Raw genomic sequence first — 130,936 nt, forward strand, 5'->3', positions numbered from 1 at the left:
CTAGTCAGCTGGGAGAACTGTAAGGAAATCGATTTCACACTTCTGGGACTAAATTCCTCATCTGTAAAACGAGAAAGTGCTATCAGATGGCCTCTAAATCTTCCAGCCGAAAAGGAAGGTGATTTTAAATCTTATACCACTGAGTATGTGTCACTGTGTAAATTCCATTGCCATGCTGCCCCCAAAAGGCAAAGGAGCTTCTTGAGTTGTTGAGTTGCTGGCTCAGACTTCTCTGCAGCCATCCCTGCCCCAACCCCCAAGAGTCAAGGCTTCAAATCCACAGACTTTCTTGAATCAAGCAGAAAACACAATTCATTCACAACTTTAGTAACTTGATTGGAAAAGGATAATTCTTCAGTGTTGGGCAATTTGCAAACTTCTTTTAAAAACTGCAGAACTCTACTAGGCTAAATTGAACTAAATGTCTACCATAAATTTTAGAATATCAAAAAATTATAGCAAGGGTTCACTTCAAAGTCTTCATGATTGACATAATTTCTACAGATTCTGCTGCTTTAAGTGCCTCCTTCCATGCCACAGAAGCGCCAACCACAAAAAGCTTTGTTTTCTGAAAGAAAATAATAAAGAAATTTCATTTGAATTAACTATTCATATCAGCACCCTGCTCCTACATTGAGATTTTTTTCAACAAGAACAATGTGCTTGGCCAAGGAAAACAAACAGTGAGAAATGGGTATTCCAAGTGATGAAAAATGGAATAAAAACATTGCTTTATGATAAATAACACATACATTTATATTTTTATATACATATTTTTAATTCAAAATTCATAATCTATCTTTACCTAAACATGTTAGAATTAAAAACAAGAATAGCAGCTAAAATCAACAATTACAGAACAAGTCACAAATTCCTAAAGATTCCTATTTAAATGTCAATTCCGAAGGTTCAAACTATTTTAAGTGTTGTGGTGTCGCTTAACTAAGTTACTAATAAAGGTAGACTCCCTCTTTAAAATTCTCTTAAATTCAGTCAATTATACATGTTTGATTCCTACTCCTTGAGCTGGCACAGACCTAATGAGGCCCAATGAAATGACCAAACTTCAGTAAATGTGTTGGCATTGGCATCTTACATTCAAACAGCAGATTCTTGGGCTCTGAGGAACTACAGTTGCTGGGTCAAATGCTATTATTAAGCAACTAGAATATATGCTTTACCCAAATGGGTGAGGGAAAGAAAGGAAGGAAAAGAGAAACGAAAAGAAGAGAAGAGAAGGAAGAAAGTGGGGAGGGAAGAAGGGAAAAGAGAGGAGGGCGGAAGGGAAAAGAGAGGAGGGACAGGTGGGGAGGAATGAGAGAGAGAGAGAGAGAGAGAGAGAAAGGAAGGGAGGAAGAAAGGAAGGGGAAAAAAGGAAGGGAGGGAGGGAGGGAGGGAAGAAGAGAGAGAGGAAAAAAGGAAGGTAAAAAATAAAAAAGAAACTCTTGGAGCTGCTGATGCCCCACCACATAGCCATCACTGCATGGTGTTCTAGAGAGCAGGTTCTACCTTTGAACACCAAGTCACTTGATTTCCCGTGTTCTTGCTCTACCTCCAAAATGGGCCGGGCCTCTTTCCATGAGAAAGAGAGAGGCTTATGAAATGAAGCAGGAGTGATGACTGGTTGTAAAGACTACAATTTGTTTGTTGGTCAGAAAGGTATATATAGTTAGGGGATGAGGTTTTTTACGTCTTCAATATTCACTATCTTTTGCAGCAAAGTTCCTTACATATTATAAACACACTTCTTAAGCAATTTAAAGACTTACATGTAAATATAAATCATACTTTCTGATTATTTCTGTCTAATCAAGAAAACCATGGCTTCTGTCCTAACAGCTAATTGGCCGTAAGTCACAAAGTGGGTGGTTTTAGAGGAGTGCAGGCAAGTAATGTTTGATGTGCTCACTTCCAAGCATTGGCATTGTTTGCCTGCAGTGATGTTATAAAGAAGCTTCAAAGACTTCAAAAATACAATCACCAGTCTAAACGCAACTTGATTCTGTGAAGATGAAAGGTTCTTACCATTGATGTTACTGATAGATCAAACTGTAGTTATCAAGCAAAGAATAACCTGGGTCATCTGCAAAGGGCAGAACACAGAGCAACATTAAGTTAACATTTTTTCATGATGATGTATTAGCCCTTTTCAAATCAAGGCATCCCACTCAGAGTCTGGTGACTGCCATTTTGTAAGAAGAAAATATATCTGGCAACAAAACCCACAAATAATAGTCATAACTACAAGTCAGAAAACATATTGGAAATCCCTATTATGATTTCTTTGCCATTTTTCAACCATGCCCAGATAGCAGTCCCCACAGTAAAATTATCTTCAAAAATGGACAAAAGTCCCACAGTATCATGTGGTAATTATAAGGTAACAAGAAATCAATTAACTTAAATCCTTATCTAGTTCAAAGATGTAATTTCAGCCACTAAATTTTTCAGTCACTAAATTTTTGCTAAGATGCTAAATGCAGCCCAAGATGTCTCTTCCCTCTTCCTTTGAACATAGATAGGCATATCTTTCTTTTATTGAAATAATAGGTATTTGCTGAGCACCTACTATGTGCCCAATACTGTGTTATGTTTTGCGACTGATTCAGGAGAAAACAAAGTGCCTGCCCTCAAGGATATTGTAATTATCCAGGGAATACAAATTAACAAAAAGCACTAAGTGTGTGGTTCTCCCAGAGGTATCATAGGAGTTCGGAGAGAAAAAGAGACCAGGGTGCTCAGTGAAAGATCCAATTATAGTCAGTGTACAAAATACATAATATTAGGTTACATGTTTCCAGACATCTTCTATAAATTACATTTCTGTGTAATCCAAAGGAAACTATATCTCAGTTTTGCTGTTCTCATGGTCCAAGTTGAAATAATCTCTTCGTAAGAATGCCTTATAAGTTTCTTTTGGTACTTGGGTAGCTGAATTCTCTTGGATAAACTATAAAATAGACCACGAATTACCAAATTCCACTCTGTGACAAACAGTATTATAGTTTCTAATAACAGGTTCATTCTCTTGGAAATTTGATTCTATTTATTCCCTTCTTTCCTTTTATTTCAAAATTCTAGCTACTCAACCTTAAATAAAACCTGACCTAAGATTTCAAACAGTCTTTACCTGGTGAACTTTTAGGAACTGGGAGAGGTCTTCTCCTGTAAGAAATGAAAACCAAAATCTTTCAGATAAGTTCTTGTTATTTTTCTAATTTTCTACTTCACTCTACAAAAACTGCATGCTAATCAGATCTGGTTTCTGCTCTGGAGGGTTAAGAAAAGTTCAGATGAAGCAAAAGCTCTGCAGTGCTGACCTCCTGGATCCAGACTGCAGACACAACATTATTCTGGGGAGCAGGATGCACAGAGCCCTGCCCCGCAGCCCAGAAATCTCAGTCATGTGGGCAAGAGTTCCTGATCGCCTTGATAAAAAATGGGAAGTTAAACAGTTCCTACCTTGCTGTCAGGGTTAAAGGAACTAATTCAAAGTTACTGCTTTGAGCAGCGCTTGGCATTCTTAAACACTGGTGATGAACTTGCACTTCTCCCTCAAACACTCCCTTATCTTTTTAAAAACTGGACTGAAAATTCAACAGCTTAGACTCCGAGGTGACTGTATGTGAAACAGAAGTTTCTCTTGCCTCAGAATCCTTTATATCAAGGCAGCAAACTTTTTCTGTAAAGGGCCAGATAGCAAATGATTTAGGCTTTGCTAGCCACACAGCATTTCTATCTCATCACTGCTCAGCTCCAATGAGAAAGCAGCCATAGACAGAATGGAAACAGGTGAGTGCAGTCATCTTCTAACAAAGCTCTACATATGAACACTGATGTTTGCATTTCATGTAATTTTCACATGTCACAAAATAGTATCCTTTCAATTTTTTTCAACCATTTAAAAACACGAAAACTATTCTTAACTTGCAGGCCCTACCAAAACAGGTAGGTCAGATTTGACTCACAGGGGGCCAGAGTTGGAACTCTTGCTTTCTACAAGAAAGGTATAGGATTCATGCATGAGTAATAATAATTACACTCAAGCATGATACAATCCCCCTTGAACTATGACTAGTACAACCCATTTAACATTTGTCCTAAACATGCTATTTCCAAAAACCTAGCAGCCTCACTAAGCAAATGCAATGATAGATATGTTCTGATTCTAATACGTCCATATTAGAATTGGAACACTAAAAATAAAAATGTTCTTTAAAAGTACTTTTCTTTTCTTCTTTTTTTGGCCACACTGCGGCATGTGGGATCTTAGTTCCCTGACCAGGGATCGAACCCGTGCCCCCTGCAGTGGAAGCACAAAGTCTTAACCACTGGTCCACCAGGGAAGTCCCCAAAAGTACTTTTCTTCATGTGAAAGAAAGCTGGATGTTACCTTGCCAAGTCAGACCCCGTAGCCTTTCCTGGTGGGGTAGCATTCTTCTGGGGGCAGTAGAAATTCTCGTACATGATGGGTGCTAGGGAATCATCAAGACATAAAACATTAAGAGGCTGATGACTTCCATTCTCAATGACCTGTGAAAATAAAGACTAATAGAATTGCTTAATTAACCCCCCACCCTACAGCTCCATTCACCTGGTGGAGTCTGTCCAGTTTTGCGTTGATTCACAAAGTACTCAATGTCCTTCTCAATGCTGCACATTTCTAAACTCTTACGGACTTCTTCATACATCTAACAAAAAGAAGATAAATCAAGGTAGAGGTATATGTCCATAAAAATGGTGACACAGCTTATTAAAATAGGAGGTTTGATGAATGGCTGTTTTCCAAATTTTGCTTTGAAAAGAAACAAGAAGACATTCCCAAGTCCTGGACTCGTATAAAGAGATATCTCTGATACATATCTGCATTTAAATTTTTTTAAAGATGACAAAAAATATAGATTTTTTTTTTGTAGCAGCACAGAAACCTTGGTGGAAAGATTTTTTTTTAACTACTGATGGGACAAAGAAAATAGATACCAAGTCCCATGACCAATTCTACACACAAATGCAAAGACAACTGGAGAAAAGTTCTTCCAGTCAATCCTACTTGTTTTCTGGGTGTTTAATTATTCTTCTAAAGTGAATGTCCCATCTAAGCGAGGGTGGCTACTTCTTAGGAAAGAAGGTGTTGATAATTTGATTCATGTCCCTCTGAGACCTGGGAACCCATGACAATTGCTGTGTACAAGTTAAATCTGGATCCCTAATGGCCCTGGAACACTGCTGAAGTAAATCCTGAGCCCTGGAGTGACCATTAGCCTGGGCATGGCTCAGTGTGCTAGTCCTTGGTACTGTCCTGGAGTGACCCCATTTCACACTGGAGCAGTCTCCGGGACTCACATTCATTTTGTGACATCTCTGTTTTCCATAAATTAAACTGCATTTGGGTCTCCTTTCTCTGCTCTCCTGCTCTGACCCTGAATTTCTTAGAGAGAAAGTCATGGTGGTAAAGTGAAACAAGAGTCAGGCAGGTTAGGTGTTTATCTGGGTCCATACTCACCGTGTGGCCTTGGGCCAGTCACTGTGCCTACCTGGGCCTCAAATGAGGGGGGTGAACTAATAAATGTTTACGGTTCCTTCCACTCTAATGAATCTAATATGCAAAGCATCCTCCATGGACGCCTCTGACTTACGTTATCGCTTGTGACACATTGTTGTGACAGCTGATTCATGTGTAACCACAGTGCATTCCGAAAGAAGTTTATTCGTTCACATTCTTGAGTCTCAAACACCTATAGAAACAAAACTACATGTACATATGCAGAGAAAGGGGCCATTTGTCTAGACTGGCTATGACTTAAGAAACAATTTCAACCTTGAATTATCTGTAAGCTTATTGTCTCATTTAGTGTACTCCCACCCACCACCGAGGAAGCTCATAAACTCTTACTCAGGCAAAGAATGCAAATGGATTCTAATAACATATTAACACAAATAGGACTGGATATAGTTCTGAAGGTAAGAGGTGATGATGAACCTAAACCCCAATGTTCTAACCTGAATTCCAGCTCACATTTCCAACTGCCTAATGGGCATCTGTACCTGGGCAGCCTGTCAGAGCCTCCAATTCAAAGAGTTGCCCTCCTTCTCATCCCCTCCCAGAATGAGTGAATTCAACTGGCAAGACGGTCACAATTGTTGAAGCTAGTTGATGAGTACATGGGGGCCCTTGCACTTGTCTTTTATCCTTGTGTATGCTTGAAATTTCCTTAATAAAAAAGTTGTTTAAAAAGTCACTGCCTGAACAATAGTTTTTGGATATAAGCAAATACAACATATGGAAAATCAAACTATTCTATAAAGTGGCTGCTATACTATTCAACAGCAGATGTTATATATTAATGTATTTTTTAAAGGTTGACTACAAAACTATTACATTTTAAAGCTTCTTATAATGTAAAACTTTATACATATACAAGAGTAGAGAGAATAGCATAATGAATCCCCCCCATGTACCCATCACCAGCTGAAACATTTATCCACTCACAACTGACTGTTTTACCTATTTCCCTACCAACTCACCTACTCCCTGGAGTATTTTGAAGCAAATACACTATTTCATCTATAAATATTTTATTATTCATATACGGTATATAAGTATATATATGAATATTACATTATTTTTCTTATAGAATATTTCATGTAGACAGAATCATAGAGAGTGATATTAGGAAGACCCACATACCAACCACCCAGCTTTGTCAACACTTTTGGCCATATTTGCTTCAGATTCTGTTAAAGCCTCTGTGTACTTTCTTCAATCTCTACCATGTTCCTCCTCCCCCAGAGATAACCATTATCCTAAATTTTATCATTCTTATGCAGATTTTGACAATATGTATGTATCCATAAGATGTATATGATGTTGCTTTGCATGTTTTAAAACCATATAAAAATGCTCTTATTTCAGGCTTTTCCATTAGATTGTGGAATTAAGGAAGTAAAGCAGAAAAGAGCGTTTTAGGAGGGACCCACAGTTTCAGGTGCTGAAGACCGGTCAAATAAAATTAGAAATTGCAAAGGCACGCTGGACCTCACACCAAGGGGACCACTGGCTCCTCTGGGAGAGCAGCTGCAGGGGAGCAGACCCCACACACAGCCACTGGGACAGGCAGGGCGATGAGGATGCGGAGGCAACTCCTCCAGGAAGCCTGGCTGTGAAGAGGAGAAGGGAGAAGCAGCAGTGGCAGGCTTGAAAGCTGGAAGGAGTTGAGGTTGTGTGAATGATAATAAAAGTCCACTGTGAAAGGGAGCTGTGTGCAAGGGGGTGGGGAAAGCCAGCTGGATGGGATCCTGAGCCCAGTGGTAGCAGAGCAGTCCTTTACCACTATCATAGGAGAAGGGAGGGTGCTGAAGATCAGTAGTTCTCGTGCTTGAATTCACAGCAGAGTCACCTGCAGGACTTATTAACTTGGAGACTGCTGCGCCCATGCCCAGAGTTTCTGATTCCAGAGGCCTGGAGTTGGTCTGAGAACCTGCATCTCTGCATCTCTAACAAGATCTGCATCTAACAAGGCAATGATGCTCGCACAGGTCCTAGGACCTCCCTTTGAGAACCACTGGTAAGGAAAATGTGTAGACAGGGTGACAGAAACTTGAGGAAGTTTCCAGGTTGTGTCTGTGAGGACATTGTGAGGCATGTGCTGAAAATGAGGGGGGCAATGGTGAGACAAAAGGTGTGATAATAAAAAACTCTAAGCCAGCTCTCCTGCCATCTGCATTCCCCTGTCACAGAGCAAGTACAGGTGAGGCTCTCGACAGGAAATCAATGAATCAACTGTTAATTGATTCAGCTACTTCATACCTGTGCGAATCAACCATCAGAGCTAAGGCCATGAACAGAGTGGGACAGCATGGTCAGGATGGGGAAGAAGCAGAAAGACAAGGTTTGGGGGAACGCATTCCAGTTCCTTCCACTCTCCACTTAAATTCCAGATTTCTAATTTGCCCTCAAGCAATTCTACAGAAGTAGAGGAAGGAAGACCCGCCCTTCAGGTTCCAGGTACCTCGCAGGCCTTGATGTGTTCGCTCTGCCACTCTTCACGGATCTTATCCAGAGTGTTGATGTGCATCATGTACGCCTTGTCTGCAATGGAGGGGAGGGGCCTGGGTCTGGAAACTGGATGGGAGGGGGCTCGCAGACCCAGCCCTCAGGCCCCTCTGGGAGCTCACAAGGCTCCCGGGAGGTCTGAACGCTGGAAGGCCATAATTACATCTCACCCTCAATCATATCTTTGTGAAAAATAAGGAGAGGTGGGCATCACATTCTTTATAAAGAAAAACCAAGCAATTAGCCAGAAATGCTCCAAGGAAGGAAAAGTGAAAGCTGACAAGGAACCTCAGCCAGGGTTTCCTTCCACCTCTTACCATTTTCAGGAAAATTAAACAAACAATGAGGGGTGCAGAAAAGTGAACTACCAAGTTACTTCAGTTTTGGATTTAGAAACTTAAGCAACCACGGTTGTGAGAGGCTTGTCTCTGGCAAGAAACTCTGGCTGGGAATTAGAAGCCTTTGCAAACACTTGGTTTGGATTTTAGACTTCAGTGATGACAAGGCCTCACAACTTGGCTGTTTCTTTCACAGCAGAGAAGAGTTATCGGGGCTGAAAAGGGGTTTTAAGATAGATATTCCCAATAAATCAGAGTGAGCACCTGGTCACAAAGCAGCTGCCACTTGACCCCCCTCTCCCCCCACCCCCACCATTCAGTCACCTGTCGGGCAGCAAGACCTAAGGCAGCAAAGGCCAGAAACTGCTGCTTCATTTGCTTTCTCCCACTCTCCTGGGTTCCCATATACTCTCCCTCCCCCCCTCTCTTCCTTCCCTCTGTTTCCGCCTCCCTCCCTTCTCATACCTTGTTAATCCTACTGTATATGTATATATTCACCATTGTATGGTACATAAAACTACCTTTCTCAGACAGATTTAGGATAACATAAGCCCCACCACAACCCTCCCCTATCCTTGGGAGCAGACCCCTCACCTGAGTCTTCTACTGCAGTCTTTGAAGTTGCCAGTTTCACAAAAAGCTGTGAGGACAAAACAAAAACAAAAACAAACAAAAAAGAGGTCAGGAATGCTGGGCTAGGCTTCCAAAGGCAAAACAGATTTTAAAGCAATGACTGAGACGAGACAAGTTCTAGTTCAAGTCTAACCTATATTTCTCTCTTGAGTTAATCATTCAGTTTGCCCTCTAATCTTAACGCCACTGGAAAATGGCCATCAAGCATCTTGCCCTACATCTTCCTAAAAACATATCCCTCCCTACCTTCTGATTGCTGACAACCTTATATCCGGATTTTATAAAATTAAATGTATAAAACACCCAAGCAGGAGGCAGCCTAGCTGTCAAGAATACATGAGCTGAGTTTTGAAAAAAGATGAAAACATCAGAACCCCCTCCCCTGTGGCTATGCTTCTCCAGCTCTTCCCCAACCCCCAAAATAGGACAAGGGTTTTTCTGGCTCAGAGGACTCTAATCGCCTGAAGGAGGGTATTGCCAGGAGCTTAGGGTGCAAGTCCATTTTTTATTAAGACTATTAATTGGCTTTAACTTGACATATGTAAATCTCGGATTTTTCAGGCTGTCTGCTCTCCCAGGTACCTTTTCTTGTTGCTTCGGGTTCACCACATTGGCACTCCGGTGGACAGCCTGCTCCGCTTCATCTTTGTCTCGGCATTTCTGCTCGTAGTTCTTCTTTGCCTTTGTAGTTATGAGCCAAAAGAGGATCAAAACAGAGACGGTGACCCTGAGGAGCAGCCACCCTAGCCCCCCCACGCCCAGGAGAGAAGAGGGCTCACTGATTAGGGCTCTGATCACCACTAGACTGGGGGCACTCAGAGGACATGCTCTTTCTTATCTATCTTTGGAAGGTCTCTCCAGCCCTTTTCCAAATCATGTATGTAGTGGCAACCTGATCAAGGAAGTAATGACTCCTATTTGGCAAAAACAAAGTACATGAGCTTTAAACATTTACTGAAACAAAAGATGGAATTTGAAATAGGCAAAATCAAACACTTATGTAACTATAGGACGTGAATATGTAATATTCATAACCCTCAGAACTTAGATGCAATCACTTGGTCCTGGTAACTATAACTATGTTTCAGTATTCTAACGTGCCTCCTCATAGCATGTGGACAGTGGGGAGGGCATCAATCCTATCATTTCCGTAGCTCAGGGCTAGGCATGTTCCTTCTTGATTTACAGAATCCTGTTTTAGCGGGTTTAAAAGTAAGCCGTGGTCTCTCCTGTGCCACTATTACTATCAGCAGTATGAAAATAGTTCACAAACTACAGTCAGTGAATCAAATATTTTTCTGTTTCAACTCTTGAAGCAAAGACTTAACTTGTTCAAACAAAGCAAAACTGTGCATCAGTTGGCTAACAAATAAAAATGATACTCCCCCCAAAAAACGCTTGACTAAGAATCAAGACACCTTTGCAGAGATGGTTTGTGCTCAACAAATATCTCACATGCTTTCCTACATTTCTCAGCATCCCCTGCAGTTCAGTTGGGGTTAACCTTTCAGTAAACAACCTTATAATTCTTTCTGCTACACACACAGAGAAACAAAAGTTCATAACTTTTCTTAATTACAAGCACATAAGATATTCATGCAACAATTCTTTTCTTATGCAACAATATCTTATAGACACTTCTCTGTATCAAGCATGAAGCCTGCAGCTGAACACTTTTAAAAAAAATTTTTATTGGAGTATTGTTGATTTACAATGTTGTGTTAGTTTCTGCTGTACAGCAAAGTGAATCAGTTATAAATATACATATATATCCACTCTTTTTTAGATTCTTTTCCCATATAGGTCATTACAGAGTATTGAGTAGAGTTCCCCATGCCATACAGTAGGTCCTTATTAGTTATCTATTTTATATATAGTAGTGTGTATATGTCAATCCCAATCTTCCAAATTATCCCTCCCTTCCTCTCCCTGCTGGTAATCATAAGTTTGTTTCCAATATCTGTTAAGTCTGTTTCTGTTTTGTAAATAAGTTCATTTGTGCTCTTTTTTTAGGTTCCACATATAAGCAATATCATATATTTGTCTTCCTGTGTCTGACTTACTTCACTCAGTATGACAATCTCTAGATCCGTTGCTGCAAATGGCATTATTTAGTTCTTTTTTATGGCTGAGTAATATTCCATTGTATATATGTACCACATCTTTTTTATCCATTCTTCTATTGATGGACATTTGGTTGTTTCCATGTCCTGGCTATTGTAAATAGTGCTACAATGAGCATTGGGGTGCCTGTTATCTTTTCAAATTATGGTTTTCTCCAGATATATGCCCAGGAGTGGGATTGCTGGATGATATGGTAGTTCTATTTTTAGTTCTTTAATGAACCTCTATACTGTTCTCCATATTACAATTTACATTCCCACCAACAGTGTAGGAGTATTCCTTTTTTTCTCCACATCTTCTCCAGCATTTATTGTTTGTAGATTTTTTTTTTTTTTTTTTTGCAGTACGTGGGCCTCTCACTGCTGTGGCCTCTCCCGTTGAGGAGCACAGGCTCCGGATGCACAGGCTCAGCAGCCGTGGCTCACGGGCCCAGCCACTCCACGGCACATGGCATCCTCCCGGACCGGGGCATGAACTCGCGTCCCCTGAATTGGCAGGAGGAATCTCAACCACTGCGCCACCAGGGAAGCCCTGTAGATTTTTTGATGATGGCCATTCTGACTGGTGTGAAGTGATACCTCATTGTACTTTTGGTTTGCATTTCTCTAATAATTAGTGATGTTGAGCATCTTTTCATGAGCTTTTGGGCCCCCTGTATGTCTTCTTAGGAGAAATGTCTATTTAGATCTTCTGCCCATTTTGTGACTGGGTTGTTTGTTTTTTTGTTATTGAGCTGTATGAGCTGTTGGAATATTTTGGAGATTTATCCCTTGTCGGTCACTTCATTTGCAAGTATTTTCTCCCATTCTATGGGTTATCTTTTCTTTTTGTTCCTGGTTTCCTTTGCTATGCTGTAGCTGAACACTTTTAATGGTTGTAAATACACACACATACATATATAAATGCCATAATTTTCTTAACCAACTCTCTACTGGTGGACATTTACCTTATCTCCCATTTTGTATAACATAAAAATACTCTGATTTTTATTTTGGGTAGTGTGAATTTATAGGTCAGATTCCTAGAAGTGTAATTGTTTTCACTAATTCATACTCCTATAAACACGTACGTGAGGGTATATGGCCTCATGCTCTTACCAACACCAAAATAAGACAATGTTTTTAAACTTTTCTAATACTAGAGTTGAGAATGTTGGTATATGCCTTGTTTTATTTGTATTTATTTCATTACTAAGGTGATATGTCATTTCTACTTCATGTCTTTTACCTACATTTTTTGGGGCACATTCTTCATTTTAATTGATTTTTAAGAGTTCAGTCTATACTAGGAACACTAACTGGTTTTAAATTATATAAGTTACTAATATTTTTCCCCATTTGTTCTCACGTATAAGATGATATTTTTTTCTTTTGCTCTAAAGAAGTCTTAAATTTTTTTTATACTTTTTTTTTTTTGACTGCACTGAGTCTTAGTTGCTGCACACAGGATTTTTTAGTTGCAGCTTGCGAACTCTTAATTGTGGCCTGAGAACTCTTATTGGTGGCATGTGGGATCTAGTTCCCTGACCAGGGATCAAACCCGGGCCCCCCTGCACTGGGAGTGCTCAGTCTTAGCCACAGGACCACCAGGGAAGTCCCAAAAAGTCTTAAATTTTAATATCAGTTATCAATCTTTCTCTTTCTTGCATTATTTTTTTAATATGACATATTAAGCATTTTTTCTCTGTTGTTACATAGTCCTCATAATAATATTTTTAAAGCTTACACAATTTAGGGGCTTCCCTGGTGGCGCAGTGATTGAGAGTCTGCCTGCCGATGCAGGGGACACGGGTTCGTGCCCTTGTCTGGGAGGATCCCACATGCCGCCGAGCGGCTGGGCCCGTGAGCCATGGCCGCTGAGCCTGCGCGTCCAGAGCCTGTGCTCCGCAACAGGAGAGGCCACAACAGTGAGAGGCCCACATACCACAAAAAAAAAAAAAAAAAAAAAAAAGCTTACACAATTTAATCTTTCTCCATTTTTGTCACTAAATCATTTACATTATAGTTTTCATTATAGGTAGTGAACACGGTAGTGCATTTTGTTTTTCTTATTTTGGATGATTTCCTAAAGATAGAGTCTTAGATTCTTAGCGTAAGATTGATGGGGTATGATCACATTTATGGCTCTAAAAGCATATCATAAAATATCATTTTAAAAGGTTATATGGGCTCCAGAGAAGATGGAGCAGATGTACTCTTCCTTATTCCTCCACACAAGTATAACTAAAACCCCTGGACATTCTACATAAAACAAACATAAGATCCTGAAAGGTGGAGAGAAGAAGGGAGATTAGCTAATGTCCTTGATCTCAGAGAGAAACCTACAAGTGAGTGCCCTGGGTTTTCTTTGGGCCTCTTACTTCACAGAATGAACGCCAAAGCAGCAGACAACCAAGAAATGCCAATGGGCATAAACAAACAAAAAAAAGGCCCAATGAAAACCTCCCTTCTCTAGCCAAAAGACCAGAAAAGGGGCAGCACAGCAGGACAGAAGCCTCCACATTGTACAGCAGCCAAACACCACATAAAGAAACCATGCCCCGCCCCGCCCACCACACATCCAGCAAAGGCCAAGTGGGGAGTCTAGACTTCCACCCTCACCAGGCTATAATGCAGTTCCCAACTCCCCTGCTGAAGTGGTATCAGAGAAGGACCAATAGGGGACTGGGACCTTCATTCCCACCAGGAGGTAACAAAGCCCCAAAAGCCCCACACACAGAGCCAGTGGAGACTCTGTGGGGAGCCTGGACTTCCAATACCCCCACCTGGCAGTAATAAGGTGCACCCCCTCCCTGCTGCAGTGGTGTCAGAGGAAGTCTAATGGGGATTCAGAACTTTAATCAACCCCCAGTAGTAACAAGGCCACACTGACCCTATGGTGTCAGTGGAGGCCAAGGTGGGGAACCTGGCCTGGAACCCCTCATAGCAGTAATATGGTGGCACTTCACCTCAGTTGGTCGAGTGGTGTCAGAGGAAGCCAGCTAAAATAGAAGGTTTAAATAAGATCCAGAGTCTTGCAACAGAATACCTAAAATGTCCAAAATCAATTGAATATCACTTATCATACCAAGAACCAGGAGGATCTCAAACTACATGAAAAAAGACCATCAATAGATGTCAACACCAAGAAGACAGAGATGTTACAATTATCTGACAAAGATTATAAGGCAGCCATCATAAAAATACTCAATAAACATTTGCAAACACACTTGAAACATGAAAAAATAGATAGTCTTAGCAAAGAAAAAGAAAATCTCAGCAAAGAAACAGAAGATATAAACAAGAACCAAATGGAAATTTTAGAACTGAAAAATATACTAAATGAAAGGATGGATGTATGAATGGAAGAGATAGAAGAAAGAATTGGTGAACTGGAAGATAGTACAATAGAATTTACCTGATCTGAAAAACAGAGGGCAAATAGGGTAAAAAAAAAAAATGAACAGGACCTCATGAACCTTTGGCACCATAACAAAAGATCTAACATTCATGTCCTTGGAATCCTAGAAGAGAAAGGTGGGCTGAAAAAGTACTTGAAGAAATAATGACTGAGGAAAAGAATGAAATAATGCCATTTGCAGCAACATGGATGGACCTAGAGATTGTCATACTGAGTGAAGTAAGTCAGACAGAGAAAGAGAAATATCATATGATATCCCTTACATGTGGAATCTAAAAAGAAATGATTCAAATGAACTTATTTACAAAACAGACTCACAGACTTAGAGAATGAACTTATGGTTACCAGGGGGGAAGGATAGTTAGGGAGTTTGAGATCGACATGAACACACTGTTATATTTAAAATGGATAACTGGGACTTCCCTGGTGGTCCAGGGGGTAAGACTCCTCGCTCCCAATGCAGGGGGCCTGGGTTCAATCCCTGGTTGGGGAACTAGATCCCACATGCATGCTGCAACTAAGAGTCCACATGCCACAACTAAAGATCCTGCATGCTGCAATGAAGATTCCACGTGCTGCAACTAAGACCTGGCACAGCCTAAATAAATAAATAAATCTTTTTTTAAGAAAATAAAATGGATAACCAACAAGGACCTACTGTATAGCACAGGGAACTCTGCTCAATGTTATGTGGCAGCCTGGATGGGAAGGGAGCTTGGGGAAGAATGGATACATGTATATTTATGGCTGAGTCCCTTTGCTGTGCACCTGAAACTATCCCAACATTGTTAATCGGCTATACTCCAACATAGAATAAAAAGTTAAAAAAAAAAAAAAGAAAGAAAGAATAGCTGAAAACTTTCCAAATTTGGCAAAAGATATAAACCTACAGATTCCAGAAGCTGATCAAACCCCAAACAAGATAAAGCCAAAGAAATCCATGACAAGACACAGAGGTGAACTTCTGAGAACTAAAAAAAGAAAATATCATATCTTAAAGCAGAAATGACACCTTATCCATAAGAGAAAATCAGTTTGAATTACAGCAGCTTTCTTATCAGAAACTGTGGAGGCCACGAGGAAGTGGCACAACATTTTTCAAGTACTGAAAGAAAAGAACTGTCAACACACAATCCTATAGCCAGTGAAGAGATCCTTTAAGAATGAAGAGGAAATCACTAAAGGAAAACTAAGAGTAGTTATCACTAGCAGACCCACCCTGAAGAATGGCTAAAGAAGTTCTCCAAGCAAAAGAAAATTATAAAAGAAGAAACCTTGGAACAGCAGAAGAAAAAACACACACCAAGCAAAAAATCAGTAAATACAATAGTCTTCCTTTCTCTTCTGAGTTTTCTAAATTACTTTTGACGGTTGAAGCAAAAATTTTAACACTGTTATGGCTCTAAATGTAGGTAGAGGAAATAGGAAAATTATATTTCAATAAGGCTTTCTCTTTAATTGTGAGAGAGCTTTCCCCAGATTGCTCAAAACATAGAAGTTCTGGGAGTAATCATATATCAACCAACACCATTTCTGCATTACACTGACATCATCCCCTATTTATCAATCGCTTTTCAGGTGCTCTGTATCGAAGAATAAAAAATGCAGAACAGACTGCATACGCCATCAACATTGGTGACATTTTCTTTTTTGACCAAGTTACCAGATATGATGTCATAGTCATAGAATATCATGATGATACTTCTATACAAAGATGGAGTCACAGATGTTCCAGTAACAAAGTTTCATTGTTTCGAGATTCATGAAAAGCTAGTGTGAGGTCCCCAGCAACTTCTCTTAGTTCTATCTTGTTAAGCATTTTTAAAACAAATTACTTAAAGTAAAGGAGGCTTTTACTATTTGCAGATATCTTAAAACTCAATAAAAATAGGTAAGAAATCAAGATTCAAAACAGTCTTAACAGGGAAGAAGCTCAAACCCAGCAAGATAAAAGACATCATAAAGTATACATGCCCTGGTCTGAAATATTTAAGTTGACTTGTTATACCTTCCCAGGTTGCCAGAAAGATAACATCATTGTATTTCTTCTGTCTGATTTCATCCTCAACCTTACCAAGGCCTTAAATAGAAAGTCAAACCACCAAAGGCTGTTTTCTCTAAAACACTGCACTAATGTTATTTTCAGGAATATGTTGATACATAGCACAGGATATCAGAAAATATCACCATTACAAAAAAAAAAAGGCAACATAGTGAGACTCACATCCATGGTTTTCTTGAATTGTAAGCTCTTTTGTTTATGGGCAGCATCCATTATAAGCTCCGTCTGTGCAGAGAGAACAGGCACTATTAATAATCAAAACCAACTGTTAACAGCAGCTTAACTTGAGGGCTGAGGGTTCAACGTGGCTTATCTCAATTAGTCCTCACACAACCCAGAGGGGAGATGTGCTATTTATTATTACTCCCATTTCACGAGTAAGGAGACTGCAGCACAGAAAAGCTGAACAATTTGCCCACCTTTGAACCTGGGTGGCCACTAGCCAGTATTGAGAATCACTGATCATCTTAGAGTATCCTCATCAGTAAATCTGGAATCAAGGAACTTAGGTTTCAAAAAGGGATTTTAAAACTTTGTTAAAGCACCATTTATATTTTAAAAAGGAGTCTTTATTCTGTAAGCCTATGTCAGCACAGTTAAAGACTCAGAAACATTCACTTCTGTGGCATCTGTCAATGGCACGTCCTTCACCAGCAGAGAGCCCAAGCAGTATGAAGGGAAGAAATGCTTGTGGGACAGCTGAAAGAAGCTGTTCCCCTACTCTTTACCCCATCTAATCCAGGAAAGGTAAGCTACTCTTCAAGTTCACTTGGGAGCAACTTCTTTGCTGTGGCTGTGATGTTAATACTTTTTTAGTCAAAATAATGGAGCTAATAATAAAAATGTAGCTCTCAGACATAATAGTAGCTCCCATTTATTAAGCACTATTATGTGCTAAGCAACTTTCATGCATCACAACAACTGTGAGTACTCATCCCCATTTTCTTGACAGTAAACTGAGATGGATTAACTCACCCAAGGTAATACTCTCAACAAGTAGCAGAGCTGGGATTTGGGCACAGCCAGACTCCTGTGCCCTTGTTCCTAATCATTATCCAAAACTATCATTATCCTTATGATAGCTCTTTAAAACCAAATGGGTATATAAAAGGCCAAGAAATGCAATAATTCAAAATGAGCTATGGCATTGCTCTTGTACAAAATTATATAATCCAAAATAATGTTGAAAATGAAATTAAAAGATTTCTCTTTCTTCTGGAAAACTAAGTTTTTGTCTGTTACAATAGCACACAAACATGGATGGATTTTCAAGATATCTGGATGGAAGGTTTGGGATGGTCTCACTTCAAATATGAACTTTGTGGAATACACGAAACTCCCTTGGGGGAGCCCCAAGGGACCCTCAGGGAACAGAACAGTCATCTTCCAGCCCAGCTGAAATTGAGGGACCAGGAGATAACTAATGGTCCCAAGGAGGCTCCAAGTACATGGAGAACAGACAGGGCTCCAATGTGACCCAACAGGGAAAGACTCATGGGCAGCTCCCTGCCATCCAAGACAGGGAGCTGTGTGGCTCACGTGAGCATCTATGTGCCTCTGCCAGGGGGCGCAGGGTTTATTCATAATAATAAACCCTGATTTTCCCAGGCTCCACAGAGCAGATCAATTAGCAATGTTGGTCCATCCGTCGTCCTTTCTACTCTGAATATACACACTGCCATTCTTGCAGTTCAGGAGCTGCTATTAATTTATAGTTTATGGCCCAAGCCAGGCCTCCTTATCTCCAAGTTCTACCTAACACCTGCTTCAAGCACCTCTCGCATGTCTACAAAGTTCTACTTCATACCATTCTTCTCTCTGCCTTCAAAGATTCCTGGCACTTGTATGTCGGCAGGATCTTAGAAAGCAGCAGTCCAGCTCTCATCTGACAGGTATGATCCCCAGGGCCCATGAGGTGATACTGCTCAAGGCCACTCAGTGACACCCAGTCCAGCTCTGTCTGCTGTACTACCTTGATTTAAGTCTCCTCATGTCCATACTCACTTGTAGGGTGGCCTATTCATGGTGACCCCAGAAAGTCACGAGTTCTCTTTCAGGAGTCCTTTTTTTTTTTTTTTTTTTTTTTGACCGCACCATGCACATGGGATCTTAGTTTCCCAAGCAGGCATCGAACCCGTGTCCCCTGCAGTAGAAGTGCAGTCTTAACCACTGGACTGCCAGGGAAGTCCCCTCTTTAAGGACTCCTTGGGGAAGTTTTTCTTCTAGGACTCATTCTTTCTGCTTAGACCAACTCCAGTAGAAATTTGATTATGTTTTGTTATCAATAACACAAAATAGTGCAAAAACACAATCCTCTATGCTATCAAGTGGGGAGATGCAAGAGGGAGGGGAAAAGGAAGAAGAGATTTTATAAATGACCCAAGTGACCCTACAGTAAATTACTGACAGAGCTGCTGAGTGGTCTGTTTGTCTGCCTACATACATTCAGACTGTACTCTGAAAACTGGAAGTGACAACCTGCATGACCAAAGAGGTTCCCTTTGGAGACTGCTCTCAACACAGGCAGAACATTCTGCTGTGATCGTCCCTATCTTAATATGGGCACCAAAGGAGAGAATGGCTGACCACATGCTGCCTTTGTCAGGTTTAGGACGTTCTGGGCTGGGAAGGAACTCCAGCACCTAAAATGTCAAGCCTCCTGAGAGTGGCTCTGAAGATGCCTCCCTGCCTGCCAACCTCCAGGGATGAGAGACTCCTCCCACTCTGCCTTCACCCACACTGCCTTTCACTCTGCTGGCTTTAGCTTCAAGGTCGCTGCCTCCAGAAGGCCTCCCCAGACCTATAAATTAGGTTAAGTGTCCCCGCTGCATGTTCAGCTGGCACCTTCACTTCCCTACCTGTTAAGGCTCATCACACTTTGTCATGATTTACTGTCACGTCGGTCTCTCTAGCCATGCTCTATGCTGTGGGGGAGAGATGGCCATGGCCGCATTGGTTACCACCCTCAGAAAACAGTAGTTCTGTAAGTGAGTTCACCAAAACTTCTACCAGCCATTCCATCTGCACCTCCCCCGTCCCAGTTTGCTAAAAGAAACTAACTGATGGATTTCCTGGAAATGGCTTAATTTCCAAGAAGTGAGAGACCAGCACATGCAGGGTTTGACCAGTGAAAACTAGAAGTTAACACTAACACATTTTCTCCAAAAGTTTGCTTTTTAAAAAAAAAAAGGTATTGATACAGAAGTGGAACAACCCAGAGTTCACTGCGACACAAGTAATTACAAATTTATTAATGAACTTCGGACTCTGCAAAGAAAGCTCAGAAAGTGTTTTCCTGCTCTTGAGAGCACACAATATAGGGAACTTGGATGACAGTGGTGGAATGAGCCCAGGCGCCTCTGTTGCTTAAGAGAATTCAGAACAGTTCTTCTAGCTGCGAGAACTTGGTCTTTGTAACCTGCTAGGAAGGGAAGTTTCAGAAGCCTTGCAAAATTAACAAAACTCTCCCTGAAATAACTAAGGCAACCGAGGGCACTTAAGAATGTGAGGAAATGACCCTCTTCTCCTCTTAGGGGAAATCATGTGTGTGCACAGACTCTGGTTGTCTAAGGCATTTTGCTTCTGAAAAATTGTAAATCCTTTGGAGAGGCAGGTAGGGCTGGCAATGTCAGCCAAAAAGAGTTTGACCGTCCAGTAGATGGGTGTAATACACATATTATTTTTTCTCTGAAAAGTACTTTAGGTCAGATGCACCCCCTCAAGCCTCACACATGAAGCTTGAGTTTGTGTGAAAACACCTGACATGGTGTTCCTTAATGGTTGGTTTCTACCCTTCCTTCCTATAAGAGGTATAGCAGTAAGAGCGGCTCATAAAAGGTCAATATATGTAAGGCAGTCAGGCTCTTAAGATACTGCCACCCACTCTGAATGCCAAGTGGCCACCAAGGAAGCTGGAATTAGACTCTGATTTAGAACCACAGGCAAAGTTGCTGAGATTGAGGTAGGGGTAGAGCCAGCTGTTTACTGAATACACACTGCAGACTTCCAGACAGTAAAGGGCCAAGATGAAGAAAGATGTCCAAAAAGTCCACGCAGAGCTGTCTGGAGAGACCCGGGTGGGAATGTTCGGATGCCAAATAGGGAAGAGCTTATCCCCCACGTGAAGTTCATTCCAACCCTGGAGACCAGATGTTAAAAAAAGTTCTGGGGACTTCCCTGGCAGTCCAGAGGTTAAGACTCCGTGCTTCTGGTGTGGCCAACAAATTTAATTAATTAATTACTTAAATGTAAAAGTTCTGGAAGGGCCCTATCTGGCTGCCAGGCCAACCTGAATGTACAAGTCTTTTAGGAACAAAACAGAAGGAAGTCAGAACAGTGGTCTAGTCTAAGGAACACTTTAATATAAATCTGGACTTCTTTTTTTTTTTTTTTTTTTTTTTGCGGTACACGGGCCTCTCACTGTTGTGGCCTCTCCCGTTGCAGAGCACAGGCTCCGGACGCACAGGCTCAGCGGCCATGGCTCACGGGCCCAGCCGCTCCGCGGCATGTGGGATCTTCCCGGACCGGGGCACGAACCTGTGTCCCCTGCATCGGCAGGCGGACTCTCAACCACTGCGCCACCAGGGAAGCCCTGGACTTCTTTTCTTGATGCCTATAACTTCCCAAATGTTTACCAGTTTTATTAACTCTTGTTCACTCCCATCTCCTTCCATATAATTGGCCAGAATAAATCCTATCAATGAAAAAGAGCCTGTAAACATCTGCTTTGAGGCCAAAAAGACTTGAATTTCCCAGGGCCTCAGTTTCCCTATTTGTAAAATAGGATGGTTGGACGACATTATGGTCTCCAGGGGAAACATGGGTCCCCTCCACTTCTTATCCTCCCCTTACTGCCTTGCCCAGGAGGAGGAGTGTAGTCTGAGAACCTACCACCTTGGTAGCACATGCTAGACCCTTATGAAGACAGAAGGGTTCCCCTTTCCAGTCATAGTTTAAACAGTGGCAGCAGATATAAAAAGAAGAGGAAAGCAGGCTGGATCCCTGACTCTTACAACAATTAAAAAAGAACTGCCCTAACATGCAAATGGGCACAGAGGCATCACCATCTAGACTGAGTGCCCGTATGGTTCCCAGTAAATAATCTCATAGGTTAAAAGGAGAGTGTGGGTGCTTGAGGGTAGGAAATGGGTCAAGGAGTTTAATGAACAAACAAGCCTGGAATTTTCTGCTGGAAGAATGGCAACATCTTAACACATACGTAAACCCAACCTTTTTTCGCTGCAACTTTTGCTTTTCCCTGAATTCTTCCATCTTCTTGGCCTCTTCTCTTAGAGTCTGTGCAAGCTGAATGTGACTTTGTGCCACACTGTCTACTTCTGCAAAAAGCATTTAAAAAAATAAACAAGATCTACACATGTCTGAATTCAAACCAAAGAAACTATACAGAAAGTTAAAATACATACAAAATGCTAGGGCAAGTGGTAAAGTTAACCTGCTTCACTTGGTCACCAACATTTATTGAGCCCCTCCATGTGTCCAGCATTTCCCTGGCCACCAAGACCAAGCTGGCAAACCTTTAGCTTAGCTTCCTACCACTAACTGCTACTAACCTAGTGTATGCCCAGGGCCAGGGAGAAGCTCATGGAGCTTGCATGCTAGCACACATTACTAAACCCACTACAATTTCAAATTCGATCCTATTTCTCATTACGTGACTCTAAGGTTCTTTCCATCTCTAACACCTCATGAGCCCGTAAGAAATTTATCTCTGGATAGAAAGATTATTGGTGTTTTTCCCTTTATTTTCTTTGTAATAAGCATGGCTTACTTTTTTAATAGAAAAACCGAAATGCTTATCTTTCTTGTTCTAAGAAAACAAATTGAAGATGGCATTAAAGCTAGAAAGACTGACAGATCTGACCTAAGAAAAAATTTTAAACTTGTGTATGTGTCAAATAACCTTGAACAAGGTTGGAAGGTACATGACAAACTGGAAAAAATATTTGCAATTTATGTAACAAAGGGCTTTCACAAATCAAAATAAATATATATATTCCAGTATTTTTTAAATGGTTAAAAAACATGAAATTTTTTAAAAGATTGGCCAATTAGCCAGTAAACATCTGAAAATGTATTCAGCCTTAAAACTACTGAAAAAACACAAAGCTTTAAAACCCTGAAAACTATCACTTTTTACCTTTCAGTTTGGCAAAATTTTTAAAGTGTAAAGATTCTTGGTATTGGCAAGCATGGGGAAAAAATCAGTATCACCTTTCTGGAGGAAATGTGGCATTTTGGTGAATAAAAATATTTTAAATGTAGGAGTGAGACAGATCTGCATGAACTGAAATGGAAAGATGTCTAGAACCACTCAACTAGCTACAGAAACATGTTAAGCACATACTGTGCCACATTAAAGTCCTTAGCTTGGAAGCATGAAGAACAGAAGGACTTAAAGTCTTAAATTCTGAGTGACAGGCCCAGGGAATACTAGAACTGGACAGGACCCCCGGAAGATCAGTGCCAGGGCCTCACCCTGAGTTTCCAGTGCGAGAACCCCTGCCCTAAGTAAGTCAAATGTACATCATAACGTGCAAGTGTGGACGGTTCTCCAGCTCATTTCAACTCTGATTTCAACATTCCTCACCTTAGGAGTTGCTCTGATTTTTTTTTTTCACCCAGTATGAGATTGCTGTTCAAATTAAAACCCACCTTTGATGACAGACACGGAGCTTGCCAAAGACAGCAAATACATTTTTAAAGAATCACTTACGCAGCTTGAAGGTGTCAAGGGCCCGCTTCAGGGTGCTTAAAAGAAAAGCACATATATAATTTCAGTTCTGGAAATTGGCTGTATAACCTTATTATAATGCCATTCTATGTTTCTCCCAGTCCTCATCTTAACTGATAGCCTATGGTCTGATCTTTGCCTGGGAGCTTGAGAAGACACCAAAAGATCAAGACTTCTTCAGCCCAGCTTCCTCTCTCTTACCCTTTCAGTCCCAGGCACAAGCATCGTAAATGCTTCAGTGTCCACCTGGGTGGAGCCAGATGCCAAAATTCTTTATGCTTCATTTCTCCCAACAATAATATGGGAGTTATGGTCCCTTTCTCATAAGAATACCAGTCATTCTTTAAAGTATGGTAATTAGAAATATGAATACATAAAGGAAGGATTCAAACTGTGGCTCCTGATCACCTCCTTTTTCATCCATTCTTCAATCAACACATACTTACTGCACATAAACTATGGGCCAAGGCATTGAATCAGATGTTGGTGATTCAACAGTACAAGACAGATATTGTCCCAGACTTAAGAGTCTTAACAGAGGAGACAGACATTAAACACATTGATTTAGTGTTCTACCACTGATGTACAAACTACCACAAATTTAGCAGCTTAAAACAAGACACATTTCTTACCTCACAGTTTCTGTGGAGAAGACCATAACTCATTTCTCGTACCTTCTCTCAGTCTCCCCCCTCCTCTCCCTCATAACCCATGGCTCCTCCTCCCTTATAGCTCACCCTTGCCCATGGTTTTAGTTCACCCCCATCCTACACTTCCTTAATAAGCCTCCTTTTAGGGCTTCCCTGGTGGCGCAGTGGTTGAGAGTCCACCTGCCGATGCAGGGGACACGGGTTCGTGCCCCGGTCCGGGAGGATCCCACATGCCGCGGAGCGGCTGGGCCCGTGAGCCATGGCTGCTGAGCCTGCGCGTCCGGAGCCTGTGCTCCGCAACAGCAGAGGCCACAACAGTGAGAGGCTCGCGTACCGCAAAAAAAAAAAAAAAAAAAAAAAAAGCCTCCTTTTAAGGTGAAGTGGCCCTGGGGATTTTGTTGCTCACTGCTGTCTTCATGGAAGCATATCTCACTGGGCTCACTCCAGCCACTCAAGAAGGAATGGGACTTAGTGAAATCATGGTCCCCCAGCCCCTAGCCACAACAGCATGGGATCATGGATCATATTCTATTTGTATATATGTAGGTGGCAAGTTCTGCTATTTTGCAAACTAATAACCCTTGTATCTTCCAGCTGGCCCCTTCTTTTAGCTACACCTCATTTTTCTCACTCTGTTTATTTGTCCCAAAACAAAGCGTTCTTATTTCTCCCTGCCTTTTCTCACGTAAACATTCCCAGTTATTACAAACACACTGAGCAAAAAAACATAACTGCACAGTCTCCATACACTTTATCCATCTTATGATACAATTTTTCAAGGAATGCAATGCACTAGAAAAGTGTCCATATCCAAACAAATGCACAAGTGGCCCAGAAGGATGACTGAGCCCCACTGGAGAGCAGAATTTTGACTGGAATTAGTGAGAGAGAAAGATGGCTATGGCTGCAGATACAACTGGAAGTCTTCCCCATAGTGAGTTGTGGAGTTGGAAAGTGACTTAGAGATAAAGTCTGTTCAGGGTCTAAAATTTTTCTCCCACCCTAAGTGACTGCCTAAAATGCCACTAACATAGCAGCCCCAAACTCCCTTTGGTTTGTCATCGGCTTTGTTGTCCCACACCATCACTTTATTGCTGTTTCCCATGTCCAAAACGTGACGACAATCTGAGGATAGAATCTGAACCTTGGGGATGGTGTTCTCGCAACGTCCATGCCCTCTTCTCCCTGGTGTTCTCCTTAACTGTGGGAAAAGAAAATATTCTGCCACCTTTTAATAAGCACTTTGGCCTTAAAACCCTAACAGGGCCCATCAGAAAGCGGAAGTCTCTCCAAGTGGTCGATGAGGTAAAAAAATCCTATTGAGTCCCTGGACAAACAGAGTCGTGCACTCTCATCTAGGGCACCTTCCTAAAGATCATCCTGGAGGTGACAAAAACAGTAGTACCTGAATGGCCTTTCACTTCCACCTTGGAAACACAGTCCCCAGGTCTCACATCCTGTTGCACCTTCCTCTCTGAGGAATTCTTAGAAGGAAAACTGACGGGCTTTCGTCACAGAAGAGAATGGCACTATAGTCTCTTCATGAATTTAGCAAGTTTAAGTCAAATGTGCAAGAAATATCACTTTGGATCAGACTCATTCTGCCAAATATATTTTTCAAGAAGTACTATGTGAGAGAACATGGCTATTTTCCATCACATCACCTAAAATTTTTTTGGATATCTTCCCAAATGGCTTATGCTTCTCTATGAATAAACAAGTTTTTGGATCAACTGACCCACTAATCTTCCTTGAAAGTATCTAAAGCCTCCTTGAATGACAGTGAAACCTACCTAATTCTATGCAGTTCTGACCTCGAACATAGAAATGTTTTACGTATTCAAAAAAGAAACTAAACCAAGCAGGAAAAGAAAATAATCCTTAAAATTGAAAACAAACAAACTTAACTATATATAAAACTGTTTACATAGTCACACAGAGAAAATAGTATTTTATATGACCTTAGAACACAGTGTTCTTAGTGGGATATAAGGTCAAGAAGAACTGCAAAAAGAACTGCAAAGAAATGTTAAGTTTCACTCAGAAGTTTTATTGTTAGTAGCAGTTTAATATTATTATTTTGAAACATTTTACTATATATTGTCATATAAAGCAAATAATTCTGCTAATATTGTCAGGAACCAAGATTTTTCAGTGCAAGAGGAAATAAATATAAAATGAAAGAAGTTAAGTGAACTGTAAAGTTAATTAGAATTGGAAATATCAATATGAACTCAGGCTTTTAAAATCTGTCCCCTGAAAGAGCCTAGAAACAGTGACACCTCTGTGACAATGACCAACACTAGAACTCAGAGTTTCATCTCTAAATATGATTAATCATGAAAGGAAAACCTGGAGAAATATTTGGAAAAATAGCTGACTCCAGGTTTAAATCCACCAGAAAACTACATTAAGAAAATATGACAAGTATGAATAATTGTTAAATCTGGGTAATGGATTCACAGCCATTCATTACGTTTGTCTTTTTACTTTTCAGTGTGTTTTAAATTTTTTCATTTAAAACATCAAAAATATATAGAATATAATCAATAAATTCTCCTTGTACTAATGTCCTATGTCTGAGGGTAACAAGTTTTTAAGGTTTATGTAACTGTTAATATTTTAAATATCTCCCAATGTTTTCTTCCTCCTCAATAATCCAGTACTTTGTAGTCTGGGATGAGTGAGTGTGTGTGTGTGTGTGTGTGTGTGTGTGTGTGTGTCTTAGGATCAACAGAAGAGAAGGGGAAGGGCAATGTCTTGTCTGCTCTCAGTACTACCTCTGAGGGGACACAGACCTCAGCGTGTCTCTGCAGCTGTCTACAGCACAGCCAAAGCAGTGTGCATGTCAGCATGAGGTGTGATTACATCTGCAGAGATCTTCAAAGGTCTGCCTAAACAATTTCCCCCTAGTCTTCCTCAGTATGCTATGCTAGAGAAGGAATTTAGAAATTTCCATGTGAGTAGGACTGGCTACATAATTTGGGAGGTCCACTGCAAAATGAAAATGTAGAACCCCTTGTTTATAAATCACTAAGAATTTCAAATAGTGACAGCAAAGAGCATTAAACCAATTATGAAGCCTATCTGTGTGTGAGATCCTATATGACTGCCCATGAAGCCAGCCGTGTATACGAGGGAGTGTGTTCCTAAAGTAGGCACCGTGTCTGGCCATCTTTGTACCCTCAGAGTATTCAATGAATGATGGAAGAATAAATAATTGTGGTAAAGAAATCTCACACTGGTTGTGAGGACTATGAGATAGTGCAAAGAGAGTCTCTTGTAGCTATCACAAACTATGGGTGTGGTTTATACACACACACATATATATATACATATAAATAAAACAAGAATACCCTCTCTATTAAACTTCTAGCATAAAATTATGTATAATTCTACCTATAAAAAGTATACATAGGAAAGGTCTTCAAGGAAAATTTAGAAAATATTAATAATGGGTTATGCTTCATAATTCATTTTAGCTTTCTTTCTATTTTTTTATATATTTTTCACAACTGGAAATTTTAAAAAAATTAAAAATTTTTTTCACCCAACACACTTCACCCTACTGGCCAGCTCTGCCTGCTTAAGTGATGGGGGCTCCTGAGTGGTATCAGCCAACCTAGAAACCAGAAAGAAATGTGGCACCTACTTGGTCTCAGACTGTCCACATGGCTTTTTCCTAGAGAGGCTGAGCAGATCTTTGCCATATTTCTCTTCAATTGATGCCCTAAGAGGAACATAAAAGAGGGTTATTAGTCCTTCTCAGGGCTGATTCTTATTTCAGACACATGGCACTTACCTTGAAGGCAAAACTGTACCCTTGACAGTAGAAGCTCAGATATGACACAGTTCTCTAAAATGTGAAACTCCCCTCTACAGAACCAGGAAGCACTGTAAAAGAAGAGTGGCCTTCATCTCTAAGGTGTTCTTCTCCAGCAAAAAGTCTCTAGTTTGAATATTAAAGCCAAACCAAGCATGGCCCCTTGACCAATTCTGGCTAGCACATTACAGAATAATTTTCAAAACTATGATCCATAATTTATATAAATAATCTATATAAATCTATATAGATATAAAATATATCTTTTTTAAGTGGAGTAAAAGATATTTCCACGAAATGCTGCAATCCTAAGGCCCACCCCTCCCATCTTCTCTAAGAGTATCCTTTAACCAACCTATAGAGTTCCTCATTCATAGTCAACTCAAATACACAGCTAAACCATACCAAAGAGAGGGGAATTTCAGAATATAAACCCTGCAGTTGGCATGTTTCACAAGAACATCTGCTTGTTACTCGGTGTGGCACAGGTCTGCGTAAAGCACAAAACATCCCCCACTTCTCCCCTTCCCCTAGCCTCATGGCCCTTTGACACCAGCTCCACTTTGTGTCCCATCCCCAGCTTTATCTAAACGATACTATCAGGTTATGGGCCTTTAAGCTCATCTACCCCCACTTTCTTCAAATTAAAAAAAAAAGTATATTATGAATACATTCTCACTGCAAAAGATTCACACAACACAAAGCCATATGGAATAAAACACAAAAAGTCTCCCTTCACGCTATCCCCCAATCCCACTCCTCTCCCCAGAGGGAGCCACTGCTAAGCTTGGTATGTACCTTTCCAGTCCTTTTTCTGCATTTACATACCTACATCTCACAAATACACAACTTTTTATGGTTACATAATTGAGATCATTCTATTATTTGCTGTTCTGTTTTTCACCTAGTAATAAATACATCGTATAGATCTTTCCTTACCAGTACATGCTAACCACCATGTTCATAATATGGAGTTTTCCACAGTTCAGGGTCACCCTATTTGTTTTTTCACTACTGCCAAAAAAAGCTAAATGAACATCCTCAGACAGATATTCATGGGCATCTCTGAGAATGTTTCTCTAGGCTAGGACTTCTGAGAAAGTGGATTTACTAGATCAGAGGAATATGTGTTTTAAATTTTGGAAAACAGTGCCAAATTGCCCTCCAAAAAAGCCTTCTCAATTTATATTCCCACCAAAAGTGTGTAAGAGTCCCATTCCCAGAAACCCTCCCCCACACTGGATATTATCATTCCTTTTTAATTATTACCAGTCTTTAGTGACAGAGGTTAAAAAAAACTCTCATTTTAATTTGCTTTTCCTTGATTTCTAGTGTGATTATGCATTTTATATATTTATTGGACATTTGTATATATTCTTCTATGAGTTACCTACTCATATCATCCCAATTTTTTAACTGAGTGTTTTGCCTTTTTCCTATTATTTTGTAGAAGTTCTTTATTATGAATATCAATACTTATTCTTACATGTTATAAAGTTTCTCCCACTCTCATCTGTCCTTTCTAAATAATGACCTTATCCATTTTGTTAAAATGATACATGCTCATTATTCAAAAATAAGGAAAAAGAAAAATACATAGAAGAAAGCAACAAACTGTCCAAAATTCCACCAACTAAAAATAATTAGTATTAACACCAGGTGATGATTGTAATGGACATTTCTTTATGCAGATACACAGGCAGGAAGGATGGACAGACAGGCATGAGTAATTTTAAAAGAATGAGACTATATTCTACATGCTATTTAAAAATAAAGCATTAAGCCTGATTTTATTTAAATTTCACAGAAGAAAAGAAAACTGAAAGGAAGCTGAAGGAATTGCTGAATTTCAAATAATTGTTTCTTTGCCACAGGAAAAATTAATTCCTAAAATATCCTCCTAAAGCTAAAAAGGAGTTTATGAAAATAATTAAGGGGATTGAGACATTAAAATATTTTAATGACCTATTTCAGTTTTAGACAGTTTCAGATGTTTGACAGCCGCCCGTGAAAGGATGAGATGATTAGCACTATCATACCTCCACCTCCTCGACAATGTTTACATTATTTTTACTTCATTTGTGTCTATAACACACGCTGTTCTCCAGTCATAATTCCCCCAGTTGTTTAGTCTTAACTATTTATGAAAATGGATGTGATGCTCACCCCTAGTCCTATTACCATAGCTTTTCCATCCCTAAGATTTGTATTTTGGTTCATTTCTTCACTTTGTGATCTTCTGGCTGAATTTCATCACTTTGTGATCTTTTGCCAAAATGACTCAGAAGGGAGGGCATCAGTATTTCCTGAGTTCTTTCATATTTGAAACCATTTTCCTGTGGCCTTCATATCTGAAATTATTATTTTTTACTTTTTATTGAAGTATAGTTGATTTACCAGGTTGTGTTACTTTTGGGCGTACAGCAAAGTGATTCAGTTATACATATACATGTATCTATATATGTTATTTTCAGATTCTTTTCCAATACAGGTTATTACAAGATATCGAATATAGTTCCCGGTGCTATACAGTAGGTACTTGTTGTTTACCTATTTTATATATAGTAGTGTGTATCTGTTAACCTCACACACCTAATTTATCCTCCCCCCACCTTTCTCCTTTGGTAACCATAAGTTTGCTTTCTATGTCTGTGAGTCTGTTTCTGTTTTGTAAATAAGTTTATTTTTATCTTTTCTAGATTCCACCTGTAAGTGTTATCATAGGATATTTGTCTTTCTCTACTTCACTTAGTATGATAATCTCTAGGTTGATCCATGTTGCCGCAAATGGCATTATTTCATTCTTTTCTACGACTGCGTAGTGTTCCATTGTATATATGTACCACAGGTTCTTTATCCATTCATCTGTTGATGGACATTTAGGTTGCTTCCATGTCTTGGCTCTTGTAAATAGTGCTGCAATGAACCCTGGGGTGCATGTATCTTTTCAAATTAGAGTTTTCGTCTCTTCCAGATATATGCTCCAGAATGGGACTGCTGGATCATACGGTAACTCAATTTTTAGTTTTTTGAGGAACCCCCATACTGTTCTCCACAGTGGCTGCACCAATTTACATCCTTACCAACAGTGTAGGAGGGTTCCCTTTTCTCCACACCCTCTCCAACATTTATTATTTGTAGACTTTTTGATGATGGTGTGGCCTTTATATCTGAATGACAACCCCGCTGGTGTAATGAATGTTCTTAAACTTTCCCTCAGAACTCTGCTGAACTTGTTCCATTGGCTTCTGTCATTGAAGAGAAACCCAAGGCCATCCGGATTCCCTGCTGCTCATTCCTATTTCAAAAACTTGGTTCATTTTTCCTAGATACTTGAAGTATTCTTTCTTTAATTAAATAACTTAACCAGGATGAATGTTAATGTTGATTCTTAAATAATCATAATCAATATTGATTACTGTGTATCAATGTTTCCTGGTTTATATGTACCCTTCAGATCTATTTAGTTCTTCTACATTCCATGAAATTTTTCCTGGATTCTCTCTCTGAATACTTTTATTATTCCCTTTTGGTAAATTTTCTACTTGGGATCAGTTACCCAGATCTTGAAGTGGCTTTGTCTATCTGTTCTTGAGTTTGGGGCCCTGGTTCTTTTTCTCTTTTTGACTTCATATCTTCCTTCCTCCCTCTCTCCCTCCTTTTCTTTGGCTGAGGTAATTTGCATGGCTGTTGCATCATTTGGGTTCATCTTGCTCCTGGTACTGTGGGCAACCCTATCTACTTGCTCTGAAACCATGCGCGTGAATTCTCTTTTATGCCCTTCTGACCTTATACATTACCTTCCCCTCACTACCACAGCTTGAGCAAGAATCCTGTGTTTTCTTGGGCCTCTACTCTTGGATTCTATTTCTAAATTTTTTGCCCGCTCCTGATAATGTAAAGTGAAACACACCTGAAACTGACTCTAGTTGTAAAAAAGGATGCATTTTGGGCTTCCCTGGTGGCACAGTGGTTGAGAGTCCGCCTGCCGATGCAGGGGACATGTGTTCATGTCCCGGTCCGGGAGGATCCCACATGCCGCGGAGCGGCTGGGCCCGTGAGCCATGGCCACTGAGCCTGCGCGTCCGGAGCCTGTGCTCCGCAACGGGAGAGGCCACAACAGTGAGAGTCCCATGTACCGCAAAGAAAAAAAAAAAGAAAAAAAAAAAAGAAAGGAAAGGAAGGGAAGAGAAGGGGAGGGGAGGGAATCCTCTAAAGCATGCCAGATCCCCCCAGACCACCATGCCCACCACCCTGCGGAGCACCCCGACTGGCCCCTGCATCTTTCCCACCACTGCAGCTCAGTGGTCTCTGAGCCAGGCTCTGCCTCGCTGTCACTGCACAGGCCCTGCTTGCCGCCCTTCCATAGACACCTGGGTGTTGCTCCACTGACCAAAGCCATCTCTTCCTCGAGTTAAGGGACACTTCAAGATCTCCTCCTCCATGAGGCTGGCCCTCTGTTTTTGCCAGTCGTCCCAAGCTCCCCTCTCCCGTGAGGTCTTTCAGTATCATACGTATCACAAAACTTAGTATTTTATTATATTTTGTTTGCTGTTTCATTCATAAATCTTCTCTCTTGAACGGCTTCCTAAGAGCTTTAGGACAAAGATATCATTTACTTCTTGGGGATCGTTCCGTAACTTTACAGCAGAGGGTTTTGTGGACCATTAAAAACAAACAAAACCACTAAACTGTCCTTGTCTGTGTGGGAGTGTTTTGTCCACCCTCTGTCTTCAGAGAGAAACAACATGTACCTTTCTTTTAAAAAGTCTTCAAACTCTTTGCAGTTCTTGCGACCATTGTTCAGATGCTGGATGATGGTCTCATAGCCAATGCTGCTGAGGATGTCTGGACTCTGGTGAGAAAAACAACACTGTGTGAGACGGGGAGTGCGGTGACGGCAGCCCCGAGGCCTGAAGCGTTGACAGGGCAGGACACGGGGAAGCTGGCCATGGGGAGTTGCTGAAACACTTAACTCCAAGGCACATGTGACCAAAAAGGACAAAATAGAAGAAGTTCAGAGTGCGTGTAGCTGTGGAAGAGTTTTTAAAATTATGAAACTATAGGGCCACGAAACAGGAAGGAAGTGACAGAGGACTGAGAGGCACATGGACGAGGGAGCTGGCTGGGCTTGCGGCCCCTCCCTGCATCCCCACATGCCCTGATCAGGCCAGGCAGGGAGCAGGAACTGAGCCTCCTTCTAGCCTTCTGCTGAGTGACCCTCTATCCCACGGGGGGAAACTCAGTTACACCACAGGTCCATTTTAACCAGGGATACACAGTGTTCACTGTGTCCTCACACCTGTCACAGAGCTTGACCCTGACATCTCTTCCCAAAGCCAAGAAGCCTGGTGTGAGGGTCGAGGGCACTGTTGGGCCAGTCCCCAGCACTGGGAGAGGGAGGCCGGCTTCCCACTGTAGCAGGAAGCTGAGCCCAGCAGCCAGCAGGCCCCGATGGGCTGGCCCCACTCTGGGGGAAAGGAATTTTTTTAAATTTTAAGCTAGCCATTTATTCTTATTTTATTCTACTACGTGCTCTGGAGTTGGAGGAAGCTGCCTGAGTCTCCCAAAGCAGTAGTCCCAGATGCAGTATATTTTAAAAATCAAAGTCCCCTCAGCTCCCCAAACCAACAAATCAGGAGCTTTAAAGAATACCCCTGAAGTGTCCCCTAATGCGGCTGGTTTCCTGGTTTCTACCCCCCAAGTGCATATAATAGGTGGTCTGATCCAGACTCCAGTCCCTTAGGGAGGTTGGTTAGGCTGCCACTGGGTGTGCGCTGGGAGCTTTGAACTGACCCAGCCCCAGCCTAGCCTCCCTACCCTCCATCTGCTGAGGAAGGTTCTTCTCTGCCATTGGGTGGGGGTGGGACCCCCTGAAGATACGTCTCTGCCCAGCCCTGGACACTAGAGAAGCAGAATTTCTCTATTCCATTTGCTGCCACTCCTCATGGCCTGGCTGAGCAGACAGGGGTCCCCGAGAGACCCAGCAGGACCAAGGCCTGAGGCTGATTTCAACCTCAGAAACCTAACTGGCCATAACTCACACTGCATTTTAAAAAGTGGATTATTATAAGTATAATACATTTTACACATGGGCATACAAATAAATCTTAGTTAGAAATACATTTAATTCTATGGGTTCTGGCTACTGTTTGAGCATAGATTTCGGCCTTGGGAAGCCTAAAGAAAGAGTCTCCACCAAAGCTTCATTTCTCCACCCACCCCCTCCACACACGGTCTTCTGTCTCAGCAGGGTAGGCTTCTAACTGCCCCCTGAAATGCAGCGCTCAGTGGCAACTCTAAGACGACGCTTACATTATCCCCTCCTGAATCCAAATTCAGCCGCTCCACCCCCAAGGTTTCTGGAAGCCTTCCCTGAGTCGCCCTAATGCTCCCTCTTCTGGGCTCTCAGACTGCCCAGCTTCTGAATTTGCTGTTTGCTACCCACCTTGTGAGTAGCCTTGTTGGCCCAATGCTACTGCAAGTTCCTGCAGCTTCTTCCAAGTCTCAGACCAGTCCTGCACACATACACACACCCCCAAAAAATTTAGCTTAAGATTATGCAAACCAAAGGTCTACAGTAAAATTCTGTGGGATGAAAATGTCTATTGTGTTCCCAGCCAGATGCATTAGAAGAGAACGATGAAAACAAAGGCTCCTGAGTGAATGAGGGAATGAATGGGTACAAAGGGTCAATGTCAATATTGGTTTGTAGACAGAAGTGCTTTGGTCTTCCCAGAGAAGTACACTTAGGTTCTCTGTTTTATGATATTCATTTGGAAAACGTGGTTTCCTTTTTCTTAATTAAGGGTGTGGACACCCTTTGAACTGGGCAGGGAGGGTGGAACTAGAACAAGATTTCCTGGAAACAAACCAAATCACCAGGCCTCCTGGCCACCAGCCTTAAAAAACCACAACTGCTGCTTCAGAGGAGTGACTGGACTCCAGAGGCAACCAAGAAAGAAAATCTCCAAAAAGAAAACAAAGAGTGCCTACCTAAGTCCCAGTGCAAAGAGGCAGGGGATTTTGCCTGGAAACTCCTTCCCATGCTACTCAGAAAGCACTGCTGAGAAGCTCTGACTGGCAGATGCAGAATAAGAGGGCCAAGGAAGAAAGAAAACTGCATGAGCACCAAGATGGCACAGCAGATTTGCCATCAAGAATGAGTATGCCAGGGCTTCCCTGGTGGTGCAGTGGTTGAGAATCTTCCTGCCGATGCAAGGGACACGGGTTCATGCCCCAGTCCGGGAAGATCCCACATGCCGCGAAGCGGCTGGGCCCGTGAGCCATGGCTGCTGAGTCTGTGCGTCCGGAGCCTGTGCTCCGCAATGGGAGAGGCCACAACAGTGAGTGGCCCGCGTACCGCAAAAAAAAAAAAAAAAAAAAAAATGAGTATGCCAAACCCATAACTCCATATCCTGCTCCACAGTAGCCCTGACTTCTGTCCCCTAGTTTTCCCATGCTGGTCTCTCCCCATCCTCCAAATGGGCAGTGTACATTTATACCTCAGGACCATTGCACATGGTTTTCCCACAGTGGGAATGGCATTTCCTCCATCTTCACTTAAATCCCACCTCTGTTTCAGGGCCACTTCAAATCCCAAGTCCTCTCTGAAATCCTCCTCAAATAGTTTGTCCTACAGTCTCCTCTTCCTCTTCAGAGTACCTGGAGTGTTTAATGACGTCTCCTCTCATTTGGCTTTTATTATATATTATTTTGTGTCATTAGTTAATATCTGTTAAAAATTAGTTAAAGCTTATCTGTATTATACCCAACCTTTATCATCCACAATAGCTCCTACATTAATGGTGCTTAAGAAATGTCTGTTAATTGTATGCCAACTACACACAAGGTACTAAAAAGTTTACAGAGTCAGCATACAATGGAGTTCTTGTAATCAAAGAGACTATCGTTCATTCTGGGAGTCAGTAAAAGACACACACATAAAACAAATGTGTATGCATAAAAAAAATGAGAGACTAAAACAGAGTATAAAACTATACAGAGAAAATATATAATGAATGAGGTGGAAAAGAGGAAAATAGGCTAGAGTCATCAGAAAAGAGAAGACATAACATTTAAATTGAGTCTTTTAAAGTGACTGGGATTCACCCGAGAAATCAGAAGACATTTCAAACCAATTGACAGTGAAGAAAACACATCAAAATTTATGAGATGCAGAAAAACAGTGCTTTTTCTACAGGGAATTTTCCTCTAGGGAAAATCTTCCTATAGGGAAATTTGTAGCTCCAAATGCTAATATTAGAAAAGAAACAAAGTTTTTAAAATTAATGATCTAAGCTTTCATTTTATGGAACTACGAAAATAAGAACAAATTTAAATTTGCAGTAACTAGAAGAAAGGAAATAAAAATAGTAGAACACAATGAAATACAATAGAAATGGCCAAACAGGGACTTCCCTGGTGGTCCAGTGGCTAAGGCTTCATGCTCCCAATGCAGGGGGCCCGGGTTCGATCCCTGGTCAGGGAACTAGATCCCACATGCCGCAACTAAGAGTTCACATGCCACAACTAAAGATTCTGCATGCCACAACTAAAGATTCCACATGCTGCAACAAAGATCCCATGTGCCACAACCAAGACCCAGTGCAGCCAAATAAATAAAAATAAATTAATTTTTTAAAAAGATAAATGGACAAACAATAAAGAAGATTAATGAAAAGCTTAATAAAATCAGAAAACCTATAGCTGGGTTGACCAAAAAACAAGAGAGACAGAAAGAAAAAACACAAATTATCAATGTCCTCAGTCTGACAAAGGACATCTACAGAAACCTAGAGCTAACAACTTAATGGTGAAAAGGAGGAAATAAAGCAAGAAAAAGATAAAGAACACACTTGTTGGAAAGGAAATAGTAAAACTGCCTTTATTTTCAAACAACATGATTGTGTTCACAGAAATTTACCCCTCAAAATGACTAGAACTAATAAATTTAACAGCATTGCAGGGCACAAAGTCAATACACAGAAATCAATTACATTTCTATATACCAGTAGCAAAAAATAATTAAACATCATTTAAATGGCATTAAGAATATAAAATATTCAGGAATAAATGCTTAAAAGGTTACACAATACAAGATTTCTTCACTGAAAATTACAAGGTTTTGCTGAAAGAAATGAAAATAAAGGTAGGGGGCTTCCCTGGTGGCGCAGTGGTTGGGAGTCCGCCTGCCGATGCAGGGGACACGGGTTCGTGCCCCGGTCTGGGAAGGTCCCACATGCCGTGGAGCGGCTGAGCCGGTGAGCCATGGCCACTGAGCCTGCGCGTCCAGAGCCTGTGCTCCGCAACGGGAGAGGCCGCAACACTGAGAGGCCCGCATACCACAAAAAAAAAAAAAAAAAAAAAAAAAGAAAAGAAAAGTAGACCATGTTTGTGGATTGAAAGAGTAAATATTGTTAAAATATCAATTTTCTCCAAATTGATCTACAGATTCAACACAATCCCATGAAAATCCCAAAAGTCTTTTCTGTAGAAATTTGCCAGTTAGCCTAAAATTTATATGGAATTAAAGGACCTAGAATAAAAAGTTTTTTTAAAAGAAGAAAGAGCTGGAGAATTCATACCACCTGACTTCAAAACTTGCAGGGAAGTTATAGTAGTCCAAACAGTACAGTACTGATCTGAGGACAGACAAGTAGATCAATGGAACAGAATACAACCTAGGAATAGACTCATGTCAATTGACTTTCCAAAAGGTGTCAAAGCCATTCAGTGGGAGAAATGACAGTCTTTTCCACATGTGGTCCTGAGACAACTGCATAAAGCTGGGGAGAGAAGAGTCTTTGCTCACTGCCCCCACTGCTCCCACTGCACACAATGCACACACAATTAATGTGCGATGGGTCACAGACTCAGGTGCAAAACCAAAATATAAAGTTTGGGTTAATTAGTATAGGCAAATACCTTTGAGGCCTTGAGGCAGGAAAAGATTTCCTAGAGAGGATACAAAAAATACGAACTGCTGAAGAAAAAACTGAAAAACTGGACTTCATCAAAATTAGAAACCTCTGCTCATCAAAGGAGATTATTAAGAAAATCAAATGGCAAGCCACATGCTGGGAGAAGATATTCACAATACATATGTCCGTCAAAGGACTTGTGGGCTTTCCTGGTGGCGTAGTGGTTGAGAGTCCGCCTGCCGATGCAGGGGACGCGGGTTTGTACCCCGATCCGGGAAGATCCCACGTGCCACGGAGCGGCTGGGCCCGTGAGCCATGGCCGCTGAGCCTGCACGTCCAGAGCCTATGCTCCGCAATGGGAGAGGCTGCGACAGTGAGAGGCCCGCGTACCGCAAAAAAAAAAAAAAAAGGACTTGTAACCAGAACATATAAATAACTTCAAATTAATAAAAATATAAGCAACCCAATAAAAACTGGGCATAATACTTGAACTTCATAAACACTTCATAAAAGACATTCCTTTGGCCAAAAATCTCATGAAAAGTTGCTTAACATGACAGGGAAATTCAAATTAAAGTCACAGTGATATCTACTTCACGCCCACTAGAACAGCTGAAATTAAAAAGTCAACATTGAATGTAAGCAAGGATGTTGAACTATCAGAACTCTCATTCTGGGAGTGTGAAAATGGTACAATCATTTTGAAAAACTGGGAATTTCTCAAAAAGCTAAACATGTACATATCATATGACCCAAAGTTCTACTCCAAAGCATTTACCCAAGTGAAAGAAAAACATATGTCCACAAAAAGACCTCTGCAAGAAGGTTCATAGGACTTTTATTCACCATAGCCCCAAACTGGAAACAACCCAATGCCTAACAGTCGATGGATGATAAACAGTGTGTGGTATATTCATACAATGGAATACTACACAGCAATAAAAAGGAAAGAACTACTGACACTGAAACAACATGGATGAATCTCAGAAACATTATGCTAATGAAAGATGCTAGATGCAAAACGTATTTACTGCATGATCCCGTTTATATGAAGTTCTAGGACAGGAAAGCAGTTCTAGGACTTACTTCTATGGTAAAAGAAGTAAGAATAGTGACTGCCTGAGTCAGGGGAGAAATTGAGGGTGGACTGGGAAGAGCCATGAGGGAACTTCCTGGAATGATGGAAACACATCCAATCAAGATCTTTCCATAGAGGTGTGAGTTGTACAGGAATATGCAGTTTTCAAAACTCGATCTGTGTGCTTCATCTTATGTAAATTACACCTCAAAAAATTAAAAGCCAAAAAAAATTGATTAGGAGTCAGAAGAATAATGGGAGGGAGGCAGTCACTAGAAGGAAGAGAGGAAGCTAAGCCTTGAAAATGGATCTGGTCTTAGAGTCCCGGGTGAGGCAGGGAGATGAAAAAGAAGGAAGGGCAGATCCACCCACCCAGCAACCTCCCAAAGACCCAGAATGTAAGGTTTAATAATGCTCAAATTATAAAGAGGTAAATAGCATTCAAGTTTTCATCAGTGGATTAGTATTTTAACCATAAAGCCACTTAAGGGACTTCCCTGGTGGTCCAGTGGTTAAGAATCCACCTTCCAATGCAGGGGACACAGGTTCAATCCCTGGTCAGGGAACTAAGATCCCACATGCCGCGGGGCAACTAAGCCCATGTGCCGCAACTACTGAGCCCGCGCACCACAACTACTGAGCCCACGCGCTCTGGAGCCCGCATGCCTCAGCTAGAGAGAAGCCTGCACGCTGCAACGAAGATCCTGGGTGCCGCAACTAAGACCCAATGCAGCCAAATAAATAAATTAATTTAAAAAATAAATAAAGCCACTTAAATTTCTTTAAGACAAAAATTTTGCCAGGTCCAGTAATGAGCACATGTGTGCCACAGCCAGGAGATGTGTGATCCAAAGAATAATAAAAACAGTCTTGCTGTGATGCCAGCGGCCAGTCCAGACCAGGTAGCGTTGTGGGTTCAGAGAAGGCAATCTCCGTGGGCTGCCTGGTGGAGCATAACTCCACTGCCGCCAGCTCCCCCAACCCACCCCTAACACTCAGGTCTGGTCTCCCTCAGTTCAGGCACATGTACTCCTCCTACCTGCCCAGCCCTGAGGCTCATGTTGCAGGGGCCTCTGAGAACTTGTTTCCAGAGACCTTTTCTACCATGTGGCCACTAGGCAGAAGGGGAAGGCAGAGGGGAAGCAAAAGATACCTGCAGCCGCCAAAGCCATCATCAGAATTATGGTGCTACCACCAGAGCAGCCCCACATCCAGTTCTGTGCTGCACCTCACGTCCATCCTATCATGGCATCTGCTACACGGTTTCAGTTTCTCTAGATGTGGGCTCCAAGGACCACCTGTGCCAGAATCACCCAAGCAGCTTGGTAAACAGGCAGTCCCCCAGGTCTCACCCGAGACCTGCTGATTCTGAACCCTGGGTGGGGGAGTCTCCACTTCTTACACTCTTCCAAGGACTGTAATGCCGTTTAAGAACTGCTGCCATAGAAATTACAAAAGACGATAGAACGAACAATCATGGCTCCTGCTTTGAGGAAAGCAGGAAACTTGCACGTGAAACTAGAAAACACAGCAGAATGGAGCAGGAAAGAATGACTGTTAGTAAATGCAGGGGAGAAGAGGCCAGGGAAGACTCTCCATGGTTTGCATTTGATTTTATAACCTCCAATTTTGAGTAAAAAATGCAAATTGGCATTGGTGCCCTTTGGAAGCCCAGAGAGCCCCCTTAGAATGGGGAGAAGGCACTGACTTTGCATGACACACAAAGGTTGAGTTTGTTTGAAGACTGGCCATGGGATATGTTAATGTACTGTACTTTGCATTAAAGGACCACAGTATGCTCCATATAAACACAGTGAGAAAGGAGCTATTTCCACGTTTACAGCTGGAGAAAATAAGACACAAGGAAAAGAAGTTCTCCTTATCACTTCCTCCAACCACAATGAAAGATCTGAACTCTCAACCAAGAATATTATTCAAATCTCCATTATTTATTAAAAGCTATATGGCAGGGGCTTCCCTGGTGGCGCAGTGGTTGAGAGTCTGCCTGCCGATGCAGGGGACATGGGTTCGTGGCCCGGTCCAGGAAGATCCCACATGCCGTGGAGAGGCTAGGCCCATGAGCCATGGCCGCTGAGCCTGCGCGTCCAGAGCCTGTGCTCCGCAACGGGAGAGGCCACAACAGTGAGAGGCCTGCATACCGCCAAAAAAAAAAAAAAAAAGCTATATGGCAACAGAAGACTTGGGATAAAGACCAAGGACTTCATTTTACCTCCCTCTGTTCTCAACATTGATCTTTGTTTCCTATCTCTTTTACTGGAAGAGGTAAAACCAAATGGATCGAACTCACCTTATCTGTAAATATGGATTGATTATTGTTAATTAATATTAATATTCGGGCTAATATACAGTGAATGTTTGCTGTGTTCCAAATAGCATACCAAGTATTTTGCATGGGACATTTTGCTTAATTCTTATAACAATCCTATGACATAAGTATAATTATTATCTTCATTTTACAGGACAAGAAACTGTGGCTCTGTACTCTGAAACCACTCGACCACACAGCTTCTCTTGTTTGAGGATAAGAACCAAATCTAACTTTTTGCCAGTTAGCCTACTTCCCTACGGTTCTAAATGGGACATATGCAGCCTTTAACGCCACACTTGGGTTTGAGCCCTGGTTCTACCACACAAGCTATGTGACTTGGAGCTAAGTAGCTCAATCCCTCCTTACTAGACTATAAAATGGGGATATTGGAAGGACCAAATGAGATAATGTGCTTTGAGTTTACCAAGTGCTTCACAAACTAAAGGAATTAAGGCAGACACATCAAGATTTCTCAAGACCAGGCCACATAAACAAAAAAGCATATGTGTTTGAACAATACAATTTTTTTTTTCACTGAAAGCATACAACAGTGAAATAAATGTAGCTGTTAGCTATTCAAAAGTAAGTATGTCGTCATCTGAGGAAGCAGCTGGAAAGGTGTCAGGGATACCTCAGCAAAGGATATGGAAACTGCCATTTTCAGGCAGGAAAAACCTAGTCAAAGTCACTACAATGGTTATGCCCTTAAGCCTTCTCTTAAGCAATAATAATGGATTGTGAAGGCAAGAATAAGACCCCACCCCAGTTCCCATGCCAGCCTTGTTCTACGAGCCCACAGCCCCAGCTCCTTCTAGACTGGATCCACACTTGACATTTTCACATGTCTAAGTGTCCCTCCTGTCAAGTCAGCAGGTCAATTACAAAGGCAACTCTACTCAACTGAAAATACTTTAAGTGAAAGATAAACCTGAGAAAGTGTGCATGCAAAAGCTCCACATAAGGAAAATAAATGACTAGAAGGATGTGCACCCAAATGTTGAAAGCAATTCTCTTCTTAGCATGCTTCCGTATTTTTTACATTTTCTATAATATCCTTACATTGCTTTTATAATCTGAAGTCTTTCTCCCTACGTCCATCCCTTAAAGATGGCAAATTGAAGTCTTGTTTCTCTCTCATCTGTTCCCAGGCCCCACTAAAATAAAAAATGATCCACAGCAACAGCAGAAAATAGGAAAGGGCCCAATGAGGAAGGTGCACATTTGTAGGAATTTCTGTAATATAAAAAACAGATAGGACTAGATGGGCAGGGGTCAGAAGCCAGTATTCCAAACTACACAAAACAGAAGAAAGTCCACAAACATTCCCAGCAAAGCCCTAGAAAATCACAAGCTCAAATCAGCAGGGGCTGAAACTGGAGCAGCCATGGAAATACTGGGAGGGTGTCTGTAGGACACCGGGAACCCAGCCAGTGCCCTGCCCCAGAGCAGCTAACTCTGACTTTTGTACCAGAGCCACAGCTGGTGAGGACTCCACCCTGCAGCAGGCTCCTCACAAGGGCATAAAGACCAGAACAGCAATGGGGTGCTGTCCCTAAGCACCGACAAAGCTTGCACACTAAAAATTGAAGGAAAAAAAGGTTCTGCACAATTCTCAAGTCCTGTAAATGCCCTCCACATCCAGGGTAACACCTTTCCCACTTTCTTACTCCAGACAGAGGCAAAAATATCAGGAATTGTCATTAGTTTTAGATTATATAATTATCTACTTTGAAAACCAGAGATTGTCAAGTGAAAAGCTAGGAACTGAATTAAATATTTGTTTAAAAATCAACAGTTTTCTTATATATCACTAATAACCACTTAAAATGTAGTTTAAAATACAAAATCCTATTCATAATGCCAATAAAACCTATAAAATACCTAGGAATAAGCCTTTTTGAAGGAAAACTATAAAACATTACTAAAAAAACACAAAGATCTCAAAACATTTAGAAATATACCCTAGTCCAAGATGGGAAAGTCCAATATTGGAAAGATTCAATTCTCCCCACATAAACCTATCAAGTTAAAATAATTTCAGTCAAGGGACGTCCCTGGTGGTGCAGTGGTTAAGAATCCGCCTGCCAATGCAGAGGACACAGATTCGAGCCCTGGTCCAGGAAGATCCCACATGTCACGGAGCAACTAAGCCCGTGCGCCACAACTACTGAGACCGCGTGCCATGACTACTGAAGCCCATGCGCCTAGAGCCCGTGCTCCGCAACAGGAGAAGCCACCACAGTGAGAAGACTGTACACCACAACAAAGAGTAGCCCCCACTCACTGCAACTAGAGAAAGCCCACACACAGCAATGAAGACCCAGTGCAGTCCAAAATAAATAAATAAATTTCTAAATAACAATAATTTCAGTCAAAATCTTAATGGAATTTCTTTTTAAATTTAAGTTCATTCTAAAACCAACCTAATATGACCCAGAAATCCCACTACTGGGCATATACCCTGAGAAAACCATAATTCAAAAAGAGTCAAGTACCACAATGTTCATTGCAGCTCTATTTACAATAGCCAGGACATGAAAGCAACCTAAGTGTCCATCAACAGATGAATGGATAAAGAAGATGTGGCACATATATACAATAGAATATTACTCAGCCATAAAAAGAAATGAAATTGAGTTATTTGTAGTGAGGTGGATGGACCTAGAGTCTGTCATACAGAGTGAAGTAAGTCAGAAAGAGAAAAACAAATACCATATGCTAACACATATATATGGAATCTAAAATTTAAAAAAAAAAAAAAGGTTCTGAAGAACCTAGGGGCAGGACAGGTATAAAGACACAGATGTAGAGAATGGACTTGAGGACACAGGGAGGGGGAAGGGTAAGCTGGGACGAAGTGAGAGAGTGGCATGGACATATATACACTATCAAATGTAAAATAGATAGTAGTGGGAAGCAGCCACATAGTACAGGGAGATCAGCTTGGTGCTTTGTGACCACCTAGAGGGGTGGGATAGGGAGGTTGGGAGGGAGACGCAAGCAGGAGGAGATATGGGGATATACGTATACATATAGCTGAGACAGGCCAATTTCCTTAGAAGAAACAGTAATCAAGGAGCAGAAAAAAGCAACAGAACTGGATGTTTTCACAGGAGAATGGAACTCTACCGAATCTTCAGGGAAAAAAACATATTCCTAAGGTCCATAAATTGATCGGGAATGAAAGACAATGTATTAATTCACTTTATAAAGCAAGTATAAAACAATACTTAAACTTGACAGAGTATAAAAAAAGAAACTTACTAATATCATTTATGAATATTAATCAAAAAGTACTAAATAAAATATTAGCAAAAAAAAATCCATTACCACATTAAGAAGAGACTATACCATGACTGAGTGGGACTTACTCCAAGAATGAAAATTTGGTTGAATATGAGGAAATTTATTAACCTAATAAATCATTTTAATAAATCAGAATGAAAAATCATCTGGAGAGCTACATGTAAAAGAATAAAATTAGAACATTCTCTAACACCAGATACAAAAATAAACTTAAGATGGACTGAAGACCTAAATGTAAGACCAGAAACTATAAAACTCCTAGAGGAGGGTGGGAGGGAGGGAGACACAAGAGGGAAGCGATATGGGGATATATGTATATGTATAGCTGATTCACTTTGTTATAAAGCAGAAACTAACACACCATTGGAAAGCAATCATACTCCAATAAAGATGTTAAAAAAGAAAGAAAATAAGAAAAAAAAAAGAAATACAAGAAGACAGCAAATGCCAACACCACAATTCTTCCTCAGGAATTTGTCATCTTGTCTGTCATCTTAAAGGGTGCCCTATTATACCATTCACATGCTGTATATTTGTTAGTCCTACTTTACAGAACATCACAATGCTTCTTTTGTTCTTTTATTATCTTATATATATATTTGGCATTAAATTTGATATCATGAAAAATAAATAAATAAAAATAAAAATAAACAAATGGGACCTAACTTAAAAGCTTTTGCATGGCAAAGGAAACCATCAACAAAACCAAAAGACAACCTACTGAGTGGGAGAAAATATTTGTAAATGATATGACCAATAAGGGGTCAATATCCAACATATATAAACAGTTCATACAACTCAACATCAAACAAAAAAAAAACCCGATTAAAAAATGGGCAGAAGAACTGAATAGACATTTTTCCAAAGAGGAAATACAGATGGCCTACATGAAAAGATGCTCAACATTGCTAATCATCAGGGAAATGCAAATCAAAACCACAATGAGATATCACCTCACACCTGTCAGAATGGCCATCATCAAAAAGAACACAAATACGGGCTTCCCTGGTGGCGCAGTGGTTGAGAGTCCGCCTGCCGATGCAGGGGATACGGGTTCGTGCCCCGGTCTGGGAGGATCCCATATGCCGCGGAGCGGCTGGGCCCGTGAGCCATGGCCGCTGGGCCTGTGCGTCCGGAGCCTGTGCTCCACAGCGGGAGAGGCCACAACAGTGAGAGGCCCGCATACCGCAAAAAGAAAAAAAAAAAAAAAAAAAAGAACACAAATAACAAATGTTGGCAAGGATGTGCAGAAAAGGGAACACTTGTACACTGTTGGTGGGAACACAAATTGGTGCAGCTACTGTGGAAAACAGTATGGAGATTTCTCAAGAAACCAAAAATTGGGCTTCCCTGGTGGCACAGTAGTTGAGAGTCCACCTGCCGATGCAGGGGACGCGGGTTTGTGCCCTGGTCTGGGAGGATCCCACATGCCGCGGAGCTGCTGGGCCCATGGGCCATGGCCGCTGAGCCTGCACGTCCGGGGCCTGTGCTCCACAACAGGAGAGGCCACAGCAGTGAGAGGCCCACATACCGCAAAAAAAAAGAGAAACCAAAAACTGACCCAGCAATTCCGCTCCTGGGTATATATATGAAAAAACACTAAAACACTAAGTCAAAAAGATACACGCACCCCACTGTTTCTAGCAGCATTATTTACAATTGCTAAGATATGGAAGCAACCTAAGTGTCCATCAACAGAAGAATGGATATAGATGATGTAATAAACACACACACACACACACACAAAGCAAAATATTACTCAGCCATAAAAAAGAATGAAAATTTTCTATGTGCAGCAATGTGGATGGACTTGGAGGGCATTATGCTAAGTGAAATAAGTCAGAGAAAGACTAATACTGTATGATACCACTTATACAGTTATATATGGAATCTAAAAAATACAACAAACTAGTTAATATAACAAAAAAGCAGACTCACAGATACAGAGAGCAAACTAGTGGTTACCAGTGTGGAGAGGGAACAGGAGATGGGCAATTCGGAGATAGGGGTTGGGAGGTACAAATTATTAGGTATAGAACGGGTTGCAGGGATGTGTTGTGCAGTCCGGGGAATATAACCAATATTTTGCAATGGCTATAGATGCAGCATAACCTTTGGGAACTGTGGATCACTATGTTGTGCATCTGTAAATTGTATGGCATTATACAACATCTATACTTCAATAAAAAATAAAATTAAAAAAAAAAAAGAAAATCATGACTTTCTCCATAGATGTAGGCTGAATAATGGACCCCAAAGATACCTAGGTCTTAATCCCTGGACTCCATGAATTTTATCTTTTATGGAAAAAGAGTCTTTGCAGATATGATTAAGTTAAGGATACTGAAATAGGGAGATTATCCTGGATTAGCTGGGTGGGCCCTAAATGCAATCACAAATGTTCTTCTAAGAGAGAAGCAGAGGGAGATTGACACAGAATAGGAAAAAGCATGTGACCATGGAGGCAAGATTGAGTGATGTGACCACAAGCCAAGAAACTCCAACAGCCACCAGAAGCTGGAAAAGATGAGGAATTGATTCTCTCCTAGAACTTCCAGAGGGAGTGTGTCCCTGCTGATACTTTGATTCCATCTCAATGAAACTGATTTGGGACTTCTGAACTCCAGGACTGTAAGAGAATACATTTCTGTTGTCTTAAGCCAACAAGTTTGTGGTGATTTGTTACAGTAGTCTCAGGAAAGTAATGTAAGGCCAAAAAAGATTTTGACAGTATTCAACACCCATTTCTGATTTTAAAAGAAAGTCGAGAAAATAGGAATTGATGGTACGCTCTTAAGATGAATATACTGAATATATATTCATGCCCATATCTCCACTACGTTATACTGGAGGTATTAACCAATACAATTTGAGAAGATAAATCAATTAGAAGCATAAGAGTAGGAAAAGAAATAAAACCATCTTTACTTGCAGATAATATAATACAAATAGAAAGATTCTGTCATTAAAATGTCCATTCTTAGTTAATTTTAAAATGCAATGCTGGGGAATTTCCTGGTGGTCCAGTGGTTAGCACTCGGTGCTTTCACTGCAGGGGCCCTGGTCCAGGAACTAAGAACCCTTGAGCCACACAGTGCGGCCAAAGAAACACAACATAATATTATCCAAATAAAAATACCAACAAGTAATTTTTTACGTAGTAAACAAAGTTCATACGGAAAACATAAAAATACAAAAATAGCAAGGAAAAAACTGACAAAAGTTATGAGGGAAGCCAGCCCTACCAGACATTTAAACATATTATAAATGCTGCATAATTAAAACAGTGTGGTACTGGTGCATAAATAGTCAAGCAGACCAGTGGAATGGCATATAAAGTCCAGAAATAGACCCAAGTACACAGGGAAATTTAATATATGCTAAAGGTAGCTTCTCACATCACTGGGGCAAAAAATGGAATTTTTCATAAGTGGTTCTGGACAACTGTTAGCCACTTAGAAAATGATAAAAATAGATGCAAACCGCATACTATATACAAGAAATTCAAAATAGATCAGAGATCTTAACGGAAAAACATTAAACCATACAAGTACTAGAAGTAAATATTCAAAAAGGTTTTCTAATCATAACTTAAAATCCAACTGCAATAAAAGTTTCATAAATTTGATCACCTAGGTTATTCCCTGGCAGTCCAGTGGTTAGGACTCCACACTCCCACAGCAGGGGGCATGGGTTTGATCTCTGGATGAGGAACAAAGATTCTGCAGCATGGCCAAAAAAAAAAAAAAAGAAAGAAAAAGAAAAAAATTTGATCACCTAAAAATAAAAACTTTTCATAGCAAAAATAAGAATTAAGACACACCTCTTGGGCTTCCCTGGTGGCACAGTGGTTGAGAGTCCGCCTGCCGATGCAGGGGACACGGGTTTGTGCCCCAGTCTGGGAAGATCCCACGTGCCGCGGAGCGGCTGGGCCCGTGATCCATGGCCGCTGAGTCTGCACGTCTGGAGCCTGTGCTCCGCAACAGGAGAGACTACAACAGTGAGAGGCCAGCGTACCGCAAAAAACAAAAAACAAAAAACAAAAAGACACACCTCTTAGAGAGCCTCATCCACCAGAGGGCAGACAGCAGAAGCAAGAAGAACTACAATCCTGAAGCCTGTGGAACTAAAACCACATTCACAGAAAGATAGACAAGATGAAAAGGCAGAGAGCTATGTACCAGATGAAGGAAAAAGATAAAACCCCAGAAAAACAACTAAATGAAGTGGAGATAAGCAACCTTCCAGAAAAAGAATTCAGAATAATGATAGTGAAGATGATCCAGGACCTCAGAAAAAGAATGGAGGCAAAGATCGGGAAGATGCAAGAAATGTTTAACAAAGACCTAGAAGAATGAAAGAACAAACAAACAGAGATGAACAATACAATAACTAAAATGAAAACTACACTAGAAGGAATTGATAGCAGAATAACTGAGGCAGAAGAATGGATACGTGACCTGGAAGACAAAATGGTGGAATTCACTGCCATGGAACAGAATAAAGAAAAAAGAATGAAAAGAAATGAAGACAGCCTAAGAGACCTCTGGGACAACATTAAACGCAACAACATTCACATTATAGGGGTCTCAGAAGGAGAAGAGAGAGAGAAGGACCAGAGAAAATATTAGAAGAAATTATAGTCGAACACTTCCCTAATGTGGGAAAGAAAATGGCCACCCAAGTCCAGGAAGCGCAGCGAGTCCCATACAGGATAAACCCAAGGAGAAACACGCCGAGACACATATTAATCAAATTGGCAAAAATGAAAGACAAAGAAAAATTATTGAAAGCAGAAAGGGAAAAATGACAAATAACATACAAGAGAACTCCCATGAGGTTAACAGCTGATTTCTCAGCAGAAACTCTACAAGCCAGAAGGGAGTGGCATGATATACTTAAAGTGATGAAAGGGAAGAACCTACAACCAAGATTACTCTACCCGGCAAGGATCTCATTCAGATTTGATAGTGAACTCAAAAGCTTTACAGACAAGCAAAAGCTAACAGAATTCAGTACCACCAAACCAGTTCTACAACAAATGCTAAAGGAACTTCTCTAAGTGGGAAACACAAGAGAAGAAAAGGACCTACAAAACAAACCCAAAACAATTTTGAAAATGGTCATAGGAACATATATATTGATAATTACCTTAAACGTGAATGGATTAAATGCTCCAACCAAAAGACACAGGCTTGCTGAATGGATACAGAAACAAGACCCATATATATGCTGTCTACAAGAGACCCACTTCAGACCTAGGGACACATACGGACTGAAGGTGAGGTGATAGAAAAAGATATTCCATGAAAATGGAAATCAAAAGAAAGCTGGAGTAGCAATACTCATATCAGATAAAACAGAGGTTAAAATATAGAATGTTATAAGAGACAAGGAAGGACAGTACATGATGATCAAGGGATCAATCCAAGAAGATATAACAATTATAAATATATATGCACCCAAAACATAGGAGCACCTCAATACATAAGGCAACTGCTAACAGATATACAAGAGGAAATCGACAGTAATACAATAATAGTGGGGGATTTTAACATCTCACTTGCACCAATGGACAGATCAACCAAAATGAAAATATATAAGGAAACAGAAGCTTTAAATGACACAATAGACCAGATAGATTAATTGATATTTATAGGACATTCCATCCAAAAACAGCAGATTACACTTTCTTCTCAAGTGCACACAGAATATTCTCCAGAATAGATCACATCTTGGGTCACAAATCAAGCCTCAATAAATTTAAGAAAATTGAAATCATATCAAGCATCTTTTCTGACCACAACACAATGAGATTAGAAGTGAATTACAAGGAAAAAAACGTAAAAACCACAAACACATGGAGGCTAAACAATACATTACTAAATAACCAAGAGATCACTGAAGAAATCAAAGAGGAAATCAGAAAATACCTACAGACAAATGACAATGAAAACACGATGATCCAAAACCTATGGGATGCATCAAAAGCAGTTCTAAGAGGGAAGTTTATAGCTATACAAGCCTACCTCAAGAAACAAGAAAAATCTCAAATGAACAATCTAACCTTACACTTAAAGGGACTAGAGAAAGAAGAACAAACAAAACCCAAAGTTAGTAGAAGGAAAGAAATCGTAAAGATCAGAGCAGAAATAAATGAAATAGAAACAAAGAAAACAATAGCAAAGATCAATAAAACTAAAAGCTGGTTCTTTGAGAAGATAACCAAAATTGATAAACCATTAGCCAGACTCATCAAGAAAAAGCCAGAGAGGACTCAAATCAATAAAATTAGAAATGAAAAAGGAGAAGGTACAACAGACACTGCAGAAATACAAAGCATCCTAAGAGACTACTACAAGCAATTCTATACCAATATATTGGACAGCCTAGAAGAAATGGACAAATTCTTAAGAAAGGTATAAACTTCCAAGACTGAACCAGGAAGAAATAGAAAATATGAACAGACCAATCACAAATCATGAAATTGAAACTGTGATTAAAAACCTTCCAACAAACAAAAGTCCAGGACCACATGGCTTCACAGGTGAATTCTATCAAACATTTAGAGAAGAGCTAACACCATCCTTCTCAAACTCTTCCAAAAAATTGCAAAGGAAGGAACACTCCCAAACTCATTCTATGAGGCCACCATCACCCTGATACCAAAACCAGCAAAGATACTACAAAAAAAGAAAATTACAGACCAATATCACTGATGAATATAGATGCAAAAATCCTCAACAAAATACTAGCAAACAGAATCCAACAACACATTAAAAGGATCATACACCATGATCAAGTGGGATTTATCCCAGGGATGCAAGGATTCTTCAATATGCGCAAATCAATCAATGTGATACACCATATTAACAAATTGAAGAATAAAATCCATATGATCATCTCAATAGATGCAGAAAAGGCTTCTGACAAAATTCAACACCCATTTATGATAAAAGTTCTACAGAAAGTGGCATAGAGGGAACCTACTTCAACATAATAAAGGCCATATATGACAAACCCACAGCAAACATCATTCTCAATGGTGAAAAACTGAAAGCATTTTCTCTAAGATCAGGATCAAGACAAGGATGTCCACTCTCACCACTAGTATTCAACATAGTTTTGGAAGTCCTACCCACGGCAATAAGAGAAGAAAAAGAAATAAAGGAATACAAATTGGAAAAGAAGAAGTAAAACTGTCAGTGTTTGCAGATGACATGATACTATACATAGAGAATCCTAAAAATGCCACCAGAAAACTACTAGAGCTAATCAATGAATTTGATAAAGTTGCAGGATAGAAAATTAATGCACAGAAATTTCTTGCATTCCTATACACTAATGATGAAAAATCTGAAAGAGAAATTGAGGAAACATTCCCATTTCCCATTGCAACAAAAAGAATAAAATACCTAGGAATAAACCTACCTAGGGAGACAAAAGACCTGTATTCAGAAAGCTATAAGACACTGATGAAAGAAATTAAAGATACCAACAGGTGGAGAGATATACCATGTTCTTGGATTGGAAGAATCAATATTGTGAAAATGACTATACTACCCAAAGCAATCTACAGGTTCAATGCGATCCCTATCAAATTACCAATGGCATTTTTAACAGAACTAGAACAAAAAATCTTAAAATTTGTATGGAGACACAGAAGACCCCAAATAGCCAAAGCAGTCTTGAGGGAAAAAAACAGAGCTGGAGGAATCAGACTCCCTGACTTCAGACTATACTACAAAGCTACAGTCATCAAGACAATATGGACTGGCACAAAAACAGAAACATAGATCAATGGAACAAGATAGAAAGCCCAGAGGTATACCCACGCACCTATGGTCAACTAATCTATGACAAAGGAGGCAAGGATATACAATGGAGAAAAGACAGTCTCTTCAATAAGTGGTGCTGGGAAAACTGGACAGCTACATGGAAAAGAATGAAATTAGAACACTCCCTAACACCATACACAAAAATAAACTCAAAATGGATTAAAGACCTAAATGTAAGACTGGACACTATAAAACTCTTAGAGGAAAACATAGGAAGAACACTCTTTGACATAAATCACAGCAAGATCTTTTTTGATCCACATCCTACAGTAATGGAAATAAAAACATAAATAAACAAATGGGACCTAATGAAACTTCAAAGCTTTTGCACAGCAAAGGAAACCATAAACAAGACAAAAAGACAACCCTCAGAATGGGAGAAAATAGTTGCAAACAAATCAACGGACAACGGATTAATCTCCAAAATATATAAACAGCTCATGCAGCTCAATATTAAAGAAACAAACAACCCAATGCAAAAATGGGCTGAAGACCTAAATAGACATTTCTCCAAAGAAGACATACAGATGGCCAAGAAGCACATGAAAAGCTGCTCAACATCACTAATTACTAGAGAAATGCAAATCAAAACTACAATGAGGTATCACCTCACACCAGTTAGAATGGGTATCATCAGAAAATCTACAAACAACAAATGCTGGAGAGGGTGTGGAGAAAAGGGAACACTCTTGCACTGTTGGTGGGAATGTAAAGTGATACAGCCACTATGGAGAACAGTATGGAGGTTCCTAAAAAAACTAAAAATAGAATTACCATATGATCCAGCAATCCCACTACTGGGCATATACCCAGAGAAAACCATAATTCAAAAAGACACATACACCCCAATGTTCATTGCAGCACTATTTACAATAGCCAGGTCATGGAATCAACTTAAATGCCCATCGACAGATGAATGGATAAAGACGTTGTGGTACATATATAGAATGGAATATTACTCAGCCATAAAAAAGAATGAAATTGGGTCATTTGTTGAGACGTGGATGGATCTAGAGACTGTCATACAGAGTGAAGTATGTCAGAAAGAGAAAAACAAATATCGTATACTAATGCACGTTTGTGGAACCTAGAAAAATGTTACAGATGAACCAGTTTGCAGGGCACAAGTTGAGACACAGATGTAAAGAACAAACATATGGACACCAAGGGGTGAAAGCCGCGGGGGTGTGGGGATGGTGGTGTGATGAATTGGGTGATTGGGATTGACATGGATACACTCATGTGTATAAAATTGATGACTAATAAGAACCTGCTGTATAAAAAAATAAAATAAAATTCAAAAATTAAAAAGAAAAAAAGTAAGTTGAACTATATGCAGCATGATACTATAAAAAAAAGAATAACAATTAACAACATAAAGATAATTGAAAAAGTTATAGAATATAAAATGCAGTAGAATAACAGCTAAAGTACTAATATCCCTAATATATAAATAATTCTTTAAAACTGATGGAAAAGATTCCAAAAATGGGCAAGAAATAGGAACAGATGATTTACTTTAGGTGTATGTGTTCCTTAAATATATAGAAAAATATACAAGCTCACCCATAAAAAAGAGAAGTGCAAATGATAACAACTGAAATACCATTTCTCACCCATCAGAATGACAAAATTAACAAGTGTGACAACACACTGTATTGACAAGGCTGTGGGAAATAGCCACTCTCATATACTGCTGGTGAGAATGAAAATTGGTTCAAACTTTAGGAGAGGGAGTTCAACAATATCTAACCAAACCACGTATGTATTTACCTTTTTCTTTTTTTTAAGATTTTTTTTTCTGATGTAGACCATTTTTAAAGTCTTTATTGAATTTGTTACAATATTGCCTCTGTTCTATGTCTCAGTTTTTTGGCCTTGGGGCACGTGGGATCCTAGCTCTCAACTAGGGATGGAGCCCACACCCCCTGCATTGGAAGGCAAAGTCTTAACCATTGGACCACCAGGGAAGTCCCTGTGTTTACCTTTTGATCCAGCTATCCCACTTCTAGGAATGTACCCCTAAAGATACACCTCCAGGGCTTCCCTGGTGGCGCAGTGGTTGAGAGTCTGCCTGCCGATGTAGGGGACACGGGTTCGTGCCCCAGTCCAGGAAGATCCCACATGCCACAGAGCGGCTGGGCCCGTGAGCCATGGCCGCTGAGCCTGCGGGTCCGGAGCCTGTGCTCCACAACGGGAGAGGCCACAACAGTGAGAGGCCCACGTACCACAAAAAAAAAAAAAAAAAAAAAAGATACACCTCCGGCAAAACCAAAATACATATGCACAGGTTATTCACTGCAGTACTGTTTGTAACTGGGAAATTTTGGAAACAACCTAAGTGCTCATATATAGGAGAGTGCTTGATAAAATATGATACATCCACACAATGAAGTTTTAGGCACCTATGAAAAAGAATGAGGAATATCTCTAAGAACAGATATAGCATGATTTCCAGTCTACATTTTAAAGTGAAAAAAGCAAAGGGCAAGTTTTTACACCATAGAAATTGGCAAAGGCTGCAAATCCCAGTTTTTATCCACTGGAGACCCAGTTGTTAACCATTTAGCAGCACACCACCTGAAGGGATTGGGAAATATAGCAAGCAGGGTAAGGCTAGAATAACCTTGTGATGTTGGAATGGAATTGGAGGTATCATTATGCATACATGTATTTCCTTACTCTGTCTGCTGAGAGATCCTAGAAATATGACATGTAGGGGCAATGAGCATAACTAGAGCACAAATCCTGGTTTCTAAATACTATTCTCTACAAAAAGGAACCTGGGCTCTTTGGAGAAATGGAAGATTCCAGGACTGGGGCAAAGAAATGTCATATTAAGCCTGTAACATCTTGTGCCAGAAAGCATGGAAGTGTTCAAAGAATGATGGGGATATTTCAAAAGGACACAGGATCCAGGATAAGAGGACCCAGTTTAAAGGGGATCCCCACTGTCCAAATCTAGGACAATCTGAGCATCAAGATAAATAATTGTATAATAGTAACATAATCCATTGAACAAAATAAGAATCCATAAATCCATACTAACAGAGAGAGACAGAGAGGGACAGAGAGAGACAGAAAGAGAGAGAGGGGCTCTTCCTTACAGTAGAATGCCAACTTTATTATGTAGATGGAATTAGAAAATCACCATACAAAGACTTGTACGTGAATGTTCACAGTAGCTTTATTTGTAATAGCCAAAAACTGGAAATAACCCAAAAGTCCCTTAACGGTCAATGAATATACAAACTGTGATATGTCCATAAAATGGAATACTACTCAGTAATAAAAAAAAACAGACTATTTACACACAGCAACATGGATGAATCTCAAAATAATTATGATAAATGAAGGCAAAAAAAAAAGAGTACTTGTTGTGTTCCAATTATATAAATAATAGAAAATACAACTAATCTACAGTGACAGAAAGCAGATCAGTGGTTGCCTGGAAGAGGACTGATGAGGTAGGAGGGATTTCAAAGGGGCATAAGGAAAGTTTGGGGGTGATGGATATGTTTATTATCCACTATCTTAATTGTGGTGATAGTTTCATGGCTGGAACACACATGTCAAAACTTATTAAACTGTATACTTTAAACATTAGCAGTTTATTATATGTAAATTATTCTTCCATAAAATTGCTAATATTTGAAAATCACTAGCAACCATCCTAAATAGTTGATTAAGAGTAATAATTGATTCAGGCAAGAATAATCAATGGATGTTAAAACTAATGGATGAAAGTTTGAGCAAAGTGGTACGTTTACATATTTTCAAGGTATTTTCCTGTAATTACAAAGAGGAAAGCAGTAATTTTACAGTGGAGAAACCTAGAAAACACCACTGGAGTAGGCTGAATAATGACCCCCTAAAGATGTCCATAGCCTAATCCCCAAACCTGTGAGTATGTTTCCCTACATGACAAAAAGGACTTTACAGGTGTGATTAAATTAAGGATCTTGAGATGTGGAGATTATCCTAGATTATCCAGGTGGGCCCAGTGTAATCACAGGGCTCATCATAAGAAGGAGGCAGGAGAGTCAGTCAGAAATGTGAAGAAAGGTGCAGAGGTCAGAGAGAGAGATTTGAAGCTGCTGTGCCGCTGGCTTGGAGGAAGGGACCACAAGCCAGTGAGTGCAGGCAGTCTCAAGAAGCTGCACAAGGCAGAGGCGCTAGAGCCTCCAGAGGGGAACCAGCCTTGCTGACACCTCGATTTTAGCCAAGTGAAACTCATTTCAGACTTCTGACCTCCAGAACTATAAGATCATAAATTTGTGCTGTTTTAAGCCTCTAAACTTGTGGTAATTTGCTACGGCAGCAACAGGAAACTAACACAACAACCTTAACCAAAGGGTCAAAGTTAACACAGCCAGTAACAGGACACATAAATATCACATGCCCCTGATATTGAGAATAACACAGCATCACTTCTGTGTAGCTCATGCCAAAAACAGCTTGAATCTAATCATAAGGAAACAGGCAAACTCAAATTGAGGGACATTCTACAAAATAACTGTCCTATACTCTTCAAAAATGTCAGTCATAAAGAACAAAGACTGAGGAACTGTTCCAGTTAAAGAAGACTGAAGAGACTGGACTAAATGCAACACAGAATCCTGGATCAAAAGACATGTTTTCTTCTTTAGTTATAAGGACATTACTGGGACAATTTAAATAGGGTCTATATGTTAGCTAATAGTATTATAGTATCATCATACTGCGATTATGCAGGAAAATACCCTTATATTAGGAAATATACAATGAAGTATTTGTGGATAAAGGGAGATCATGCCTGCAACTTTACTTTTAAATGGTTCAGAAAAAATAAATGTGTGTGCATATATTTTATGTGTGGATAGATACACAAACATCTATATGTATGTGTGTGTACATATATGTATATGTATGTGTGTGTGTATTTTATATATATATATATATATATATATATAGAGAGAGAGAGAGAGAGAGAGAGAGAGAGAACAAAGTATTAACATTTGAGGAATCCAAGTGAAAAGTAAATAGAAATTCAATTTTACAACTTTTCTGTAAATCTAAAATTCTCTTTCAAAGTTAAAAATATCCCATAACAAAAGACACTCTAAACAAAGTAAAAAGGCAAATGACAAATTGAGAAGAACAGAAATATTTATTTATTTATATTTTTTATTTTTTTATTTTTATGGCTGCGTCAGGTCTTAGTTGTGGCAAGTGGGATCTTTCATTGTGGTGTATGGGCTCTTTGTTGCGGTGCGCAATCTTCTCTCTAGCTGTGGTATGTGGGTTTTCTCTTCTCTAGTTGTCGCGCAAAGGCTCCAGAGCTCATGGGCTCTGTAGTTGTCGTGCAGGGGCTCCAGAGCACATGGGCTCTGTAGTTTGTGGCATGTGAGCTCTCTAGTTGAGGCGAGTGAGCTCAGTAGTTGTGGCACACGGGATTAGTTGCCCTGCGGCACTTAGGATCTTAGTTCCCTGACCAGGAATCGAACCCACGTCCCCTGCATTGGAAGGTGGATTCTTTACCACTGGACCACCAAGGAAGTCACAGAGTAGAGCAGAAATATTTAATCAAGGATTAATATATACAATGAGCACCTAAAATCAATCATATAAAGATGAACAACCAATTTTTTTCAAATAGGTAAGAGATATAAACAGACAGTGCTCTTAAAAAGAAAAACAGGGACTTCCCTGGCGGTCCAGTGTCTAAGACTCTGCGCTCCTAATGCAGGGAGCCCGGGTTCAATCCCTGGTCGGGGAACTAGATCCCACATGCATGCTGCAACTAAGAAGTCTGCATGCTGCAACTAAAGATTCTGCATGCTGCAACAAACATCCCGCACGCGGCAAGGAAGATCCTATGTGCTGCAACTAAGACCCAGCGCAGCCAAATAAATAAATAAATAAATAGATAGATAGATAGATATTAGAATAAAGCAGAATTACACATAGAAACAGGAGAAGATATTCACAACATATTGTTACAAGAAAACTGAAAGTTGCATATATGAGCCCATAATAGGTGAGCTTATATATGTTAAGAAAAATGTATAACTTCATTATATATAACAGCAAAGAGAAAAGTCTAGAAGCAGACATACTCACATTTACTAGTGGCAACCTCTATTTCTGAACCGATTGGATTCCTATAACAAAATTGGACATAAAACTAGAAACAAGTTCATATCTTATTAAATACAGATTAACTCATATTATGCATGGTGAGATCACGGCTTTTTGCAAGATGATTATCCCTGTACGTTTAACATAGAAGGCATAAGATTTAGAAGATGTCAATGTTCAGAAAGTTGGCTGTCTGACATTACTCATCTAACCTTCAACATGATCCAAATCTCACACACATGTGTGTGCACACAGACACACACACACACAACCCTCAGGGCCACGAGACATTTGACTTACAAATCCCCTGGGAGAGAAAATATGAGAATTGAAGATAGGTGTTTTAATTCATAGGGAACACCAGACCCCCCCAAGAGCACCGCTAATGTTAGTGCTACGACTTTTCTAGTTAATAAATATAAGTCAAAGGTTTGTAGTTTACCCTGAGAGGTGCATGACTATACACATCACAGGGTAAAAACCAGTGATGTGTCAGTGCCCAGAAATACAGACACCAAAGTCCTCTTCCTGGTCCATGGCATTCCGGAGAATTCCCAGACATGCCAAGGACACTGCCCAGGCCTGGGAGGCAAGCAAGTACCAGGAAGAGGTTGCACCTGAAACTGAAAGTAGGTCCTCAAATATGGGACCAACAAACTCCAAGGGAACAACAAACTCTAGCAGTCCCGCCAGGAAAGCCAAGAAAGCAAGCCAGTTCAAAAACCAAATGTACTGCCAATACTGCCAAAAGCAAATATAGCCAGGAATACAAAGTAGGTCAAACCCAGGGGAATGGCCACAGTGACTGCACCAGCTGACTTGTATCCCTTCCTACTCCTGGTGGGAAGTTTGGGCCCAATCCAAAAAAATTCCCAACAGCCTCTGACACGCTTCATATCACACCCCCACTGCGATACAATTTTGAAGGGCTTTAATCTCTATCTACTACCCTTCTGGTTGACCCACCAGGCAAACTGGGTACTCACAGGAGAGTAAGTTTTGAAGTCTTAAGGCAATACATAACTGTGAAGATTCTTAAGTGGTCTCATCCCTGCAGAATTCACAGCTAGGATGCATTTCACAGTGGCTAACTGGCAAACCTCAACTTAACTCCTTATCCTGTACTCAAGTAATCCAGATATTCAATTGCCTGGATCTTTTTCCATGACAATTTATCTGAAGTAAAGGAACTGCAAGTTAATAGAAAATATTTACTGTTAGTAACTTTCTTAAGGTAAAACCTGGCCTCAGTGCATTCATTCCTGTTCAGTTTCCTCCATCTTATCGAGCTCCATCTCTGAAACCCCAATGCTTAATCAGAAAAGTCCTCAAAAAAAATTCCCTTATATTCTCTGGACTTCGATTACCCAAAGCAAAATTAGACTTATAATTTCTAACAAATTTTGAACCAAAAATGAATCAGGGTCAATTATCAATTGATCAGAAAGTACTGCTAATCAGAATATCCCATTTCCTAAACAGTCTAGGTAATCGAAGAGTCTGTTTACTTTCCCACAGTGTTTCAGCCTTGGCATGCTGGTGTATCAGAAGACATCTTAGAGGTCAAGTAATCTCCGTCCTTTAACCAATGAAGAAACTGAGGCCCAGTCATAACATTCTTTTCTTTTTTTTTTTAAATAAATTTATTTATTTATTTTCAGCTGTGTTGGGTCTTCGTTGATGCACGCGGGCTTTCTGTAGTCGCCGCGAGTGGGGGCTACTCTTTGTTGGGGTGCACGGGCTTCTCATTGCAGTGGCTTCTCTTGTTGCAGAGCACGGGCTCTAGGTGCATGGGCTTCAGTAGTTGTGGTGCACGGGCTCTAGAGCGTAGGCTCAGTAGTTGTGGCTCATGGACTTAGTTGCTCCACGGCATGTGGGATCTTCCCGGACCAGGGCTCGAACCCACGTCCCCTGCACTGGCAGGCGAATTCTTAACCACTGCGCCACCAGGGAAGCCCCCAACATTTTTAACACAAGTAGAAATACATAAATGCAAAAAGTGTTACTCAACCAGCAACATGCAAATAAATGCAATAATCTCCAAATTTGCACATCAGGCTGATTAACTTTGATCCTGAGGAAAATACCAAGTAATACATTTTTTTCATTCCAGAAATCACTCATCCTCTATGTCTCAGTGATTCAGCTTTCCCTGACCCCTGAAATATGTGACTCTTGGTTCTACTTGTTCCTACTGACTATAAAATAGACAATTTGGGTTGACCTTGAGGCTTTTTCAAAGTTTTAATTTAAATTTAGTTAAGTTGTAGGTTTAGTTTATTTTTAGTTTCATCACTGCCATTTCACTGAGGCCAGTCCAAGTTCAGTATGTTTAGGGTTTTCTGTACTTCCTGTCCATGAAATTTGGGAATGAGAATGTTTTCATATTCAAATTTCAGACTTAGGTGTGAATTAAATGTCAGGATTTTAGAAGCGAATAAAAAGTAGTTCTTCCAGTACACGTTCATCTGAGTCCACTGCCTTTTCTCCGTTTCTAACTCACTGATTGCTCATCCAGCTTGATCCAGTGAACATCTTACATGAACTTGGAGCACAGAGGATATTCAGGCATATTAGATGTGAAGCACATGTTAAAATGACATTCAACTGAGCTGGAGCTGACTCACTGAAACTAAATCTCAACTAAATCAAGTTTAAAACTTATGTCCATGCAAACCTACACACAAATGTTGATAGCAGCTTTACTCATAATTGCACAAAATTGGAAGCAACCAAGATGTCCTGAAATAACAGGTGAACGATAAACAAACTGTAGTACATGCATACTATGGAATATTATTTAGCAATAAGAAGAAATGAGCTATCCAGCCACAAAAAGACAAAGGAGAATCTTAAATGCATATTGCTAAACGAAAGAAGTCAGTCTGAAAAACCTACATACCGTACGATTCCAACTACATGACATTCTGGAAAAAGCAAAACTATGGAGACAATAAAAAGGTTGGCGGTTACCTGGGGTTCAGGGGAGGCAAGGAAGGATGAACAGAGGATTTTTCAAGTTAGTGAAACGATTCTGTATAATACTGTAATGGTGGATACATGGCAGCACACATTTGTCAAAACCCATAGAAAACGAAAAGTGAACCTTTGTAAAGAACGGACTTTAGCTAATAATATTGGCGCAGCAATTGTACACACTAATGCAAGATATTCAGGTGGACCCAACGTTAATCACAAGAGTCCTTAAAAGAGAGAAGCAGGGGCCTCCCTGGTGGCGCAGTGGTTGAGAGTCCGCCTGCCGATGCAGGGGATACGGGTTCGTGCCCCGGTCCGGGAGGATCCCATATGCCGCGGAGCGGTTGGGCCCGTGAGCCATGGCCGCTGGGCCTGCGCATCCGGAGCCTGTGCTCCGCAACGGGAGAGGCCACAACAGAGAGAGGCCCGCATACCGCAAAAAAAAAAAAAAAAGAGAGAAGCAGAGTGATGTGATTGCTGGCTTTAACAATAAAAGAGGGCCAGTAGCCAAGAAATGAGGGCAGCCTCTAGACACAGGAAAAGGCAAGGAACAGATTTTCCTCTTGAGCCCCCAGAGGGAATGCAGCTCTGCAGACACCTCAACTTTAGCCCAGTGAGATTCCTGCCATCCAGAACTGTAAGATGATAAATTTGTGTTGTTTTAAGTCACTGAGTTTGTGGTAATTAGTTGTAGCAGCAATAGGAAACTCAAACACTCTATTTCCTTCACTGCTGGCACCAAGATCCTTAACTGTATGATGTGTATTTGGCCACCATGGGATTCACAGACTAGAATATAAACTCCTAAAATCTTGTGTCATGTCTAGCACAGAGTAGGTGCTCAGTAAACACTCATTAAAGGCAAGATTTCTCACCCCAACCCTAACAGGTATCATCATCCAGATGTTTCAGATGCAGACACAGAGACTCAGAGAGGTAACATCACTAGCCCAAAGTCACACAGCAATAGCATACATAGCCGAGCAGAGATTCAAAGCCACATTCACCCAGTGCCAAAACCTGTGCCACTGGGCCCTGAGGATAATACTGTGGAATTAGCCTCATGACAGAAGTACAGAGAGCCCTGTGGGGGCACAGAGGAGGAGCACTGTCAGGGCCGGTAAGACCAGGCCTCACAGAAGGGGAGACATTCTAGAAGCCTTGAGGAGGAATTTTCCAGGTGGAAAAGCAGGGATGGAGGTGGTTATTTTTGTTTAGGTAATTTGAAATTTTTTTGTCCATTAAGTAAAATTTAGGACCCATGGGAATGGGAGAATAAGGAAAGAGGAAGTTTAAAATGTAGAAACCATTAACAGAAGCTGGTTTGGGGCAAGAGGTCCCTAGAACAAGCTCCCTCTGGGTGTAGGGCCTTGGGGCATATGGGTCTTTGAAGCAGACTTTCTTTCCCTTTCTTCCTCTGAACCTTGCAGGATGGGATGCCTAAACCTGTGCTGTCAGCTGACTACCCTGTCATAAGATAAAATCAGACTATTCCAAACTTTTGCTGCAATGTACACCTTTCTGCGTAAGCACTTTTTTCATATTTGGAGTATTTCCTTAGGCTTGATTGTCAGGAGAGGAATTACGGCGCCAAAGCCTATGATTGTTAAGACTAATAACACATGCAGCCAAATTCTTTCCATAAAACTCTACAGTGTTCCCTGTCACCAGCAATGACTAGGAGTGCTCACCACCCTGCATATTCCCCAGAGCAAGGCACTGCACTTAAAACATATTTTTTTAACTTGCTAAATGTGATAGGTGAAAAATGTAATCTCAGTACTGTTTTAATTTGGATATTTTATTATTAGTGAGGTTGAACATTTTCCATATTTTTACAATATTTTCACTTTTAGATCTTCACTTATGAATTGGAAAGATCACTATTAAAACAGGACAAGGCCAAAAGGTGGAGAAAGCACACAGATAAACAAGTTTCTACTGCAAGGGAAAACCTGATCTTTTTTGGCTACATCTTTGTTGTTGGATAAGTACCTAACTGAGCCTTTGGTGGGCTTCCTCCCAAGCCTGGCTTCTCCGGGAGCCCCCTCTCCCACACCTTCCCCTCCTCTTTCTCTCTCTGCAGCAGAGATGTGCTCCACGGCCAGGAGCCCTTCTGTGAACCCACAGCTCCAGCAGCCATGGAGGGGCTGGGAAAACAGAGAATCCCGAGGCTGTGCTGGGTCCACTTTCTATGTCCTCACCAACATGAAGCTTGTATCTGGTCAGGGAATTCCCATGGAGCCCCACGTATGTTCTCCCAGCTTCCCTCTCCCATCACTCCCAGCCCACCCCGAGCCAGGGGCTCCCTTCTGCTGTGAACTGCCCTTTCCCAAAGTGCTTACCATTTCCAGAGGATCCCTTCTGCCAGGGAGGACCCATTCCAACTAGAGTGAGGCAAATAACGGCAGGACCATGCAAATACAAGTTTTTCTTTAAAATTTTGTTCATCGTGGGGTTTTTTGAATTAATTTTGATTTTTAAAAATACTGCTTTAAAGTATTATTTATCTTGATTCCTGAGGGTTTAGGGTTTTTTGGCATCCCCTTAAATGTTATGCCCAAGGCAAGTGCCTCACTCTAATGCTGGTCCTGCCTTCCTCCCACAGCAGGAATGCCTCTGTCCAACCAGGACCTCCCTCAGTCACATTAAGGTGCAAAGAACTCAGCCACTACATTTCTTGGGTGGGGAGACTTAAAACTGTTTTAAATTTTCAGAATATCTGATTATCCTACAGTGAACACACTAGCAAAAAAGAACATCAAAATCACCCATAATCTTGAAAATCAGAGATAACTTCCATTTACATTCTTTTAAAAAACACAAAAATGCTGAGTTGAGGGGAGGAGCAGCTTTATAATCTGCTGTTCCTTACAAGGATCATAAATATGCTTCTTCAACAGCTATGTGGACAAGCTATACAAGTATATGTCTACTGCAAAAACCTCCAGAAACTTACTCTATAACTTACCCCTGGAGGTTGGGATTTGAGGTGCTGAGGGAAGGACTCTGATGTTTTATGTTTTGGTTTTTTTGTTTGTTTGTTTGTTTTTTACTATATATGCACCTGTATTGTTTTGCTATTTTACAATGAGCATGTGTCACATTCCTACTTTTAAGAATACCAATAGAGGGACTTTCCTGGTGGTCCAGTGGTTAGGACTCCATGCTTCCAACGCAGGGGGTGCGGGTTTGATTCCTGGTTGGGGAACTAAGATCCTACGTGCCACGCAGCAAGGCAAAAAAATAATAGTAATAAATTTAAAATAATACCAACAGAAATGAAAGACAAATGACTCATTGAATCTGCCAACTGGTTCTCTGCTTGCAGGCCAGATGGCAAGGAGAGGTGATGGTGAGGGTCTTGTCCTTTCACCAGTGTGTGTGGGAGTAGGAGGGGGTCTCCCCTGGACATGAGTCCCCCCAGTCAGGTGGGGCCCCCTTCCCCTCTAAGGGGAAAGTCTTGGCCTTGGCACAGGCAGGTAATGAGGCCCCTTCCCTGCAGGCTGGTCCGTGTCCCTCTGGGTTTGATACTTTTATTCTACAGCCTAAACAGGTGTACTTGTTCTTTTAACAATTTTTTTTTTGTTAAAAACCTTTTACTTCTTTATTTTAAAAGTTACACTTATTGTAGAAAAATGGAAAAGTACAGATAAACTTTTGAAAATAATTATATTTTTCATGTCACATGAAATCCCAGAGAAAACAATAGTTAACATTTCTCTGTACAACTCCCAGATATTTTCCTAATGACATATGACTATGTTTTCATATTTTTTTAATAAAAATGAGGTCTTATTTTACAAATTAGACTTTTTTAACTTAATGTATTATAAATACCTTTCTTGGTGCTTGTTTTAAATCATAATTTTTAGGGATTAGGAACTATATTTCACTTGTTCTAACAATTCCTTACATTTTTTAAAGTGATCTCCACTCATCATTTTCATTAATGATCTCAATTTAAAATATTAATTTAACTGCAAAAAACACTACAATATTGCCATACTAATACATTACTGACAATTCCACCTCTTCCATCTGAGACACGATGGCCCTAGGATTGGGCCGGCCAGATAGTATTATCATCGTTGCACAATAGGAAGCTCAAGCCCAGAGTGGTTAGTGGGTGGCTTCCAGCAACCCATTTAGTCTGAGGCAGAGTGGGGTGCAGACCCCAAATGATATGTAGTCCCGGCTGGGAGGGCTGTGGCTACCCTTGACTGCCAGCCTCTCCCTCCCCACTTCCTGTTCTCTGTGAATCAATAACAGTTCCAGGGCTTCCCTGGTGGCGCAGTGGTTAAGAATCCGCCTGCCAATGCAGGGGACATGGGTTTGAGCCCTGGTCCGGGAAGATCCCACATGCCGTGGAGCAACTAAGCCCGTGCGCCACAACTACTGAGCCTGCGCTCTAGACCCCGCGAGCCACAACTACTGAAGCCCGCGCGCCTAGAGCCCGTGCTTGCAACAAGAGAAGCCACAGCAAAGAGAAACCCACGCACCGCAACAAAGAGTACCCCCGCTCTCAGTAACTAGAGAAAACCCGCACGCAGCAGCAAAGACCCAACACAGCCAAACATTAAATAAATGAATAAATAAATTTAAAAAACAACAACAACAACAATTCCATCTGGATAGCTGAAGTCTTGCTCACTCAGCCTCTCTCGGGGCCCCTGCCCTTCCAGGCTTCCAGCTTCCCCTTCTGCAACTGCCGCCCCCCCCACACACACACAGGACTCATTTCTTTGCCCTCAGAAAGCAGACAGGCTCGTAGCTTGCTGAGCCTTTGGGCTCTGGGACCTTTTGTTTAGTTTCTGCAGAAGGGGCCGTGTGGCTCACAGGCAGGTGCCTGGACCTGCAGCATGTCTGCTCCCTCAGAGCTGAGGATGCCCAGGAGGAACATGCGGGTCCCTCATACACAGACTCCCCAGGAAAGGGCAACACCAGCCTAGGTCTGTCAAGGAGAGGCCTGCCGGCCAGGAAGTAGCCCTGAACCACGGCTGGTCAGAATCAAAGCTGACCACTCTTCTGAGCAGGAATTATGTGGGAATCCTGATTAAACAGGTAGGTGCTAACATAGGACAGGTGGATGAGGAAGGCTGAGCTGGGGCAGACAGCCCACAGAACTGGTCAACTGCCCAGATCTGGCCATCAGTAGAGAAGCTGACAAATGCCTGAGAGCTTAGGTCTTTCTGTACCCTTAGTTCAAGACCTGACTCTCTCAGGATCAAGAAAGCCATGTCTGTGTTTGACAACAGGGTGTAACCTCAGAGTAGCTTCTAAGAGGTGGGGCAACCAAGGCCTTGAGCAGTGAAGGAACTGTATTTGTGGCCATTTATGAACCTGTCACTTTAAGCAGCTATTCTTTAAATAGAAAAAGTAGTGTTCAAACAGGAGTGGAGACTCAGCAGTGCAGGGCAAGAGTGGAGAGGAAAGATGGTGGTGACTATTTTCTCAGCATTTCAGCTGGCATCCGTCACGCAGCAAAACTAAGTCTGAAAATAAACTAGGCTCTGGCCCCTCAGAAGGTGGCCAGACTACCAACTGTTTTCACTCAAGCAAGATCTTCAGGTACAGGTGGAGTCTCAGTCCACCTACCCTAAGCAGCTTATTCAAGTACTTCTTCCAGCCCTGTGCCATGCCATAGCCTCCCTTGAGGTGATCTGGAACCACAGATTTCCCCATCTTATCACGTACCCGGTACCATCTCACCACTTTTTAGGGACTGGTACCCCTACTGAGCCTGCCCCATAATCCTGCCCTGCTAACCCACTCATTGCAGCGTGAGGAAAATAGATGAGCCTGTTTCCGATCAGTGTGTTTGCCCCTTAACAAGCGTGTAGGCCCCCCGAGGGCAGGGATCAATCTTCTCCTGACTTTACAAGTCCACACATCTCTGGCCTCTGCCAATGTTGTAACACCTAAGGGTTCATACAGAAAGACAATTAAATACTGAGTAAAACTCTAACATTAAAAAAATATCAAAAAAAAATAATTGAATGTTTATCAAGCTTTCAGCATGCAGAGGAGTTTTTAAACCTTGACGTGCAATAGCTAAAATTACAAAAGATTAGCTCCACAAACTTGACTGTATAAAGTGTTTTCAAAATACATACACATATTTAAGTACAATGATCATTTTACAGCCGAGGATACTAAGCTTAGGAAGGTTGAGTAATTTGAACAAGGGTACGTCTCTCAGCTTGACAGGAGCAGCGCCAGGATCCAACCCAGGAACGTCCACGGCAAAAGCTTGAGTGCGTGAGGAATGCCCTTCACTACTGCGTGCTAGTTACTGGAGGCTAGAACGTGTGGAGTACACACACAACTGTGTATACACACACACATATATACAAGAATATACATACAAATATTTGTAGCAAATGACAAAGAATATCTTTATCATTAAAAAAAACTTATGTAGATTTATGAGTAAAGCATGTGGAAGGAAATAAAACCATTTGTAGAAGGGGAAATACACCAAGAAGATAGACAATGTTCACTCTCCCTGGCGATTAAAAACACAAATGAAAGTTTAATAAGGCATCTGTTTTTGCTTATTAAACAGGCAGGGAAAAAACCACACTGGCCATGACTGATGTAGTGAAACTGATTATCTTCACATATTACCGGGGACACTGACACTATGTCTGCCCTTTAGGAAGTCAGGTTGGTTCTATATATCAAAAGTTTTTAAATGTCCTGCTGTGAATAAACCCTATTTTCAGTCATCCAACAACTATTACTGTGAACCCATTATGCACTAGGCATTAACCCAGGTACCGCTCGAGGAGCCAGACAGGCGTGTGGGCTCTGACACTGTGGGTGGCCGTGCCAGCCCTGGAATGAATGGCTGGGGATTTCGTGTGCAAGATAAACATTGTCTTTGTAGAGGCCACTGTTGTTTTGGGTTTTTCTGTTACTCGTGGTTGAACCTAATCTTATTTATACAGAAGGTAAGTGAGCTTTTACCAGCCGGTGTCTGATTTCTTAATGGAGTAGGAGGCAAGATCACCAAAACAGAGGAAGAATGTGGAAGGGAAGTGGAGGTCTGAATAGAGCGGAAAACAAAAGCAAACAAACAAAGAAGAAAATAATAGGTGTTGGTGAGGATGTGAAGAAACAGGAATCCTCGGCACTGTTGGTGAGAATGTGAAACCATACAGCTGCTGTGGGAAACATGTGGCAGTTCCTCAAAAAATTAAAAATAGCATTATCGTATGATCCAGCAATTATACTTCTGGGTATATACCAAAAGAATTGAAACCAGGGTCTTGAAGAAATATTTGTATACCCATGTTCACTGCAGTATTATTCACAATAACTAAAACATGGAAGCAATTCAAATGTCTATTGATGGATGAACGGATAAGCAAAATGTGGTATATACATACAATGGAATAATATTCAACTTAAAAAGTAAGGAAATTCTGGGCTTCCCTGGTGGCGCAGTGGTTGAGAGTCCACCTGCCAATGCAGGGGACGCGGGTTTGTGCCCCGGTCTGGGAGGATCCCATGTGCCGCAGAGCAGCTAGGCCCGTGAGCCATGGCTGCTGAGCCTGCATGTCCGGAGCCTGTGCTCCGCAACGGGAGAGGTCACAACAGTGAGAGGCCCTTGTACCGCAAAAAAAAAAAAAAAAAAAGTAAGGAAATTCTGACATATGCTGCAACACAGGTGAACCTTGAGGACATTACACTAAGTGAAATAAGCCAGCCATAAAAAGACAAAAACTATGATTCCACTCACATGAGGTACTCAGAGTAGTCAAAATCATAGAGACAGAAATGTAATGGTGGTTACCAGGAGCTGTGGGAAGGGAAAATGGGGAGTTACTGTTTAATGGGTATAGACTTTCAGTTTTACAAGATGGAAAGAGTTTAGGGGATGGATGGTGGTAATGGTTGCACAAGAATGTGAATGTATTTAATACCACTGAACTGTACACTCAAAAAAGGCTACGGTGGTAAATTTTATGTTATGTGTATTTTATCACAACTTTTAAAAAATGTGGTAGCAGACTAAAAATGGCAACAAAAATTAAATATGTGGAATTCAGTTGCTTGGCCCCCTGAATATTATGTATTGTACAGGGGGTGAAGGGTGGGGGGGGTGACTCTTTAAACATCAAGTAGGTGAGACTTCAGTGTTCATTTATTCACTTATTAAACATTTATTGAGCACATACTCTGTTCTCGGAACTGCGTCAAGCTCTAGGGACACAGAGGTAAATAAGAGAGAAGTTGACCATAGTCCACCAAGGAAGACAAACAAGGAAAGATAGTTAAACATAGAGTGATAAGTATGTTGTTAGAAATGTGCAGCAGACTTGCAGAGAAAGTCTCCTCCCCAAGACCTGGAGGCTGGAGTAGAGGTCAGTGCAAAGGCTTGGGAAGGGAGCCAAGCAACACCTCCCACCAACCTCCCTGACCCCCAATACCTCTGGGGTGCAGCAAGTAGTCTTTCTTGTGTGGCTGCACCTCACAGAGTGAATGCCAAGGGTGTGAAGCAAGGGTCAGCCATCCTCTGTCACTACAACTTTTCTTATTTTTTATTCTGTGTGTGTGTTATCTCCCTCTCCTAAAATATAGTTGTAAAAACAGTGATGTCACTGAGGTATGTGGCACTTACTACCATTCTTGGGGATTTATAAAAGCACTTGAAACTGGAAACTACCCCTATAAACAAACAGTAATATGTTTAAAGAATGAATAGTGATCTATGAAAAAATATTTAAGAACATTGCAGCCTTTAAAAAAAAAGAAAAAAACAGTAAGGAAATGTAGCATTTAAATACCTAAGAATACTCTTTTGCTTTACTTTCACAAATATTTAGCTGTGATCATTTCTGTTAAAAAAGAAAGTCTTCACTTGGTTTCTAATCCCCTAATGCAGTCCAGTGTGACCTGGTCAGTGCTAATGCAACAGCCATATCTGACCGGTAAGCTGGGAGGCTATGTAACAGTTCCCAAAGATAGATTCTCATGAATGTTATGGGTTCATGCACTGGAGTTTAAGCTGCTCTGTGCTGCCCTGAGCCTCCTTACACATACAAATAGTGTAAAGCATTTAAGGCAAGAGCATTAGGGTCGACTGGGGAAAAGCTTTCCCCTTCTCATGAAGAACAAACCCCTATCACATGTGTTAAAATCCACTGCTTAACCTTTGTCTAACCTTCAGCCCAAAACTCACAAAGTAATACAGCTAATCCCAGAAAGCAAGTTTAAACAAACAGTCTACTGTGTCTTTAAAAAGCCTACTCTGCCTACTTTCCTCACATGTATGCTGTTTGAGAAGCAAGAAGCCCCTGATTCTGAGGAAGGTTCTAAAGCCCTTGTTGGAGGCTGTGAGACTCACAGCAGCTATTTGAACAGTGCTGTCCCAAGTATCTGGTTTCCTGCTGCCTGCATTTTCTGGAGTGAGATCATATAGCTCTGCAGTCTTCATGGATTTTCACAACATATAAGAGTTTTAAAATTCCTGGCAACCATATCTTAATTATTCTCATTTATCTAGATGGAAAATTCTAATAGTTCTATATTTTTAAAAATTACAATGGCTGTCATTCTATGAAGCTAACAAACAGTTCCTCCTCTTACTTAAACCTCCTTTTTTGTCAAAGCTGGAGATGTCTAGCGTAGGCGAGGAAAGAAAAATGTCAGCCATGTCTTATTCAAATGACCTTTTCATTAACCCTGAAACTTAGATGATATTTATGCTGTAAAAAAATATGTACCGAAATGGACATTCTGATTATATTTAGAAGATAGTAAATGAGAATTACAAAAATTAATTTCAAAATTACCTATTAGCTGTACAAATAGAGTTACTTTTGGATATTGTATATATTTGGAAGTAACTAATATTTTGCCTTCGCTGGCTGATGACACCTACAGTTGCTTTTACCAGAAAAATCTATAAATTAACATGCATCCATACACACTTATACCAAGTTTGCATAAACCAAGTCTTTCTGACTTTAGAATTAACTTTAACTATGTGTATTTATCTGTGCATGTGTTCCCATAATGGGTATCTGAGACACCAAACTCAGAATTCTACATTCACTGTGTAAGTCCAATCTGAATAAACTGTTTGTGGGGAAAAAAAAAAAAAACCTGATATAGTGGAGCATTAAAAAAAAGTCTCTGATAAAGATGAATAATGTCCCCTCAAAAACAGGAATTACGAAGTCCAGGAAGAGAACTTCTGCTGTCAGTGTCCTTGTCCCCACAGTGAGCCACAGCCACCCCCCCGCCTCTGCAGGACACCCTCCAACACTAGCAGACAGCAGAAGCAAGAAGAACTACAATCCTGCAGCCTGTGGAACTAAAACCACATTCACAGAAAGATAGACAAGATGAAAAGGCAGAGAGCTACGTTTCAGATGAAGGAAAAAGATAAAACCCCAGAAAAACAACTAAATGAAGTGGAGATAGGCAACATCCCAGAAAAAGAATTCAGAATAATGATAGTGAAGATGATCCAGGACCTCGGAAAAAGAATTGAGGCAAAGACTGAGAAGATGCAAGAAATGTTTAACAAAGACCTAGAAGAATTAAAGAACAAACAAACAGAGATGAACAATACAATAACTGAAATGAAAACTACACTAGAAGGAATCAATAGCAGAATAACTGAGGCAGAAGAACGGATAAGTGACCTGGAAGACAGAATGGTGGAATTCACTGCCACGGAACAGAATAAAGAAAAAAGAATGAAAAGAAATGACAGCCTAAGAGAACTCTGGGACAAAATTAAAGACAACAACATTCACATTATATGGGTCCCAGAAGGAGAAGAGAGAGAGAAAGGACCTGGGAAAATATTTGAAGAGATTATAGTCAAAAACTTCCCTAACATGGGAAAGGAAATAGACACCCAAGTCCAGGAAGTGCAGCGAGTCCCATACAGGATAAACCCAAGGAGAAACACGCTGAGACACATATTAATCAAATTGGAAAAAATGAAAGACAAAGAAAAATTATTGAAAGCAGCAACGGAAAAATGACAAATAACATACAAGGGAACTCCCAAAAGGTTAACAGCTGATTTCTCAGCAGAAACTCTACAAGCCAGAAGGGAGTGGCATGGTATACTTAAAGTGATGAAAGGGAAGAATCTACAACCAAGATTACTCTACCCAGCAAGGATCTCATTCAGATTCGATAAAGAAATCAAAAGCTTTACAGACAAGCAAAAGCTAAGAGAATTCAGCACCACCAAACAAGCTCTACAACAAATACTAAAGGAACTTCTCTAAGTGGGAAACACAAGAGAAGAAAAGGACCTACAAAAACAAACCCAAAACAATTAAGAAAATGGTCATAGGAACATACAGATCGATAATTACCTTAAACGTGAATGGATTAAATGCTCCAACCAAAAGACATAGGCTTGCTGAATGGATACAGAAACAAGACCCATATATATGCTGTCTACAAGAGACCACTTCACACCTAGGGACACATACAAACTGAAAGTGAGGGCATGGAAAAAGATATTCCATGTAAATGGAAATGAAAAGAAAGCTGGAGTAGCAATACTCATATCAGATAAAATAAACTTTTAAATAAAGAACGAGACAAGGAAGGACACTACATGATGATCAAGGGATCAATCCAAGAAGAAGATGTAACAATTATAAATATATATGCACCCAAAACATAGGAGCACCTCAATACCTAAGGCAACTGCTAACAACTATACAAGAGGAAATCGACAGTAACACAATAATAGTGGGGGATTTTACTCAACAAAATACTAGCAAACAGAATCCAACAGCACATTAAAAGGATCATACACCATGATCAAGTGGGGTTTATTCCAGGAATGCAAGGATTCTTCAATATACGCAAATCAATCAACGTGATACACCATATTAACAAATTGAAGGAGAAAAACCATATGATCATCTCAATAGATGCAGAGAAAGCTTTGGACAAAATTCAACACCCATTTATGATAAAAACTCTGCAGAAAGTAGGCATAGAGGGAACTTTCCTCAACATAATAAACGCCATATATGACAAACACACAGCCAGCATCGTCCTCAATGGTGAAAAACTGAAACCATTTCCACTAAGATCAGGAACAAGACAAGGTAGTCCACTCTCACCACTCTTATTCAACATAGTTTTGGAAGTTTTAGCCACAGCAATCAGAGAAGAAAAGGAAATAAAAGGAATCCAAATCGGAAAAGAAGAAGTAAAGCTGTCACTGTTTGCAGATGACATGATACTATACATAGAGAATCCTAAAGATGCTACTAGAAAACTACTAGAGCTAATCAATGAATTTGGTAAAGTTGCAGGATACAAAATTAATGCACAGAAATCTCTGGCATTCCTGTACACTAATGATGAAAAATCTGAAAATGAAATCAAGAAAACACTCCCATTTACCACTGCAACAAAAAGAATAAAATATCCAGGAATAAACCTACCTAAGGAGACAAAAGACCTGTATGCAGAAAATTATAAGACACTGATGAAAGAAATTAAAGATGATACAAATAGATGGAGAGAGGTACCATGTTCTTGGATTGGAAGAATCAACATTGTGAAAATGACTCTACTACCCAAAGCAATCTACAGATTCAATGCAATCCCTATCAAACTACCACTGGCATTTTTCACAGAACTAGAGCAAAAAATTTCACAATTTGTATGGAAACACAAAAGACCTGGAATAGCCAAAGCAATCTTGAGAACGAAAAATGGAGCTGGAGGAATCAGGCTCCCTGACTTCAGACTATACTACAAAGCTACAGTAATCAAGACAGTATGGTACTGGCACAAAAACAGAAAGATAGATCAATGGAACAGGATAGAAAGCCCAGAGATAAACCCACGGACATATGGTCACCTGATCTTTGATAAAGGAGGCAGGAATGTACAGTGGAGAAAGGACAGTCTCTTCAATAAATGGTGCTGGGAAAACTGGATAGGGACATGTAAAAGTATGAGATTAGATCACTCCCTAACACCATACACAAAAATAAGCTCAAAATGGATTAAAGACCTAAATGTAAGGCCAGACACTATCAAACTCTTAGAGGAAAACATAGGCAGAACACTCTATGACATAAATCACAGCAAGATCCTTTTTGACCCACCGCCTAGAGAAATGGAAATAAAGACAAAAATAAACGCATGGGACCTAATGAAACTTAAAAGCTTTTGCACAGCAAAGGAAACCATAAACAAGACCAAAAGACAACCCTCAGAATGGGAGAAAATAGTTGCAAATGAAGCAACTGACAAAGGATTAATCTCCAAAATTTATAAGCAGCTCATGCAGCTCAATAACAAAAAAACAAACAACCCAATCCAAAAATGGGCAGAAAACCTAAATAGACATTTCTCCACAGAAGATATACAGACTGCCAACAAACACATGAAAGGATGCTCAACATCTTTACTCATTAGAGAAATGCAAATCAAAACTACAATGAGATATCATCTCACACCAGTCAGAATGGCCATCATCAAGAAATCTAGAAACAATAAATGCTGGAGAGGGTGTGGAGAAAAGGGAACACTCTTGCACTGCTGGTGGGAATCTGAATTGGTACAGCCACTATGGAGAACAGTATGGAGGTTCCTTAAAAGACTAAAAATAGAACTACCATATGACCCAGCAATCCCACTACTAGGCATATACCCTGAGAAAACCATAATTCAAAAAGAGACAGGTACCAAAATGTTCACTGCAGCTCTATTCAAAATAGCCCAGAGATGGAAACAACCTAAGTGTCCATCATCGGAGGAATGGGTAAAGAAGATGTGGCACATATATACAATGGAATATTACTCAGCCATAAAAAGAAACGAAATTGAGCTATTTGTAATGAGGTGGATGGACCTAGAGTCTGTCATACAGAGTGAAGTAAGTCAGAAAGAGGAAGACAAATACTGTATGCTGACACATATATATGGAATTTAAGAAAAAAAAATGTCCTGAAGAACATAGGGGTAAGACAGGAATAAAGACACAGACCTACTAGAGAATGGACTTGAGGATATGGGGAGGGGGAAGGGTAAGCTGTGACAAAGTGAAAGAGCGGCATGGACATATATACACTACCAAACGTAAGGTAGATAGCTAGTGGGAAGCAGCCGCATAGCACAGGGAGATCAGCTCGGTGCTTTGTGACCGCCTGGAGGGGTGGGATAGGGAGGGTGGGAGGGAGACACAAAAGGGAGGGGATATGGGAACATATGTATATGTATAACTGATTAAATTTGTTATAAAGCAAAAATAATAATAATAATAATAATAGTGGGGGATTTTAACACCTCACTTACACCAATGGACAGATCAACCAAAATGGAAATATATAAGGAAACAGAAGCTTTAAAGGACAGAATAGACCAGATAGATTTAATTGATATTTATAAGACATTCCATCCCAAAACAGCAGATTACACTTTCTTCTCAAGTGCACACGGAACATTCTCCAGGATAGATCACATCTTGGGTCACAAATCAAGCCTCAGTAAATTTGAGAAAATTGAAATCATATCAAGCATCTTTCCTGACCACAACGCTATGAGATTAGAAATGAATTACAAGGAAAAGAACGTAAAAAACACAAACACATGGAGGCTAAACAATACGTTACTAAATAATCAAGAGATCACTGAAGAAATCAAAGAGGAAATCAAAAAATACCTAGAGACAAATGACAATGGAAACATGATGATCCAAAACCTATGGGATGCAGCAAAAGCAGCTCTAAGAGGGAAGTTTATAGCTATACAAGCCTACCTCAAGAAACAAGAAAAATCTCAAATAAACAATCTAACCTTACACTTAAAGGGACTAGAGAAAGAAAAACAAACAAAAGCCAAAGTTAGTAGAAGGAAAGAAATCATAAAGATCAGAGCAGAAATAAATGAAATAGAAACAAAGAAAACGATAGTAACGATCAATAAAACTAAAAGCTGGTTCTTTGAGAAGAGAAACAAAATTGATAAACCATTAGCCAGACTCATCAAGAAAAAGAGGGAGAGGACTCAAATCAATAAATTTAGAAATGAAAAAGGAGAAGTTACAACAGACACTGCAGAAATACAAAGCATCCTAAGAGACTAATACAAGCAACTCTATGCCAATAAATTGGACAACCTAGAAGAAATGGACAAATTCTTAAGAAAGGTAAAACCTTCCAAGACTGAACCAGGAAGAAATAGAAAATATGAACAGACCAATCACAGATAATGAAATTGACACTGTGATTAAAAATCTTCCAACAAACAAAAGTCCATGACCACATGGCTTCACAGGTGAATTCTATCAAACATTTAGAGAAGAGCTAACACCATCCTTCTCAAACTCTTCCAAAAAACTGCAGAGGAAGGAACACTCCCAAACTCATTCTATGAGGCCACCATCACCCTGATACCAAAACCAGACAAAGATACTACAAAAAAAGCAAATTACAGACCAATATCACTGATGAATATAGATGCAAAAATCCTCAACAAAATACTAGCACACAGAATCCAACAACATGCTAAAAGGATCATACACCATGATCAAGTGGGATTTATCCCAGGGATGCAAGGATTCTTCAATATACACAAATCAATTAATGTGATACACCATATTAACAAACTGAAGAATGAAAACCATACGATCATCTCAATAGATGCAGAAAAAGCTTTTGACAAAATTCAACACCCATTTATGATAAAATATCTCCAGAAAGTGGGCATACAGGGAATCTATCTCAACATAATAGAGGCCATATATGACAAACCCACAGCAAATATCATTCTCAATGGTGAAAAACTGAAAGCATTTCCTCTAAGATCAGGAACAAGACAAGGATGCCCACTCTCACCACTAGTATTCAACATAGTTTTGGAAGTCCTAGCCATGGCAATCAGAGAAGAAAAAGAAATAAAAGGAATACAAACTGGAAAAGAAGAAGTAAAACTGTCTGTTTGCAGATGACATGATACTATACATAGAGAATCCTAAAAATGCCACCAGAAAACTACTAGAGCTAATCAATGAATTTGGTAAAGTAGCAGGATACAAAATGCACAGAAATCTCTTGCATTCCTATACATTAATGATAAAAATCTGAAAGAGAAATTAAGGAAACACTCCCATTTACCATTGCAACAAAAAGAATTAAATATCTAGGAATAAACCTACCTAAGGAGATAAAAGACCTGTATGCAGAAAACTCTAAGACACGGATGAAAGAAATTAAAGATGATACCAACAGATGGAGAGATATACCATGTTCTTGGATTGGAAGAATCAACATTGTGAAAATGACTATACTACCCAAAGCAATCTACAGATTCAATGCAATCCCTATCAAATTACCAATGGCATTTTTTACAGAACTAGAACAAAAAAATCTTAAAATTTGTATGGAGGCACAGAAGACCCTGAATAGCCAAAGCAGGCTTGGGGGAAAAAAACGGAGCTGGAAGAATCAGACTTCCTGACTTCAGACTATACTACAAAGCTACAGTAATCAAGACAATATGGTACTGGAACAAAAACAGAAACACAGATCAATGGAACAAGACAGAAAGCCCAGAGATAAACCCACGCACCTATGGTCAACTAATCTATGACAAAGGAGGCAAGGATATACAATGGAGAAAAGACAGTCTCTTCAATAAGTGGTGCTGGGAAAACTGGACAGCTACATGGAAAAGAATGAAATTAGAACACTCCCTAACACCATACACAAAAATAAACTCAAAATGGATTCAAGACCTAAATGTAAGACTGGACACTATAAAACTCTTAGAGGAAAACATAGGAAGAACACTCTTTGACATAAATCACAGCAAGATCTTTTTTGATCCACCTCCTAGAGTAATGGAAATAAAAACAAAAATAAACAAATGGGACCTAATGAAACTTAAAAGCTTTTGCACAGCAAAGGAAACCATAAACAAAACAAAAAGACAACCCTCAGAATGGGAGAAAATAGTTGCAAACGAATCAACGGACAACAGATTAATCTCCAAAATATATAAACAGCTCATGCAGCTCAATATTAAAGAAACAAACAACCCAATGGAAAAATGGGCAGAAGATCTAAGTAGACATTTCTCCAAAGAAGACATACAGATGGCCAAGGAGCACATGAAAAGCTGCTCAACATCACTAATTACTAGAGAAATGCAAATCAAAACTACAATGAGGTATCACCTCACACCAGTTAGAATGGGTATCATCAGAAAATCTACAAACAATAAATGCTGGAGAGGGTGTGGAGAAAAGGGAACCCTCCTGCACCTTTGGTGGGAATATAAATTGATACAGCCACTATGGAGAACAGTATGGAGGTTCCTTAAAAAACTAAAATAGAATTACCATATGATCCAGCAATCCCACTACTGGGCATATACCCAGAGAAAACCATAATGTTCATTGCAGCACTATTTACAATAGCCAGGTCATGGAAGCAACCTAAATGCCCATCAACAGATGAATGGATAAAGAAGTTGTGGTACATATATACAATGGAATATTACTCAGCCATAAAAAGGAACAAAATTGAGTCATTTGTTGAGATGTGGATGGATCTAGAGACTGTCATACACAGTGAAGGAAGTCAGAAAGAGAAAAACAAATATCGTGTATTAACGCATGTATGTGGAACCTAGAAAAATGTTACAGATGAACCAGTTTGCAGGGCACAAGTTGAGACACAGATGTAGAGAACAAACGTATGGACACCAAGTGGGGAAAGCCGCGGGTGGGTGGGGATGGTGGTGTGCTAAATTGGGCGATTGGGATTGACATGTATACACTGATGTGTATAAAACTGATGACTAATAAGAACCTGCTCTATAAAAAAATAAATAAAATTAAATTTAAAAAAAAAAGAAAGTCCAGGAAGGATAAGAATGGAAGTCTAATCATAATATACTACTTAGCTTTAAACTAAACAATTTTTACATGCTGTGGGAATTCCCTGGTTGTCCAGTGGTTAGGACTCCATGCTTTCACTGCTGAGGGCCAGGGTTCAATCCCTGGTGGGGGGAACTAAGATCCCACAAGCTGTGCGGCCAAAAAACAAACAAACAAAATAAAGCAATTTTTACATGCTGTGACAACATAAATAATGTTTATATTGTTTTTCATTATAAGCCTTTTGGAAACATCTGGATATTTAAAGAATGTGCTTGCATCATCTAGATTTTTTAAGGCTTGTTAACAAACTTTTGTTTCCTTTCTACTTGTTCAGATTTTGTTTTATATATTTCAGTATGAATTTCTTATTCTCCTTAGAAGGTAGGTCCCATGCCTCTTATTAAATTTTAAAGAAGCTAAAACAAGAAGAAAGGATTTTGATAATTATTTTAAAGATAGACCCCAGTGGCTGCTCTAGGAAGAATGAACTGGAGGGCGCAATCGTCAATGACTTTACCTTGCATTTTGCCACCAGGCAGGACAATAGCCCTCCTGGTGTGTTTCTAGGGACTGGTTTCCAAGGGAGAGGATTAAAAAATAAAAGCAACAGCCTATACATTGTATAAAATAGCACATGGGGTGAGCATGAAGGGTCTGTGTGATAACCTGTTTTCTTCTTTGTTTATTTAAGAAAAAAAAGCACCCTCCCATACTGTATAGAGAAAAGTCAAGGAGCAAAGTCAGATGCAGCACCAGCTCAAGCTCTGGTAATACCCAGAATGACCAGATTCCAAAGTGGCCAGAGGTTTGAAGCAGAGGGACAGCCCTGGGTGGCCAGAGGCAATGAGCAAGCTCCTTCCCCTGGTCACTCACCAGGCAGAGCAGAGAGGTCGCACCCACTGCAGGTGTTGGGGTGGGAAGAGTGCAGGACAGACAGTAGGAAGCTGGTCTGGGCCAAGAGCCGTGAGAATCAGGACGACTAGGTCAAAATAAGGGTCTAGAGGACATAGAGGGTCAGGCTGGGCCTCACACCCTTGTGAGGAACGTGGGACTCTCCTGTGGCAGGACATCTTGCTCTTCTGGAGCAGGTTCTACAGTCACCTGTGCATGGCCACATGGATCACAGGCCAAAGGCTGGGACTTTCCCTCTGCGGCCTCCTTCCTTGGAGCCCTGGAAACCAATTCCACGGTCCCCGTCTTATTCCAACAAGGTACCACCAACATTAACCAGAATAAATAACAGCACCGCTTAACCACATGACTGCTGGGAGGGAAAGAGCACACAGGCGTTGTGTCCGAGTCAGGCAAACTTGGTTGGGGACTATCCCAGTTTTAAAGAACATTTGAGTATTCCCTTTTCAAACAAATCCACCGAAAGGTTGCTTTAACTAAACTCTCCATGGGGCATTTGAATAAGATTATCTGTAAAGTATGCGCTGACTTATACCTTTTCAGGAACATCTACCTAATTTAACCATGGGTCTCTCAACTTTCATGGAACATTCCCCTCCTGGGCCTGTGATGGCTCCTGTGAGGGTTGAATCCCTACATCTCTGCCTCTCTTTCTCTGACCCCTCTCTCTTCCTACCAAAATACAGGTAGTCACCAAGAGTGCTTCTCTGGGGACCTCTTATCTCTTGATTCTTTCTTCTCGAGTAACTGTCACCCATTTCCTTTGTCACCTCTGTGCTGATAATAGTTGACAATCACAAGTGCTCACTACTTGCCAGGCATGTGCTAAACTCTGATTTAATCCTCACAACAGTCCTAGAGCGTAGACATTGGTATTGTCCTCATTTTTCTACATGGAAAAACTGAGTATGGGAGTTGAAGTAATCTGCCCAAGGTCACCCAGCTACAAGGGGCAGACCCGGGATTCAAACCTGGCCAGGCCACCTCATAGCCTCTGCTGATGACCCTTCTGCACGTTATGCTGTTCCATGCACTCTCTTGCTTGGACACCCTTTCCAAGGTGCTGGGGCCATCTCCACCAGCCCCTCAAACCCAGAATGTTGACATCAGAGCACACTCACTGACGTGTTTGTACTGGTTGTTAAAATATTAAAATACCCCCAAACCTTGCTGTCTGGCACCCTGTTCCTTCCCCAAGACCTCCCCACATCCAGCAACCCTGGCATGGTCCTGGGGGGTGGGGACCGGGTGGGGGGGTTCAGGATGCTCCTGGCCTGCCTATTGTCAATACCGCTTCTGCTTTTTCTTCCTTCCCTCCCCACAAACCAGTTCCTCATCTGACTTCCTTATTTCTGGCGTCCACACCTCATTTTCCTGTTCACCTTACACAGAGCTTCCTTCAAGCTCTCCTTCCCTCTCTCCTACTGTCCAGCTTCAATTGGTGACCCTGTCCTGTGGCTCTGACTTCTTGTGCCCTCTGCCATTCCTCCCATCTGTCTCCTCCTGTCTCTTCCCTATGATTTCCATCCTAGAACAGACCCTTTCTACCCCTGGCCCAGTTTTCTTCACTCCTGCTAGACTCTCCCATCCCCTGACCCCTTTGCCCTCTACGTCCCTGAGGACAGGCATTCAAGACCAAAGCCTGCCCTCCCTGCCGGCTTCCTAATGAGGAATCTACCTTCAACCCAAGAGTACGGTCTTAACCCCTGCAAATGCCACGTCTATACAGAGAAGGTATTTTCTTAAATATTTAGTAAATTCACTCAACTGATACCCACCTTGTTTCCAAAGTTTTCTACCTTATGTAATCACAACCTTCTTGTCCTTGAAGCATGAAAGTTATGGCCATCCCCTCAGTGATAACAACAGCCTTGCTCCCTGCCCCCACCCCTGAGAGTGTGAGAGCATCGCACGCAGCCCCTGAGGTCTCCAACAGTTTCCCTTCTGCTCCTTTTCTCCCAAATCCAGGCTGACTGTCCCATCTGCCTGATTCCTGAGCATCCACATGCAAAGCACCATCGCAGTTCTGGGGGCTCAGTGGATGGTGGGAGCCAGTGCAAACCTCCCAGGAGCTCATGGTTGGAGCTGAAGGAGAAAGATATCCACATGAAGAGTCAAATGATGTCCCAGCATCTACCTCTGGCAGTGCCAAAGGGACACTCTAGCTGAGCACCAGCCTCGTTGAAGGCATTCCCTGAGCGTTTGGTCTATGCAGAGTCCTGCTCCACTATTTAATAGCTCTACAAACTTGGGGAATGTTGCTTAACCTGTCTGCCTCTCAGTTTCCTCATCTGTAAAATGGGATACTCAGTAAGGGTAGTTGTGAGATTTAATGAACGGTATGTGTAAAGTGCTTGCCACAGACTCTATACACAGTAATATTAGCTATTACTGTTTTTATTATTTGACATAAAGTATAGGAAATTAGAGGTGGAAGATATCTTTGCAAACTATCTCTCAGGATCTCCTATCTTCTGAAAGTAAAAGCTCAGAGGGAAAAAAAAGAAAGTAAAACCCCAGCAATTTCTCTGCCTTGGACCTTCACCCTACCTCTAACTCCCAACACAGATCTCACGTCTCCCCCCTCCCCTAACCACTCCTCCAAGTCTGCACTGGGAGCGGCTGGGGGGCTGCCTTCCTATGGCCTGGGAGACCTCTGAGGATGGAGGCCGCAGCTCTCACCCCACTACATGCCCTGTCAGCCTTACAGATCCACTGTACTCATTCAACCACTATTTGCTGAGAACCTACTGGCATCAGCCTGTGCAAGGGGCAGTGGCATTGAAAGCCAGCACAATAACTGTCCACAAGGTGCTCACATGCTTGTAGGCACCCAAATTCAAAACCATAAACTGACAAATGCTATGAAGGAACAGAACATGTGCTATCGGGTGCAGTCAGGAAAGGCTTCCCTGAAGAGAAGACACTGGGCAGAGATCTGAAAACTGAGTGTTACACTTTGAGGGGAAGAAACGCAGGTCTCTGTACCCTGCTTTTTCCCACAATGCCTGTCATGGGACCCAGAAGTCCTTTATTCTACCCAAAGAACTCCCAGGCCTCCTCAAGGGGACAGCTGCGAGGTTGTTCACCTTCTCTGTGAAGCTGCGGGGGGGTGGGGGGGTGGGGGCGGTGAGCTGCACCCTACAGGTGGGCAGTGCCCCAGGAGAACCTCAAAAACTCCAGGAAAAGGGACTTCACAAAGCAGGGTCTAAACTGTGTCCCGGGGGTTACAGGGCCAGGTTTCTCTACCCAGCAGCTCTAGATAGGGGACAGAAACCTGCTAAGCAGCTATGAGGCTGAATGGGGGAAAATCAGGGTCTCAAGTAAGGAGCTGGGGCGGCTTGGCAGCAGTAGGTCAGTCTGGAGACGTGCTGACTTTCTGCTCCTGCCTTAAAGGGATGAGGGCCGTTCCTCCGAATGAGGGGGTACAGACCCTTGAGGGGCACCTGCGGAGTCAGATGACGGGGGGAAGAGGACTGGACAGAGGGAGAGGGGCAGGCAGAACTGCTGCCTCCTGGTTGGGCCGGTCCTCGGGCTCAGATGTCCCCACCAGCTCGCAGGGTCTCACACACGCACCGACCTCCCCCTGGGCGGGGCAAAGGCAGGGAGAGGCTCAGGAAGCGGAGCTGCGGAACCCGACAAAGCTTCTGCTAGAGAACGCCTCTAGGGTCGTCTGCCGGGCCGAGCCGGGATCTAATGGGGCTCGGACAGGCTGTACGTTTCCGTGGGCCTGGAAAAGACGATCAGCCTGGCTAAGTTCACCCCACGTTCTGCGCCCCACGTCCCCCCAAATCCGCTCACAGCGCAGCCCCAGGGGCCACCGCCGACTTTCCCCGGACGGGTGACTCCTCCCTTTGGGTCTAGGTTTCCCCATGAGATGAGGGGGGAATGTCCCGACTCTAAGACTACACCCGTCAGCAGTGTCCGGGGGCGCGGGCGGAGGAGGGGGAGCCTGGGAACCGGATCCCGGGGACCCGCGGGCGCGCGGCGGGCTGGGGGAAGTGCAGAGAAGGGCCGGCGGCGGTGCCTCCCCTCGCGTTCTGCCCCGGAGCACTGGGCAGGCGCCCACGGCTCCCCTCGGAGCCCCCGTTCCCGAGCCCGGTGATGGGTCGCTTACCCCGCCGACTTACCCAAAAGTTCCCCTTGAACAGTGAGCCCGTCATGGCCGGCGCGCGAGGAGAGGAGAAAGCCAGAGCAGGCGCGCTACGACGCGGACTGTCAGGGCCAGCGGCGCGTCCCGCCCCCGAGTCCCACCCCCGCGCCTGCCCCGCGCAGCCCCGCCCCGCGCCGCTAGCACCAGGCACGCCGCACTTGTCCCGCGCGTAATTGAGGGGCTGGCTGCCCGCGGGTTAGAGCCCTGCGGCGTCAGGCTTCAGTTAGTCAGCCCTACATTCCCCCTCCTTCGGGAGGCCTTTAAGGATTGGAAGGAACCGGTCCTGTCGCCTCCCCGAATTCGGCTCCGTTCCTGCCCACAAGCCCCCTCCTCCCTCGACCCAATTCCTCACGGAGAAATCCAGGCTCTGCGCGGTGGTGGAAGGAGCCCCGGATCGGAGGTGGTCGCGGGGACAGCGCGTCGGCTCTGTGAAGCCTGAGCATTGACAATGCTGGCGGCCGCGTCGGGTGTGGGCGCTTCATCTAGTCAAGTGCAGGACCCCAGAGAAGCCCGCCACAGACAGACAAGCACGTTTTAGTCTCAAAGTGATGGAAAGATCACTGATACTGTTTCCCCTTGACTCTAGGTCCCTCAGTGGGGTCCTTACAAGGCATCCGGAAACTCAGCTCCTCGCGACCCTTCCGCATCTTAGGACCCAGACCCAATACCCTTTTCCACCAATCCCATTCCAGAAGTAGGAGCCCGAACTTCCCTCCTCTCCCTCCACTTTCGTAACATAACACACTCATAAACATAACCCAGGGCAAGTCAGACCCATCCGGGCTTTGTAGTAATACGGCACTCTGGGACAAAGTACTGCCCTGTGCTACATGCCCTGAACCAAAACTGAAGCCCAGAGAGGCTGATTGACTTGACCAAGATCACAGCGTATTTAAGGTATGAAGAGCCCGGTTACAACTCTTCCCTTCCAAACAGAATCAGAGCCCAGGATAGAGGTCATTCCTGGGACAGATCCATTTAAGGAGGGGAGGATGAAGGTCGAGTGCCAGCCCAGAACCTCATGCCTGGAGAGGCAAGCTTTGCCTCTGAGCAGGTTCTAGCTTGGTGCAGAGTGAAAGGACAGTTGCTGGGGTGATATGAAGGACAGTTGGAAGATTCTGCCTGGTAATACCTAGCCCCCTCCCCTGTGATGAAATCCCACCAGTAGAGTCATCGCAACAACGATAGAGAGGTGGCCTCCAACCCTGGGTCACTCCGAGGACATGCATTCATTCATCTTGTTGTTCATGTCTTTGGAAAGCAGTTAGGTTAGAAGGAAGAAAGGGAAGCCTGACAGCATCATAAAGGGCAGCAGAGGCCACAGAGGGCACCAGGGGCACAGGCTAAACAGCAGGAAGGGTAAGAAATAGTGACAAGTAGGGAAATGAAACGTGCTGCAGTGCCACAGACAGCATCAAAGCTTTTTCCTGGGAGTTTTGAATATTTTGCAACAAATATTTTAAATACAATTCTAATTAAGTTTTCATTTTGAACATTTTTTTTTTAACATCTCACGGTACATTGTACTTGATTTTCATGGCTCAAACCCAGTCCCCTGGATTTTAACTCTCTTCCACCACCCGGTGGCAAGATTGCAAATTGCAAATGCTTGTCCGCGCTGCCAGAAAATATTCCTCATTCATTCCTCATCTACTAACCTCATCACCTGGACAGGTGTTGGGAGTAAAAAGACAAGTAATATCTGTACTATATCCAAGGGTCTATAACAATTTGGGGACATTTTACTAACGAAATTAAATAACACTACTACAGCAACAATGGAATGATGAAGTTTAATGATCAATACATTTAAGATAAACCACTATTAATGTTTTGGCATCTCTTCCGATAATATACATTTGCATGATTGAGCTCTTACTGTACATAAAATTTTGAGTTTTGCTTTTGTAACTTAACAGAATTTCATTCGTATTTTCTAAAGTCCTTTAACACACTTTTCCTAACAAAAAGTTTGATAGGGCTTCCCTGGTGGCGCAGTGGTTGAGAGTCCGCCTGCCGATGCAGGGGACACGGGTTCGTGCCCCGGTCCGAGAAGATCCCACATGCCGTGGAGCGGCTGGGCCCGTGAGCCATGGCCTCTGAGCCTGCGCGTCCAGAGCCTGTGGTCCGCAACGGGAGAGGCCACAACAGTGAGAGGTCCGCGTACCGCAAAAAAAAAAAAAAAAAGTTTGATAGCACCTGGTGCTGGCCAACAAGACAGGTACTCTTTCATGTAAAAATTGAAAGTCTCTGTGAAGAGAAATTTGGCCATGTCGTCAAAATTTTACATGCTCTTATTTATTTATTTATTTGGGGGCCACGAGGCTTGCAGGATCTTGCAGGATTGTTCCTGACCAGGAATTGAACCTACACCCTCAGCAGTGAAAGCGCAGAGTCCTAACCACTGGAGTGCCAGGGAATTCCCTAACTGCTCCTGTGTTTTGACCCAACAACTCCATGTTGAAGAATTTACCCTCCAAATATCCTTATGTGTGCCAAGTGAAGTATGTATAGTTATTTATAACAGCATGTTATTCTGCCAAAGATTTTAAAGAACTAAATGCCATCAGTGGAGAACTAGCTCAATAGATTGTGATACAGCTATACAATGAAATCATATTCAAGCATTAAAAAAGTGAGGAAGCTGTGTTTTGATATGGGACAATCAACAGCTATTAAGTGGGGGAAAAAAAAGCAAAACAAACTGCCATTGGATGAGGAGGAAAAGGAATAGACACGTTTTAAATGGGTTTCTTTGATGGGGGGATGGGGCAGAGAGGGGCACAGGCGGGAAGGAGACCTACTTTTCTTCATGCTCTCTGGACCTCTGAATTTATACAGTGTGAATTTATTTCAAACCCCCCCAAAATTAAAAAGAAAAATCTTCAGTGTCATTTTTTAACTTTTGTGTAATTTCCTATCAAGTGGATATACCAATACTTCCTTAGCATTTTATTAATGCTTTTAGAAATATTACTGTGATAAATCTTTCATATAAATTTTTGTTAAAATTCTTCATAATGGAATGTTCATAGCAGCACTGTTCACAATAGCCAAGATATGGAAACAACCTAAATGTCCATGGACAGATGAATGGATAAAGAAGATGTGGTACACATATACAATGGAATATGACTCAGCCATAAAAAAGAATGAAATAAATGCCATTTTCAGCAACATGGTTGCAACTAGAGATTATCATACTGAGTGAAATACATCAGAAAAAGACAAATATCATATGATATCACTTATATGTGGAATCTAAATGACACAAATGAACCTATCTACGAAACAGAAACAGACTCATGGACATAGAGAACAGACTTGCGGTTGCCAAGGGGGAGGGGTTTGGGGGAGGGATGGAGTGGGAGGTTGGGGCTAGCAGATGTAAGCTGTTATATATGGAATGGATAAACAAGGTCCTACTGTGTAGCACAGGGAACTATATTCAATATCCTATGATAAACCATAATGGAAAAGAATATTTTAAAAAAGAATGTATATATACGTATAACTGAATCACTTTGCTGTACAGCAGAAATCAGCATTGAAAATCAACTATACCTCAAAAAAAATTCCTCATAGTTGCATTACAGGTTAAATAATATAAACATTTTTAAGGTTTTGAAATAAAACTGTCAAATTGTTTTCCAGAAGTTAGGGAGGAAAAGGAGGCTTCCCCAGAAGGAAATAGGGATCTTTTCCCTGAAATAGGATAAATGGATGGTGAGCAGCAAAAATAACAAATGCCCACTAAAATCACCAATTTTCCTTCACACTTAAAAAAAATCGGTCTGCATTCCTCTTCCTCCTCTCCACCAATTCCTCTTAGTTGTTCCTTCTTGAAACACTGCTTTCTTCTTGTCTCTGCTCTCCTCACAGAGCCACGTTTCCCTATCACAATTAAGTCCCAAATGCCCCTGTGTGGTCAAGACCCTCCCTACCCTGACCTTTCCCACTTCACTCCCCGGCTTCCTCCCCTCTCCTCACCCCAGGCCAGTCAGGCTTTTCTGCCATCCCAACTTTGCTCATCTTTTGCAGGCTGCCTGGGTGCTACTCTTCTTTCTGCTCAAGTTCCATCTCAGCACCACTTCCCCACCTTCTCCAGCCGTGTCTTCTCACTTCTTGAATTTCTAGAAATTGTCATCCTTGTCACACAAACTAGCCCTTAATGAAGTATAATTTATATCCTTATGTTCTTCTCTAATTTCTGTTCCTGATAGCTTACCTCCCCAAGAACACTGAAAAGCACCTCAAGATAAGGATATTTTCTCAAGTACTCTCATGGATTAGACAATGATGGAGCCAGCCAGGGAATTCAATAAGCTCTCTCTGATCATCAACAGCAGAACCAATTTTTACTTCAGTTCCTATAGTCCAATCCCTCCCTTCCAGGAGACAGGAGCAAACCTGGCCAAGGAGGTAAAGCCAGGATCTGAGGACCAGGACCTGGCCAAGCAGAGGCCATGGCACAAAAGCACCAGAGGGCAGGAGTAAGCTGTGTTATTAGGTCTGCCAAGTCAATGTCAAAAGCAGAGAGGATGGATTTCGTCACTTAGAAGCTGAGTAGATTGAGGAATGGAACAGAGGGTCAGAACAGGACAGGAATAGAATACAAAGGGAAAACTTCCAGGAGGAGGCTTCAGTGCCCAAGGACTACTAGCTGCATGGATCAAAGCAAGGGTTAGGGTGAATACCATTGTTGGGGCCCAAGGCAGATCACCCACAAAATATGCCTCAGTGGCATAACTGATTTTGAGTTAAAGTTATTTAAATTGCAAATGCAAGAGGGACACCTGACCATCCTGTCTCCCTGAAAGCAGGAAATAAATCTCCCATTTGGAAGGTGCCCTCCCAGTACTAGGTTGAAATACATCATCACCAGAGATATGGAATTCAGCCTTTATAAACAAAACTTGTTACTGTAATTCTGTCATTTACTACCCCAAGCCCAAACTCTGTTTAGACTCACTTATTAAGCACCCAAAGCCTAAGTTTCTTTGTCCTGACAATTCCTATCAAATTTATTCTTTGTCTAATAGGGGCTTCCCCTGGTGGTGCAGTGGTTAAGAATCCACCTGCCAATGCGGGGGACATGGGTTCAAGCCCTGGTCCAGGAAGATCCCACATGCCGTGGAGCAACTAAGCCCGTGTGCCACAAATACTGAGCCTGCGCTCTAGAGCCCGCGAGCCACAACTGCTGAGCCTGTGTGCCACAACTACTGAAGCCCTCATGCCTAGAGCCTGTGCTCCGCAACAGAAGCTACTACAAGAAGTCTGCACACCGCAACGAAGAGTAGCCCCCGCTCACCGCAGCTAGAGAAAGCCCGTGCGCAGTGACTAAGACCCAATGCAGCCAAATATAAAAATAAATATATTTAAAAATAAATAAAAAGTGTAAAAGTTGCCTGCTTTAGCCACTTCTTATATCCCATTTCTGAGACTTCCACGTGCACGAATTAAAATTTGTTACTTTTTCTCTTGTTAATCTGTCAGGTGTCAATTTTATTAGTACGCCAGTCAAAGAGGGGGAGGGGAAAATTCCCTCTCCTCAACACCTTTTAAGTTTGGAATTTTCATAAGTGAAATTGAGTGAGGTAAGGAACTCAGAGGATCTGTTCCTGGTCAAAGTAGTTTAAAGATGGAAAAACTTTGATATTCACTGTCACAAAAAACAACCTACTGCATGTGGGGCTTTCTCGTCAAAAGTCACCATTTAAGAGTGAAAAGCTAAAGAATAGGAGATGAAATTTATAATACATTTATCCTACAAAGAACTCATATCCAGTATGTGTATATATATATATGTGTGTGTGTGCCTGTGTGTGTGTGTGTGTGTGTGTGTGTGTGTGTAACTTATAAAACTAAAACCAAAAAACCAGGACTGTTTCTAGGGCTGGGGCAGGAAATATACAATATAAGGTAAGCATGGAGCATTTTGCAGTACCAGAAAGCCCACACGTACACATACACAATTGAGGGCATTACAAAGGGGCACCGGAGCCAACTGAAAGAGGCCACAATGACCAAAGCTGGAACAATTTGAACAAGAGAAATGTAATACTGCATTATAACCCAAAGTATAAAATAATTAACCAGGAATTCGTACTGATATAAATCAGGTGACTGAATACATAAATAAAGGATATATAAATCTTCTGTGCATAATTCCAAATAATTTATGTTGATGCTCCACCTTCAAGGAGGTGAGCAAAACTTCCCATCCCTTCAGTGGAAGCTATGAGTAGTCACTTCCCCCCAAAGAATAAAATATGGAAGGAGGTGGTGGGAGAGTAACCTTACAGTGGAGAAGCCTGATAAACAAAACCTCAGGCAGGTGATCAAGATTAACATGAACAGTCATAACTCACACTGACAGTATGTACCCTTGACATCAGGTGATAAGACTGGTAATTTACCTCTGTGGTCTTTCACCTAAAAACCTATAACCCTAGTCTAATCATGAGGAAAACATCAAAGTGAAAGACATTCGGGCTTCGCTAATGGCACAGTGGTTGAGAGCCTGCCTGCCAATGCAGGGGACACGGGTTCGTGCCCCAGTCCGGGAGGATCCCACATGCCATGGAGCGGCTGGGCCCGTGAGTCACGGCCGCTGAGCCTGCGCATCCGGAGCCTGTGCTCCGCAACAGGAGAGGCCACAGCAGTGAGAGGCCCGCGTACCACAAAAAAGAAAAAAAAAAGAATCTATAGAAAGACAGCAAGCAATATGGAACCTTTATTTTAACGTGATTACTGTACATCTGCAGTATTGGAATAATCCTTTTACAAATGGAACAAGAAGAAACAATGACAAAACCAAACTGGCATTTGATGTGAATCCATAGGAGTTTAAGCTTCAAACCCAGCCAAGAAGTTTGTTACAACCTCTTTCATCTTTGCATCTGACTCTTCTGAGATCTTTCCATCAACCCTATTTTGAAAAAAAAAGCTGATCAGTTCTGACCTGGATAAAAATTCAATGACTAGCTTAATTACAGAATTCAAAAGAATTTTAACAAAAGACATCAGTTGTGTTCATACCTGATTTTGCCCAACAGGGTTTGATGTTGGCTGATAACATGAGACAAGAAAGCATTCTCAAACTTTGTGATCTTGCTGGGCTCCAGCTTATCAAGATACCCCCTGACACCAGCGTAGATAACAGCCACTTGCTCTTCAATAGCCATGGGAGCTGAAAAGAAATAAGTGAGTTGCTCAACAAATAAATGCCATGTTTCCAAAGTCAGAGAAACTTACTTTTTCCACAAATTATTAACATGTCTCTATAGATCGCCTACTTTCACAAGTGGGAACTCCACATCAGTACTCCTTCCTGCCTCCCCGCCCTGAATCAGTTTTTTCCTCATAATGGTAGGCCTTAAACTGTAACCTTTGAGCATATTCCATGAGCACTGTATATCATCCAGCAGCATTTATATTCTTTTGGGTATAAATAACTTGCTGAAATTTTATAACAAAGTAGTACATACTAACATTCTTTTTTTTTTTTTTTTCATTTTTTTTTTGGCTGCACCCACGCAGCTTGCAGGACCTTAGTTCCCTGACCAGGGATCGAACCCAGGCCCTTGGCAGAGTCCTAACCACTAGACTGCCAGGGAATTCCCAACACTAACATTCTTTTAAATCTGCCAAATTCCACAATCATATAGCCAAGAGGGCGATGGTGGGGAGGAATGGAATCTACTATGTCTTAACTCCCAAACGAAAGGTATTAGTACACCTTTCCTCACATTTACATTCAAATGATAAGGACTGTATTTTAATTAAGTAACACAGGTATCAATCACATTCAAAAGACAACATCGGGCTTCCCTGGTGGCGCAGTGGTTGAGAGTCGGCCTGCTGATGCAGGGGACACGGGTCTGTGCCCCGGTCCGGGAAGATCCTATATGCCGCAGAGCGGCTGGGCCCATGAGCCATGGCCGCTGAGCCTGCGCGTCCAGAGCCTGTGCTCCGCAACAGGAGAGGCCACAACAGTGAGAGGCCCACGTACCCCCCCCCACACACACACACAAAAAGACAACATCTTTGATCAAAGATTAACAGCACATATTCTTATAAGGAGCTATGTGATATTCCCAGGTCCTAACACACAGTAGGAACTTGACCAAATGGAAAGTACAACTCACAATACTGTCCTTGCTTCAGCAACTCAGTCAAGCGCACACCACGGCTCAAGAGCTGCTGAGTGGCAGCATCGAGGTCAGAACCAAACTGGGCAAAAGCAGCAACCTCACGATACTGAGCCAATTCCAGTTTCATGGTACCCGCCACCTGAAATACAGAAACGGTTAATTCACACCATACAAAAATACTTACCTCGATGACACAGACCACCATACACTTTGATGTTTAACCTAATGACAAAGTGATGCAAATTACCTGTTTCATGGCCCTGGTTTGGGCAGCAGATCCAACACGGGATACAGACAAACCAACGTTAATGGCAGGACGGATACCTTTGTAGAACAATTCTGTTTCCAAGAAAATCTAAATGTAAGGAAAATACTCACGCTTATTAGCAGGCCTAAAGAAATCAACTATTTTCAAAATTAAGTCATTGTAGCAAAAGCTGAAGCCAGGAAGAATGCTAAATGTCTTCTTATGGTAAAGAGCTCCTCAAATCTTTCACAACCCAATCAACCTGCATATTCTATTGCTGAGATTAGGAAATGTGAGTGAGATGAGAAAAGAACAGGTATCGTATTTATATTGAAACTTATACAGGTGAAGTGGTGTGATCTCTCCAGGATTTGCTTCAAAATTATACAGGGAAGAGAATAGTGGGTAAAAAGAAAGAAGTACACTATACCACGAATTGATAAATGGGTGGGATATGTGGGGTTTCATTATACTATCCTCTTTACATTTGAGATTTTCCATAATGAAAAGTAAAAAGCATTTAACAAATTAACAAATTTAACAAATTCAAAACTACTAATCTCAACCAATGCCTTCAAATCATCCGAAGCTTTCACACTTATTTAATCATAAAATCAATACCTGTCCATCAGTGATGGAAATGACATTCGTTGGAATGTAAGCAGACACATCACCAGCTTGTGTTTCTATGACTGGTAAAGCAGTCAAGGAGCCACCACCAAAAGCATCGTTCATTTTGGCTGCTCTCTCTAGCAGACGGGAGTGTAGGTAGAACACATCACCAGGATAGGCCTCACGACCAGGGGGTCGGCGGAGCAGCAGAGACATCTGACGATAAGCAACAGCCTATGGTATAGAAAAGGGTTGTGAAGTTCACCTATTAGACAGAAGCTACAATTGTCAACTACCACTGGGGCACCAACATACAGAGTCTAAAAACACATTTCATTTGACCTGTTTGGATAAGTCGTCATAAATGATCAAAGCATGCTTGCCATTATCCCTAAAATATTCTCCCATAGAACATCCAGAATAAGGAGCCAGGTACTGAAGTGGGGCAGCATCCGAAGCAGTAGCTGAAACCACAATGGTGTACTTCATGGCATCTGAGAAGAAAATAAATTTTAAGTTTTATATGGTTATCAATATTGTGATTTTAGATTAGAGACGAGAATAAAAATTATCTAAGTGCTTTACTACTGTGATTTACTATTAAAATTATCCAAATAGCTTCTACTTTAAAGAAACTGACAGAACCTTAAAAGTTAGCTGCTGTTTTATACTAGGTTTTTACCTATTACTTTTGTATTGATTTATATTAGAAACTTCAGCTCATTAGGGAGTAATTAAAATCAGCCTACATTAAGCATAAGCTATCCTAAGACTAGCAGCATCCAAGATAACAGCAATGACACTACAGTTCCTTAATACCTGCATCTGTAAGTCTCTTCACCAACTGGGCAACAGTGGATCTCTTTTGACCAATAGCAACGTAGATACAGTATAGCTTCTTCTTTTCATCAGTTCCATCATTGAATCGTTTCTGGTTAATGATTGTGTCAATAGCAATTGATGTTTTGCTTTAAAAAGAGAAAATAAACATAAATCTTACTAAATACTTCAAAGGATCCCCCAACTTAAATTTCACTCCTCTTCCTCTTCCTCCTCATATCACATTCTACTCTCTCCTGGATATCTAAAGTATTTACCATTCCAAGCCTAAAAGTAATCTTTCCATAGAGCAAATTTTAGTTAGAACTTTTCAACAAACTATCAAGTCTTTACCCAGTCTGTCGGTCACCAATAATCAGCTCACGTTGACCACGACCAATCGGCACCAAGCTGTCCACAGCCTTAATGCCAGTCTGCATTGGTTCCCGCACAGAGATTCGAGGAATGATCCCAGGGGCTTTCAGACCAACTCGCCTTCGGGTCTTGGAACCAATTGGACCCTGTTAAACGATAAAAAGAAACCCCAGAACAATCAGTTTGGCTCTCTGTTAGAAGCTACAACCACATCTAATAAATGTTAAACCTACCTTTCCATCAATGGCATTACCAAGAGCATCTACTACACGCCCCAACAGCTCCTCGCCGACTGGAACATCCACAATAGCCCCAGTTCTCTTCACAATATCTCCTTCCTTAATTAGTTTATCATTTCCAAACACGACAACACCAACATTGTCAGGTTCCAAGTTCAGAGACATACCCTACACAAAAGACAAAATTGAATATCCATGAAGCTTGAGTGGCACTTCTTCCCATATACATACACTACATATGAAAATAGAGGGAAAAAGTAATATTGACTTTTCAGATCTGGTTTACTCGTATCTTTCCAACGAACAATCTTCCTTAGTTAAGAAGGTTTCATATCTGGTTTACTCGTATCTTTCCAACGAACAATCTTCCTTAGTTAAGACTTCTAAAACAGCAACATGTTCCCTTGAATAATCATAGGTTAGAATTATAAGCCTAAGAAGCACCTTATCACATCCTCTAAGAACTAAAAGAAGCAAAGAAATTGAACACTTTAAGCTTTTTCTACTGCATTTCCTTTGACTATGGTTTTTGAACTGGGTGCCAGTATGAAATAAAGCTATCAAGGTCAACTGGGAATTTTTTTTTTTTTTTTTTTTTTTTTTGCAGTACGCGGGCCTCTCACTGTTGTGGCCTCTCCCGTTGCGGAGCACAGGCTCCGGACGCGCAGGCTCAGCGGCCAAGGCTCACGGGCCCAGCCACTCCGCGGCATGTGGGATCTTCCCGGACCGGGGCACGAACCCGTGTCCCCTGCATCGGCAGGCAGACTCTCAACCACTGCGCCACCAGGGAAGCCCTCAACTGGGAATTTTAAGACATGTTTGATTCACATCTGTGAGAACTCCATGAACAATTTTAAAAAACTATCTAGTCAGAACCTGTACCCAACAGGTTACTAAAAAGTTAAATTAAAAGCTACTTAATCGGGCTTCCCTGGTGGCGCAGTGGTTGAGAGTCCGCCTGCCGATGCAGGGGACGTGGGTTCGTGCCCCGGTCCGGGAAGATCCCACATGCCGCGGAGTGGCTGGGCCCGTGAGCCATGGCCGCTGAGCCTGCGCGTCCGGAGCCTGTGCTCCGCAGCGGGAGAGGCCACAACAGTGAGAGGCCCGCGTACCGCAAAAAAAAAAAAAAAAAAAAAAAAACAGAAAAAAAAAAGCTACTTAATCAAGAACAAATCTATATAATATGACAGTGCTGGGTCACCCCTCATCAATACAATCGTATTTCAAAATGGTAAGACTTTAGGTCCCTAAATCATAACCAAAGCAAAAAGGCTAGTCCAGGAACTGACTCTGGTCAATAAATGAAGCTCTGGAGAATTACTTACAGTAAATACGGAGGAATATCATGGAATATCATCGCATGTACAAAATCTTTAGTCTGAATATCTGATGTTCAACAGAGTAGTCACTAATCACATGTGGCTATTTAAAATTTAAATTAATAATTGCCCTGTTGGGACTTCCCTGGTGGCACAGTGGTTAGGAATCCGCCTGCCAGTGCAGGGGACACGGGTTTGAGCCCTGGTCCGGGAAGATCCCACATGCTGCGGAGCAACTAAGCCTGTGTGCCATAACTACTGAGCTTGCGAGCCACAACTACTGGGCCCACGCAGCTAGAGTCTGTACTCTGCAACAAGAGAAGCCACTGCAATAAGAAGCCAGTGCACTGCAATGAAGAGTAGCTCCTGCTCACCACAACTAGGGAAAGCCCATGTGATGTGCAGCCACGAAGACCCAACACAGCACCCCCCCCAAAAAAAAGCTAAAAGGAAATTCAGTTCATCTATTTCAACCTAACCTCTCAAAGAGATATATACACTATAAATGAGACGTTAAATTTTTAGCCAAGGTCTGAGAGCTACTGATAAAACTTTCGGCTCCATAATTAGTCTTCCACACCAACAGGCTCTTTTTCCACACAGGACACTAGCAAGAAGACCAAGATCTTTCCCCCTGTGTGATTAGTGGATAATTCTACTGCTCCTGGTCCACCTGGATATCATGCTCCGCTTTCATCAGAGAACCCATGACTCCTACAACTTTTCTCACCCTACTGCCCAACTAGGCTCAATCTAATAGAAAAAAGTAGACTTGTATTATTAGAGAGCTTCTGATAGCTACATCACTAGCTCACTTCTCAACAATAGATCCACTCTTACTAGAAATACAAAGTCAGTGGCTTTCAACTTTCCAACGGAAATGAATTTAATTAAAGTTATCAAATGCTTTCGTATAGGATGATCTTAACAGCTACAACCAGACTTTAACTTCTCAAAATCTGGGTGAAGATTTACTCAGTTTTATATTTCAATGCTAATGGTTACAACTTATGTGTAAATCAGTCCCTAGGGTAAAAAGTTTGATTAACAAAAAATTTATTTTTTTCACAATCTATAATAATGACAAACACAAACAGTGAAGCAGATTTGGATTCAAAGTTAAAAAAAAAAATCTGACACAATCTCTGAATTACTAAATGAATAACTGAGGAGACACCAATGCTAAAACATCAAAATCTTATTTTATAATTCACCTTTAAACCTGAAGAAAACTCTACCATTTCTTCTGCTTGAACATTTCTCAGCCCATGTACACGGGCAATACCATCACCAATACTTAAAACACGCCCAGTCTCTTCAAGGTCAACAGAGGTATCAGCTCCAAGAATACGCTCTTCAAGAATAGAGGACACCTCAGCAGTGCCTATTAAGAGAGGACAATTCCATTACAAAAACAGCCTGGTCCAAGGACCTTTTCGAAACTCATTTCCCTAACAATATATAAACTACAGTTGTGATCATAATCATCAAATTGCATTCTAAAACATAATGTCCAACATTTTATTCAAAAAAGCTTGATACCTACCACTATGAAAATGAATCCAAGGGACTGAGAGAAAACTTCAGGAGACAAAATTCTTTGGTTTAATCTCTAGGAAATCTGTATTTATGTTAAAACTTGAATATAACTCAGACTAAACTCTATAAAAAGCATATTTTTAAAATGCAGTGTATTTTAAAAAGCAACTCTTTGGGTCTTCCCTGGTGGCGCAGCGGTTGAGAGTCCGCCTGCCGACTCAGGGGACACGGGTTCGTGCCCCGGTCCGGGAAGACCCCACATGCCGCGGAGCGGCTGGGCCCGTGAGCCATGGCCGCTGAGCCTGTGCGTCCGGAGCCTGTGCTCCACAACGGGAGAGGCCACAGCAGTGAGAGGCCCGCGTACCGCAAAAAAAAAAAAAAGCAACTCTTTGGGAATTCTCTGGCGATCCAGTGGTTAGGACTCTGTGCTTTCACTGCTGAAGGCGCAGGCTCAATCCCTGGTCTTGACTAAGTTCCCACAAGCCTTGCAGCCAGAAAAAAGGCAACTGTTTAACAAAGTGTAAGTACAGGTAGCCCCCTCTTTTCCGAAGTTCCATTTATGTCATTTCACTTTTACAAAAAAGGGTAATCGCTTCTTTCCTTAGCCATTTCAGCTAAGAAAAGGTTTCATTAGAATGTTCCACTTTCAAAAAGTGGGGAAAAGCTGTAACTTTTCCTTTAAAAGGACGCAGGTACTATTCTTCATCTCAGCATGTGGGAAATACCTAACTTTATTTCGGAAGCCCTAATGCACAACTCAAAAGAAATTCCCCAACCTACAGCATCTTCCTAAGCTTACCTCCTCATTTCTCTATTGCATTTACAATGTGCAAATTCAGACTGCCAGGTATAGGTTACCAATTATTGTCTTTGAAAAACAAAGAGGTAAAAATTACCTGTTTTTCAGTGTTTTTTAGGAGAGGAAAAGATTCATAGATCAGAAACGGTGCCCACCACCTGATATATACTTTGATTCCACCAAAGGGGCATTCATTATGAGAAAAAAAAAAAAGAACCTGTACTAACATCAAAAGAGAAATACATAATTATAGTTCATTTCACTAGAACAAGAGAACCTACTAAGACAGGGCTAAATGGCTCATTACGGGTTAAGAGATTCCATAGTAACTAAAATTGAAAGAAAAAACTAATGGAAAAAACCCAAAACATCCACAGTAGGTATGTAACCTACGTAACTTCATTTTTCATTTAATAGCAAGGTAGTAAGTGTGGTGTAGACACAGAATTAACAACTTACCAGTCTTCTGAAGACGAGAGTTAGAGGCGTGGAGGTTCCTTACAGCAATGAAGGATGACCCCAAAGCATTTTTGGAGACCTAGTGCAAGGATTTTTTTAAAAAATCTAGTTTTAAAAAAAGCCTTTATAAAACTAGCAAGCTTAAACAAACGCAGGCTTGGCTTGATCAAATTATCAGCGTAAATATTAACCACTTGAGAAAGCACTTTTGATCTATGTGAAAATTTATTATGCAGCTCCTGGTACCCGATAAATATGCTAAAAAAGGCATAGCATATTTTAAAAAGCAACAGCTAACAAAATATCTTTCTTTTTAAAGGCATCAGATAATATTATTTTGACTTTAGATATATTTCAATTGAGTTGTGGAAATTCTCAATTTGATAAACTGCTCCCTAAAAGGGGCAAATCTCAATAGATTTTCTATTTTAATCTTAAAAATAAAAAGTCTGTAGATGTTAGAGCTTGATTAGAAACTAAGAGATATGGCACATGCACTTTAAAAAAAAAAAAATGCCTTCAACAAAGCTTGCAGTAATCTGGACCCCTCCTCCTTCAAGTTGTAACACTGTGGTTGGTCAATGTCAATTCTGAAGACACTCCCTTCTATAGGACCTGGATGAAAATCATTAAAAATGCTTTTTTTTTTTTGCTAACAGAAATCCAAAACGCTACCAAAGGTTGTTAGGGTAGTAAAATGACCAATATATTTATTTCACCTCCCAAACTGAGATTACTCTTAAGATGAAAGAACAAGTAAAAGTGTTTACACAGGACCTAAAGGTTATGTCCTTAACTCCAAGTGGTATTAGTAATGAAGGGCACTGACCTCCACAGGTTTTTTCCAACCTATGTTCTATTTTATTTTACTTGATTTCTCAAACACTAACGATTCCTCAAGGACGAAATTTTAAAACACGTCAAAGCACCACAAAGAAAAATCTGCCAGACTGGGACAATTTAGAAGCCAGCTCCTCTGGTGTCAAGGTATCGGCCGCAGTGAAATGCATATTTGCACCTGTACGGTGTTTTCATGATCGTTTCACTATTCAGCACTAAGAGACCGCCTACTGAAGCATTCAGAAAGCCACCTTCATTTACTGATTTCCTCTGAACCGACCTCGGGGAAGAGGTGGAAGGCTGGGGCCTGCTGACCTTCAGTACAATGTCAGGCTCCCCACGCTCGCTTCAACCAGGCCTGACAACAATGCTCTGACCTTCAGCGAGGAAGTCCCAGAGAAGCAGCGGGACCGAACCTCGCCGTTTCGCAGCAGGCCTCGGAAAACTAGCGCCCCAGTCCTGACCTTCACTCAAGGCCTCTCTCAGACAAAGACTGGAATCCTCCGGAGGCGCCATCTCTGGACAACACGAATGTCACTGCCTCCCCTGCAGTGCTCTGCACCCTCCCGCACGGGGCGACCAAAGGGCCCTTCCGCCGCCAGCCCAGGACAGCCCGAGTGGCCAGCGGAGCAAGATGGCGCCGCCTACCACAGCCCCTCACCCTCCGCGCAGAAAGAGCGGCCGAGCCCATGCATCACCACCTACTGCCGCCGAGCCCCCTCCCTGCCGCCGGCACCCCGCGCTCACCAGCCCGGCCCGCCGAGGGAGGGCGCGGGCCACGGCCGCGGCGACGCGCACGGATAACATCTTCGCTGTTCTTCCTCAGGTGCTTCCTCTGCAGCCGCAGCCTCTGGACTGACTGGGACAAAATGGCCGAGCTGCGAGGAAGGTCAAGGCGCCGGCACACGTGACCCGGAAGTACCGCCCCTTCCCCGGACGCGAATCTGCCGGTAATTACTTTTTTTAAGTATCGTTTTTAGATTTGAACCTCCAAATGACTAATTAGACCTTTGCCAGCTTCGGCCCAGGCATTGGTTACCCATTTACTTTTATCTTTCGCGTCGACCTTATGGTTGCCCTGGGCGACCACATGGGTAGCGGAACCGGCCAAGAAGCAGTTACCAGACCGCATCCCGGCGGGGAAATGATGCTAGCGTCACCCCGTCCTGGGGCGCGGCTAGCTTGACCGTCAGGGGGGTTGATTGTGGCGGGTCCGAAGCTACAGCTATTAAACCTTGGTGATGTAGGTGCAGTAAACAGTTATTTCAACTGGGCGGTTTGGCAGCAGAGCGTTTCCGGCTGGGAGAATTAACGCGGATTAATCCGCAGATCGCTGGCTAACACTCCAGACCCTCTGAGTCAAAAATTGGGGGCAATCTGAATCTTTGAAAAGCATCCACACCATTCTAGATGATCTGAAAAGCACTCAAATTTGAGAATCGCAGTTCTTTTAGATTCGATCTAAAAGAATCCTGTTTGCGAATTAGAGCAAATTGTTTAAAAAGTATAACGAGCATGGGGACCTCCCTGGTGGCTCAGTGGTTAAGAATCTACCTGCCAATGCAGGAGATATGGATTCCAGCCCTGGTCTGAGAAGATCCCACATGCCACGGAGCAACTAAGCCCCTGCACCATAACTACCGAGCCTGTGCTGTAGAGCCCACGAGCCACAACTACTGAGCCGGCCTGCTGCAAATACTGAAGCCCACGTGCCTAGAGCCCGTGCTCCGCAACAAGAGAAACTACTGCAGTGAGAAACCCGCGCATGACAATAAAGAGTAGCCCCCAGTCACCTCAACCAAAGAAAGCCCGCCTGCAGCAACGATGATCCAACGCAGCCAAAAATTAATTAATTAATATAAATAAATAAATAAAAGGAAACAGATTTTTTTTTAAAGTATAACAAGCACAAATTCGAATAGAGTGGTTGCCAATCCTGAGAAGAATGGTCCAGAATCAAAAGTCTCATTCGAGAGTGGGCTAGGGCTCAATTTTTCCTCTACAAGCAACTAGTTTCATGACAGTAGGGACTTTACTTTTTCATTTGAAGTAAAATGGAAATGATGAAAATAACTTTCTATACCAACCCAATGAAATCAGGGTGGGACTTTTGTTCCTCCTACCGATTTTTTGGTGATATTGAGATTTTTGTGATATGTAGAGAATTTGGCGGGGGTGGGGGGATGTTGGGTATTTTGTGCTAGTGGAGACTATTAACGTTGCCTTCACTTGCGGCTGTACTGAGAAGGACCTTTCAACTTCATCCGCCAAATCCTGGTTTACACAAAACCTTAATTTGGGTGGGGCATATGAGTATGGGTTATAACAGTCATCTCCTAAAACAGCTTGCAAGTATTATATGGCCAGCAATCCCTTTCTCTAATATTCTACTTTCTTTTCAAGATGAGCCATGGATACATACGACAGTCCTCCTGGAAATTAGGTGTAGGAACAGGTAAAATTTTGGTTTGTAAAAACAAAGTTCAGGAATATTTTGTAAAACTTGTAGTGATGAAAGTGGACAGAGGGCAAAAAATAACTTTTCCCCCCACTTATCTGGAATTTAGTTAATGAGCAGATACATATTTAACCAAAACAAACAAAAAAGAATAAGAAAGCCATACAGTATGGTGCTGGCTAGTTAGTTAAATTTCGTTGAAAAGTTTAATCATTTAAAATAGGCATATGACTTAGGAGAAAGATATTTGGTGCTAAGTTATCCACAATTTGATGTTAAACCACATATCACAGAAAGTTGAGTACATGGTCTACGTTTCCTAATGTAACAGTATACTACAGGAGGTTGTGGACAGCAGCATGGTATAACCTGAGGAGACTGAAACACCCAATAGGAGTCAGAACACTGTGGTCAGATTCCAGCTCTACCACCTCATCTTGGTCAAGTCATATACTCCGAGTGTGTGGTTTCAATGTGAAAGTAGGTAAAATAATGTGTGTCCATCTATTTTACAGGATTCCTGTGAGAATGAAACAAAAATAGGAAACCATAGAAAACTATACATTCCCGTAGAAATATAATAAAGAACCTCTCATGGCGTTAACTACAGAGTGATGGAAGTAGAGAACTTTAGGAAACGCAAGAAATGAATGCAAGAATGGCTGAGTGGCAGTGCCAGTGCCAGCAGTTGTATGCCATAAACCGTTTTAAAACAGTCTCCAGCACATTTAGAAAGAAAAAACAGCCTGGTTCTAGGCAGCTTTAGTTCTCGTCCTGGAGGTGATACCATGGAGAGCGCAGAGAGCTGCGAGGTGGTAACGGAGAGCCTTGCAGTGCTGAAGCCTTGGACCAGCCTAGTCCAAGGGCTCTGCGCCTGGAGTCCTAGTAAAAACTACAACTCCCAGAAATCCCGGGCCCCAAAGGGGGCGGGCCCAACGGTGTGTGGGCGGGGTCGTCAGAGCAAGCGGGGCGCTTCTCCCGCGAGAAGCTGCTCGAGAAGTGGCGGGAGTAGCGGCCATGGCAGTGCAGGAGGAGGCAGAGGCGCAGGTGATGGGGCGGGAGAGGGGCTTTGCGGCATCCCGGAAACCGCGTCTTTGATACACCTGCCCTGCCGGCAGATCTCCTGGGCGCTCCACTTTCACTTTGTTCCTCTGCTGGTCCATATTTAGTCCCACCTTCAAGATCTGTGCCTCCCCGCCCCACCCCTCCTTAGACCATCGCCCCCCACCCCCACCCCCACCATTGGAAAGGGAGTTTCCCTTCCTTCCCGGCCTTCCCTGCCGGGATTCGGGCTTGGAGAGGGGTTGAGGAGAGCCCCCTGGTGCGAAACCTCCCCCTGGAGACTGGAGGGGGACTTCTGAACCCAAAGTCAACTTCCAGCCAAGCCTCGCCGTTCGCTGCTGCTTCCTACCAGAATTTTCACACCAGACCTGCTTCAGTGTCTCGCATCCCAGCTCTAGGAGTTTCCTGGCATTGCGGGTCTTGTGGTGTGTTGAGGACAACTCTTTTTTCAGACTTTGCAACTGTAATAATGCCTTAGCACCTGCATATTGAGCTTTAAAGTTATTCGAGTGATGCACAATATTAGCCTATACTGCTTTCGTAGCTTTGGGAAAGGATAGATTGTTTTCTGGTAGTTTTATTTATTGTGCTTGCTTACTTTTTATTTCCTGACATCTGGTATCTCTCTCCCTAAAGACAAATTAGGATGTGAAGTAAGTAGGATGCCAGAATATTCATGGAAAGCATTTCCTTTGCTACTCATCACTTCTTGGCCATATTTTCTTCGTGCTATTGCAGAAAACAAGGCTTACAAAATTTGTATCCCTTGTAATGGTTAGGTTGCTGCCTGGTTGAAAGAAGTATTTGGAGATCATCCCATTCCACAATATGAGGTGAATCCGTGGACAACGCAGACTTTGCATCACCTTTCAGAACGCAACAGGGTCCGGGACAGGGATGTCTACCTGGTAATAGAGGACTTGAAACAGAAAGCAAGGGAATATGAATCAGAAGGTGAGATTAATTCCAGAGTTTTGAATGAGATAATAACTAGAGGTAACCAAATTGTTTAACTGAAGTATACAAGATTAATTTAGTGTAGGCTACTTGTCAGTTTTGCTTCTTTATTTTACCCAGATTTGTCTTACACTGCGTTGTTATAGTAACTTAATCATAAATTTCATTAGAGTATATATTTTATTGATACTCTGATGGTGAAACAGTAACCCCTAAAAGATAAGAGTCTAAACTTATTAGCCTGACATATATGATACCTGTGGTTTTTCACTTACATATCTTTTGGTCTCTTTCCAGTCTCCATGCTTTAGTTATAATGAGTCATCATGACACCTGAGGTGGCAGCCATGAACTGTGACTTAAATCACTCTGTTGCCATGTATTCATGGGACTGCGTGAGAATTTTCTGCTGTGCATATGTAGTTTAAAAAAGTGTATTCAACACATCCATTGTCTTTATAACACAAACCACAAAAATAAAGATTGGAAAGAGGAAAGAGGAAAGAAAGATTGGAAAAAGAGGAAAGAAGTGAGATCTACGTTTGCCTACACTTAAGCAGGTGTATGGCATATGTTACATATGTTGTTTTGAATGTAGAGCAATTTATATTGTAAATCTATGTGCTTTTTTCCAGTTTTCTTTTAAAAAATTAATATGCAGTAAAATGACTTTTTGTTTGGTGTACTGTTTTAACACACATGAATTCTGAGAACCACCCCCACAGCTAAGATGCAGAACAGTTCTTTCACCCCCAAACACCTCCCCTGTGATGCTCCTTTGTAGTCATACTCTCCCGTATGCCTTTAAACTTGTTTAAATTTTAAATGATTTTATTTAGTAGTTATTAAAATACAGTATGGAGAAAGGGACTTTGAGTCCAGAAAAATGTTATTTTGCAAGAGCTTTCTTTTTGTCTATACTATTATGTAATGAAAATTCGAATGATTTTAAAAGTAAGATTATTCATGGTTGTCCTTGAATACTTTTTAGGGTGGCATATATTAAGTAGCAAATGTTTCTAGTAATATATACAAAATTTTGACACAATTTTCTATACTGAAGTATCCAGAAGAGCCCTGCCACCATTGATATCTTAACTCTACACATCATGTACTTTATTTTTTTTTTTAATGTTTATTTATTTATTTATTTAAGCTGCGCCGGGTCTTAGTTGTGGCATGTGGGCTCTTAGTTGCAGAATGCGGACTTCTTAGTTATGACATACTCTTAGTTGTCGCACGCATGTGGGATCTAGTTCCTTGACCAGGGATTGAACCCCGGGCCCCTGCATTGGGAGCGCAAATTCTTACCCACGGGACCACTAGGGAAATCCCCATGTACTTTTTTTTTTTTTTTTTTAATTTCTTTATTTTTGGCTGTGTTGGGTCTTCGTTGCTGCGGGTAGGCTTTCTCTAGTTGTGTCGAACGGGGGCTGTTCTTTGTTGCAGTGTGTGGTCTTCTCATTGCTGTGGCTTCTCTTATTGCAGATCAACAAGCGGCTCCGAGCGCAGGCTCAGTAGTTGTGGCACACGGGCTTAGTTGCTCCACGGTACGTTGATCTTCCTGGGCCAGGGCTCAAACCTGTGTCCCCTGCATTGGCGGGCAGATTCTTAACCACTGTGCCACCAGGGAAGTCCAACCTCCCATGTACTTTCTTTTTTCTTTTCTTTTTTAAGATATTAAGATTATTTTTATTATTTTTTAAATTTTTTAATTTTTGGCTGCGTTGGGTCTTTGATGATGAGCGTGGGCTTTCTCTAGTTGCGGCGAGTGGGGGCTACTCTTCGTTGCGGTGTGCGGGCCTCTCATTGCGGTGGCTTCTTTTGCGGAGCACGGCCTCTAGGCGTGTGGGCTTCAGTAGTTGTGGCACGCGGGCTTCAGTAGTTGCGGCGCACGGGCTTAGTTGCTCCGCGGCATGTGGGACCTTCCTGGACCAGGGATTGAACCCGTGTCTCCTGCATTGGCAGGAGGATTCTTAACCACTGCGCCACCAGGGAAGTACCCCCCCCCCATGTACTTTAATTGTTACTCCTCTTTTCTAAGTTTTTCCTCCTTTTAGACAGCGAAGCTGTCAAGCAGAGAACAGAAAATTTATGGTACCTTGTAACAAATATAGATTCATATACACTGTTAAGGAACTCCTGCTTCCAGAGTTTCTAATTCTAAATTTTGAGTAGTGATACTATATAGCCCCCAGGACTTGAATGACTTTGAGCAAAAGATCATTTCTTAGATTTAGTTTTTATTTCTGCACAGTACAGTTCTTTGCAGCACGTAAGATTGGAACATTTCGGAAGTATTTTCAGGAATTGGGAAAGGATGTAAAAGTTTTGTATGAAGACTTTTTAATCATGACAAATACAGATGAAACTATTGAAACCATTCATTCTTTATACTGCCAGTTCTTCAGTTGAGGAGGAAAATTAAATGAAATTCCCCTAGCTAGAACCTCCAATAAAATGTTGAATAGATGTAGACATCTATTAGAGTAGACATCCTTATCTTGTTCCTCATCTTAGAGGGAAAGCATCTAGTCTTTACTATCGAGCGCAATGTGAGTGAGTTGTGGGTTTTTTGTAGATGCCCTTTTTCCGGTTGAGGAAGTTTCTTTCTATTCCTACTTTGTTGAGTGTCCTTATCATGAAAGGGTGCTGGATTTTGTCAGATGCTTTTTCTGTCTGTTGAGATGATCATATGACTTTAGTTTTTTATTCTGTCGATATGATGTGTTACATGAATTGGCTTTCAGGTGTTAATCCAACATTTATCCATAAGATAAATCCATGTCCTCATGGTGTATAGTTTTTTAATAGGTTGCTGGATTCAATTGCTAGTATTTTGTTGAGAATTTTTGCATCCATATTTATAAGAGATAGTGATCCGTAGTTTTCTTTCCTTTTTTTTTTTTTTTTTTTTGTTGCGGTACGCAGGCCTCTCACTGTTGTGGCCTCTCCCGTTGTGGAGCACAGGCTCCGGACGCGCAGGCTCAGCAGCCATGGCTCACGGGCCCAGCTGCTCCGCGGCATGTGGGATCTTCCCGGACCGGGGCACAAACCCGTGTCCCCTGCATCGGCAGGCGGACTCTCAACCACTGCGCCACCAGGGAAGCCCTCTTTCCTTTTAATATGTCTTTTTCTGGTTTTAGTGTCAGGATAATATTGGCCTCAGAGAAACAGTTGAGAAGTATTCCCTCCTTCCTATTTTTTGGAATAGTTGATGAAGAATTAGTATTAATTCTTTATGTAATCTATAGAACTCAATGGTAAAGCCATCTGGACCTGAGCTTTTCTTTGTGGGTAGATTTTGATTACTAATTCAGTCTCTTTGCTTACTGTAGGTCTATTAGATTATCTATTTGTTCTTGAATTAAATTCAGTAGTTAGTGTCCTTTTTGGAATTTGTCCATTTCATCTAAGTTATCTAAATTTCTGGGTATAATTGTTCATAGTATTCCTTTATAATCCTTTTTATTAAGTAGGTAGATCAGTGGAATGTACTGTCTTCTGATGCTAGTAATTTGAGTCTTTTTTCTTCTTAGTCAGTCTAGGTGAAGGTTATAGCACAGGGAAGTCTGCTTAATATATATATATTTTTAAGGAAATGACAGTCACCTGCTATTCATAGTGGTGTGCTTTGTAGTTTATTTTATTGCCATTGTTTTAATTTTTTTAATATTTATTTATTTATTTGGTCACGTTGAGTCTTAGTTGCAGCAGGCGGGCTCCTCAGTTGTGGCTCGTGGGCTTCTTAGTTGCGGCTTGCCGGCTCCTTAGTTGTAGCATGTGAACTCTTAGTTGCAGCATGCATGTAGGATCTAGTTCCCCAATCAGGGATTGAACCCGGGCCCCCTTATTGGGAGCGTGGAGTCTTAACCACTGTGCCATCAGGGAAGTCCCTCAGCTCAATATTCTGTAATAACCTAAATGGGAAAAGAATTTGAAAAAGAATAGGTACTCTATATGTATAACTGAATCACTTTGCTGTACACCTGAAACTAACACAACATTGTTAATCAACTATATTCCAATACAAAAAAATTTTTTTTTAAATCTAGATGAAGGTTTTTCAATTATGTTGAGCTTTTCAAAGAACTAGCCTTTGGTTTTAATGATTTTTTTCTTCTTTTTAAATCTATTTTATTAACTTTCACTCTGTTCTTTATTATTTCTTTCCTTTGGCTTGCTTTAGGTTTAGTCTGCTCTTCTTTTTTAAATGTTTTAAGCTTAGGCTATTGATTTGAGATCTTTCTTCTTTTTTAACATAGGAATTTACAAGTATAAATTTCCCTCTAAGCACTGGTTTAGGTGCATCCCCTAAGTTTTGGTATGTTATATCTTCATTTTCATTCACCTCAAAGGATTTGATTTCTTTTTGACCCATTGGTTATTGGGAGTATGTTGTTTAATTCCACATATTTATGAGTTTCCCAAATTTCTTTCTAATTTCTAATTTCATTCCATTGTAATGGGGGAATACTTTGTATTATATGACGGCATTATCATTATAAAATGTCCCTGTTTATCTCTAGTAACATTTTTTGTTAAAAAGTCTATTTTATCTGATATTAGTATAGCCACTTCAGCTTTCTTGTGGTTGCCGTTTGCATTATATATCTTTTTCCATCCTTTATTTTCATTGCACTTTGCTCTATTGCACTTCACAGATATTGAGGGGTCGTTTTTTACAAATTGAAGTTTTGTGGCAACCCTGTGTTGAGCAAATCTACCATTTTTCCAATAGCATTTGCTCACTTCGTATCTCTTACATTTTGGTAATTCTCACAATATTTCAGACTTTTCCATTTCTCTCTCCCTCTCCTTGGGCCTCCATATTCCGTGAAACATAACAAGTTGAAAATAGTCCTATTAATAACCCTACAATGGCCTCTAAGTGTTCAGGTGAAAGGAAGTCACATGCCTCTCACTTTAAATCAAGAGCTAGAAATGATGAAGCTTAGTGAGGAAGGCATGTTAGAAACCCAGACAGGCTGAAAGCTAGGGCTCTTATGCCAGACATTTAGCCAAGTTGTGAATGCAAAAGAAAAGTTCTTAAAGGATATTAAAATTGCTACTCCAGTGAGTCATTTCCACTTTCAAGTCATTCTTTAATAAATACATTTCATAAGGCTATAGCTGGCATAGATAGTGATTCCTCTAATGGATCTGGGCAAAGTAAATTGAAAACCTCTGGAAAGAATTCACCATTCTAGATGCCACTGAAAATATTTGTGATTCGTGGGAAGAGGTGAAAATATCAGCATTAGCAGGAGTTTGGAAGAAGTTGATTCCAGCCCTCATGGATGACTTTGAGGGGTTCAAGACTCCAGTGGAGGAAGTAACTGCAGGTGTGGTGGCAATAGCAAGAGAGCTAGACTTAGGAGTGCAGCCTAAAGAGAGATGTGACTGAATTGCTGCCACCTCATGATAAGACTTACACGGATGAGGAGTTGCTTCTGATGGATGAGCAAAGAAAGTGGTTTCTTGGGAAGGAATCTACTCTGGTGAAGATGCTGTGAAGATCGTTGAAATGACAACAAGAGATTTAGTATATTACATAATTTACTTGATTAAAGCAGTGGCAGGGTTTCAGAGAATTGACTCCAGTTTGAAAGAAGTTCTTGGGTAGAATGCTGTCAAACAGCATTGCATGCTACAGGGAAATCATCTGTGAAAGGAAAAGTCAATCAATGTGGCGAACTCTGTTGTCCTATTTTAAGAAATTGCCACAGAATTGTCCAGCCTTCAGCAACCATCACCTTCATCAGTCAGCAGCCATCAACATCGAGGCAAGACCCTCCACCAGCAAAAAGATTATGACTCACTGAAGACTCAGATGTGTTTATCATTTTTTAGCAATAAGGTATTTTTAAATTAAGCTGTGTACATTGTTTTTTTAGGCATAATGCTATTGCACACTTAATAGACTACAGTATAATATAAACATAACTTTTATATGTCCTGGGAAACCAAAAAATTCACGTGACTCTCTTTATTGCAATATTTGCTTTATTGCAGTGTTCTGGAACCCCAGTATCTCTGAGTTATGCCTGAATTTGTATCTTTGAATCTGAAGTGTGTCTCCTGTAGACAGCATGTAGTTGGATCCTGTTGTTTTTTTCAGTCTTATAATCTCTGCCTTTGGGTTGGATTGTTTAATGCATTCCCATTTAATGTTATTATTAATATAGTTGTATTTATATCTACCAATTTACTTTTCATTTTCTATATATTACATCTTTTTTTGTTTCGTATTTTTCCTTTATCGCTTTCTTTTGCATTAAGTAAATATTTTCTAATGTAACATTTAAATTTCTTCAGTGATTTTTTACTTCTTTTTTTTCAGTTCTTTTTAGTGTTGCTCTGAGGTTTGCAAATAAATCTTATCAGCTCAGCTTCATATTTGTACTAGCTTAATTCCAGTGAGATAGAGAAATGTTGCTCCTATGTAGCTGTGTTCCTCTTTTCCCCCCTTTTGTGGTATTATTGTTACACATATTACATCTAATAATACTAGGGACTCAACAGTATACTGTTGTATTATTACTTAACCATCTGTAGTCATTTCCTTAGCCCTTTACACCTTTACTACCACCACATCCTTTGTGCTGGTTTTTTTTTTTTTTTGCTTTTTTTTTTTTTTGCTTTATAACAAATTTAATCAGTTATACATATACATATGTTCCCATATCCCCTCCCTTTTGCATCTCCCTCCCACCCTCCCTATCCCACCCCTCCAGGCGGTCACAAAGCACCGAGCTGATCTCCCTGTGCTATGCGGCTGCTTCCCACTAGCTATCTACCTTACGTTTGGTAGTGTATATATGTCCATGCCGCTCTTTCACTTTGTCACAGCTTACCCTTCCCCCTCCCCATATCCTCAAGTCCATTCTCTAGTAGGTCTGTGTCTTTATTCCTGTCTTACCCCTATGTTCTTCATGACATTTTTTTTTCTTAAATTCCATATATATGTGTCAGCATACAGTATTTGTCTTTCTCTTTCTGACTTACTTCACTCTGTATGACAGACTCTAGGTCCATCCACCTCATTACAAATAGCTCAATTTCATTTCTTTTTATGGCTGAGTAATATTCCATTGTATATATGTGCCACATCTTCTTTACCCATTCATCCGATGATGGACACTTAGATTGTTTCCATCTCCGGGCTATTGTAAATAGGGCTGCTATGAACATTTTGGTACATGTCTCTTTTTGAATTATGGTTTTCTCAGGGTATATGCCCAGTAGTGGGATTGCTGGGTCATATGGTAGTTTTATTTGTAGTTTTTTAAGGAACCTCCATACCGTTCTCCATAGTGGCTGTACCAATTCACATTCCCACCAGCAGTGCAAGAGTGTTCCCTTTTTTCCACACCCTCTCCAGCATTTATTGTTTGTAGATTTTTTGGTGATGGCCATTCTGACTGGTGTGAGATGATATCTCATTGTAGTTTTGATTTGCATTTCTCTAATGAGTAAAGATGTTGAGCATCCTTTCATGTGTTTGTTGGCAGTCTGTATATCTTCTGTGGAGAAATGTCTATTTAGGTCTTCTGCCCATTTTTGGATTGGGTTGTTTGTTTTTTTGTTATTGAGCTGCATGAGCTGCTTATAAATTTTGGAGATTAATCCTTTGTCAGTTGCTTCATTTGCAACTATTTTCTCCCATTCTGAGGGTTGTCTTTTGGTCTTGTTTATGGTTTCCTTTGCTGTGCAAAAGCTTTTAAGTTTCATTAGGTCCCATGTGTTTATTTTTGTCTTTATTTCCATTTCTCGAGGAGGTGGGTCAAAAAGGATCTTGCTCTGATTTATGTCATAGAGTGTTCTGCCTATGTTTTCCTCTAAGAGTTTGATAGTGTCTGGCCTTACATTTAGGTCTTTAATCCATTTTGAGCTTATTTTTGTGTATGGTGTTAGGGAGTGATCTAATCTCATACTTTTACATGTCCCTATCCAGTTTTCCCAGCACCACTTATTGAAGAGACTGTCCTTTCTCCACTGTACATTCCTGCCTCCTTTATCAAAGATAAGGTGACCATATGTCTGTGGGTTTATCTCTGGGCTTTCTATCCTGTTCCATTGACTATCTTTCTGTTTCTGTGCCAGTACCATACTGTCTTGATTACTGTAGCTTTGTAGTATAGTCTGAAGTCAGGGAGCCTGATTCCTCCAGCTCCATTTTTCGTTCTCAGGATTGCTTTGGCTATTTGGGGTCTTTTGTGTTTCCATACAAATTGTGAAATTTTTTGTTCTAGTTCTGTGAAAAATGCCAGTGGTAGTTTGATAGGGATTGCATTGAATCTGTAGATTGCTTTGGGTAGTAGAGTCATTTTCACAATGTTGATTCTTCCAATCCAAGAACATGGTACCTCTCTCCATCTATTTGTATCATCTTTAATTTCTTTCATCAGTGTCTTATAATTTTCTGCATACAGGTCTTTTGTCTCCTTAGGTAGGTTTATTCCTAGATATTTTATTCTTTTTGTTGCAATGGTAAATGGGAGTGTTTCCTTGATTTCACTTTCAGATTTTTCATCATTAGTGTATAGGAATGCCAGAGATTTCTGTGCATTAATTTTGTATCCTGCAACTTTACCAAATTCATTGATTAGCTCTAGTAGTTTTCTGGTAGCATCTTTAGGATTCTCTATGTATAGTATCATGTCATCTGCAAACAGTGACAGCTTTACTTCTTCTTTTCCGATTTGGATTCCTTTTATTTCCTTTTCTTCTCTGATTGCTGTGGCTAAAACTTCCAAAACTATGTTGAATAAGAGTGGTGAGAGTGGGCAACCTTGTCTTGTTCCTGATCTTAGTGGAAATGGTTTCACTTTTTCACCATTGAGGACGATGCTGGCTGTGGGTTTGTCATATATGGCCTTTATTATGTTGAGGAAAGTTCCCTCTATGCCTACTTTCTGCAGGGTTTTTATCATAAATGGGTGTTGAATTTTGTCGAAAGCTTTCTCTGCATCTATTGAGATGATCATATGGTTTTTCTCCTTCAATTTGTTAATATGGTGTATCACGTTGATTGATTTGCGTATATTGAAGAATCCTTGCATTCCTGGAATAAACCCCACTTGATCATGGTGTATGATCCTTTTAATGTGCTGTTGGATTCTGTTTGCTAGTATTTTGTTGAGGATTTTTGCATCTATGTTCATCAGTGATGTTGGCCTGTAGTTTTCTTTCTTTGTGACATCCTTGTCTGGTTTTGGTATCAAGGTGATGGTGGCCTCGTAGAATGAGTTTGGGAGTGTTCCTCCCTCTGCTATATTTTGGAAGAGTTTGAGAAGGATAGGTGTTAGCTCTTCTCTAAATGCTTGATAGAATTCGCCTGTGAAGCCATCTGGTCCTGGGCTTTTGTTTGTTGGAAGATTTTTAATCACAGTTTCAATTTCAGTGCTTGTGATTGGTCTGTTCATATATTCTGTTTCTTTCTGATTCAGTCTTGGCAGGTTGTGCATTTCTAAGAATTTGTCCATTTCTTCCAGGTTGTCCATTTTATTGGCATAGAGTTGCTTGTAGTAATCTCTCATGATCTTTTGTATTTCTGCAGTGTCAGTTGTTACTTCTCCTTTTTCATTTCTAATTCTATTGATTTGAGTCTTCTCCCTTTTTTTCTTGATGAGTCTGGCTAATGGTTTATCAATTTTGTTTATCTTCTCAAAGAACCAGCTTTTAGTTTTATTGATCTTTGCTATCGTTTCCTTCATTTCTTTTTCATTTATTTCTGATCTGATTTTTATGATTTCTTTCCTTCTGCTAACTTTGGGATGTTTTTGTTCTTCTTTCTCTAATTGCTTTAGGTGCAAGGTTAGGTTGTTTATTCGAGATGTTTCCTGTTTCTTAAGGTGGGATTGTATTGCTATAAACTTCCCTCTTAGAACTGCTTTTGCTGCATCCCATAGGTTTTGGGTTGTCGTGTCTCCATTGTCATTTGTTTCTAGGTATTTTTTAATTTCCTCTTTGATTTCTTCAGTGATCACTTCGTTGTTAAGTAGTGTATTGTTTAGCCTCCATGTGTTTGTATTTTTTACAGCTCTTTTCTTGTAATTGATATCTAGTCTCATAGCATTGTGGTCGGAAAAGATACTTGATACAATTTCAATTTTCTTAAATTTACCAAGGCTTGATTTGTGACCCAAGATATGATCTATCCTGGAGAATGTTCCATGAGCACTTGAGAAAAATGTGTATTCTGTTGTTTTTGGATGGAATGTCCTATAAATATCAATGAAGTCCATCTTGTTTAATGTATCATTTAAAGCTTGTGTTTCCTTATTTATTTTCATTTTGGATGATCTGTCCATTGGTGAAAGTGGGGTGTTAAAGTCCCCTACTATGATTGTGTTACTGTCGATTTCTCCTTTTATGGCTGTTAGTATTTGCCTTATGTATTGAGGTGCTCCTATGTTTGGTGCATAAATATTTACAATTGTTATATCTTCTTCTTCTTTGTGCTGTTTTTAACATATATATTACATTTCTATAACCCAACAATACCTTATATAAGTATTATTTTATCCAATTGCTTTTTAAGTCAGTTAAGAGAAAAATGAAGAAAAAAATGCATTTATGCTGTTTATAATTCTGCATTTACCTTTACTGATAATTCATTGCTTTTTGTAAGCATTTGAATTACCGTTTGGGGTCACTTGCTTTAAGCCTGCAGAACTTCCTTATATTATATTTCTTATAAGTTGGGTCTGGTGACAATGAAATTCTCTCAGTTTTTGTCTATCTGGGAGTCTTTATTTTGCATTTATTTTTGAAAGAAAGCTTTGCTACGTGTAGGATTCTTGCTTGACAGTTTGCTCTTTGAGCACTTTGAATATGTTATCCTGTTGCCTTTTGGTCTCTTGTTTCTGTCAAGAAGTTGACTGTTAATCTTACTGAGGTTTCCTAGTATATGTCATTTTTCTTTTGCTGTTTTCAAGATTTTCTCCTTGTCTTTTTTTTTTAAATAAATGTATTTATTTATTTATTTTGGGCTGTGTTGGGTCTTTGTTGCTGCTCACGGGCTTTCTCTAGTTGGCGGTGAGCGGGGGCTAGTCTTCGTTGCAGTGCGCAGGCTTCTCACTGCGGTGGCTTCTCTTGTTGCGGAGCATGGGCACTACGCGTGCGGGCTTCAGTAGTTGTGGCACACAGGCTCAGTAGTTGTGGCTCGCAGGCTCTAGAGTGCAGGCTCAGTAGTTGTGGCACACGGGCTTAGTTGCTCTGTGACATATGGGATCTTCCCGGACCAGGGCTTGAACCCGTGTCCCCTGCATTTGCAGGCAGATTCTTAACCACTGTGCCACCGGGGAAGCCCCCTCACTGAATTTTAATAGATTTTCTTGAACAGATGTTTCTTCATTTGCTGTTTGTCCTTAGGAGCATTTCCAGAAGCTTTAAATGGTTGTGTTTTGTTTTGGGGTTTTGTTTTGTTTTGTTTTTTGGGGTTTTTTTTTTTTACAATTTTCACCAGTTTCACTGGAGTGTAGGTGAGTAGAGCTCCTCACAGTGTTATGTTGGAAGTCAGACTCCTGGTGGATTGATTTTTGGCAAAGATGACAGACAATTTAATGGAGGAAAGAATAGCCTTTTCCGTGAACAGTGCTGGGATAGGTGGATATCCACATGTACAAGAATGAAGTTGGACCTTGCCTCATAACATATATAAGAATTAACTCAAAATGAATGAAAAACCTAAAAGTAAGAGCTGAATCTAAAGCTCAGAAGACAACATATGTGTATATCTTCATGACTTTGGATTTGGCAATGGTTTCTTAGCTATAATACCAAAAACACAAGCAACAAAAGAAAAGTAGGTAAATTGGACATCATCAGTATTAAAAACTTTTGTCCTCAAAGGACACTGTCAAGTAGATGAAAAGACAGCCCACAGAGTGGGAGAAAATATTTGCAAATTGTATATCTGATAAGGGACTTACATCTACAATAAATGAAGAATTCTTACAACTGAATAATAAAGAGACAACCCAGTTAAAAATGGATAATGGAGGGAATTCCCTGGCAGTCCAGTAGTTAGGACCCCACACTTCCACTGCAGGGGCCCAGGTTCTATCCCTGGTCAAGGAATTAGGATCCCATAAGCTGCGGCCAAAAAAGAGGTTAAGGGAGGTGAATATGCATTTCTCCCAAGAAGATACACAAATGGCCGGCAAGCCCAGCATCGTTAGCCATCAGGGAAATGCAAATCCAAACCACATTCCACTTCACACCTACAAGGATGGTTATAATCAAAAAGACAGGGTCTTGGATTATCATTTTATTGATGATTATTCAGTTCTATGAACGATCACTGTGCAAAAAAAATAAATAATACAGCTGTTGGTGAAGATGATAATGTGGAGAAACTGGAACCTTCCTACATTTCTGGCAGGAATGTAAAAATCAGTAGCTTTGGAAAACAGTCTAACAGTTCTTCAAATAGTTAAACATAGAGTTACCGTATGACCAGCAGTTCCACTCCTAGTTATATACCCAAGAGAATTGGAAACATATGTTTATGTAAAAACCCATACGTGAGTGTTTATAGCAGCATTATTCATAATAGCCAAAATGTGGGGGCAATCCAAATGTTCATCAATGGATGAATGGATAAATAAAATATGGTAAATCTATACAATGGAATATTATTCTTCCATAAAAAGGGATGAAGTACTGACTGATACCTGCTACAGAATGGATGAACCTTGAAGCCATTATGCTAAGTGAGAGAAGCCGGTCACAGAGGATCACATATTATATGATACCATTTATATGAAATGTCCAAATTAGGCAAATGAATAGAGACAGAATGTAGATTAGTGGTTGCTAGGGCTTCATGGGTTGGGTAGCTGGAAAATAATGACTGAGGAGTGTGGGATTTCTTTTTGGGGTGATGAAAATGTTCTAAAATACTTTAGGTGAGTGGATTATATGTTATGTGAAAGATTACAATAAGCTGTTAAAAATTAAAGCAAAACAAAGATCTTAGTCACCATAAAACTCTTCATCTTTTCAGCCAAGCATCTTCAAGACCTTCTCCTGGAGAGTGTGAATTTTTCCCCTGCCAATCTCTCTAGCACTGGTTCCATGTATCTGAATGCTTTGGTTGACAGTGCTGTGGCCCTTGAAACAAAGGATACCTCACTAGCTAGGTAATTCTTGTGACAATTTTAATTTCTGCAGTCATATACACTGTATGGTCTTGACCTAAGGAGCTTTTGTTTCTCAGGGTAATTCTGTATAGGAAATTAGCAGTGTATGCAGAAATACTGAATTTAGTTAACTCCTTATCATTGCTAGTGAGTATGTATAATTACTTCAGATAAATTTGGTATTGGTTAAATTTTAGTGTTTTCTTCTTTCAGGATTAGGTTTGTGAAGGCTGGTTCTCATGTATATTTGAAAAGGGATTAGGCATCACATCATTCCCTATAAACAGTAAAAAGAGCAGTAGGCTAAATCATCTGGTTGAGCGTAGAGTAGTGATTTTTGGTCATGTCCCTACCCTATTGGATAGAGTAGGTTAAAGACCTTCAATTCTTTGTGACAGGCATTTCACCTATATAAAGACATTATCCTTCTAACAACCTTAAGAGGAAATTGAGGCTCAGGAGAGGTGGGTTAAATAATTTCTCTGAGCTAGTAAATGGCAGGATTGGGATTCAAACCCGGTCTGACTCAAAAGTCCATAGGACTCACTGTTGGCTGCATCTTATCTAGGACTACCACTACAGCTTATAATCAGAGAATTGTATGGCCATTCTGCTTAACTGCTAATATAAGAGCTTGGAATATATATAAATATATATATATATGTAAATATATATATATAAAATATATATAAATATATATACACACACACACACTTAAATAGAGTTTTAGATATAAGATCATGTAGGCCGTATGGCAGCAGAAATCTAGACTTGAATTAAGTCAATTCAGCAGACACCAAATACTAATTATATCCCAGGCATGTAATCTATATAACTCTTTATGTAACTACCTGTCTCCCTCTCCCTTCCTCCCTCCCTATATATATGTGTGTGTGTGTGTGTGTGTGTGTGTGTGTGTGTGTGTGTGTGTGTGTGTGTGTGTGTGTATATATATACATGTATATATATACATGTATAGCTATACATATAGGCACTGGGGAAGCAGAAATGAATAGAGTAATGAATGCCAGCAAGTACAGTCTCTGCTCATGGTAAATTAACAGAGATGGACATGTAAAATTATAGTATGACAGCTGCAACACTACAGTAATGTACAAGCTGTAGCTAGGAAGCACAGAGAAAGGAGTAGTGAATTCCAGAATGGGAGTAAATCTTATTTGAGTTTTGAAGGGCAAATGGAAATTTGCCAGCTGAAGAAGGTTGTTCCAGACAGTGAGAACAGCATGTAAAATAGTATAGAGGTATGAAACAGCATGGTTAAAGAAGAATCCACATAGAAATACAGTCATTTTTAGAAATGAGGAATAATTGTAATTATCGTCCTTAATGTCCATTTACGTGACTAGATTCTTCTTTTAGTTTTATCCCTGCAGTGAATGATTTGACCTCTGATCTTTTTTGCACCACATCCAAAAACGAAGAAATCAAGCTTGAATTGGCAAAACTTGAGAAAAATCTAACTGCAACTTTAGTATTAGAAAAACGTCTACAAGAGTAAGTAATTGAGTTGGAAGTGGTGACAATTTTTATTATAAAGGCAGTAACAGGACATTAGTTTTGGCGATAGATATGATTTAAAACAACACATTAGGAAATGGGAAGATAAACTGTTTTTTTAAGTAGAAAATGACTTGGGTGAAGGTAGGAGTGGTTGAGTACATATTTTTGCCTTTTACTTTATACAGTTTCTTTTTTCTCTCTTTTTTACAAATAATCTGTTTATAATTTTCAAAATGTATGTGAATATTTTTTTTTTTACTTATAAACTGTGGTGCAGCTTAAAGTCATGTTATATTTTGTTGCCCTTTCTTGCTAGAACTCTGGTATCCCTCTTGATGCTTTGGACCTTCTTTAGGTCCCTATAGCCCCAGAGATTAGATGCTGTGGATCAGGAGTATGTGTATGCACAAGTAATTTACTGGTGTGTAAATATATCCAACAAACATTGACTATGTGTATGCAAAGCACTGTGTCATGTCACATTTAGTAGAGAGGCCTTTGGGACCTCCATAATTCAAATTGACTTTAGGATCTGCTAAGTCACTTTTTTGAGCAGCAGATCTACTTTCTCCAAGAATAATTGGCATAGATTAATCTTAAAATTATTTAGTATTCCTTGAGAAAAATCCCAGATGGCAACATGGAGGGAAAGATGACCTAGAAGGGTGCATGGTAGCCAGTCTGGGATATAAAATTTATGGTAGAAAATCCAGCAAGTGTGTTATCTCCTCTTGATTCTCTTGCCTAATCCAGAGTTGAATCGAAAAAGTAGTAGAGCTTCATTTTTATAATAATTTCACTGAGAAGAAAATGTTCTCAACTTCATTTTTTAAAGGGCTCTCAAGAAGGCAGAGTTGCATCTGTCTACGGAAAGGGCCAAAGTTGACAATCGTCTTCAGAACATGGACTTCCTAAAAGCCAAGTCAGAGGAGTTCAGGTCTGGAGTTAGAGCTGCAGAGGTTTGTATGAAGGACTGAATATATTTAGTTCTCTTCAGACTTATTTTCAACTTTCATCCTCAGAACTAGGCAGTATTGTTATTCCCTTTTTACGACCAGGGAACTGCGGAGAAGGGGGGTAACTTGCCCAAGGTTACACAGCTACTTAACAGCAGATCCCAATTCAAATGCAGGCTGCCAGGCCCCGAAGCTCAGGCTCTTAAGCACTGCACCCATCTTGTCACAAATCTCTGTCTGAAATGACTCGCATGCAACATAAAAGTGCTTAGGAGCAGGTGTAGTCCTTCATCTATGATTTATAGCTTCTCTTTACTGTGTTATATATTGAAAATATTTCATGAGGGTCACTTGCAAAATAATTTTTTAAACTGAACTCCCTTTTTTGTAATTGTAGGAGCAACTTTCAGCCAGAGGAATGGATGCTTCTCTGTCTCATCAGTCACTGGTAGCACTTTCAGAGGTACACTTACTTTAACCCAATTTAACTTTCTTTAAAATGTTAGTGCACAATCTACTTTTTCATTTGTTTCTTTTTATAGAGCTTTATTCACTATTGACCTGATTTATTTTCCTTTACTGCTGTATTTTATGTTCACCAGTATTTATATCTTTATTACTTGTTATCAATATATATTCTTCCATTTGTTTGGTTTTCTTTATTTATTACTATATGCTAGAAACTCTTGCTGGAGTCAGTTATATGTTACTGATTTATTTATTGAACGAATGTATTGAAGGACTATGTGCTAACCACCTAGGTCCTCCTCTTTCTTCTCTTTCAGTAAAACACAGGTCCCATACTCCTGTAGAATGCAATTCTGGGGTTTTAGATTGTATAAGAGTTTTATCTATTTTCATGGGAAGAGGGAGAAATGGAAGGTTTTGTTTTACTTTTTTTTCTTAAGATTTTTTGGTAGTTTGATTTTGGGAATTTAAAATAGGCAATTCATAAGTATGTATTTGAGACTCTTAATTATTCCCTGATGTTCTGATTCCTCTTAATTACATTATTTTGTATTCCTAGGCAGCATACTTAAATCTTATTCTTAATAAATGGGAGTATAACTTTCCTATTTTAGCATCTTCTAAGGATTGTTTCCATTTGTTATCCATTTATCTTTGAAGCTCTTTATTCGATACATTATTTAAACTGTCCTAATGTTAATGCTTTGTCATGTTTTATTTCAGAAATAGACAGTGTTTAGTTGCATTGTGAATATCTCTATTACTCTGTGTTTGTTTCACCCCCAGAAATTGGCAGAACTAAAACGACAGACTATACCTTTGAAGAAAAAATTGGAGTCCTATTTAGATTTAATGCCGGTAATTATTTTTATGAAATAATAAAAAAAAACGTTCCTCTTTTCCAGCTTTCCCCAAGGGCACTAAATGATCATGAAAATACTGGGTCCATGTTTAAGGATTGAAAATGTATGCTGAGGGACTTCCCTGGTGGTCCAGTGGCTAAGACTCCATGCTCCCAATGCAGGGGGCCCAGGTTCGATCCCTGGTCAGAGAACTAGATCCCACAAGCCTCAACTAAGTGTTCGCATTCTGCAACTAAAGATCCCACATGCCGCAACTAAGAACCGGTGCAGCCAAATAAATATTTAAAAAATAAATAAAGTCTGTGCTGAATTTTAGTATTGTATGTACATTGGATATACTTTCTACAACATTTTTTGCCTTTTGAAAAGGATTGTTATATTCTTTTTCCCCTTTCATCCTAGCTGAGGCAACATAACCTTTCCTTATTTTATTTTCCTTTAAAAGAATCCATCTCTTGCTCGGGTGAAAATTGAAGAAGCAAAGCAAGAATTAGTAAGTAGTTCCATTTTTTCCTTCTGATTTTTAAAAAATAAATGCTGACATAGCTAAAGCTCCCTTTCTCCTCCTTCTTTCCTTTCTACTCAGGGGTGAGCCACAGTCCCAGACTTGCTGTGTATCATTACCATGCATCTTTTAATACTTTTTTGGCATATACGTATCTTTTTTTTTTTCGTAAAAAATATAGTGATCTTTTAAAATTTTGTATAGATTTTCCTGGATGGAAATGGAGGATTGAGAGACATAGAATATTCTAGGCAGAAGGAATTAACAAAAGCATAAGAGCTGAAAAATGGAGGACTTTTTCAAGCTTCAGCAAGTGAAGCAGTCCAGCTGCTTAGGAGTATGCAGTGGAAGATAGGGCTGAAGAAGGTCAATTGGTTTATGAGATGAAGGACCTTAAATATAAAGAAGGTTGTTCTTGGAGGCTGTAGGGGACCACTGAAAGTCGTTCTGTGTTACCTTGTTTTTTAAGCTAAAGAGAAATGTGATAAAGGTTATGCTTTTTGATCAGGCCAGTTGTTTAAGAAGATTTTTCTGGAATCAGTGTATAGGGTGGATTGGAGGAGGGAAAAAGAAAATTGCAGAAACTAGTTGGCCTGTTTAGACCAGATGAGAAGTAATGAGAACAGTGGCAATGAGATTGGAAAATAGTGATGTGAGAGACGTTGCAGAAGTATGTTGCTTAAGGAGTAAAGGTCAGAAAAATAGATTTAAGTATCACTGCAGTCATTCACCTCTCTAAAGGTTCCCCCCCACCTTTGAATGTTTAATAGCATCAGGAGTCTGAAAACTTTTGGGGTGTGGGAAGTGGGGAGATATAAAAGCAAGGGGAATATCTCAAAGAATATTTAATATTTTGTAATGGTATTTTAAAAAATTTCTGTTTCAGTGTTTTTCCTTTTTGCTTCCCGTATTTTAAATAACATTAGAAGTTACAGCACCTTCTTTATGTCCTTATTTATAATATTTATGCTGTTTCTTTCTTCCTTTAGGATACTGTTGAAGCTGAACTTACAAAGAAAGTAAACATGATGGAACTATGACCAGAGCCAAATAAATTTCTTCTTTCTTAACAAAGTAAACTGAATAGGACTTCAAAGAATTATTTCCTCATGGCATTCCTTATACCTTAATTTCTGTGTTCTTAGATGAGATAATAATGTCATTATTGATAGAATAGTGGTTTCTGATTGTGTATTAAATGTTTATGCTCAAATACATATTTTTAATGTGAAAAAACATTGGTTTTCTATGCTGTTGGTGGTTAAATGTCCTTCAGTAGTCTCTTAGGTGAACTGTGACTGTTGTCCTGCAGTCGCTCACTAGGTCAGCTAAGTGAAAGGGAAAGGTTCTGCAACTTCAGTTATGTTTCTCCCACACCCCCGATCAGCTTACCTGCCTACCTCCAAATGTTAATATATGCAGGAATTTGGTTTATGAAAAAGATGACCTTTTAATTCAGTAGTAGAGAGATAGATAATTCAACACATGGTGCTAGATCTGTACTTCACCCCTTACATCAGGGTAATTTCAAGGGATCAAAGATTTAAATATTAAAAAAAAAAGTTAGTAAAAGAAATCATGGAGGAATTTTAATGTTTTGATTTTTAAATAATCACAGAGTCAGAAACTCATGACAAATACAGAAGCCATAAAAAAACGATTGAAATGTTTGAAAATTTTGAAATACCAAAACTTCCTGTATGGCAAAATCTTTCATAAATAAAATCAAAGCATGACAAATGTAGTGTAGAGAAGAAGAGAGATTTTTCACTATGTAGCTTTTTGGACTTCAAAAAATTTTGTACCATGGAATCAAGAATCAATTAGTTTTTTAAAGATTATCTAATTGACCTTAAAAATTTCCCTCCTCTCCTTTTCCACAAATATATGGCTAAAGACATTTGTATTTCCTTTTTTGGAGACTGTCCATTTCCTTTAGCCATTTAGGTATGGTGGTTTGATCTTTTTCTTAACAGTTTAAGACAGCTCCTGATGTGTTAGCTATATTTGAATTGTAAATATTTTCCAAGTTTGTCGTTTGTCTTTTAACTTAATTGCAGTGCTTATGGTAAGGTAACTTGGTAGGTTGACTGTAGAAATAACCACCATAATTCTTCCCATCCCTGTTCACTCACCCTTCATATTGTGACCTTGCTACTTCTCCCATTGAGAGGTGGAGTCTATATCTAGCAAATATTAGAAAAACAGAGGATTAAAAACTGGTTGTGTGGGACTTCCCTGGTTGTCCAGTGTTTAAGAACCACCTTTCAATTCAGGGGATGTGGATTTGATCCCTGGTCGGGGAACTAAGATCCCACATGCCATAGGGCAATTAAGCCTGTGCACCACAACTAGAGAGGAGCCCACACACCACAACAAAGAGCCTGTGCACCACAACTAAGACCCAATGCAGCCAAATAAATAAATTAAAAAACAAAACAAAACTGATTTTTCATTGGAGCCTGCCCTCTCTTACCGCTCAAGAATTCTGAGACTACCATGTGCAGAAGCCTGGACTATTGGAGAATGAGCTGAGACAAGTAATTCCAGCTGAGCCCTGTTCCCACCCCAAGAACAAACAGGCTGCCAACTGCCAGATATGTGAATGAGTCCTTCTTGTCCTGTCCAGCCCCACTTGAGCCACCAGCAGACTGCAGAGATCAACCACTGACCCAGGCTAGAAGCCAACAGAGTCAACCCTTAGAATCATGAGAAATAAGAAATGGTTGTTGTTTGAAGCTTGTTTCAGGTTTGGGGCTGGCTGGTAGCTGCAGTAGCTAGTTGATAAAACTAGCTTTTGAAGCTTAGGTTCAGAGAAAAATGAGAGCAAAAAATGTACAATATAAGAATCAAAAAAGAGGGACTTCTCTGGTGGTCCAATAGGTAAGGCTCCATGCCAGTGCAGGGGGCCTGGGTTTGATCCCTGGTCGGCGAACTAGATCCTGCATGCGTGCCGCAACTAAGAGTCTGCTTGCCACAAGTAAGGAGTCTACATGCTGCAACTAAGACCCGGCACAGCTTAAACAAACAACAAACAAATAAATAATCAAAGACAGAGGCAAGCCAGATTTGGCTCACAGACAACTCCTGCCCTACAACAATAGCTATAAAATGAAAACAAAGAGGTATAGCTGATACATCAATTGTGGAGTTAGCATGGAATCATCAAAAATGCTCAGTCCAAAAGAAGTCAGGAAATGAAAAAAAGGAAAAGATGAGACAAATAGAAAACAAGATGGTAGATTTACACACAACCATATCAATAATCGCATTAACTGCAAATGATTTAAATACTCCAATTAAGAAGCAGAGATTGTCAACTTGAATAAAAAAAATCAAGACAGTTAAATGCTGTCCTCAAGCAACCCACTTTAAAGATACAGGTACACTGGGCTTCCCTGGTGGCGCAGTGGTTGAGAGTCCGCCTACCGATGCAGGGGACACGGGTTCCCGCCCCGGTCCGGGAAGATCCCACATGCCGCAGAGCGGCTGGGCCCGTGAGCCATGGCCGCTGAGCCTGCGCATCCGGAGCCTGTGCTCCGCAATGGGAGAGGCCACAACAGTGAGAGGCCCGCGTACCGCAAAAAAAAAAAAAAAAAAAAAAAGATACAGGTAGATTAAAAGTAAAATCGTGGAAAATATATACAATGTAAACAGTAAAAGTTTACAGTAATATCAAAATAGATGTTAGAACAGGAGATAAAGTTGTACATTTCATAGTGATAAAGAAGCCAAAATCATCCAATAGGGAAACAATAGTCTTATGGTGCTGGGACAATTAGATGTCCAAATGCAAAAAATAAAGTTGGACCCTTAGCTCACACTGTATATAGAAACTAACTCAAAATGAATCAAAACCTTCAATATGAGCTAAAACTATAAAACTCTTAGAAAAGTCACGATCTTGGGTATGACAAAGGATTCTTAGATATGAAGCCAGAAGCGCAAGCAACAAGAGAAAAAAATAGTTAAATTGGACTTTATGAAAATTGAAAACTTGTGTTTCAAAGGACACCATTAAGAAAGTGAGTAGGCAATCTACAGAATGTGGGGAAATATTTGCAAATCACGTGTCTGATAAGGGACTTGTATCCAGAATCTATAAAAACTCACAACTCAATAAAAGACAAATAACCCAATTAAAAATGGGTAAGGGGGCTTCCCTGGTGGCGCAATGGTTGAGAGTCCGCCTGCCGATGCAGGGGACGCGGGTTCGTGCCCTGGTCCGGGAGGATCCCACATGCCGCGGAGCAGCTGGGCCCGTGAGCCATGGCCGCTGAGCCTGCGCGTCTGGAGCCTGTGCTCCACAATGGGAGAGGCCACAACAGTGAGAGGCCCGTGTACCATAAAAAAAAAAAAAAGGGTAAGGGATTTGCATAGACATTTCTCCAGTGTAGATATATATGAATGCCTAATAAGCACATGAAAAGATGCTTGACATCATTAATTATTAGGGAAATAAAAATCAAAAACTCAGTGAGACACCATCTCATACCCACTAAGATGGATAGAATAAAAGAGACAATGACGTGTTGGTGAGGATGTGGACAAATTGGAACCCTCATACACTAATGGTAGGATGGTAATATGGTACAGTCATTTTGGAAAACAGTTTGGCAGGGTCTCAAATTACTAAATATCGAGTTACCTTCTGACCCAGCAACTCAACTCCGAGCTGTATACCCAAGAGAAATGAAAACACATGTGCATACAAAAATTTATGCATGAATGTTTGCAGCAGCATTATTCATAACAATGCGAATGCCCATCAATGGGGAAACAATGTGGTATAGCCATACAATGGAATATTATTTAGTCATAAAAAGGAATGAAGTACCCAGACATGATGCAACATGGATGAAACTTGAAACCGTATGCTAAGGGAAAGAAGCCAGTCACAAAAAGTCACGTATTGTAGGATTCCATTCATATGAAATGTCCTGAAATATATAGAGATAGAAAGCAAATTGATGACTGAAGGATGAGGGATAGGGGGTAACAGCTAAAGGGTACAGAGTTCCTTTTGAAGTAATGGTTGCAAATGTCTGTGAATACATTGAAAACCATTGAATTATATACACTTAATTTTTTAAAATTTATTTATTTATTCATTTATTTAATTTTTGCCTGCATTGGGTCTTCGCTGCTGCATGCAGGCTTTCTCTAGTTGCAGTGAGCGGGGGATACTCTTTGTTGCGGGGCGCAGGCTTCTCATTGTGGTGGCTTCTCTTGTTGCAGAGCACAGGCTCTAGGCGCGCGGGCTTCAGTAGTTGTGGCACACGGGCTTCAGTAGTTGTGGCTCGCGGGCTCTAGAGCACAGGCTCAGTAGTTGTGGCACACAGGCTTAGTTGCTCCGCAGCACGTGGGATCTTCCAGGACCAGGGCTTGAACCCGTGTCCCCTGCATTGGCAGGCGGATTCTTAACCACTGCGTCACCAGGGAAGCCCTAATTTTTTTAAAGCTAGCTATTATTATTATTATTATTGGCTGCATTGGGTCTTTGTTGCTGCACAGGGACTTTCTCTAGTTGCAGCAAGCAGGAGCTACTCTTCGTTGTAGTGCATGGGTTTCTCATTGCAGTGGCTTCTCTTGTGGAGCACGTGGGCTCTAGGGTGCGCAGGCTTCATTAGTTGTGGCATACAGGCTTAGTTGCTCTGTGGCATGTGGGATCTTCCCAGACCAGGGCTCGAACCTGTGTCCCCTGCATTGGCAGGCGGATTCTTAACCACTGTGACACCAGGGAAGTTCTATATACACTTTAAATGGGTGAATTGTAGGGTAAGTGAATTATATCTCAATAAAGCTGCTGAAGAGAAGGTATACAGATTAAAAAGGAAGAAGTAAAACCATTTTTATTCACAAATGGAGTTAGTAAAGTGAGCATCCATGTCAGAAGGTTAGGAAAATAAGAGCAAAATAAACCCAAAGAAACTAGCAGGAGGAAATAATGAAGATATGAGCAAAAATTAATAAAACAAAATAAATACAATAGAGAGGATCAACAAAGCGAAGAGTTGGTTCTGTAAAATAAATAAATAAACTAGAAATCTGCTGTGTCATTTACATTTTTTTTTTTTTTTGGCCACGCCACGCAGAACGTGGGATCTTAGTTCCCCAGCCAGGGATCAAACCCGCGTCCCCTGCATTGGAAGCATGGAGTCTTAACCACTGGACCACTAGGGAAGTCACTCGTCTAAATTTTTAAGTGTATAGATATAGCATTGTTGTTTATATCCTCTATTTCAAGAATCTGAAGTGAATCCCCTTTGGTTACTTTTTCCAGTAGGATTGGGGGTTTTTAAAAAGGGCTGGTCTAGGAAGCCAGGAAACCTGGATACAGAGGGCAAAGAGAAGTAGACTAGGTCATGGAGGAGTCAGGGGCATGGCTCAGGCTGACAGTCCGTGCATTTGTAGATGTGCCAGGAGAGATGTGAGGTGTGGGCAAGTAAGCATCTAAAGCAGCCCCTAATTAAACCTTCTTCTAATTCCATTCCTAGGTCTCTAACCTGCATATTTCTTGGAAATATCAAATATACCCATATGTATGGGTGTGTGTGTGTGAGAGGGACCTCTGTTGTTTTGTCTCTAGTTCTGACTGCATGTCTGTCTATGAGAACCACACACCTACCCCTACATACTTCTGCATTTATCTCCAATGAACAAAGACACTCTTGGATAATCACAGCAAAATGATCAAATTTAGGAAATTTAACATTGATAAAATTTTATTATCTAATATATAGTCCATACTCAAATTCCTCCAATTGTTGCAATGTGCTTCGTAACAATTGTTTTTCCAATCCAAGATCATACACTGTATGTAGTTGTGTCTGTCTTAATCCAGTTTTTGATATCTGATTCTGACCATTTTGCCTTTACTGTTTCATTAGACCCGCATTTCTAGGTCTGTGAAACTGCCCCCACTCCAATTCAGCTGTCCGAGCGAGTCCAGTCAGGGTGGCACAGACCTAGGGACCATTGCATATATAGGTCCAAGCCCTGCAGAGTCACTATCCTTTGCCCAAAATTCTGCCCTGTGGGCGGGGGAGGGGGAGGTGCTGTACTGTCAGTAGGTTTGCCTTTGCCTATACTAAATCAAGAACTCATGACCTTGGCAGAGGCTTGAGTTACCAGCAGAATGGGATTAGCTATTACAGCTTCTGCTCCTTGGGAAGCATGTGAAACTGAATATTGGGTAAGAAGTGCAGCTTGAATGAAAAGATGCTCCTCATCAAATGTGTCTGAAGCTATTTTAAGAGAAGACTGAGGATTGAGTGTGGATGTCCTTGGAGCCTGTTTGGTTGCCAGGGGAACTTTTTCTTGTGAGTTATCACAGGAGCACGTGACAGCTGGCTCACCATAGTCTGGCTCTGACCCTGTGCCAGGACAGCTGATGCCTGGGCTTTGATGACATACCACTCAAAAATGCTGCTCTGCCAGCTTTATTTAGTACTATGATGCATGGATGTCCTCTTTTTTTTCTTTTTTTTTTTTTTTTTGCGGTACGCGGACCTCTCACCACTGTGGCCTCTCCCGTTGCGGAGCACAGGCTCCGGACGCGCAGGCCCAGCGGCCATGGCTCACGGGCCCAGCCGCTCCGCGGCATGTGGGATCCTCCCAAACCGGGGCACGAACCCGCGTCCCCTGCATCGGCAGGCGGACTCTCAACCACTGCGCCACCAGGGAAGCCCTGGATGTCCTCTTATCAGCACAGCTTCCTCTCACATTGTGCAGGTTTATGTTTTCAGGTTTATCTTACAGTCCTCAGATCTCATATTTACAGTTTTCTTTCAATTCTGCAGCAACAGTTGTGGGCTGACAGCCTGCCTCCACTGCATTGGGAGGGAGAATTGCTGTATTTTCCACAGCATGTTAAGACACTGAGCATAAAACCTGGCTCTTATACTACCTAGCAATATGACCTTAAAGACATCATGTAAACTTAGGTATCGAATGGATATAATAGTCACCCTACCTGCCCTGTTATTTGTTCTTTCACTTATTTATTAACAAATTTTATTAAATACTATGTGTTGGGTACTGAGGCCACAAAGATAAATAAGAATTTCCCCTCAATCTCAGAGAGGCAGCTTATACATTTACAGAATATCAAACTGGAAGTAATTGTTCAGTCCAAATTTTAGTCTTATAGACAAGGAAATTGAGGCCCAAAGAAATAAAATGACTGACCAGATGTCACACCCAGTCACTGACCGAGTTGGGATGGGAACCCAGATTGTTTATTTCCCAACCCAAAGATCTTTCCTCTGTATCACCTACTTTTGGCTAAACCGTAGTAAGTCTCAATTTCCCTGCTCAGCTTTTTTTTAAAAAAATAATTAATTTATTTATTTGTTGCTGCACGCAGATTTTCTTTAGTTGCATTGAGCAGGGGCTACTCTTCGTTGGGTGCACAGGTTTCAGTAGTTGTGGCACGCGGACTCAGTAGTTGTGGTGCACAGGCTTAGTTGCTCCGCGGCATGTGGGATCTTCCCGGACCAGGGCTCGAACCTATGTCCCCTGCATTGGCAGGCAGATTCTTAACCACTGCGCCAGCAGCAAAGCCCTCCCTGCTTAGCTTTTAACTACTTTAGAAATGTAGACTGGGGATGCCTAAGCTCCTCAAATGTTAGAAAAAAAAATTTTCCTTAAGAAAATAACAAAAAACTCCAAACTACTTGTAACCACAAAAGTAATACCTGTTTATTACAAATAATTCCAACAATTCAAAAGTATATAAAATTTGAAGTCTAAGCTCTTTCCTACTCCTAGCCCCAGTTCTACTTCCCAAGAGTAACTGACTACTTATTCTCTACTATCATTAAAGTGAATCATTCTAGACTTATCTATGCAAATTCAACATGTACACATATATTTTTTTAATATTTATTTATTTATTTATTTATTTATTTATTTATTTATTTATTTGGCTGTGTCAGGTCTTAGTTGGGGCATGTGGGATATTTATTTGTGGCATGCAAACTCTTAGTTGCAGCATGTGGGATCTAGTTCCCTGGCCAGGGATTGAACCTGGGCCCCCAGCATTGGGAGCGCAGAGTCTTAGCCACTGGACCACGAGGGAAGCCCCCACATATTTTTATATTCTTCGTAACACTGTAGTATTTCAACATACAGATATATTATACTTTATGACTTTCAGATGGCTCCAATTCAAAATACCTTATAAACATCAAAAATTATCAAACATTCCCTCCCCCTTTAGGGTT

General features: G+C 40.9%; 3 protein-coding genes across 4 annotated transcripts; 1 reads left to right on the forward strand and 2 right to left on the reverse strand.

Moving 5' to 3' along the window:
* Window positions 1-2,025: 2,025 nt before the first annotated feature.
* Window positions 2,026-84,429, reverse strand: PSTPIP2 (proline-serine-threonine phosphatase interacting protein 2). Its single transcript, XM_082639982.1, has 14 exons — window positions 84,342-84,429; window positions 32,588-32,688; window positions 27,663-27,740; window positions 23,343-23,377; window positions 21,839-21,945; window positions 16,772-16,834; window positions 9,607-9,705; window positions 8,986-9,031; window positions 8,010-8,089; window positions 5,637-5,735; window positions 4,595-4,691; window positions 4,394-4,475; window positions 3,131-3,165; window positions 2,026-2,083 (listed from the first exon to the last, which is right to left on the reverse strand). The coding sequence occupies exons 1-14, from the start codon at window positions 84,372-84,374 to the stop codon at window positions 2,034-2,036; spliced, it is 1,005 nt and encodes a 334-aa protein (XP_082496108.1). The 5' UTR covers window positions 84,375-84,429; the 3' UTR covers window positions 2,026-2,033.
* A 6,641-nt stretch (window positions 84,430-91,070) lies between these two features.
* On the reverse strand, window positions 91,071-100,648 carry ATP5F1A (ATP synthase F1 subunit alpha). Its single transcript, XM_082640061.1, has 12 exons — window positions 100,516-100,648; window positions 98,929-99,007; window positions 97,346-97,515; window positions 94,807-94,980; window positions 94,553-94,719; window positions 94,199-94,347; window positions 93,722-93,873; window positions 93,389-93,613; window positions 92,768-92,875; window positions 92,515-92,659; window positions 91,406-91,556; window positions 91,071-91,295 (listed from the first exon to the last, which is right to left on the reverse strand). The coding sequence occupies exons 1-12, from the start codon at window positions 100,573-100,575 to the stop codon at window positions 91,214-91,216; spliced, it is 1,662 nt and encodes a 553-aa protein (XP_082496187.1). The 5' UTR covers window positions 100,576-100,648; the 3' UTR covers window positions 91,071-91,213.
* A 2,525-nt stretch (window positions 100,649-103,173) lies between these two features.
* Window positions 103,174-122,925, forward strand: HAUS1 (HAUS augmin like complex subunit 1). Of its 2 annotated transcripts, XM_082640744.1 has the most exons (9): window positions 103,175-103,273; window positions 104,068-104,242; window positions 117,261-117,396; window positions 118,777-118,911; window positions 119,753-119,876; window positions 120,271-120,336; window positions 121,128-121,199; window positions 121,650-121,697; window positions 122,699-122,925. In XM_082640744.1, exons 1-9 carry the CDS (start codon window positions 103,244-103,246, stop codon window positions 122,747-122,749), a joined length of 837 nt encoding a protein of 278 aa, XP_082496870.1. In that variant the 5' UTR covers window positions 103,175-103,243; the 3' UTR covers window positions 122,750-122,925. The 2 variants fall into 2 exon arrangements, with proteins under 2 accessions (XP_082496871.1, XP_082496870.1); XM_082640745.1 differs by lacking the exons at window positions 121,128-121,199; window positions 121,650-121,697; window positions 122,699-122,925 and adding an exon at window positions 121,247-121,574 and having other exon boundaries at window positions 103,174-103,273.
* Window positions 122,926-130,936: the final 8,011 nt, after the last annotated feature.

Source organism: Mesoplodon mirus (assembly GCF_964341445.2).
Source record: "Mesoplodon mirus genome assembly, chromosome: 13".
Classification (NCBI taxonomy): domain Eukaryota; kingdom Metazoa; phylum Chordata; class Mammalia; order Artiodactyla; family Ziphiidae; genus Mesoplodon; species Mesoplodon mirus.

Excerpts from the sequence above, each read along its gene's own strand:
- PSTPIP2 (XM_082639982.1), bottom strand. The coding sequence starts at position 84,374 with ATGACGGGCTCACTGTTCAAGGGGAACTTTTGG. Across the intron at positions 8,090-8,985 it reads GACTGCAGTAGAAGACTCAG|ACAAGGCGTACATGATGCAC; the intron begins GTGAGGGGTCTG and ends CCTCCATTGCAG. Across the intron at positions 3,166-4,393 it reads ACGGGGTCTGACTTGGCAAG|GAGAAGACCTCTCCCAGTTC; the intron begins GTAACATCCAGC and ends CATTTCTTACAG.
- HAUS1 (XM_082640744.1), top strand. The coding sequence starts at position 103,244 with ATGGCAGTGCAGGAGGAGGCAGAGGCGCAG. Across the intron at positions 103,274-104,067 it reads AGGAGGAGGCAGAGGCGCAG|GTTGCTGCCTGGTTGAAAGA; the intron begins GTGATGGGGCGG and ends TGTAATGGTTAG. Across the intron at positions 121,698-122,698 it reads AAGAAGCAAAGCAAGAATTA|GATACTGTTGAAGCTGAACT; the intron begins GTAAGTAGTTCC and ends TTCTTCCTTTAG.
- ATP5F1A (XM_082640061.1), bottom strand. The coding sequence starts at position 100,575 with ATGTTATCCGTGCGCGTCGCCGCGGCCGTGGCCCGCGCCCTCCCTCGG. Across the intron at positions 94,981-97,345 it reads AGTTTTCTTCAGGTTTAAAG|GGTATGTCTCTGAACTTGGA; the intron begins GTGAATTATAAA and ends TCTTTTGTGTAG. Across the intron at positions 91,557-92,514 it reads GCTGAAGCAAGGACAGTATT|CTCCCATGGCTATTGAAGAG; the intron begins GTGAGTTGTACT and ends ATTTCTTTTCAG.